The sequence below is a fragment of the Thamnophis sirtalis genome, unplaced genomic scaffold (genome assembly GCF_051295495.1).
Source record: "Thamnophis sirtalis isolate CommonGarterSnake01/CBP01778 unplaced genomic scaffold, rThaSir2_p1.2 scaffold_3, whole genome shotgun sequence".
In the NCBI taxonomy this organism is placed as follows: domain Eukaryota; kingdom Metazoa; phylum Chordata; class Lepidosauria; order Squamata; family Natricidae; genus Thamnophis; species Thamnophis sirtalis.
The window spans coordinates 176,395,596-176,539,249 of record NW_028261383.1 but is presented as its reverse complement, the minus strand read 5'-3'; the positions used below and the strand labels follow the sequence as shown (position 1 = coordinate 176,539,249).

At 42.6% G+C, this 143,654-nt stretch overlaps 5 protein-coding genes across 6 annotated transcripts in view; 2 read left to right on the top strand and 3 right to left on the bottom strand.

Moving 5' to 3' along the window:
• Nucleotides 1-832, top strand: part of SWSAP1 (SWIM-type zinc finger 7 associated protein 1) — a 2,900-nt gene extending 2,068 nt beyond the window's left edge. Inside the window, exon 2 of the mRNA XM_014051972.2 lies at nt 1-832. This exon is cut by the window's left edge and continues 394 nt beyond it. Coding sequence (XP_013907447.2) covers nt 1-146 — 146 coding nt within the window. The 3' untranslated portion in view covers nt 147-832.
• A 3,550-nt stretch (nt 833-4,382) lies between these two features.
• EPOR (erythropoietin receptor) lies at nt 4,383-19,761 on the bottom strand. Its single transcript, XM_087711059.1, has 8 exons — nt 19,572-19,761; nt 15,503-15,644; nt 14,532-14,716; nt 12,353-12,504; nt 12,098-12,248; nt 7,971-8,058; nt 7,385-7,472; nt 4,383-6,192 (listed from the first exon to the last, which is right to left on the bottom strand). Exons 1-8 carry the CDS (start codon nt 19,678-19,680, stop codon nt 5,620-5,622), a joined length of 1,488 nt encoding a protein of 495 aa, XP_087567185.1. The 5' UTR covers nt 19,681-19,761; the 3' UTR covers nt 4,383-5,619.
• A 5,021-nt stretch (nt 19,762-24,782) lies between these two features.
• RGL3 (ral guanine nucleotide dissociation stimulator like 3) lies at nt 24,783-56,474 on the bottom strand. Its single transcript, XM_087711073.1, has 17 exons — nt 56,336-56,474; nt 51,437-51,532; nt 49,721-49,938; nt 48,285-48,463; nt 44,457-44,590; nt 43,868-44,083; nt 40,782-40,885; nt 40,498-40,582; nt 39,961-40,029; nt 39,584-39,661; nt 37,362-37,394; nt 37,074-37,195; nt 34,327-34,416; nt 32,264-32,408; nt 31,579-31,731; nt 29,731-29,845; nt 24,783-25,425 (listed from the first exon to the last, which is right to left on the bottom strand). Exons 1-17 carry the CDS (start codon nt 56,342-56,344, stop codon nt 24,836-24,838), a joined length of 2,436 nt encoding a protein of 811 aa, XP_087567199.1. The 5' UTR covers nt 56,345-56,474; the 3' UTR covers nt 24,783-24,835.
• A 10,316-nt stretch (nt 56,475-66,790) lies between these two features.
• On the bottom strand, nt 66,791-94,992 carry ODAD3 (outer dynein arm docking complex subunit 3). 2 transcript variants are annotated; one of them, XM_087711057.1, is made up of 13 exons: nt 94,577-94,990; nt 90,842-90,963; nt 87,906-87,983; nt 86,022-86,201; nt 82,087-82,188; nt 81,607-81,732; nt 80,681-80,803; nt 76,941-77,096; nt 71,355-71,515; nt 70,994-71,150; nt 70,212-70,367; nt 68,790-68,874; nt 66,791-67,464 (listed from the first exon to the last, which is right to left on the bottom strand). In XM_087711057.1, exons 1-13 carry the CDS (start codon nt 94,656-94,658, stop codon nt 67,334-67,336), a joined length of 1,659 nt encoding a protein of 552 aa, XP_087567183.1. In that variant the 5' UTR covers nt 94,659-94,990; the 3' UTR covers nt 66,791-67,333. The 2 variants fall into 2 exon arrangements, with proteins under 2 accessions (XP_087567183.1, XP_087567184.1); XM_087711058.1 differs by lacking the exon at nt 66,791-67,464 and having other exon boundaries at nt 68,785-68,874; nt 70,212-70,363; nt 94,577-94,992.
• A 347-nt stretch (nt 94,993-95,339) lies between these two features.
• On the top strand, nt 95,340-138,069 carry PRKCSH (PRKCSH beta subunit of glucosidase II). The gene is made up of 18 exons (XM_087711055.1): nt 95,340-95,434; nt 99,352-99,464; nt 101,934-102,050; nt 102,873-102,968; nt 103,462-103,519; nt 104,902-105,019; nt 106,621-106,750; nt 108,537-108,621; nt 110,007-110,085; nt 113,066-113,152; nt 114,449-114,607; nt 117,368-117,464; nt 130,271-130,340; nt 135,075-135,164; nt 135,720-135,794; nt 136,759-136,858; nt 137,194-137,330; nt 137,541-138,069. The coding sequence occupies exons 2-17, from the start codon at nt 99,377-99,379 to the stop codon at nt 137,323-137,325; spliced, it is 1,581 nt and encodes a 526-aa protein (XP_087567181.1). The 5' UTR covers nt 95,340-95,434; nt 99,352-99,376; the 3' UTR covers nt 137,326-137,330; nt 137,541-138,069.
• Nucleotides 138,070-143,654: the final 5,585 nt, after the last annotated feature.

The following is a 143,654-nucleotide window of genomic DNA, read 5'->3' as shown; positions in this document are numbered from 1 at the left end:
GAACAAAGGATCAAGAATGGATGGTGAAATTTGATGCACAAGGTAGCATGACAGTCTTTCTGTTGCCATGCAAAAATGAACCTGAGAATGAAACAGTTTCTGAAAACAGGCCGCCTGATTCTGAAGTTGGTAGCACTCAGACTTAAGGACTTCTGGACAATATTTTGATCTACAGCAAACACACCTTCCATTAATACAGAATGTGGTGTTTTTTTTTAAATCGAAGTTTGAGTTTTTCATTTAGACTGAACTGGCGAGTTGACAATTTAAAGAAATGTAATCAATTTCAGTGTTGCACAAAGTTGGAGGTAGCTTGTATGCTACTTGGTCAGTTAGGAGAGTATTCTCTGCACTGTGATTCCTCTGGAAGGGGTGGTGGGTTGGGCTGCTCCAGTTTCTTAGCATTGAGATGGATTTGTTAGCCCTTGGAAGGAAGGAGGGGGCCCCATAAAAGATTGTATACCCTGCACAGTAATTGTCCTAAGTTCTCTCAAGAAGCTGTGTTGGAGAAGCCTTCTCAAATATCTACTTGGAGAGAGTCAAAAGGGCTTTCTGGCACTTAGGCCTTCAGCTGCTATTTGCAAACTGCCTGGAAATGAAACCAGATTATGGAATCCCTTCTCAGATTTTAGCCCCAGTCTTTGGCTAAAGTGATGGACCGATATTCATTGTGCATTATGTTTACATGGACCCTGATCGGTGGGTTTTCCTGCTTATCTCCACTGAATCAATAAAAAGGCCATTCCTTTCATTGCTCTATTAATGAACTGGTAAAAAATACTTTTAATGCCACAATTTCACACACACACACATACTTAAAATGCAGCTTTTGCTTCTGTTCTGGTAAACTTGTGGGGGGGAAAAGCAGTGAAAGACAATGACTAGACATGCAAGGATCTTCCACTAGTCGATGGGAGCGGAGGGGGCTGCCTGCAGTGAGATGGGACAGAGCAATCAAGCCAGGCAGCACATGTATATTGTTTTTCTCTAATTTTTCTTTAAAAATAGGATAAACCGAATACATTAACAATATAGTGGAAATACACCGAGGGGAGGAGGAGTAGGAAAGAAGAAAGATGGAGTAGAGAGGGATAGGAGAGAGGATGGGAGGGAGGGTGAGAAGGAAGGGAGGGAGTGGATCGGGAGAGAGGAGTGGTAGAGGGCGTGGGGAAGTAGGGTAGAGGGGGATGATGGAGGGAAGATAGAAAGTTGGAGGGTGGTGGTGGAAGAAAGAGGTGTATGGAGAATGGAAGAGGTATATTGGGTTTCTATTTTCTGGGGCATTGTTGACAAGAGGAATTGATGCAATTATTGTTTAATACTGTATGGTGTATACATGTGAGTGTATGAGAATGAAAATAAAATATACTAAAAGTGTTAAAAAAAAAATAAGCCAGGCAGCACCACGTGAGCTGGCCCAAGATAGAAAACTAAGTGTCAGCTTTGAATGGAACCTGGCAGGAGCCGTTTCTCTATTCCTCAATTGCCACACAGAGAGGGGAAGGGCAGGAGGATGAAATGCATTGCTAGACAAAAGAGAACTTTCTCATAGAAGCCATAGAAGTCACCTCTACAGGTGGTGGATAGAGAGAGGGAGGAGTGCCTGGAGAGCCCCCCAATTAATCTAATTGGCCAACGTAACCTGTGACCTTTGGAGAGGGAGTTATTTCCTATTATACTGAAACCACGGGAAACATTTAGAGATGGTTTTCCATTTGATTGTGCCAATATGATGTACCCAATAAAGAAGTTCTTAGAGGAAGACCTTAGCCTCAGTATTCTGATTTGCTTGGGTTCGCTAGGCGGGATCATGACATTAAGTTTGAAGTGAAGCCGAAAAAGATGAACAGAAATTACTTTTAAGAAATGGGGCAAGGTCATCGTTCATGACTCCTAGCGCAAGACTCTCCAAACTTTTCAATCCCTTTCAGATGATTCATTGATCCCCCCCAAATTATATGAAAATAATAAATTCAGTACTATTACTTTTAATAGCCACTACAAGTAATATACCCTTAGTGGTTCCACTGACCTTTTGGAGTTGATATTGCTCACTTGAGGAACCTTGGAGGAATGGCCATTACTATAACCTTCCCCATCTAAAACTACCATTTGTACTTACAAGCCCATCTGTGGATAAGCTTGAGTCTTGGAGTTTTAACCAAAATATCGACAACATGCCACTGCAGTTAACTGCCCTGCATTTCTCATGGTATTTTGATTAAAAATTGGAGCATGGGACTTAAAAAAAATAATTAAATTTGTAATTGTCATCTGTAAACCACCCCAGTCGTTTTACCATGTCTAAATTTGATTGATTAAAAATACAAGGGCATCCTTGAATAAGCTGAACCCAAATTAATTTGGGGTATGTTTGGAAACTAAAAAATGTAAGCTTCTCCACAATAATATGTGGTGGCATAGCCTTCTGCCTGTACTAGACAAACGACAGGCAGGTTTCAGGGCTGGGATCCACTTGTTCTCAATCCAGGCCCAGAGAACCCATGGCCAAGCTGTGGAAGGCAGTGTTTTCGCCCTCAGGCTACACCTGAGACAGACCAGCCGAATGGACTTGCAAAGTGTGGATATTATTTTGATCTCCGCCTGATAAAAAGATCTCCCCAAGTTCTAGGCTGAAAGTCATGTCTTGGCTGTCATCCAATATCAGCCAGCGGAGCTAAAAAGCTGCATTTCTGATAGTGACTGCAGAGAGGCTTCTGTTAACGTTGATAAAAAAATAAACTATCATTAAGCAAGGCCAAGCCCGCTGCTGTTCAAAGGGTTTGAGGTTAGGTGTAACAGTTTTCTGAGTGTAAGATCAGAAGCCGAAGTCTTCAGAGACTGCCTGCTTTCATGCCTTCCGCTGTGCTTTTTGCAAGATTGAAGGAAACCTGTGAAATCAAGAGTGTGCCAGCCAGGAGTTGCTTCTCACTGAGTTCCAGTAGATTTGAGGGTTACTAGCAAGGCTGGGGAGGTTATTTGGGGAGAGAAAAAAATGGGGATGGGATTGATCTGTTTAACATCCTAATGGAGTAGAACAAGGTTTCTCAAACTCAGTTAAGATGTGTGGAATTTGACTCCCAGAATTCTCCAGCCAGCATGAGATTGGACTATGTCAATAGGTGTGTGCGTGTATGTATGTGTCCAAGGGCAGTGGTCTCCAACCTTGGCAACTTTAAGACCTGTGGATTTCAACTCCCAGAGTTCCTCAGCCAGCATAGCTGGCTGGGGGATTCTGGGAGTTGACGTCCGCAGGACTTAAAGTTGCCAAGGTTGAGAAACACTGGTCTAAGTTCTATTGCTTTATATGTCCTTCAGTGTGGTTCTCATGGTAATGGATGTGATACTCACAGCTGAAAAGATGGTTTACAGTCATCTGTTTGGCTTATTTAGTGTCTGGGTTTGCCCAATACCTTGGACTATAAATGATAGTTTATCAAATAAAATGACTAAGTTCACACATCACTAAGCCATTACTAAGTAGCCCACGATCAATGCAGATCAAAGGTCTGTTCTTGGCTGGTTAGAGCCATAAATGGAAGTATCCCATCAGATTAAATTGCCCAAACCCCTGGTCTCTAGATAAAGTCGGGAAATCAAAAAAGCACCTTGGGAAGAAAAACTTCTGTACTGACACCAAGAAATTGTATTGTTCTGCCCACAAGATCACCTGGGGCGCAGTGGTGGGTTTCAAAAATTGTTCGAACCTACTCTGTGGGTGTGGCCTTCTTTGTGGGAGTGTCTTGCTGCCCATGTGACCAGATAAGAAGATGCCGACGGACACTTGTCAGAACCATCTTAAATGACCTCACACACAGCATGGCATGCATAAGAATAGGATGCAAACTTGTTTTTTAAAAGGCATCTTTGGTTTGCGTTAAAACAACTTCAACACACGCAATGTTCCGATTGCACCACAAACGCAGTAGTCATCCTTACCTTTCACAGAGGCACTGAGTTTTGTAAATAGGAGCATGATAGTGTAGAATAATCACATCCAAGGACCAGTGGTGGGTTTCAAAAAAGTTTAGAACCTCTTCTGTAGGTGTGGCCTGCTTTCCGGGTCCACTGGTGGAACCTCTTCTAACCGGTTCGGTAGATTTGACGAACCGGTTCTACCGAATAGGTGCCAACTGGTAGGAACCCACCTCTGCTGGGGCGGGACCTGACTCGAACAAAATTTTCCTCTTTTTCTTTTAATCCTGCAACCTGAACTGTGAGGGTCGGATACAGTGCTGATCAAGCCTCACGTGTTCATCAACTACATGATGCAAATCAGATTTAACCATAGGAAGCGATAAGGGCTGGGAGAAGGAATCAGAAGCACTTGTAACAAATGTAAGATGATAAAGTTGTGTCCTCCTTCAATTCACTCAAGTGAGTTATAATACAAGGATCTTTTATTTATTTTTAAAGATCTAAGTTAAAAATACACATATTTCCAGTCTAAATTACCATAACAATTACAAAAATATACTATGTCAATGACATTTAAATTAAAGTCTCGGGTCTGAAACACCTGTGATTTCAATCCAGCGTGCTGGTTTTGAAAGAACTCAACGCAAGGGACTTGCCTAGAGGAGCATAAACATCACAAGTCATCCTTACGAGGACAAATAACAGCAATTTTCTATACAATCCATGCACCGTGACAGTAAACAGCTGTCGGAATACCAAAGCAGTGCTCCAAAAATCTGGTAATTGGGGCATCTTGCCTATCAGATATTTCCTTAGCATTTTAGCCAGTTTTTCTAGATGGGGAAACAAGAGCCATTGAATGAATTGCAGTTGAATTGAGACTCCAGACATCCTGAATTTGTAAGAATCCTAGCTCCAGTCCCTGAATTTTGCTCCCTTCCCGGTTCTCGAAAAAAACCCTGCAATCTCCTGGCCCAGTCCCAGTTGGTATATTTAAATCAGTGTTTCTCAACCTTGGCAACTTGAAGATGTCTGGACTTCAACTCCCAGAATTCCCCAGCCAGCGAATGCTGGCTGGGGAATTCTGGGAGTTGAAGACCAGACATCTTCAAGTAGCCAAGGTTGAGAAACACTGATTTAAAACATTTGTTTTTATAAACGATCATGAAAATATATTTTTCATTTAAAAAAAAAAAGATAATTAGTCTCACCCAAGAACTTAGGCAAAGACAGAACTAAAGAAAACTGTTCGTTTCTCTCCTTACTCTTTGAGATGACATAAAGAGATTTGCCATTCAATCTCGATAAGGGAGTATTGGGGCTGATAGTTACAGCTGGCTAGAAAGCTGCTACCCTATGCTCCCCCAGCCCCCCCCCAAAATCCCTTTCAAGTTTAACAACTTCATAGGTTTGTCTGAGCACAAACAAAGCTCGTGATCAAAAGTAATGCCAATAGTTTTAGTGCATAATCATGAAGGCAATTATTGGTGCCTGCCTTCCATCTGGATTTCCCCTTTTGTAGATCACTTGTCATCCCATCAAAGCAGCTTGGCCAGCCAGAGCTGTTGTGGTGATCTAGGGCTTCCCCACTACTGCAGCTTTTTCTCCTGGGAAGAGCAAAGATGGTAGGGGGGCAGCTGGGCTGGTACACTTTCTGCTTCCGTTCTTCTGGTTTGTCCACGCTTTCCATGCTCGTTGGAGCTATGAACATGCAATGTAGGTAGGCAGAAAAGGTGGTGGTGGTGGTCCCCTATCACAGAGGTTGGTGTAGAGACTGATGGGGCCAGCAGTAGAATCCGCCAGGCTGAAGTCGGCAGAGATCCCCGAGTCGGAGACCATCTGGTAGCTGCTTTTGAACCGAAGCTCTGGCTGCTGACCTTGTGGAGAGAGACATTCGGAGCTGGGATCAAACACGGTGTAGTCGAAGCTAGAAGAAGCTTGGCTGGGCTCCGTAATTCTTGCTTCTTCCGCCAGCACCAGGTCTGAATCCTCGCTGCTGCTGTGCCTACCCAGCAAAAACGGGGAGCCGTTTCCTCCTAACCAGCATGGCATCACATTTTTATCCAGTACTAGGTAATCATCCAGAGACAATTCTGGAGAATAAGGCAGCTCCACTACAGGGCAGCTCTTGGGGGGAAGGGGAGGGGGACAGGGAGGGCTCTCCACTTTGTGGCCATCACATTCGGATAATAGTTCCACCAAAAATGGCTGCTCCTCCAGATAGTGGGTATTCTGGCTCCACCACGGGTAAGTGTTCTGATGGCCCAACCACAACTGCGAAAAAGGAAATGTTTACGTCAAGGAACAGGATATGGAACGTCCCCTTCTCTCCCCCTCTTAAGTTAATTTTCTCACCAGTGTCTTTGTATTTCCTTTTCCTGCATCCCATTATATGAATTTCTTTGGTTTTTCACTTTATTGCATAAACATTCCTGTTTCCAAACATTTTATATCAAGCTAGCTTTGTACAGCTGGTTAATAGCAACAACAAGAATATATTGAATCCTGAACATTCAACAGAGCTGCTACGTCCCCACCTTCATTTTCCCATAGGGTGCCAATATTTATTTTTCATTAGGATTCTTTGGCCCCACAAATACGCTTGTAAAACAGGTGGCCCGGGTGAAAATATGTAATGCCCGACTCCTAAGCCTTATCCTTAAGAGACCTCATTTTAAATATCTTTCACTGTCTTGTATGTACTATTGTCTGTTCTGAATAGGTCATTAATGGCTTATCGGATAAGTTAGCAATTATTGTTGGAAAGTTTCAAATGCTTAATCCTTTTTAGAGAGTGTGGCACTATTGGGAAACATACCAAGTGGTCCAGACCATTCTTATTTTGTATATTAATCAAATATTTGCACATGCTTTAATAGGTTTTATTTTTCAGACATGGTCCTTGTTTTCCAGTGAATCTGGATCCCAATTTGGATAATGGGACATTAGAAGAAGTGTGTTTTAAACCTATTGTTAGTCCTTGTCATTTTTCAGATTTCCATACAAAGGGAATATATTTTATGAGTGTACAGTTTCACTCCAATGTGCTGGCATACAAATGCATGCATATGAACATATATTTTAATGTATTTTTTCATCAGAGTCCGTTTTGTTGACTCTGATGAAAAAAATACATTAAAACATACGTTCATATGCGTGCATTTGTATTGTAGATATTGCTCTCTACATGTTGGAGGATTTCCCGTAACATGCTAATGCCACATGGATCAATTTTAGCGCCTTAAAATTTCCAAATTCCTTGCCCCATTTAAATTATTTTAAATGCTTATTCTCAATTATCCTTTTTGATACCCTCTGATTGAAAGTGTTTGGCCACCAATTGTTCCTTAATTTAGAATTGAGAATGTAACTTGAGTGTTCTTAAGGACACCACTACAATGAACCACTTTGGTGTAGGAAGGAGAAACTAGGAGAAAGTAATTCGGGAGGGCAGGCGGAGCAATACCTGGAAGTTGCCCTTGTAGATGGTGAAAAGGTCTTTGAATTCATGCTCCGGGGAGGGTATCACAGGCCAGATCTTCTTTTTCAAAAATCTGGTGAAAAATAGGAGGACAGAAGAACACTATTTAAAATAAACATGAAAGCATTTCTTCCCACCCTTCATGCTTAGTACAGGTAGTCTACGCCATAAAACCATACGTTTAGCGACCATTCGACGTTATAATGATACTGGGAAAAAATGGCCATTTTTCACACTTAAGACCATTGTAGCATCCCCATGGTCATGTGATCAAAATTTGGGCACTTGGTAACTGACATGTTTATGGCATCTGTACGGTTCTGGGGTCAAGTGAGAACTTAAGAACTATCGCAAAGATGGTGATAAAATAGGGCAAAACTCACTTAACAACTGCCTTGCTCAGCAACCGAAGTTTTGGGATCATAAGTTAAGTGCTACCTGTACTACAGCTAAGTCTAGAAATGCTCTTATATTGTCTCAATCCATAATTCTGGAATAAAGGAGGAGAATATCCATTGGATTAATTTCAATGGGAGAAGAACACTCCTTTCTCAATGTGGCAGAACTGTACCTGCGGTTCGACATCAGGGTGATGAAAGCCAAAAGCAAGATAATCACAATTAAAATGGCAGAGAGAATCAGAATGAGTGGGTCCAGATCTGCAAGGAAGAAAACTGGGTTAGGCTAGGTAAAGTTACTCTAAAAAGGTTATATTTCTTAATTAATTATCTTCACTGGAAGGACCTGACCACGTTATAAAAAACCACAGTATTGATAATCAATAGATTAATCTAATCATTAGATAATAGCTAGTGAAGAAATTGCATAAGCTGAAGTAGTAGCAAATTTTGAAAGATGACCCACCAATATATACTGATACTTTTTCTGGAGTTTAATCAACTATGTACTTTTCCAAGAGTGAACCATGATGATTAAATACTGAAAATTAATAAGAACACTATTTTAATTGGATCACCATGTTAGAATCTATGGAATCAGGTTGTGGTGATGGTGATTGGCGCTGCATTTTAAATAGGCAAATTTATGATCAAAATGTATTTTTCTGTGACATCAAATACCACCAACATTCCTAATGTCTTCCCGAAGGTTGTAATTGGACTGGTAGTGTGAATGAATAAATCTTTTGGATCAAAAGATTGGATGAAGCAAATAAGTTTTTAAAGTGCATTTCTCAAAGTGTGTATTTATACAGCGCATTCAGAAAGTATTCAGACTCCCTTCATTGTCAATTTTGTTATTCTGCACTGCACCTGATTCTACATTTGTTGAAATTCATTTTTCTCAAATTAACAAGTATATAATTTGGCATTAATCCATATTTAATGACAAATTCTAACAAAATATTAATAGTGTGGTGAAAGTCCAATCCTTGCCTCTGGATTAAAGTATTATTCTTCTGGAAATCTTTCATAGTATTTAATTTTGGCAGTGAGTTAAAGACAATAATTCAGTGTACATGCCAATAAATAAATAGCAAGAAAGAGGCAATACAGGAATACACCGGCAGACGGACACTTCGGTTATTCTAAATAAATCAATGAACCAAGATTGGAAGGATTTAGGAGCTCTGAGGCTCAGAGAAAGATACGGGAGCAAAGTTGTTCCATCTCTTTTCAAGCTGAAAAATGTTTTGATTTGTTTAATACTTGGAACCTTTGGTCAAGAGGCAGAGCTCGAATGATAGAAAAATGGCAATAAAAATATGTGCTTATTTAATTCCTTTATGAAAATGTACACGTTACAGCAATTTAAATTTCCAAAAATGAATGTTCCATCTACTGTATCAGAAACTACCCGCACACATAAATGTAAAAACAAATGATTTATTGTACATGCACTGTGCATTTTTCCAATGTACAAAAAAATGAAAACTTGAATTCCACAATTACTTGGGAGGCTAATGTTTTAATCAGACCAATCAATGCTCAATGACTGTGATATGATTACCTTTCCCTAAAAATTAGTATGGATATCTCTGACTGCTCAAATGGCCTTTTTAGTGATTGGGGTTTTGTTTTGATATTTATTTATTTTTTGTTTTGGCCTGTATTCTTACATGGAACATCTTTCTTGCAGAATCTCATGGTTCCAGGAATCAATCTCAGTTTTAAAAAATCCTACTTTGGAGAGATTCCGTCATGGAAGAAATGAATGTTTCCAAGTGGAGCAGCAGAAGCAGATTTTGAACTTTGAAAAAAATAGGCAATGCTATGTGAGCAATGGAATCGCCCACAGTTAATTATCTAAATGTACCACTCAAAGTACAAATGGCAATTATGAAAATGGACTCTATGAAAGAAAAGGAAAATGAGATGAAAATGAAAGCAAATAGAGAACAGTTGAGTCCTACCGTGTTTTCCCGAAAATAAGACAGGGTCTTATTCCCCCCCTCCAAAAAAATATAAGTGCTTGGCCTTATTTTTCAGGGAGGTCTTATTATTTTTGAGGTGTAGGGGGCAGTGAACCTGGTCACCTCATGGCTGCTGCTGTGTTGCAATATTTTGGGGAAAGACTTATTTTTGGGGAAGGGTTCATTTTAGTGCATGCTCTCAAAAGCCCGATTGGGCTTATTATCTGGGGAGGTCTTATTTTCGGGGAAACGGGGTAAAAAATTGATTGGGTACCTATATCCACGAAATAGTTAAAGGACAATGTATAGAAATCATAAACACTACTTTTTACATTGGTGGAATAAAATCAGGTAAGTTATTACATTTTTAATGATGAAAATGTTTTCAGAACATTGGTCTTTCTTTTTTGAAGCATTAATGTCTATAAGTTGGGAGAAATTTTGATCGAAGCTATTAGCAACTGCTCAGTTACAAGAATATAGACTAAAAGTCACACATCAAAGTTATTCTATTTGAATACAATGTCTTTATTTTCTAGAAATGTTCAGGAATAATCTGAAAATAGCTTCTAAAAACAATAGGTGTAGTAAACAAAAAGTTGGTTACTTTAAAAAAACAACTAATAAAAGAACATAAGTTTTATCTGGAGCTGGAGATGTTCATTTCAATACTGTCTTCAGGCCTTAAAATTAACAAAGATAAAATAAAAAAATTAGAATTCTGTGTGTATATTGTATTACTTGTGACATAGTACAGTTGTTAAAATTAGTCTCTGTTGCAATTACTGGTTTTGACTTTGCTCAGATTAACAGAAAAATCATATTTATAAATGCAATTAGTTTATGCAGTCTATCAAGTGCTTTCAGTCTGAATGCCTGTTCTTTTAAAACCCTGCCAATGAGGGATTGCTAAAGCCTATTGAATTTCTTCTAGCTATTGACCCTTTAATTAATAATTTTCTGGTGGGAGCCAGGAATTGCTATTTCCTCTTTCTAGCCAGAGCAATATAGCATCAGTTCTTGATGTCCCTATACTGAGTCATGAAAATAGAAGCCTTTATAGCTGTACTGCAGAAGAATACATCCTTCTTTTTAAATTTCATGCCCGTCTCCTATGCATACTACTGCTACTGCTATTGCTATTGCATAGCTTAAGCACCAGTCTTAAAAAAGGACTTTGATAGAAAACCTTGTTGGCAATGAAAAGATTAGGAAATTAGCCAAGAATCTTGCATAAAATTGTGTTGTATCCAAAAATCCTCTTAAATATATGTTTTATTTAGCATTACCTTATTATTTTCCTGGACGCGTTTAAGAATTTTTTTATGTATGACATCAAATTTCCCTGACAGAGAGAACATGTTTCTCTCTTGGGTCTTAAATACTGAGGGTTTTTTTTAATTGAGACATTATCTTTTGTTAATTAAGCTCATTTGTAGGGGGAAAAAATCCTATGAAATTACTTTCACATTGCATACGTAGCATTCACACAGGCATCTAATATATCTAATATCTTTATGCATGAAGATTTGTAAAGCTATTATTGCTTGACAAATCTATCTGAATTAGACTCAGACAGAACTGTACAATTCTTAGCTGAAGGTCCTTCTGAATGAATTCCCTGGATATTTATTGCCTTGCAACCTGGATACCCAAACTTCCTCCTAAAACAGTGGTTCTCAACCTTCCTAATGCCGTGACCCTTTAATACAGTTCCTCATGTTGTGGTGACCCCCAACCATAAAATTATTTTATGTTTTCTGTATGTTTTCAAAAATATGTGTTTTCCGATGGTCTTAGGTGACCCCTGTGAAAGGGTCGTTCGACCCCCAAAGCCCCAGGCCTGCCGGAACAGCCAGGTCTTGACGGCTTTGCGGAAAGCCTGAAAGGTGGTAAGGGTCCGAATCTCCATGGGGAAATCGTTCCAGAGGGCCGGAGCAGCCACAGAGAAGGCCCTCCCCCGGGTGGTCGACAGTCGACACTGGCTAGCTGATGGAACCCGGAGGAGGCCTAATCTGTGGGATCTAATTGGTCACAGGGAGGTAATTGGCAGGAGGCGGTCTCTCAAGTACCCAGGTCCGATAGAGGACCTTTTTCTGTTTATATTTTACAGGGAACTCCATAAGAAAATAATTTATTTCTGCCATAATAGCGTGGACCCAATTATTGAGCAGAGTATGTAGCTATTAGAACCTCAAGGTGATTCATGGTGGGCTGATGCTGCCCAGAATGCATTTTATCACTTGGTGAGTTTTTTGTGAGCTCTCCAGAGAACGGTGGCTGTGGCTGGTCAACATTTAACACCACAAATAAATGGGGACACTTGCCGTGTGGTATTGCCACTGATACTTCCTGCGACCATTCACTCCAATAGCCATCATAGCTGACTCCATTCGGCTTGGCCCGAACAGCCAGAGTGTAGTGAGCGCCCCCTTTGAGATTCAGGAGATAATATGTCTGCCCACTGGTACTTTCCACCTGGGGAGAAGAGGAGGAGGATAAAGACTGAGTAAGGAGGGGGGAAACAAAGCGGGGGAAAGGGGGTGTTATTAGAGTCAAGAAACAAAACGCCAGAGACTTACCCGTTGGGGTATGTAGCCCTCAGGGGAGACGGACACTTCATAGCGGATACTGCTTTCCATATATGCAATGGGGGGAGATTGCCAGCTCACATTCAGCTGCCCAGAGGACTCCATAAGCTGCACTGTCAGGTTAGAGGGGGGGTCCAGGAACACTTGGGACAAAGGAAGAAGAGGGTGAGGAAAAGCAAGCAACCTTCATTTCTCCTCTCCCACCAGGCAGTGGCCCTCCAGCTCCTATTTTCCATCTAGCACAGACCACAATTTCCAGGTGCATTTCCTCAAGGAATGCCACTCTAGCATCCTTCCCTAAAACAGATGTGCTGTTTAGGATAATTATGGGAAGCTCAGGTCACCTTCATGGGTCACCTTGTCAGGCTGGACATCGGTGTCTTGTGGCCAAAACATAACAAAACAAACCCATACCTAAGCCAATAGTTTAGTGTGTGATGCAGGAAATTAATCGACTGTATTGAGCCTGGAGTTTTTTTCCCACCAGAGAGTGTTGGTTCATTTAATAACTACCTGACGTATGAATATGCAATCACTGAACCTTTTCTTGATACGGGGACAACAGATGGGAAAGTTTGGGTTTTCCTGGTTATACAATAGGGCAGTGGTTCCCAAACTTGGCAACTTTAAGACTTGTGGACTTCAACTCCCAGAATTCTCCAGCCAGCAGAGCTGGCTGGAGAATTCTGAGAGTTGAAGTCCACAAGTCTTAAAGTTGCCAAGTTTGGGAACCACTGCTGTACAGTATAATCTTAAGATTTTGGGTAATGTCTTGTTTGCTTGACTTCTGGTCTTCAAATATAGCATTAGCTACCATAATGATTAATTAATATTGCTTTTCTTATTCAAGTCCTTAATTTGCAAATTTAATTTTAAACTTCTCTTATTAAAACTCCCATCAAAACCACCTCAGCAGAGCTGGCTGGAGAATTCTGGGAGTTGAAGTCCACAAGTCTTAAAGTTGCCAAGTTTGGGAACCACTGCAATAGGGTAAATAAGGGCTTCCTTACAAGCAAAATGTAAGAACGAATCCTTTGAAAGATAAAAACACTTAAAGGTGTTTTTATCATTATCTTTCAGTTGTAACCCTGTCATGCTCTCCTATTATTTATTCCTTTTTCTTATAGCAAAAAGAATCCAAGGGAAGGAAGAAGAAATAGCTGAGCTGAGGAGAACAAAAATGAGCTCTTGGAAAAAATGTTGGGAGATCCAGCTAATAGATAAATAATGCTGGGAGTTTCTGTTTGCAAACAATGGGAAGCTCAGCTTGGCATTCACTTGTGGTAAAAAAACGTTTTCCCCCTTTTCGTATTCTGCAGCATGTGCCGTATTGTATGGGAAGAAACCTGAGTAGGATGAAGTCTAGTCTTGCCACCAAGTTTTGAATGCACTGAATATGGATTCTTTCTATTTCTGGGTTAGAAAGGGACCAGACACATCTACGACATATCTACGAGACCGCCTCCTGCCACATACCTCCCAATGGCCGATAAGACAGCCGAAAATCAAGCGTGGGCCTTCTCCGGGTGCCGTCGACCGGACAATGCCGGCTGGCGACCCCTCAGGGGAGGGCCTTCTCTGTAGCTGCTCCAGCCGTGTGGAACGAACTACCACCAGAGATCCGGACCCTTCCCACTCTCTCGGCCTTCCAAAAGGCCACAAAGACCTGGTTATTCCGGCAGGCCTGGGGCTGTTGATCTCACGAATGAGGTCCAGCCCCACCTAAGAGCCGAGGTGGCGCGGTGGGTAGAGTGCAGTACTGCAGCCACTTCAGCTGACTGTTATCTGCAGTTCAGCGGTTCTAATCTCACCGGCTCAGGGTTGACTCCGCCTTCCATCCTTCCGAGGTGGGTGAAATGAGGACCCGGATTGTTGTTGGGGGCGATATGCTGACTCTGTAAACCGCTTAGAGAGGGCTGAAAGCCCTATGAAGCGGTATATAAGTCTAACTATTGCTATTGCTATTAGATTGAGTGTATGATGTGTTGCTTTTAATCTGTTTTTTCTCTTTCCTTATTTTTAACTTTTTATCTTTTTAGTCCTGTATCTTGTAAGCCGCCCGGAGTCCTTCGGGATTGGGCGGCATATAAATTCATTAAATTTACAATTTACGCACAAACATACACTAGAGATACATACATACGTACATAACCATCTGCAGATGACTTACCAAGTTTTTCCACATATATTGTCCTGGCGTAGAGGGTATTGTTAGAGGACAGACCCTCAAAGACTTTGATCTCCAGGGGGCTGAAAGCTGAGATATCCTGCCTTTGAAAGAAGCAGGTGTAGAGTGTTGTATTCCTGGATGTGTTCTCCACAGTCAAATTACAGGACTCCAGGACGGTGTCTTCCCTGGGTGAAACCAAGGGACAAAATAGGATTAATCTTGGAAGGAAACGATTATGAAGGGGTTTCCCTCCTCCCCCCCCCTGTTCCCAGTAGAAGCCATAGAGTCAAGCAAGAGGATAGATTTCCATTCTTGAGGTTGGAAGGTTGACTGCTACTAGATAATTTTTGCTGTCTGGCTTTTCAAAAGCCTCCCTGTCGGTACTAGTTAAAGCGTGGGACTGGCATCTGCAGGTATTTTAATGAGGACCTAGTTGGTTGTTTCACATGTGAACTCTTCCTCATTTTACAACTCCTGAGTGGGGCTTTTCTCCTGAATCTCTAACAAAGGATGAATCAAACTGAGACTTAGCTGACCGAAGGATGATACCAGTCTGCTCCCTATAGATAAAAAGAGCCGAGGTGGCGCAGTGGTTAAATGCAGCACTGCAGGCTACTTCAGCTGACTGCAGTTCTGCAGTTCGGCTGTTCAAATCTCACCGGCTCAAGGTTGACTCAGCCTTCCATCCTTCCGAGGTGGGTAAAATGAGGACCCAGACTGTGGGGGCGATATGCTGACTCTGTAAACCGCTTAGAGAGGGCTGAAAGCCCTATGAAGTGGTATATAAGTCTAACTGCTATTGCTATTGCTATATTAAGATGAAAATAGGAAGGGATCAGAGTCACATGGGGCAAGAAAAGGTTTGGTCAGGGCTAAGTGAATTTAAGACAACAACATTCGTAAGAAAAACATCTGGAATGAGACCAAGGCCTGAGACAGGCTGACTATACTACAGTGTATAAACCACTTACTCAAACTTGTAGCAAAAACTGTACATGCTCTGGTTCTTTGATTCCTTCAGAAGATCAGATGTTTCCCAGAAACAGGCCAGATCTTCCAGCTGCTGTGTGAAGCACTTGGGGTTCAAGTTCTCTTCCGTCAACAGGCGTGCAACTGGATGCAAAGCAGAGAGAGACACACGTTTAATGTTACCCACTGATATGGGACTGCAGGGATCACAACACAACCATCCCTATCCGATCACTGGGCAGCAAAATTGTGTCTTCTGAAGGTGGCACAAAAGAACGCTGTCTGGTGTTTGCCAATTATGCCAACCTGATATGTTCCCCCAATTAAGCGAAGCCTCAGGCAGACACAAAGTAAAACAAAATACCAACAAACACAGCCCAAAACTGGTAGCATTAATTGATTTAATTAATTAATTGGCATACAAATAAAATAAATCTAAATCTAAATCTATCTAAGTCAGAAAAATAAGTTGGTTATTTGAAATGGAATGATTGGAAATCTAAGAAACTATGTAAGTTACAAACATTTGGAGTTTCACCTGTAAGTTCCTAGTTCATGACCGAGCCTTCTGCACTGGGCTAAAACTAAAGAAAATAAAAGCTTTTCTGCCAAACAGAAATTATAGCATAGAGTCTTGGCTGTAATTTTCCTTTCTTTCAATTCCTTCAGCAATATGTATAACCTCAGGATATATAGCAATGTGTTTTGGATTCTAGCTGGTAGCAGTGGATCATAAAAACAGTACCTTGTTTGCCAGAATCACATGATCCACAATACTGTATGCCTTGTACTATTCTGCTTCCTTAGGAGTACATATGCCTACACACACACACACACACACACACACACACACACACACACACACACACACACACTCTTCTATAACAACCATCTCCTTCTGACATGTGTTTCCTGAGATAAGGGACACTTTCCCTACTTTCTGTTCACGCCATAGGTAAATTCACATCAACCAAAAGGATCAGTTATACACAGAAATGTAATAAATACAAATAGTAAGGAATCTGCACATAGCATCTGGATTTCTTTCACTTTTTTTTTTTTACATTCCTCCTGCTTTCCTGTATACAATTGTATGAAATAACCTGCATAAGCATAATAAGAGCTAATATACATGCTAGAAATTAAATAAATAAGTCCTGGCGAGTACTTTCTTCCAGGACTGCTGAACTTGCTAGCAAGATCTGACTATAATTTCTTAACCACTTATAGCATGGGGCTATTGGTTGGGGGATGGGAGTAAACAACTGGACTCCAGAGACGCAACAGAGTTTGTGATAGTATTTATGCCCCAGGTTTGCACATGGATTCCTCTAGAAGCCCGGCACTTTAGTTCTTTTTAAATGAATGGGATTTGGACAAAAGGCTTCTTTTGAGTAGCTTATTGTCTTTGAATTCAGTCTGGAGATTCACAAATCAAACACACATGCACGCACATGCACACTGATGAAAACACACCCAAGAAAACGGTCACGTGCTCTTAGAGAGTATACTTGAAGTGGGGGGGGGGAGTGGGGGATTAAAAGGTGGGAATTTAAGCACAATAGGTCCATCCTAGAGAAAACAGACTTGAAGACTTGTGAAGAGTCTGATAGATAAGATATTTAGAAAAGTATTTGCTAGAGAGAGGACAAGACAGAACAGGATGTGGTGAGAATATCCCTTTGATTAGAAACAATTAATTCTTAATTCCTTGGCAAGAAATCTGCATGCTTTGGGGCAATCTTTTCAAAGGTCTCTATGGGGCAATCCCTATGCCCTATTGCAATGCACAATGTGCTTGAAAAGAAGATGCTGAAGTAGCACATGCTCACCAGTTGAAAAAGTACCTTCGTTTCCTACTGTTAGATTAAGATCTTATGATTTCAGACTATTTTCAGCGGAATCTTTGCTTTAAACAAGAGAGTGTACTTTGACTGAATTATTCAACCCATGACTCTTTGCAGCCTACAATGTAAACTAAAGCAGAGTTTAAAGTAGCACAAAGACTCGCTGTATTAGCAGAGCTGGATCTGTCAGGGTTTATTTTTTATTATTACAAGTCCTTGCTGGATGTCGTAGTCAGGAAATTAAGTTGTGAAAGATCCTTACATACACAAATGCATCAAGTGAGACAAATCACACCTGCTTCACAACCCATGATTACATTCACTCATAATGAGTCCTGGAATATTTATGTGACACAGGTCAGGTCCTCCCTATGGTCAGGGTGAAACCCTTTCTTTTTAAAGTAAGCATTTGCTCCATGTTACAATCTCCATATGTCTAACTGTTGTTTTAACAAATCAGTAACAAATATCAATCCATGACTATATAGGTGAAACGAAATATAAATTAGAAAGCATTTTTCTATTATCTTTATGTAAATGAATATTTTTGGATTTCAGAATTTTAAGATTACCATAGCAGGGAGAAACCATCTTTAGGTGGGACGTATATGGTGATAATGTGCCTGGGCTCCTATGCCTGCTTTTGCTGATGTATGCAACACAAGTCAAAAAATATTGTAGATGCTACTAAGGATCTCTGTCACTTTGTGTAATGTCTCTATAATCGGTTCCACCACAAAACCGTGGACGACAAAAGCGCGCTCGACGAAAGCGCGTACGTGACGTCATCACAGTGTGACGAAAACATCGCGCTGTGAGCGGAAAATTTAAAATTAAAGCGAAAACCTTACCCTAACCCCCCCAAACCTAACCCTAACCCTAACCCTAAACCTAACCCTTAACCTAACGCTAAACCTAACCCTAACGCTTAACGTAACCCTAAACCTAACCCTTACCTTTATGTGAATCGGCTTGCTTTAATTTAATTTTAATTTAATTTATTTTTTAATTTTTTTCGTCACGCTGCTGATGACGTCAGGTACACGCTTTCGTCGAGCGCGCTTTTGTCGTCCACGGTTTTGACGGGTCACGCTATAATCCACCCCCTCCTCCCACTCTTGCTTAAATGGCTATAAGTGAGCATCAGCCTTTTTTGACTTGATGCTCTCCCGAGAAAACATCTCTTAAAGCCTGTAGCCAGCATGGCTTTTAGCCCTGCCAGGGAAATGCTAAGCTAAGTCTGAAAGATTGCCGTCAAGTTGCCGGCCTTGGAATATCAAAGCATGGAAGGCTTGGGTTGTGCCAGGATCACCCCTTTCATGCCACGGAGCGCTATTGATCTCTGCTCCTCAACAGTAGCATCTCTCAGAGGTTTTCTCCCTTCCTCCGTGTTAACTGTGGGATCTAACCTGCACAGGGAGGGAGTTTTCAGATCCACGCGGCCTTACAAGAAACTGCTCTCAGACTGGAAAGAGACCAAAATGGTTTCCTCCAACCTTTTCCAGTCTGCCCAACTTTTTGGAAGTCTGGTAGCAGCTCTCCTGAGTCACGTATGTTATTAAAAGGCACGTGTGTTCGTAAGCTCCAGCTGACGTCATTCCATGCCTAGAGTGGCTTTTCCTCTCTTGACCCCTCGTGATTTTTGCTACATAAACTAACGTGGCTCTCCTCCTCTTCCTCTTCCCAGTAGCAATGTGTGTCAAGAGCCAAGGTGGCGCAGTGGTTAAATGCAGCACTGCAGGCTACTGCTAGATCAGCAGGTCAGCGGTTCAAATCTCACCGGCTCAGGGTTGACTCAGCCTTCCATCCTTCCGAGGTGGGTGAAATGAGGACCCAGATTGTTGGGGGCAATATGCTGACTCTCTGTAAACCGCTTAGAGAGGCCTGAAAGGCCTATGAAGCGGTATATAAGTCTACTGCTATTGCTATTGCTATAAGCCCCAGCATGGCTGGCTGGGAGTTCTGGGAGTTGAAGTCTACACATCTTAAAGTCACCATGGTTGAGGAAAATTGCTCTACCCAATATGGACTGCACGAATTCAAAGGTGCTAAAATTAGACCCCTGGCAGGCTGGCCTCAGGTGTTACCTCTTGGCCACCTGGTGCCTCTGACTCTTCACCCCCTGACACTCCTCTGCTCCTGCCACCCTGTGATGACCCTCACCTGCCTCCCTCCTCCTTGCCCTTCCTGCCCGCCCTTAGCCCAGCCTTCTCAAGAAGAGTACCTTTGCTGTGGAAGTGTGCACCGAGATCCCTAGGTCCCTCCTGAAGTGAGCCAGAAGCCCAAAACACCAGGATCCAAAAGGCGGCAATGGATCTCCAGGCCTGCTCCATGCTTTGGTGGGAGAAAGGGACGCCGTTTCTCCAGAAAAGACTTTTCACCTGCTCTGCCAGTTGGTTAACTGACTGCAGAAGCTGCTGCCTGAGTCTTTGCTGCACAGCTGGAGGCTGCAGATAAGAGGGCGGGCACTGGGTTGAGAGAGGTAGCGGGAAAGCAACAACAACAAATTGCTTCATCCGCGAGCAGACGGGAGCCCCCTCTCCCCCTGGGGATTTCTCCTGTGCGTGGCAGCTTACTCTCTTCTTACATTTAGGGTAAGGCTATGTCAAATGTATTGTAACCCAACGGCAACTCCAGGATACTTCTAGTCCACCCCAAAGCTTGAAACTTGCTCACTTTCCCCAATCGTCTTCTTCTTGGGGGGGCATCTGTCTTGGGTCTGTGTCTCTCCCATCCCGTGCCAAGGGCATTCCTTTTGCTACTCAGTGTGCCATGCAAGTTATTCCTACTTCAGAGGCAGAATGCCCCGAGGGCAAAAGAGAGAGGAAAAGGATTGTTAAAAATCTGATGGACAAAACGGGGGGGGGGGGGGTAAACAACACCTCACAGAAAGCAGAATAAACAATCTGCCATAAAGATTATGTTAATGTCGGAGAGAACCTCCCAAGTGCAGGAATTCACAGGAATAGAACCTTTAATTGACTATGTGGCATACATCCATCATTTGGGACCCCACATGGCACTGAAACACAGTTGTGATGCATTTGGATTTGGTCCTGATATTGTAGGAAGCATTACTGGCTACTGGAGCTTGTGCCCCCTGATTTATGCCTCTTAGTTGCTGTGGGAATAGAACATAGAATAGTTCTACATGGGGCAGCCCTTGAAGAGCATTCGGAGACTTCAGCTCGTCCAGAATGCAGCCGCGCGAGCGATTGTGGGTGCACCTCGGTACACCCACGTTACACCTATCCTCCGCGAGCTGCACTGGCTACCGATCAGTCTCCGGATACGCTTCAAGGCGCTAGTCGTAACTTATAAAGCCCTTCATGGTATTGGACCTGGGTACTTGAGAGACCGCCTGCTGCCAATTGCCTCCCAAAGATCCGTTAGATCGCACAGGGTTGGCCTCCTCCGGGTTCCGTCCACCAGCCAATGCCACCTGGCTACTACCCGGGGGAGGGCCTTCTCTGTGGCGGCTCCGGCCCTGTGGAACGAACTCCCCACGGAGATTCGGACCCTCACCTCTCTCCAGGCCTTCCGGAAAGCCGTCAAAACCTGGCTGTGCCGGCAGGCCTGGGGTTGATGAGTTCCCCTCCCCTCTTGACTTGTATGGTTGTATGATTCTTGTGTATTTTAATCACGTGTATTGTGTTTTATGTTCCCTTTTTCCCCCTTGAGTTGTTCACCACCCTGAGTCCCTCCCGGAGAAGGGCGGCATACAAATAAACTAAATCTTAAGTCTTAATAGTAGGATAGAGGGTCCCTTGGAGGTCCTCTAAACCAACCCACTGCCTGTGGCAGAAGGTTCTATTTGTTCCAGACTTTCTTTGGACTTGATGGCATCATAGAAAGAAATAACAGAATAGAACAATAGAGTTGGAAGGGATACTGGAGGTCCTCCAGTCCGACCCCCCTGCACAAGCCATTTGAATCTAATTCTTCTGTCACGAATTTTCTCCTTATTTCTAGATTGTTTCACTCCTTGATTAGTTTCCATCCATTGCTTCTTGTCCTGCCTTCAGGTGTCTTCAAAGAATAGCTGGACTCCTTCTACTTTGTGGCAAGCCCTGAGATATCGGAAGACTGCTATCCTGTCACCCTTGGTCCTTCTTTTCATTAAACTAGACATACCCAATTCCTGCAACCCTCTTTCATATCTTTTCGCCTCCAGCCCCTTAATCATCTTTGTTGCTCTTCTCTGCACCCTTGCTAGAGTCTCGATATCTTTTTTTATATTGTGGCAACCAAAAAGGGATACAACATTCCAAGTGTGATGTAGTATCTTCTTTCAAATAATCAAACCATCTCTATAGGTTTTAAAGGAAGTCTCTGGACTAGCAGAGGAAAAACACATATATGTCAAAGACGGGCAGATAAAGACATGATACAGATGATGGCCTCTGACTCTTCTTAATGCTGGAGGGGAAAGACCTTTGGGGATTCAACTGGGCATCTTCATGGGATGGTTTCTGACGGCGTGGGTGGCACAGAGAGTGGGAAATAGGAACACCTACAGCAGTGTTTCTCAACCTTGGTGACTTTAAGTCCTGTGGACTTCAACTCCCAGAATCCCCCAGCCAGCGTAGCTGGCTGGGGGATTCTGGGAGTTAAAGTCCACAGGACTTAAAGTCACCAATGTTGAGAAACAATGACCTACAGCTATGATTCCTTTCAGTTCTGAATCAATTTGGAAATGATTTCTCTTTTGACCAGACCAGTGGCGAATGTGCAGCCTGCGTTAGGTAGGGAGGTGTGGAGCTGAAGGCGAAAAGGAGGAACTACAAACAGAAAGTTGTTTAGGGTTGATAAGAAGGCTTCTTCTGCAAAGGACTTGTTTATTTCAGGCACTTGTGCTTTTCGAAAACAGATAGTAGAGCTGTAATCCCTTATCTGATCTCTCCCCCCCACCACCACCACCGACCTCCAAAAATTGGTTGTTATTCAGCTTTTAAAAAAAATATTTTCAAAGAAATGTTTCTCTCTATAAATACATTTATTTGCTCTACTGCTAGTGAAATAGTCATGTCATAATCTAACGTACCTGATATATCTGGCAAATTTGTAGGAACTACTTTATTGTTGTTTTTTTTTTCCTAGAAAAAAAATCCAGAAGTAAAAGTTTGGGCAAACAACATTTGGGATTAGAGAGTTCTGAATTTGATTAATGTAGTTCAAGGACTAAGACTGAATGGAGGTCACCGGTCTTGCACCAAAAAAAAAAAAAAAAATGAAATGAAATATTAATTACTAATGTTCCACTCATCCTAATACAATTTTTGTCATTTCAATAGAATAATTTATGGTGCTAGAAATCTACTTTACTGCTGCAATCGTTGAACAATGTGGGTTTCTTATGCGCTCTGAATCTGGTTGTTTTCCTGCAGATTTTATTACCAAGTTAGGTAACTTCAGCAGAGTGAGGGAAAGTGAAATTTGCTGGATATTTATAAGATAAATTATCAGATAAACTATCCAAGAAGAAGCAATAACTTAAGAAGGAACCTTTAAAGAGGAAGTCCTCACAAAGACTGAAAGGACAAGCTACTCTATAAACAGCCAGCAATCCCCATCCTCCGACACCCTGATGGTGTGTATAATTAAACCTCTGCAAAACAATCAAAACTCAGAGAACACCAGGACCCCAAAAGTTCAAGCCTGAACTACATATGCACACACAAATATGTGTACACACACACACACACACACACACACAAACACACATTCTATTGTTGAACAGTTTTAAACAATTCATTTAAACTTCTCAGATTTTTGGCCACTTTTTCTATTTTGTCAATTTCCTACTTCTTTTGTTTAAAAAGGTTTTATTTCTTTTAAAAAACACAAATATTTCATCATTCGTCAATCATTAAAACATTGAAGTACAATTTTTTTTGTATGCCCCTCCCTTTTGTATGCCCCTTTTGTATGCGCTAATGTAAATAGTAGAATGCTTCAGTTTGGCAAGATTCTGTCTTGTGTGGAACAATAAAGAAATCTGTTTGGAAGGACCCCCCATGTCCATGTCTTGGTTTCTGGACCTGACACATTCTCAGTTTAAGACAGCAAGGATAAAGTCCAAGCTCTTATTGTTTTTAGGCCTACAGGTAATCCATTTTTTTTCCTGAATCAGGGAATGGGTTAAATTGCAGCTTTGGGGGAGTGGGCAGTATCTTCAAAGCAGTGGTGGGTTTGAAAAATTGTTCGAACCTACTCTGTGGGTGTGGCCTCCTTTGTGGGAGTGGCTTGCCGCCCATGTGACCGGATATGAAGATGCCGACGACACTTGTCAGAACCACCTTAAATGACCTCACACACAGCCCTGGCATGCATAAGAATAGGATGCAAACTTGTTTTTCAAAAGGCATCTTTGGTTTGCGTTAAAACAACTTCAACACACGCAATGTTCTGATTGCACCACAAACACAATAGTCATCCTTACCTTTCACAGAGGCACTGAGGTTTATAAATAGGAGCATGATAGTGTAGAATAATCATCTCCAAGGACCAGTGGTGGGTTTTAAAAAATCTTGGAACCTCTTCTGTAGGCGTGGTCTGCTTTCCGGGTCCACTGGTGGAACCTCTTCTAACCGGTTCGGTAGATTTGACGAACCGGTTCTACCGAATAGGTGCGAACTGGTAGGAACCCCCCACCTCTGCTTCAAAGCCTCAAGGGAGTTGGGCCGGCTTTCCTTAGCACTTCTATGCACTACTGTTTGGTTCTTATATTAGCTGCCTCATGCATCTTGTTCATAAAGTTATTCCAACCCCGTTACTGATAACCGATAGAATTGAGCAAGCAGCACTAAATCGTTTTTTGGCATTTTCTGGATATTCTGGCCTTCAGAGAATCTTGATTAATTTAATTTTTAAAAAAAGATTTGTACTGCTGTATGAAGCATGCGTACATTCTCACAGTAACTGGAATATCTGGAGAGCAGGAAGGAAGAAGGCTTAAAGGGTGCAGCACAGGTTTATTGAAGCTTGTCATACCTGCCTACCACTGTGCTTGGATTTGGTGAGTCTCTGCAGCAAAGCTGGGATAGATTGTGTGGGCTCCTCACGGTAGTTCTTCAAGCAACAAAAATGGGAAATATTACAGAACCATGTAAAAAAGAATGTATGCTTTCAGGTAGCATAGACAGCACTATCACAGAGCATCTAGCTACACAGGTCTGCCCTGGACGACACTATTAAATTTTGGAGGTCATGACTATGTAAACATTACCTTCCCTTAAAACCAAAGACTAGCTCAGTTTTTTTTGAAGCCACCAGGCACTATCATTTGGGGGCTCCTCAAATTGCTCCTTGGATGGCAAAAGCTGCTTTTTGAGATTGATGACCTTTGGGAAGTATGGCTGTAGATCTCCCGGGAGGAATCTGAGTGAACAAAGCAGGATCCCACAGAGGACCAATTCAGAATAATTACCATCTTTGGTGGGTTCTTCGGTTCCTTAGCCTCTTGCATGGGTTACAGAAGGATTATAATCAGACAAGCTCTCTCTGGCTTTGAGGATCTGTTCCTACGCTGTCCAACTCTTGATTACTCTGGATTTCTAGAGGGGAAGTTGGGGACTTTGAACAAAATGATGTCCTCTTGGAGGCATCAGAAAGGGATTGTGGCACAGAAGGAGGTGCCAGCAATTTCTGCACAACACGGGGGGGAGCTGGGCTCCTGGTTTCCAAGGGAAGTGGATGTTGAGGAAGAGACAGATAGGGAGGAGGAGAATCAGGTGTGGCTATTGCTGACTGATTTTCCAGGAACCAAGGGGAAGGAGCTGGAAAAGGGTATGTTGAAAGGCATGTTCTAAAGTGTGGATCCTCAGCCGCGTGTGGTGGAGAAAGGGAAACTGGGCTATTTGGTGCACTATGTGAAAATATGAAGCATGAACTGGCAGCAAGGGCACCGGTGTCAAAATCTTTGAGGGAGGGAATGCGGCAAAGAGCAGCTTTGCTCCCAGGCTTCATCCTCAAGTGTGGTTCACTGGTGAGTCCCTTTTTCTGGAGCAGGAAGAAGTCATGGGGCCCAGCGGGATTCATGGCATAGAAAACATTTGCACTTTCGGGAATCAGCAGCTCTTCAGGGGAGAAAAAGAACAAAACACAGAAAGAATGAGTGAGCAAGACGAGCAGCATCTCCCCTCCTTCTATCTTAACAGAATAACAGAGTTGGAAGGGACCTTGGAGGTCTTCTAGTCCAACCCTCTGCTCAAGCAGGAAACCCTATACCACGGGTGGGTTCCTGTCAGTTCTAACCTCTTCTATAAAAGAGGTTCCATAAATCTACAGTGCTGTTTAGAACCTGTTCCAGCTCCCTCCCCTTGTCCGTCCGCACATGATCACGCTGAAGAGCGAGAGGAGGAATTCTGGGAGTTGAAGTCCACAAGTCTTAAAGCTGTCAAGTTTGAACACCCCTGGGGTTTTTTTCCTAAAGTGTTAGGGGTGCAAGGGTCTTGTAACTTGACAGCTTTAAGACTTGCTCTCTTCAATGCCAGAGTTCCTGAGCCAACATGACTGGAGGAGGGATTCTGGGAGTTGAAGTCCACAAGTCTTAAAGCTATCAAGTTTGAACACCCCTGGGTTGTTTTTTTCTAAAGGGTTAGCGGTGCGAGGGTCTTGTAACTTGACAGCTTTAAGACTTGCATGCTTCAATGCCAGAGTTCCTGAGCCAACATTTTGGTTGCTAAGCAAGAGCGTTGTTAAGTGAGTTTCACCACATTTTAAAAGTTGGCCACGCCCACCCAGTCACATGGCTAGCAAACCACTCCCACAAAGCAGGCCACACCTACAGAAGAGGTTCTAATTTTTTTTAAACCCAACACTGCCCTATACCATTTCAGATAGATAGCTATCCAGTTTCTTTTTAAAAACCTCCAGTGATGGAACTCCCACAACTTCTGAAGGCAACTTCTGTTCCATTGGTTGACTGTTCTCACTGTCAGGAAATTTCTCCTTATTTCCAGGTTGAATCTCTTGTTGATTAGTTTCCATCCATTGCTTCTTGTCCTGCCCTCTGGTACTTTGGAAAATAGGTTGACCCCCTCTTCTTTGTGGCAGCCTCTCAAATATTGAAACACTGCTATCACGTAACCCCTAATCCTTCTTTTCACTAAACTAGACAAAACCAATTCCTGCAACCAACCTTCATATGTTTTAGCCTCTAGCCCCCTAATCTTTGTCGCTGTTCTCTGCACCCTTTCCAGAGTCTCAGCATCTTTTTAATGTTGTGGTGATCAAAACTGGATGCAGTATTCCAAGTGTGGCCTTATCAAGACGTTATAAAATGGTACTAACACTTCACGTCATCTTGATTCTATCCCTCTGTTAATGCAGCCTAAGAGTGTGTTGGCTTTTTTTGGCCACTGCAGCACAGTGTCATATTTAAGTGATTGTCCATTCGGACTTCAAGATCCCCCCTCGCAGTTATTGCTATTGAGCCAGGTTTCATCTAATCTTCTGTAATTCAATTACATCTAATTAATTTAATTTACTTACATCTAATTTTCTATACATTTGGTTAAAACCTTACATTCCTCAGTACTGAATTTCATTTTGTTAGATAGGGCCCAGTATTCAAGTTGAGATCCTTCTGGATCTTGAGGCTATCTTTTGGGGTGTTGGCTATTCCTGCCAGCTTTTTGTCTGCAAATTTCATGAGTTCCCCTTCTATCCCATCACCCAAATAGTTTATGAAGATATTGAAGAGCACTGGGGCTAAAAAAGAACCTTGGGATATCCAGTGTCTTACTTTCCTCCATGTAAATGTGGTTCCATTAAGGACTACAAATTGATATATTTTAACCCATGCTTAGTTGTCCTACATGTGATGATATGTTATTAAAATGAAAATAAATAAATAAAACTTTAAAACAAGGACTACAAATTGAGTGTGATTTGTCAGCTAGTTACAAAACCATCTGGTGGTGATGCTGTCTGACCCATATTTACCAATAAGTAGGTTGTGGTCTACTTTTTCAAATGTCTTAGTGAAATCCAAGTATACTATGTCCACAACATTTTGTTGGTCCACTAATTTAGTCAAAAAATGAAATAAGATTTGTTTGGCATGATCTGTTTTTGACAAACTCATGTTGGCTTCTGGTTATAACTTTGCTTGCTTCTAGGTGTTCGCAGATCTGCTGGTTGATTACCTTCCCAGGATCTTCCCAGGTATTGATGTCAGGCTGATTGATCTGTAGTTTCCTGGATCTGTCCCCCCCCCCTTTTTTTTTTTTTTTTGAAGATGGGAATTACATCAGTGATTTTCTGGTCCTCTGGTAGTTCCCTCGTGCTCCAGGATCTTTGAAAGATATGATCCAATGGTTCCAAGATCACATTTGCCAGCTCCTTCAGGACTCTGGAAAATAACCCTTCAGATACTGGTGATTTGAACTCATCTAGAGTGGACAGATGTTCTCTTATCATTTTCTTGCCTATTTGGGTTTGAGTCTGTCTTTTATTGTTCTGTCTTTGGTAGTTTAGACCAGTGTTTCTCAACCTTGGCAACTTGAAGATGTCTGGACTTCAACTCCCAGAATTCCCCAGCCAGCGAATGCTGGCTGGGGAATTCTGGGAGTTGAAGTCCAGACATCTTCAAGTTGCCAAGGTTGAGAAACACTGGTTTAGACTATTTTTTTTCTTTTTGTGTGTGAAGGCAGATGCATAGAAAGAATTAAGCAGCTCTGCTTTCTCTCTGCTGCCTGTCACTTCCTTGCCATCTTCTCACCTTAGTGAACCAATTGTTTCTTTGACGTTTTTCATGTTTTTTTATATGTTGAAAGCATTGTTGTTGTTGTTGTTGTTGACATTTGTTGCAAGATTCAGGCTATTTACTGGCGTGACCCGACAAAAGGGCGAACGTCAAAACCGCGCCCGACTATACCGCGTCGCTAAAACCGCGACGTCATCAACGCGGCGACAACAGCGCGGAGACAACAGCGCGGAGACAGAAGGGCGCTTTACAATAGCGCGGAGACAGAAAGCCGATTTAACTTAAGGTAAGGGTTAGGTTTAGGGTTAGGTTTAGCATTACGTTTAGGGTTACATTTAGCGTTAGGGATTAGGTTTAGGGTTAGTTTTAGTTTTACAGCGCACTTCTGTCTCCGCGCTGTTGTCGGCGCGATTCAGCACTCATTCGTCGGAGCGCTTTAGAACACGCGGTTTTATCACCGCGGTTTAGTCGAGCGTGGTTTTGTCGTTCGCCCTTTTGTCGGTGAACCATTTACTGGTATTCTGCTTTAATTGTATGTCCTTCTTTCCATTTTTTTTATACTGGTTTTATACAGTCTATGTCTCAGACGCTGGTTTGATTATGTTCTATTGCTTATGTCTGCATTATGTTGAACGCTAATGTGACATTGTCACTCTTGCCCAAAACCCCTGCAGCTTCAATCCCCTGTATCATTTGTTCTTTATTAGTAAGAATTTGGTCCTGTGTACCTGTATCGGTGTCCCTCTAATTCTTTCCTGTACCTTTTGAATGGCAAAGTTGACAGCTAGATTGGTCAGGAACCTGTTCGATCTCCCACTTGATGTAGAGTTTGTCTCCTGGTTGATGCCAGGGTAGTTAAAGGCCCATCACTACTGTGGTGTGTTTCCTACATATATTTGTTAACTGATTAGCAAAAAGCTTGTCTATTTCTTCTGCTTAGGTGGATGGCCTGTAGTATATACGTACCTATGGCAATATCATTCTTTTTTTCCTTTCATATTAACCCATATGCATTCTAGGAGTCCTTGGTTTTTCATCCTTGGTTTTAGCATTTCTGTTGAGATGTAGTGATCTCTTACATATAATGCAATAATAGGTTGAGGGAGTCAATCTATTCTCCAAAGCGCCTGAAGGCCGGACAAGAAGCAATGGGTGGAAACTAATCAAGGAGAGAAGAAACCTAGGACTAAGGAGAAATTTCCTGACAGTTAGAACAATTAATCAGTGGAACGACTTGCCTCTAGAAGTTGTGAAAGCCTCAACACTGGAGGTTTTTAAGAAGATGTTGGATAGCCATTTGTCTGAAATGGTGTAGGGTTTCCTGCCTGAGCAGGAAGACCTCCAAGGTCCCTTCCAACTCTGTTACTCTATATTTTGTTATAATGCAGTTCTCCCTCCTCTAATCTGTTTCATTGTCCAGTTTATATCCTTTCATCAGTACATTCCACTTGTGAGTTTCATCCTACCAAGTTTCAGTAATGGCAAGTATATCATCCTTGCCCTCATGCACTAATATTTCAAACACCCCCCCTGTTTGCTCCCCAAACTTTGAGTTGGTGTATAGACACCTGAGTCCTTTATGGCTGATCCTGCCAATCATGTGCTGCACCACTGGTTTGATGGCCTATGGCTGCCTCGGCTAAAGTATCTTCTAGGATTCTGCGATTCTTACCTTGGCCATCCCCCAGAAGTTGCAGAAGTTGGTAGTTGCATGGTGAGTCCTCTTCCAGTTTGTGCTTCTGCAACGCCCGCTGTATCACAGCTGTGGTCTTATCCTGGCTAGTGATCTGTAGGGAGAAATCATCCACTTATATGTAACTACAGGTGAGTCTGATAGACCCATGTGACAACACCAGAGGTGGGTTCCTACCAGTTCGCACCTATTCGGTGGAACCGGTTTGTCAAATCTACCGAACCGGTTAGAAGAGTTTCCACCAGTGGACCCGGAAAGCAGGCCACACCTACAAAAGAGGTTCCAAATTTTTTTTGAAACCCACCACCGGTCCTTGGATATGATTATTCTACACTATCATGCTCCTATTTATAAAACTCAGTGCCTCTGTGAAAGGTAAGGATGACTACTGCGTTTGTGGTGCAATCAGTTGTTGAAGTTGTTTTAACGCAAACCAAAGATGCCTTTTAAAAAACAAGTTTACACCCTATTCTTATGCATGCCAGTGCTGTGCGTGAGGCAATTTAAGGTGGTTCTGACAAGTGTCATCGGTATCTTCATATCTGATCACATGGGCGGCAAGCCACTCCCACCGGTCACATGGGTGGCAAGCCACTCCCACAAAGGAGGCCACACCCACAGAGTAAGTTCAAACAATTTTTGAAACCCACCACTGGGCAACACAGTGTAAAACATTGTTAAAGGCTGAAACCATATAAACGACATATTACCAACCAAACAGAAAAGTGGTCTCAGTGAAGACATTGTGGGCTCTGAGTTGCCCATTCCTTAGTGTATTGCATTAAGTAGATCCCTTATCCAAAAATGCTGTCTGCTTTTGGAAAAAATAAAAAAAAATACACTAATTATATCTCCCTCTACACCACAATCCTCAAATATGATGTTGGCAAATCTCCAGAAATATCTTCTCTTAACTAATGTCCTCTAGTCGCATAGGAGAGCTCCCATAATTTCCAGCCTTTGCTCATAGCAGGTAAGAAATGTAGAGGTATTAAATGCATTTGAAAAACATCAAATTGGAAAAAAAAAATCATTCTAGAGGACGGAGCCAATCCAGTCTTATTCTCATCCAACAAAAATATTTCCAAATGCTCAAGGTAGAACCATCATAAAAGTTTCAGAGATATGTATGGATTTGCTTAGCCCTCTTCTTTCCCCTTCATTTCTCAATCTTGGCAATTTACAGGCATGTAGACTTTATTGAGCCGAGGTGGCGCAGTGGTTAAAGGCAGCACTGCAGGCTACTTCAGCTGACTGCAGTTCTGCAGTTCGGCTGTTCAAATCTCACCGGCTCAGGGTTGACTCAGCCTTCCATCCTTCCGAGGTGGGTGAAATGAGGACCCGGATTGTTGTTGGGGGCGATATGCTGACTCTGTAAACCGCTTAGAGAGGGCTGAAAGCCCTATGAAGCGGTATATAAGTCTTAACTGCTATTGCTAACTGCTATTGCTAACTCCCAGAAACCCACAGCCAGCATGGCTGTTGATGAGAACTTCAGGAGTTGAAGTCTGCACACCTGAAACCTTCCAAGGTTGAGAAACTTTGCTCTAGATACTTTGGTTCCTTTTTGTTCTAGATCACTTATTTTGTGAGATTTATTCTTCACTTTCTCAGTTCACAGTTTCCATATACAGAAACTGTAAATGTGGGGAATTCTTGATTCTCTTCACCCTTCTGGCGCCATTGGAGAACCCTCATCACTTTAATCCTTCATCATCTTTTGGCAAGCTTTCCAGTCATGTCCTTATTAAACCTGCCCCAGATGTTTCCTGCAATCCAGAACTTGTGGCTTCCCTTTCCCAACACTGCTCTCTCTTGGTAACTTACAAGAATGCTGCGATAAAGGTTTCCATTTCCACCGATATTGTTCATATGGACCCGGACAATGCGACATTCTGTTCCTCCTCCCTGTTTAGAGATGGAAGGTGGCAGAGGCTGCTCCCGCAGAGGGCAGGTTTTCCACTGAGTTACAGGTGGATCCTAAGCGGAGGAAAAGTGACCAAAAGTGAAATCACGGCTTTTAAAGTTGCATACTTTACCATTTTTCATATGCCACAAGAGACTTTTGTCTATGCAATCTATAACCTGTGATGTTGGGGGAACAAATGGTCTATTCTGAGAGCCTAACCAGAGAGCCAAGTATCAAAATCTAAAGTAAAACACACCCCAGAATTCTGGGATGTGTTTCAGGAATTCCCCAGGTTTATAGTTTCTGTACATGGAAGCTGTGAAGTGAGAAAGTGAGGAATAACTCTCAGAAAATAAGTGATCTAGAACAGAAATGAACCAGAGTATCTAGAGCAAGGCATCTCAACCTTGGCACTTATTACAGGTGTGAAGACTTCAACTCCTGGAGATCTCATCAACAGCCATGCTTCATAACCCTATGAAGCGGTATATAAGTCTAACTGCTATTGCTATTGCTATTGATTATGTCCCACCAATTGCATAAGCGTCCATTTCTGATTTGCAAGAATCCCAAGACAGCTTTAGAAATAAAAATAAATGTCACCTTGAGGCCAGGGGAGACCCCTGTTGGGGAGCAAGGGACACTGGATCCATCTTCAGAGTTAAGGCTACTAGAGGAACCCAATGGCATCATTCCAGTCTTTTCAGGCCCAGAAGGAGTTGCAGATGGTTCTGAGCTCAAGAGGAGTCTGCAGAGAAGGAGAGAAAGGGGGGCAGACAGAGAGTTAAGGAAAACATTCGGTTTCACATATTCCTCATCTCTCTCTACATTAGAATAAAACTAAATGGATCCCAGCATATTCTCACATCCATCTTATTATTTAGCCCTTCGTAATACTCTGAATTAGCAATAGCAATAGCAGTAGACTTATATACCGCTTCATAGGGCTTTCAGCCCTCTCTAAGCGGTTTACAGAGAGTCAGCATATTGCCCCCAACAATCTGGGTCCTCAGAATTAACCCTGTTTCAACCCAGGAGCACAAATCATCTATGTGTATCTGAGCAGCTCATATATGAGTGGCTAGTAGAGCTCTGGGTGTGTGTGTGTGGAATGTGGGTTTTGTACTTTGGAAGTTGCTCAGGTCAAAGTTATTCCTTGGCATGTAATTCATCACTGGGTTTATGTCTTCATCATTTGCTCTGAGTATCATTTTTCTAACTCTCAAACCAACCCTACATCATCACTCTTTATAGAATGTGGTTCAGAAATAATTCCATTGATCATTTGGAAAGCTTTACCAGCTTGCAAATCCACTTACAGGGCCTCCTTATTCAAAATTAGTAAACTTCTGAATGCATCGTCTCATGAGTTCCTAAACGTCTTAATTCTACTACAGTTATACATTTAAAACAATCATTCTGCATATTCATTATATTTCTGCAACCGCCCATTTCTTCTGAAAATTCACTTAGGAAATTAAATTTAATTAAGGAAAGCACCCATCTCTTCTGGATTGTATTTAATACTTGGGAAAAATTAACTTGCAGAAAGCTGAGTTCTAGGACTTCCCACATTATACTAGGGAAAGTGGCTTATAATTTTACTCTGAAACAAGAATTGCATGATCTGGAAAGCCCAGACCACTTGCAAATCTCCAACTGAATGCCTTGAAGTCAGAATCCCCCCCTAAATGTAATGATACAGCAGTGCCGAGGAGCCGCCGTGGGCCTCAGATAGCCGGGCTGCCTGGCTCGGTGTGGAAAGCCATCCGTCCCGGGAGCAGAGCACTGCTGGAAGGGGGGCGCCCGTCACCCAGGAAAAGGGCACATTCGCGGGGAACCCAGTTCTAAATCATTCATAGTGTTGTTGCACTAGTAATCCTGCTCAGTACGAGAGGAACTACAGGTTCAGACCTTTGGTGAATACCCATGGCTGAGGAGCCAATGGGGCGAAGCTCCTATTTGTGGGATTATGACTGAACGCCTTGCAAATTTCCAGAGGCCTAAATTACCTGGATTTGATGGTATATGAAGAGGGTGACCTTGTGCCCCCTTGTTTATCAGATCAGCCTTAAGTGCAGCCCCTCTGAATAGTCTGGTACTCTGTTTTTAATAATGCTTCCAGCCAAACGCTTCAGAAAACCTGACAAATAAAGCATGAACTAAACAGCCATAGAGCCGAGGTGGCGCAGTGGTTAGAGTGCAGCACTGCAGGCTACTTCAGCTGACTGCAGTTCTGTAGTTCGGCTGTTCAAATCTCACCGGCTCAAGGTTGACTCAGCCTTCCATCCTTCCGAGGTGGGTGAAATGAGGACCCGGATTGTTGTTGGGGGCGATATGCTGACTCTGTAAACCGCTTAGAGAGGGCTGAAAGCCCTACAAAGCGGTATAGAAGTCTAACTGCTATTGCTATTGCTAGCTTAATTTGTTGGTTTATAATTGCACTGTGGCTTAATCTGTCCATGCCCAAATTAACCCAGTTTTGGTTGCCCTTCCCCTCAGCATGACAAAAGCAGACTGTAGAAGCCCCCCCCCCCACAAAAAGCCCCACAGGGTAGATGGGCGTTTATCTGGAGCATGGAGGGAAGGATCGGGTGGCAGGTGAAAGGGCAGAGGAGAGGAGAAAACAAGAACATCTCCTCTCACCAGTTGCTGGGATCACTTACGAGCTGAAGCGTTTGGTCAGGCCGTGATGCAGCTTTGGTGAGTTGGGACAGGAGTCGGCTGGTGGCTCTATCATACAAGAAATGTAGTAGCTGGAGGAGAAGAACGAAGACAGATTGTGTAGCTACATCTTCTACTGAGGATGGACACGTGGCCCTTTTGGGGTTTATGGCCTGAAGTCTCAGCCCCATATCTCCCCTTACTTCTTGTTTACTCATCAATTCCCAGAACCCTTTCTGATTCTCTGCCCATGCTCTTGTTGGGTCCTTCACCCCTGCTTCGTACTGTTCACCCATCCTTTAGCTTGAAAATACCAGTACAATATTTACTGCTCCCGTTGCTAACCTAGGACTGAGTCTCTTCTTTGGGTAAGATGCCTTTGCTGTCCTTGCTCCAGTTCCCTGTCAGCATGTTACCCTTCCAAGAGGGAACTTTGGCCATCAGTTCACTGCGGCAGCAACTGAGCTAGTCTGTCTCCAAGACTCTGTCTGGGCTTCTCTAAGCCGGTTTCACACCATATTTGGCATGTTCCAAGTTGTAGTAAAATAGTATGGAATAAGGAGAGATGGAAGGACATCTGGGCCAACAGCCTCCTTCCTTCCTTCCTTCCTTCCTTCCTTCCTTCCTTCCTTCCTTCCTTCCTTCCTTCCTTCCTTCCTTCCTTCCTTTCTCCTGCCTTGATTGTAGAATGATTTACGTCTTGAAAAGCAGAAGAGCTGAATCTAACCTGGTAGTGGACAACCACTCTCTTACTCTGGTAGCCGGGAAGGAGAGGAATGGCCGAACTTTACAAATGTAATGAATTTGTGAAACTAGCAACAAAAGAATAATTTCAACATCCCTCATTATTTTCTGAACACTGCAATGGCGAAACAAAACAGGATTGCTGCCTGTTAATGGAAATACCATCATTGTGCCATTTCACAATCTACTAAAGTGTAATAGCATAAATGTATATCTTCTTGTTGTGTGACTGTGGATTGTTTTTAAATTTTCTCTGCATCCTGTTTGTTATTTTTGCCTTGTCTGTATTACCCCACCTCCCCTGGGTTTGTTAGCTGCCCTGAGTCCCTCCGGGAATAGGGTGGCATATAAATGAAATAAACCTATAACCTATAACCTAACCTTCCCCAAATAAAGTAGTCTGACCTTTTCTCTTCTGCTTTTCTTGGCAATGTACAATCACTTTGCAGAGTAATATGGGCAGCATATAAGAGATGATAGATAGATAGATAGATAGATAGATAGATAGATAGATAGATAGATAGATAGATAGATAGATAGATAGATAGATAGATAGATAGATAATTGGATGGATGGATGGATGGATGGATGGATGGATGGATGGATGGATGGATGGATGGATGGATGGATGGTTGGTTGGTTGGTTGGTTGGTTGGTTGGATGGATGGATGGATGGATGGATGGATGGATGGACAGAAGGATAGATGGATAGATGGATAGATGGATAGAGATAGATAGATGGATAGATGGATAGAGATATAGATAGATAAACTGCACTTAGATATGGACTAATTCAGTAAAGATAGAGACGATAGATAGATAGATAGATAGATAGATAGATAGATAGATAGATAGATAGATGGATGGATGGATGGATGGATGGATGGATGGATGGATGGATGGATGGACGGACAGATGGACAGATGGATAGATGGATAGAGATAGATGGATAGAGATATAGATAGATAAACTGCACTTAGATATGGACTAATTCAGTAAAGATAGAGATGATAGATAGATAGATAGATAGATAGATAGATAGATAGATAGATAGATAGATGGATGGATGGATGGATGGATGGATGGATGGATGGATGGATGGATGGATGGATGGATGGATGGACGGATGGATAGATGGACAGATGGACAGATGGATAGATGGATAGATGGATAGAGATAGATGGATAGATGGATAGAGATATAGATAGATAAACTGCACTTAGATATGGACTAATTCAGTAAAGATAGAGATGATAGATAGATAGATAGATAGATAGATAGATAGATAGATAGATGGATGGATGGATGGATGGATGGATGGATGGATGGATGGATGGATGGATGGATGGACGGATGGATAGATGGACAGATGGACAGATGGATAGATGGATAGAGATAGATGGATAGATGGATAGAGATATAGATAGATAAACTGCACTTAGATATGGACTAATTCAGTAAAGATAGAGATGATAGATAGATAGATAGATAGATAGATAGATAGATAGATAGATGGATGGATGGATGGATGGATGGATGGATGGATGGATGGATGGATGGATGGATGGATGGATGGATGGATGGATAGATAGATGGATAGAGGGATAGATGGATAGATGGATAGATGGACAGATGGACAGATGGATAGAGATATAGATAGATAAACTGCACTTAGATATGGACTAATTCAGTAAAGATTCAATAATAGTATATTTGGAGAAAACAATTGGGATAATTCTTTTAAGCAGGGAAAGGGGACACAAAGGGCAGAATCAAGCTGTTTCTCTCTGCCTTCTCTTCAATAAACGCCCTGCAAAGTGATTTTATTTTCTGATGTAAAAACGTGACAAGTTGTCTTGAGTACACTTTAAATTTGCAATTATTGCTGCATTTGAACACCACTTAGCAGAGGTGCAATCTGAGTGACACAAGCATTAGGAGTGTGTGATGCTTTTGCCCACCAGACAATTTTCTGTCCATCCCCAGCAGAAATCTCCCTTCCCACCTCTGGTCTTCAGTGAGCTGCCGCTGGTGATGGAAGGCCAAGTGGAAGGATGGATTCAGGCGAAGGTTGTATCCCTGGCAGGACTGTTGCAGGTGACGGATGCAGGAGAGGATGGCTGCTTCCTGGAGAAGAGGGGCGCATATGACGGAGTCGCGTCGTTGCTGAGATGGCACCCGTGTCCATTCTCTTGCTGACCAGGATTAGGCCTCCCCATCCCAGAGCTAAGCGCAAAACTAGGAAATGTTATCTCCTACCCTTATCCCTCCCGCTCTTCTACCTCTGATTTACCTTGCGCCTCTTCTCAAAGTTAATGAGCTGGCCCTGGGGGAAAAGATTGGAAAAAGGAAACCAAATGGAGACAATGAGCAGCACATGGAGACAGAACTTAAGCAGCCCCCCATTAACATTTGGGGTGCAAAGTTTCAGGCTCAATCATCCCCATTTATTTTTAGCTAAAAAAGGGAATTCAAATAGCAGACTGAGAATTTAGACAACTGAGGCCAGCCAGAAAAGTAAGAAAGAATCTGGTGATATTTTAAAAAGTAAACAAGGTATTGGGGCCAGTGGTGAAATTCATTTTTTTTATACTACCAGTTGTGTGGGCATAGCAGGGGAAGGATACTGCAAAATCCCCATTCCCTCCGCACTCCTGGGGCCAGCCAGAGGTGCTACTTGTCGGTTCTCCGAACTACTCAAAATTTCTGCTACCGGTTCTCCAGAACCTGTCAGAACCTGCTGAACTTCACCCCCGATTGGGACACATAATAAATTGGACAACACTTCATCTGATACAAGACAAAAACAGCCCCTTGGCAACAACTGACAAGTTATCCCCAACCCATATATGCACACATACTCGTGTGTGGCCAGCAAATACCCCATCTTCAATTAGCACTGTCCTCTAGAGCAGTGGTTCCCAAACTTGGCAACTTTAAGACTTGTGGACTTCAACTCCCAGAATTCTCCAGCCAGCTCTGCTCTGCTGGCTGGAGAATTCTGGGAGTTGAAGTCCACAAGTCTTAAAGTTGCCAAGTTTGGGAACCACTGCTCTAGAGGTGAACTAGCAAGCAAGTCCATTATAGAACCAGTACTCCACCAGATACCCAGTTTCTAAATCGAATAGGGCCTTATGCATAGTAACAGACCACTTGAATTTGACTCAGTAATGGCATCAGTGCCAGATTCACTTATCTTGGCTACCGATTCACAACTGTGACCACGCTCATGTGTGCCACCTTCTGTGCATGCGCAGAAGGTCGCACATTACGTCGGGGTGGGTGGGTGGAGCCTCCAGCAGCCGCCACTACTGGTTCGTCTGAACCGGTTAGAACCGGCTGAAAACCACCTCTGATTGGCATACGCCTTGGTGCAGTGTTTTCAGAACAGGCGTTGATTGGTTATGGAAGGTTTCCTTGTTGAGTAATTGCGCCATTTGGTGCGAGCTGCAGATTCCTTGCCAGCCTCCAGAGGGATCTCAGATACATCCCATCGCAACAGTCCAAACTTATAGGCTAATCATTCTTCAATGTATGGGGCATCCCTTCTCCTAGTTACGTTTGGTACAAATAAAGCCATTCACATGCATTCAATATTTCAAACGAGATGGGGTTAAATACATAAGTTAATTTGAAATGCCTACTCAAGTGTCATGGGAATAATGGTTTGCCCTTCCACCGGATGCTTACCACATTAGCAATAGCAATAAGCAGTTAGACTTATATACCGTTTCATAGGGCTTTCAGCCCTCTCTAAGCGGTTTACAGAATCAGCATATCGCCCCCACAGTCTGGGTCCTCATTTCACCCACCTCGGAAGGATGGAAGGCTGAGTCAACCCTGAGCTGGTGAGATTAGAACCGCCGAACTGCAGATAACAGCCAGCTGAAGTGGCCTGCAGTACTGCACCCCTAACCACTGCACCACCTCGGCTATAGATAGGTAGCTTAGATAGATAGATAGATAGATAGATAGATAGATAGATAGATAGATAGATAGATGGATGGATGGATGGATGGATGGATGGATGGATGGATGGATGGATGGATGGATGGATGGATATATAGAGATAGATAGATAGATAGATAGATAGATAGATAGATAGATAGATAGATAGATAGATAAGAGATATGGATGGATGGATGGATGGATGGATGGATGGATGGATGGATGGATGGATGGACGGACAGAGATATACAGATAGATAGATAGATAGATAGATAGATAGATAGATAGATAGATAGATAGATAGCAATAGCAGACTTATATACCGCTTCATAGGGCTTTCAGCCCTCTCTAAGCGGTTTACAGAGTCAGCATATTGCCCCCACAGTCTGGCTCCTCATTTCACCCACCTCGGAAGGATGGAAGGCTGAGTCAACCTTGAGCTGGTGAGATTTGAACCGCTGAACTGCAGATAACAGTCAGCTGAAGTGGCCTGCAGTACTGCACCCCTAACCATTGCGCCACCTCGGCTCTTCCCCCCGCTTTCAGTCCTGTTTCAAAGATGCTCACCTCCACAAAATCTGGCAGTGCTGTATCCAACATGATCAGATCAGTTAAAAAGATGCCCAGGTATGGGATGGTAGGGGTCTGCAAGAAAAACCCTGGATTCATTATCGTGGGGATGCCATACCATAACACCAGCCATTCCAAGCAAGGACAGAAGATGTTAGAATTCTTTCTGTCTCCTTGTGGGATCCCTCCCACCCACCACACCCACTTATCAAGGATTGTAAAAGAGGTTCGTGGGTATAAATCTAAGACCATGATATGAAATCAAAATCACAAAAAGTTTCTATAAATACTGGGACATGCAAGCATTAAGCACATCTGGCCGGATGCAATCAAGAAGGCAAAGCTCTTACCATTTGCTCCAGTTGAAATCTCACCTTCAGAGAAGTCCTGACCGGTGTTTGACAATTTCTCCATCCATCACAAGGACCCCGAGTGTCTCCTTCCTACAGAAGAGTCCCAATGGGCAAACTGATGTTCAGTTGATATAGCAGTTATAGCAGTTAGACTTATATACCGCTTCATAGGGCTTTCAGCCCTCTCTAAGCGGTTTACAGAGTCAGCATATCGCCCCCAACAACAATCCGGGTCCTTATTTTACCCACCTCGGAAGGATGGAAGGCTGAGTCAACCCTGAGCCCGTGAGATTTGAACAGCCGAACTGCAGAACTAGCAGTCAGCTGAAGTGGCCTGCAGTGCTGCAGTGCTGCATTTAACCACTGCGCCACCTTGGCTCTTGGCCATTAAAATGTATTAAAATGTACCAATTGACCATGTTAGACCACACCCGGAATCAGTCAGTGAAAAATGTCAGTATTTTCCCTCGCTGCTTCCATGAGAGACGGGAAACCATTTGGGAAACCAAACGGGCACCACATTCTTTTGTCCTTCTTCTCGGGAGATATTTCCCCTACCTGCAGCAAGATTTCCCGGCAGTTCAAGTGATTGTGGTCTTCGGAGAAGATCCGCGAGAGCTTTCGAAAGGTGCTCCTGGTGTCTCTGCAGGATAACATACAGAATTCCCTGATGTGTCGTCAGCCTAATGTGCTGATGCTTCCTTTCTTGTAGAGTTGCTCTCCGAGAAAATCCCCGGGATTTGCCATGTCATTGTGGCCTTTTGCCAAAGGGAAGGCAGTGAGGTGTATTCGACCAGCGCCTTTGCCCTTTTTAAAAATCTCATTCTCTTATAAAGACTTACCTGTTGACTGCAGCCCAGGTGCGCTTCAACCGGTAAATAGAGTTGGACTGGAGAGCAGAGAGGATGGCGTGCAGTGAGGAGAAATTCCTTAAGGCCCGGCATTGCTAGAAGTTTGGTGTCGGGGAGGAAAAGATAAATAGTTCAGCAAGGCATGAAAGATTATAGCTGTGTGAACTAAGATTGCAAAAGAGAGAGACAAAGAAAGAGAGAGAGAGGTGCAATCAGTTAAATAAGAACATAAGTTTATTGGTTTAATCTAGGCATCCTCAAACTACACCCTGCCAATGCAAAGTATCCGGCTCATGGAGTGGTGAGATGGAAAGCGGCTGCGAGCTTATAAAGAAGTGCTTTAAAAGTCTTTAAAAGTAGTCTTTCAGATGTTTTATCACAGCCATGTGATCCTTTAAAAGTCTTTAAAAGTCATTAAAAGTCTTTAAAAACAGGCTTTCAGATGTTTTATCACAGCCATGTGATCCTTTAAAAGTCTTTAAAAGACATTAAAAGTCTTTAAAAGTAGTCTTTCAGATGTTTTTCACAGCCATGTGATCCTTTAAAAGTCTTTAAAAGTCATTAAAAGTCTTTAAAAACAGGCTTTCAGATGTTTTTCACAGCCATGTGATCCTTTAAAAGTCTTTAAAAGTCATTAAAAGTCTTTAAAAATGGGCTTTCAGATGTTTTTCACAGCCATGAGATCCTTTAAAAGTCTTTAAAAGTCATTAAAAGTCTTTAAAAACGGGCTTTCAGATGTTTTTCACAGCCATGTGATCCTTTAAAAGTCTTTAAAAGTCATTAAAAGTCTTTAAAAATGGGCTTTCAGATGTTTTTCACATCCATGTGATCCAGGGCTGGTGGGTGAGTAGGGAAGGGGCTGAAAATGTCTCGGGCGAACCGGCCCGAACTGGTAGCATTTCACCCCTGGATTGTGGTCTACTTTGTCAAATGCCTTACTGAAATCTAAGTATACTATGCCCCAGTATTTCACTGGTATACCAATTTAGTCACTCTCTCAAAGAATGAAATAAGATTGGTTTGGCGTGATCTGTTTTTAACAAAACCCCTGCTGGCTACTAGTTATAACTTTATTTGCTTCTAATCTAATTGTTTGCAGATCTGATTCTTGGTTTGTTCCAGGATCTTCCCAGGTATTGATGTTAGACTGATGGGTCTGTAGTTTCCTGCCTCTGTTTTTTTCCCCTTTCTTGAAAATGGAAAAACCACGTCAGCCCTTTTCCAATCCTTAGGTCGTTTCCCAGTGCTCCAGGATTTTTGAAAGATATCTGGTACAATCAGGGTTGGGTTTCAACCGGTTCGCGGCGGTCCCCGCAAACCGGCTGGTTGGCGAACCCGGAAGTAAGTAACTTCTGGGAACGACAAAGGGCCCACCCGGCCGCCCGCGCTCCTTACCGGTCTTTGAAGGCTTCTGCGCTTCCACGCAGGCGCATGGCACATACAGCGTCTGCGCGAGTCTCCGCGAGCAGCTGGAGCACCGCGCAGGCGCTAAGACGCATGCGTGAACTGCGCACGTGCACGAGGACGCCGCCGGCCCCGTTCCAACCGAACTGGTTGGAACAGAATTAGCAACCCACCCCTGGGTACAATGCTTCTGAGATAACATCTGCCAGCTCCTTCAGGACTCTGGGATGTAACCTATCAGGTCTTGGTGATTTATATTTGTCAAAGTCAGAGAGGTTTTCTCTTACCATTTTCTTGCTTATTTTAATTTTTATTTCCAGTTTGCCTTTTACAGTAGGGGTTGGGGGTTTTTTTTTGGTACATTTGGCTGTGCCATAGTTTCTCGCGTGAAGACTGTTGCAAAGAATGCGTTAAGCAGTTCTTGTTTCTCCTTCCTGCCTGTTACTTCCTTGCCATTTCCTCTCTTTAGTGGACCTGCTGTTTTGGTGACCTTTTTCTTGTTATTAATATGTTGAAAGAAACTTGTTTGATTATATTTGACTTTTGTTGCAAGTCTTTGTTCATTCTGAGCCTTTTGCTTCCCTGTCTTCGTCTTTGCGTGTTGTGGCTACCTGCTGATAATCGGCCTTAATTGAGTGTCCCTCTTTCCATTTTCTCTCCAGCCAACCTCTGCTTTGCTGCTGCTTCGGCTGCCATTGAAACGGGGAGGGGGGGGCATGATATTTGGGAGGGGACTACTAATTGTGCTGGAGGAAGATTCTGGAGTTTCTGCTGCCTGTCTTACTGCGCATGCGGAGGAGGTTTCCCGCCAAGGCCAACGGCACCGACATTCCACCTGGGTGATGCCTTTCGAAGTTATCTCGCACCTGACACTTGGGAGAATTATGACTGGACTGTAACTGGGATGCCAAGGGGTGGGGAATGGGTTATTCTATATATCGTTTGCTTTCGCGCCTAAATAATCAGTCTTCGCTTTGCTACGCTTCTGATCATTTGTAATTAGTAAAAGTACACTTGATTTCTATCAATGGAGTCTCCTGGTTTTCTTTCCTGATTATCCAATGAAGGAGTGCTGACAAATTGGCCAGTGTAGCTTCCCACTCAATGTTTTCTGCTCCTTTGCCTTGCAATTGTCCATATACATTCTGTGCCCATCAAGCATGTTTAATTTTCCCGCTTGCTGTTTTCCACCCTATTTTTTTTGTTTTGTTTTTTGTATTCATCCAGAAAATCCAGGATCCCCTTTACTTTGGAGAACAGAAATGTACAGGCTCAGACATGCAATAATTGAGAATAATTCGCCTCATGCGGAAAAATAACAAGAAAAGCCTTTCAGGGATGTCCATTGAAAAAGGCTGTAAGAGGCATTAGTGGCAAACATTTCCAAGAAATAGTCACAAATAAGGAACGCACCTGGGCACATCTCTGGCTCACAGCTTCCCAAGAGATAAACTACACCAGTGTTTTTCAACCTTGGCAACTTGAAGATGTCTGGACTTCAACTCCCAGAATTCCCCAGCCAGCATTCGCTGGCTGGGGAATTCTGGGAGTTGAAGTCCAGACATCTTCAAGTTGCCAAGGTTGAAAAACACTGAACTACACAATCCCTAGCACCATGCTCAGCCGTGCTTCATTCCCCCCCTGCCCCCACCATGACCCCCTTCCTGACTTACTCCAGCAATTTGGATCCACTTCTCCAGCAGGTGCGCACGCTGGGGAATGTGCATGGCCAGATCTCCCAGCACAGATGTGATCACACAGCTGGTGACTGCATTAAACTGGGTCACAGTAGCACGGACACTGGGAGCCATGTGCTGATTCTCCTTCTTGTCTCGTTGGGACCAAACGCAGCCAAGACAGTGGAAAGGCAGCACTGCTTTAAACAGGTGCTGGGGAGAGGGAAGGGGAAAGAAGGAACTCAGCTTCCTTTTGAAAACCATTCAGTGCATTCAGTGATTTCAGAGCAGGTTTTCAAGATCCAAGGCCTCAAGTAGGCATATTGCAAAGCAAAGAACACCCCAAATTGACCACCACAGCAGCCAGACCCATCCCACCCACTTTATGATCCTTAGTGCCCCCTTTTTACAACATAAAATGTAGCTCATGGCCACCAAAGGTTTCCCTACCAGGACTGCGATCCAGGTTCCCTGTTCTGACCTCAAGCCAATTTCCAAAGAGTTTCAGAACTACCCTATTCATTATAGCCACAGTCCATTTGCTTTTTCACGTTATTTTTCAGTCCCTGGCCCCAACAGGTCTTACAGCATCCATCAGAGTCAGCTGTTCGGCCACTTCATCCACAGAGAAGGATATCAATGCTGGTATCTCCGCACAGTCACCTGTCCCAGCTGCCTCTGTGATCACCTGTGACGGTCTCATCTCTGGGGAGTTGCCTCCTGCAGGAAAATAATGTAATCTATAGAAAAAAGAGGATTCAAGCAATGTCTGTAAGAAAGCCATTGCACCAGACCAAAATGGTGCAATGGTGCAGAGCCCAGGTGGCGCAGTGGTTAGGGTGCAGTACTGCAGGCCACTTCAGCTGACTGCTATCTGCAGTTCAGCGGTTCAAATCTCACCGGCTCAGGGTTGACTCAGCCTTCCATCCTTCCGAGTTGGGTGAAATGAGGACCCGGATTGTTGGGGGCAATATACTGACTCTGCAAACTGCTTAGAGAGGGCTGAAAGCCTTATGAAGCGGTATATAAGTCTAACTGCTATTGCTATTTATCTATCTATCTATCTATCTATCTATCTATCTATCTATCTATCTATCTATCTATCTCTATATCTCTGTCTGTCCATCCATCCATCCATATCTCTTATCTATCTATCTATCTATCTATCTATCTATCTATCTATCTATCTATCTATCTCTATATCTCTGTCTGTCCATCCATCCATCCATCCATCCATATCTCTTATCTATCTATCTATCTATCTATCTATCTATCTATCTATCTATCTATCTATCTATCTATCTATCTATCTATCTATCTATCTATCTATCTATCTAGAGCCGAGGTGGCACAGTGGTTAGGGTGCAGTACTGCAGGCCACTTCAGCTGACTGTTATCTGCAGTTCAGCGGTTCTAGGTTGACTCAGCCGTCCATCCTTCCGAGGTTGGTGAAATGAGGACCCGGATTGTTGTTGGGGGCGATATGCTGACTCTGTAAACCGCTTAGAGAGGGCTGAAAGCCCAATGAAGCGGTATATAAGTCTAACTGCTATTGCTATTGCTAATGCCAGCATCAAAAACGCTCATTCCACACTAGCTTTTAATATTTGCTTCCTCAATAATCTCTGGACGTCTGGGAGATTATGTGCCAGTTGTGGCTTATTTGGGAGTATGTTATAAACAGCCCTTTAAAGTTTTCTTTGGATCATGAACAATTAATTAATATGCCCTCTGTCTCACTACCCTAAGTCACTATGCAACATGCTTTATAGAGGTTGCCACTGAAGTGCCTTGAAATGATTCCTGCCTTGAGTAGGGGTTGGACTAGAAGTCCTCCAAGGCCTCTTCCATCCTATGATTCTATGTCTTGGGATCTGGTCCAGAAGACAGCAGGACAAATAGTTATGGGTGCACTTTGCTAAGTCCAGATATAACCACTACTGTGTGAGCCATACTGGTTATCAGTGGGCTTCTAGATGTAATTCTAAGGTACTGGTGGTGGTTACCTATAAAGCCTTACTTGGCACAAGGTCTGGATAGTTGTGGAATCTTCTGTCCAAGCTACACTAAGTGACAGGGTTGGCATGCCCCAGGTCCCATCAAGTAAGCAGTGTCACTCAATGGAAGCCAGAAGACAGGTCTTCTCTGTCATTGTAGCTCTTCCATAGAAGAGCTTCCAGCTAAAATTTGGCTGGTGTCAAATTTTGGCCTTTAAGAAGACCTTGGAAGATTTGAGTCACTTTCCAGGCCGTGGCTATATAGGTATTACGTGTGTAGTTCTCAGTATAATGTGTTTTGTTTTATTTTGTTCTATTATTTTAACATTTTCTTTTGCACTTGATATTTTCAACCTAGCCACTTGGCAAGTGAGTGGCCATATAAATTGAATAAATACATATTGAAAGTTTACAAATTTCACAGGGGACAAATGACAGAGTTTACAATTCCATTATCCTAGAACAGCATTTGCTGGCTGGGGAATTCTGGGAGTTGAAGTCCAGACATCTTCAAGTTGCCAAGGTTGAGAAACACTGTCCTATAATTAACAAGTTCATTGGAGAAAACTGTCCAACTCTAGTAGGAAAGTCATCGTTTTCCTCCTCCTCCTCCTCCTCCTCCTCCTCCTCCTCCTCCTCCTCCTCCTCTTCCTCCTCCTGTTACAGAACCAGCATTCTGATGGGAAAAGAGATCGTGGCAGATTTGGCAGCCAACATTGCCCCTCTTTCTGCCATTTTCTTCATGCTGGGATCAGAATGGTCTTTCTTAAAGAATAGAACATACTATTTCCATTCTATACCCAAATAAACCAAGAGGACTAGCTAGATTCAGAATTAAAGAGCTTTTGTCTCATTGCCTAAAGCTGCCTTTGCCAGCCCACTACAATTCTTATCGTTTATAACTAAGCTGGCAAGAACATGTATGCCTTTTTGCTTCGGCGAAGGGAAAGGATTGCAATTTGAAATTTCCTTCGTGGAAATAGCAGGCCTGCCTACCCTTTATTGCTAAATGCCCCCCCCCCCCGCTTAATCACAGATGTGGGGAAACTTCGGGGTCTGTTGAAATACAGTTCTCAGTAGCTCCAGCGAACACAGTAACAACCTTTTCCTGGTGTTTTAGTCTGCTACCTATATAGACAGTCTTTTATAAAAAGGAACATTTTTAAAAGCAGGTCAAACCCCTTCTCCCCTGCAAGAGAAAGAGGTACAGTTCAAAATTTTACCACCTCATTCTGTTCCCCCCCCAGAGGTGTCAATTTACCACCTCTTCTGGCAGCAGGGAACGACAAGATAATGTTCCTTATTCCTACCAGCGCATCACTAGATGATGGGCTGAGATGATGGGAGTTTCAGCCTCAGCATCTGAGAGGCACCAGTTTAGAAAAGGCTGTTGTAGAGAGACAAATAACAGCAATTTCAAAAGAGGCTTAAGTGTGAGCTGGATGATACCCTGGGTTGATAAGCAGAAGGGCAGATAGATAATTTCAGCTCAGACGAACCTGGTGCCTGTCCCCTCCTGGGATTACACAGGTAAGCAGGCAGACACCAGTAATATTCTGTTCCTTTGAGCTGAGAGACTTTTGCAAAATCTGTGCAACCGTGTTGATTTGAATGCCTAGGCTATAATTTGCAATGTTGCATATGTAGTACTAACAAATGCATTTATTAAGAGCCATGGTCAGGCTACTTCTGCTGACTGCCAGCTGTCAGCAGTTCAGCTATTCCAGTGGTTCCCAAACTTGGCAACTTTAAGACTTGTGGACTTCAACTCCCAGAATTCTCCAGCCAGCTCTGCTGGACTTCTGGGAGTTGAAGTCCACAAGTCTTAAAGTTGCCAAGTTTGGGAACCACTGTATTAGTAGATATAGTTGAACCACTATTCGATTCTCACCAGCTCAAGGTCGACTCAGCCTTCCATCCTTCCGAGGTTGGTAAAATGAGGACCCAGATTGTTGTTGGGGGCGATATGCTGACTCTGTAAGCAGCTGAGAGAAGGCTGTAAAGCACTGTACAACAGTATATAAGTCTAAGTGCTATTGCTATTTATTTGGACCACAAATTTTGGTTCTTCTGTTCCCAAACGGATGTTGTTGGATGATAGCATCTGTTTGGCTATTGCCCAAAATAATAATAATAGTGCAGTTACATAGTTTTCTATGTGGGGCAGGCAGGCATACTCGAGTGTAGCTTGTATGGGTCAATTAATTTGAATTAATTTAGCCAGTGAGGAACTGGATTTGGGCTTCAGGGAGCTGGATCAAACCAGACATGTCAGATGCGTGGGATAGGAAAGCAACACCCTCTACGTGAGAACAGTAGCATATTGATGGGAGCAGAAGTCAGAATGGTTTGGTCCAAACTAGAAACTCTGAGAAGATTGGTCCTGCTTGGTAATTTTGGTCCTAAATTATTCTCACCATCTGCCTCCTTTGCTTTGTAGGCTTGTAACAATCCCTTTGCCAAAGCACACGCTGGGGAGTTAGGAGCAGATTGTTGAAGGAAGCACAATATTTTGTGCAGAATAGGGTACTCTGGAGGTTCCCAGAAATCCTCAGGGTGATGCTGAAGCCACTGCTCCAATAGGTGGAGGATTGCCCTGCAATCAGAAAAGAAATACAATCAGCTCCAGACCCACACTCACCCCAAGCCATGGGGATACTCTCGTCCCACACAGGTCACTCCTGGCCTTCAACTGTCCCTACTTTAATCATCTCACTCAATAAAGTTGCCTCCCCCTTATCAAGGTTCACATTAAACTGGTACCTGGGGGTAGTCCTCAACTTTCACAGCTGGGACCAGAATTTTCATTGCTAAGCAAGGCAATTGTTAAACGTTTTAACTCAATTTTACAACATTTTTGCCATGGTTGTTAAGCCGAATCACTCCCATTGTCAGTTGAACCATGTGGTTGTTAAGCAAATCCAACTTCCCCGATTGACTTTGCTTGTCAGGAACTGACCCTGAAGGTCAGGAATGGTGATCACATGCCATTCGCCAAGCACCCAAATTTTGATCTTGGGATCGTGAGGATGCTGCAGCTATTGTGTGATAGCACGGCTATTGCTAAGAATTCTGGGAGTTGAGATCTCACAAAGAAGGATGAATCAAAGGTAACGTTTGTAAGCCTATCCAGAGTCGCCTCTGTGTGAGGTAGGCAGCATATCAAACATATCAAACAAAGAAAGTGGATTCTCGCAACATGATAAATCAAAAGGAGCCTGGTGGATTATGCTCTCTAACTGAACATTTAGGACTGATTTGTCCTTCAATCATGTTGTCTTTCACTGTCAGCTGTTGCCTGATATTCTTTGGGCCAAATGCTTTGGTCAATAATTAGTTTTTATGAAGCTAGACTGAACTACGCTAACGTGGAAGAGTCTATTTGCAGGAAAGCTGCCAGAAGCAGCAGCCGAATAGCCTCTCTTTCCGTGACCCGTCAAAACCGCGCTCGACTAAGCCGCGCCCGATTAAACCGCGTCGCTGACGTCATCAACAGGGCGACAACAGCCAGCGCGGAGAAAGAAGGGCGTTTTAAATAGCGCTTTGAAAGCAAGCCGATTCAACTTAAGGTAAGGGTTAGGTTTAGGGTTAGGTTTAGGGTTAGGTTAAGGGTTATGGTTAGGTTTAGGGTTAGGTTAAGGGTTAGGTTTAGGGGGGGTTATGGTTAGGGTTAGGGTTTACAGTGTGCTTCTGTCTCCGCGCTGTTGTCGCCCTGTTGATGACATCAGCTACACGGTTTAGTCGAGCGCGGTTTTGTGGTGGAACCCTCTCTTTCTGTTCTCCTTGGAAGTCTGATTTGGGAGCCTCCTGTGTCCTCCACCTCTACATCATCCACTCTGTCTCAGTGGCTCACCTGTCTGGTCCCAGAGGCAGCAGCAACTCCAACACCTGCGCGAGAGTAGCAAAGGCTCGATAGGTAGCCAGGAAGCTAGATGTGTAGTTGAGGTCACCCTCCTTGTGGGCTGCCAGCAGCCATTTCACTAGCTGGGGAAGTGTGGCAGCCCGCAATGTGCGTCTCTTGCAAGTCCGGTACTGGACGAATGGACATTCTGACGTTTCTGGATGCTCCTTCTGGGAATAGAGGTAGGCACGGGATAAATGGTAAAGTCACGCAACAACAACACTGCTCTTGCTATATAAACAAGTCAGAAGTAGATATTTGAAGCTCGCCGAAGTAAATGGCGGCTCCTTGACTGATCTGAAAGGGTTAAGCAGAATGGGACATTTGGGCTTAAGTAGGAGACCATCAGTACATCTCAGGGTCTTAGCAATAGCAATAGCAGTTAGACTTATATACCGCTTCATAGGGCTTTCAGCTCCCTCTAAGTGGTTTACAGAGTCAGCATATCGCCCCCACAGTCTGGCTCCTCATTTCACCCACCTCGGAAGCATGGAAGGCTGAGTCAACCTTGAGCCGGTGAGATTTGAACCGCTGAACTGCAGATAACAGTCAGCTGAAGTGGCTTGCAGTACTGCACTCTAACCACTGCGCCACCTCGGCTCTTATCAGCAGAAGGGAAAGACAACCCATTTCTCTACTGCTGCCAAGAAAACCACGTGCTTGTGTTCAAGGAGTCCTCATGACCAGTTCAAAGGCCCATCTAGCCCAGCGCTCTACTCTACTCTACTCATCTAGCCCAGCGCTCTACTCACTACTCTTACGGCCTTCCGTAAAGCCACTAAGACCTGGCTGTTCCGGCAGGCCTGGGGCTGTTGATTAGCATCCAGCCCTACTTTAAGTAGTATGTATGTATGTTGTGGAATTTTAAACCCTTGTATTTCTATTTTAATTTTTATATATCCCCTTGTTTATCTGTAAGCCGCCCAGAGTCCCTAGGGAGAGGGCGGCATACAAATGTCAATAAACTTCCAAATTTCCAAAGGCCCATCTAGCCCAGCGCTCTCTGCTCTGAGTGCTGGATCATTGGCGCCTTGGAAGCCCAAAGGATTATAAGAAGGTAGCATCACTTTCCTGGTAAATGCTCTTGAGCTGTAGGTTGCATAAGAGACTGTCAGTATCATGTAACCCTTGGGGCCATTGGCCACTCAGTGCCATTTATTTATTTATTTATTTATTTGTTTGTTTGTTTGTTTGTTTGTTAGATTTCTATGCTGCCCAATCCCAGAGGACTCTTTCCTCCAGCTAACACTAAACCTAGGGATAGGTTCCATCACAGAGCGCCGAGGTGGCGCAGTGGTTAAATGCAGCACTGCAGGCTACTTCAGCTGACTGCAGTTCTGCAGTTCGGCTGTTCAAATCTCACCGGCTCAAAGGTTGACTCAGCCTTCCATCCTTCCGAGGTGGGTAAAATGAGGACCCAGACTGTGGGGGCGATATGCTGACTCTGTAAACTGCTTAGAGAGGGCTGAAAGCCCTATGAAGCGGCATATAAGTCTAACTGCTATTGCTATTGCTACTTCAATGAAAGGAAATTAAATTAAGACCAAGTGCATGAAAAACGCCTCCCTTTCAGTGAACTACTTTTTCCTCCTGACCTGCCCGAATTTCTTTTCCTTGTGATAAAAGAGGAGAGGGCCTCATTCTTCTTTGAATGATAACAGAACCTACCAAGGAAGATGCTCCAGGCTCTGCCTTCACTCGCTCAAGGGCGATGCTGTAGATGGCTCCATCTTCAGCCTCTTCTCCCCACGGCTGTAGGGGCGTCTGTTGAAAGGTAAGGAATAAGCTAGGGAATGCATTATTAGCTTCCATCTCTGTTTTCAAGAATGCTTCTATTCTTATGTGAACCCCAGAGATATTCTTAGAAATTAAAAAGGACAGGTGATGGCTGGTCCCAGAAGGGATTTTGGTAAATTGGCAAGAACAAAGACACAGGTTAGATACACCAGAGAAAGCAGAATTATTTTATGAACAAAACATAGCATCACAGGAGGGAGTGCTGGTGAGAGAAGAGCTACATGCCAGGAAGCTAAGAGAAAGATCAAAGGGAGATGGAGAAAGAACAGGAAGAGAAAGTGTTAAGAGAAGGAGTAAGGGCCAAGGAGATGAAGGGGTAGAGGGAGCTAAGAATGACTAGAACAACTAAACCTATAAATTAATAAGATATGGAGGAAGAAATAAAAGTAATCTCCATCAACATAAATGGACTAAATTCAGCAATAAAAAGAAGAACAACATTCAATAAATTGAATAAATTGAAAGTGGACATTCGATGCTTACAGGAAGCACATATTAGACAGCAACATAGAAAATTTCTGGAACAGATAAAACTAGGCAATTTATATACAACATTGGCTGACCAACGCAAAAAGGGAATAGCATTATATATTAGAAGGATGATACAATGAAACTTAATTTTTGAAGATGGGGAGGGGAGAATACTGATGGTAGCGATAACGATGAATTTGACAAAGATATTATTAGTGGCAATATATGCTCCAAATGAGAAATAAGAAGCCAAGGAAAAATTGACATCAAGGTGTGTAACATTAAAGGAGAATAACTATTATAAGGGGAGAAAACAAAATGTAAATACATTTGGAAAGATGGAAAAACTTACAACTATCATTAATGGGAAGAATAGCTGCAGTAAAGATGAATCTATTACCAAGACTGCTATACCTATTCCAAACAATACCAATAAAATTAGAGGAAAAAATACTTTGAAAGTATGAATAAAATAGTGGGGAAATATATATGGCAAGGGAAAAAAGCAAGAATTAATATAAAAATGTTGCAAGATGTAAGAGCTCGAGGTGGATTTGGATTACCAAACTGGGAACTGTATTATGAAGCAGCCGGACTAACTTGGATGAAAGAATAGATTTTATTGAGAAATACAAAATTATTAACAAAATTACAAAATTAGAGGGCCATGATTTGCAACTAGGTTGGCATGTTTTTTTGTGGTATGGTCAAAGTAAGGCACATGGCTATTTCCAAAGACATTATGTAAAGAATGGATTATTAATATGGGGAAGAGTGAAAGGGAAACATTATTCAGAAATACCAATGTGGCTTTCAACAATGGAAGCATTGACACATCCAAATATTAGTAGTATGAAAAATATCATTAGATACAAAGATATCTTAACAGAAAGAGGGAAAATTAAAACAAAAACAAGAATTAGAAGAACAAGGGATTGATATAGGATGGTTTTCACAATTGCAAATACAATCAAGTTATGAAAAAGATAAAAGGGAATACGGTTTTAACTTGGGAAGTTCGGAGTTGGATAAGATACTTATGGGAGCAGAAGAAAGAATAATCAAGAAACAATAATACTACTGTATTTTTCAGAGTATAAGATGCACCTTTTTCCTAAGTCATTTTCAGCACATTGAGTCAAAAGCTAAGCCATAAGTAAACCTAGAGATCTGTTTATGAATAAGATTTGCTAGTTAGGAAAAAGGCCATCTATGAAGCTGTGATGAGTCTATCTTTGGAATCCAATGGCCTGACCCGTACCTCCTAAGTGAACGTGCAGATTAAACGGAATTAACCTTTGGATTTCATCTCTCCAAATATTGTGGTTGTTAATGAAAAATATGCACCACGACCTACATAAAAAATAATTTATATTTAATGGTGATATATTTTTAGAAAAAATGTATTTTATCAAAAATTGAAACAAAAAATTAAAATGTTTTGAGATATTCTTTGATGCAGTATATTTTGAAAAATTACAAATCAGTTGGGCAATAATTTACTTATTCATAGATATTTAAGAAGAAGTGCCATGGACTAGAAATAGATTAACTAATCTATCCCTAATTAATGTATACATTATTTTTCCAGTTCTAAAAACGAAGAGGCAGTTGTATTGTTACAGATTCTTAGGAGTAGGTCTTTGCAATGTCAATGAGTTCTTCATTTCAAAATATGTATCATTCCACTACTGTGCAGCTTTCAACAGTCTTGATGTCAATTAAGTTTCACCAACTGCTTAATATATAAAAATATAGCAATGTAGTAAACAAATAAATAAATATGCCTTTCACGTCGATGTTTAGACATGCTAAGAAACTTAACTAGTTTCTTTCCAAGTGTTTGTCAATAGGTCTTTTGTTTTGGTGAAAGGAGTATCACAGGAGTATCACAGAGGACTTCACATTCCTCTTTATAATGATGGATGCTTAATTCTTTACAAGGAGGTCAAAATTTGGGGGCACTTCCAACATGCATTTTCTCCTGGAATGAATTCTGTACACAGCATTCCACCAGCTTCCCGCACGCCAGATGTGCATATCCAAGTGTAATTCTCTTCTCAGTGGGGAAAGCCACCGCCACAATGCACAAGCACACCTGGCCCTGGGGGAGACATTCTGCCTTCTTGCCCTCTCTTCTTGATCCAGTTACTGCTGTTTCCCTCCATCGACCTTCTCTGACATTCCCTCTACAAAGGAAAGCCACGGAACCGGTCTGGCAGGAGGTATGAACGTAATACTACCACCATCTGTGCACTGCCAGGCACCAGGCAGGGCATGTTTCGGTAAATGTTGGCATCTTCAACATTGGCACGAAAGGAAATTGCCGTATCTTTCTTCTCACCCCTCAAAGCCACACATCTCTACTTTCTATATTAGCTGTAACTACTCTCCAAAGGCACAAGCTTATGAAATAAAAGCGCATAAGTAAATTGACTAATACATTGCTCAATCTCCCTGTCTCAGATTTTCACATATAAGATGCAGCACGCTATTATTACCAATTGCAAATAATTGCTGCCCCAGATAAGAATCTTGACTGCAGGCCACTTCAGCTGACTGTTATCTGCAGTTCAGCGGTTCTAATCTCACCGGCTCAGGGTTGACTCAGCCTTCCATCCTTCCGAGGTGGGTAAAATGAGGACCCGGATTGTTGTTGGGGGCAATATGCTGACTCTGTAAACCGCTTAGAGAGGGCTGAAAGCTCTATGAAGCGGTATATAAGTCTAACTGCTATTGCTATTGCTATTGCTATAAAGGCAGCACTGCCATGTATATGGGGGAGGAAACATGATCTTGCTCTCAAATATTCAAACAAATGCTTTGCAAATTCTCATATATTTCTCCTTGTTATGTTAATACACATCCCAGTTCTCTCCCCATTTTTTTTCTTTGTATATTCTCTGCCATGCATGTTCCTTTTTTGGGTTATTGAAGAAAAATTTGTACCTTTTTCTCCCTGGATTCAGCATTTTGCAAAGTGTTGATGATAGTTCTATATGTGTGTCTGAAGTGAATTGCAAGAAGAGGCTAGCAAGGGACCTGAATCCAGGTTTCTAGTTTTAAGGTGATGATGATGATGGATTTTAATCATTCCTCTTTATAATGATGGATGCTTAATTCTTTACAAGGAGGTCAAAATTGTTGGGGCACTTCCAACCTGCAATAAATCCCATCAACCAGCTATTGCTGTGGGAATAAAAAGTTGCCGGCCTCATTAGTGACATTATTACTAATATTAACATCATCCTCTATATTGTGCAGTGTTTCTCAACCTTGACAACTTGAAGTCCTGGGGACTTCAACTCCCAGAATCCCCCAGCCAGCATAGTCCCCAGGACTTCAAGTTGCCAAGGTTGAGAAACACTGGTTTATGGAATATTTGGTGTAGAGCAGTGTTTCTCAACCTTGGCAACTTGAAGTCCTTTGGACTTCAACTCCCAGAATCCCCCAGCCAGCATAGCTGGCTGGGGGATTCTGGGAGTTGAAGTCCACAGGACTGAAAGTCGCCAAGGTTGAGAAACACTGGTGTAGAGGAGAAGGCACTCAATTGTTTGTGCAACGAGGGGGGAAATGTCTCCTAGACGGAGGAACCTTCCCTTCCTCAATCAGTCCGGTTTATTGGCAAGAAGAGCGAAGGGGCTAAGCCAGCAGTCCTGCCTCTTATCGGAGCAATTCATTCGGCCATCTCTGTCCAAAGATCAGCCCCAGAGAGCACGGAGTCGTCCCTCGGTCGGGTCTCTAAGTTTCGGACTGTCGGCTGGAGGGAGGGGAGTTCTTTAGACCAGTGTTTCTCAACCTTGGCAACTTGAAGATGTCTGGACTTCAACTCCCAGAATGCCCCAGCCAGCATTCGCTGGCTGGGGAATTCTGGGAGTTGAAGTCCAAACATCTTCAAGTTGCCAAGGTTGAGAAACACTGCTTTAGACACCATCCATACAAGCTCCTGCAATTGAAAAGGCGCTGGGGGGACGAAGCGGGCTGCCTCCTTGGGCAACGCTGGGGAAACTCTGGGAAGCGGGACAACGGAGAAACAGACGCCGTCCTCCGGGGCTCTGAGGGCGGCCAGTCGCAAAATAAGACCCAGTGGGACTTGTTGAGAGTTGGGTCGAAGCGGGAGGTCAACCGGCGAAGCTTCCCGCAGCCCCGACGGCAGGAGGAGGAGGAGGAGGAGGGGCACGGGTCGAAACGCCTCTTCTCCCCCCTGCAGCCCTCCGGGCGCTTCTGTTAAACCTGCTGAGCCCCCCAAAGCCGAAGAACGCCCCCCTCCCATGCCCTTCCCCAAGACCCGGTGCCTACCATCGCCATCTCCGCTTTGCCCTCGCCGCCTCGGGGACGCTGGGCCGCCACTGCTCCGCCGTCGGTCGCCGCTTGCCCGGAGCGATGTGGGCACCGGCGGCAGCAGCAGCAGCAGCAGCAGGAGCGCGCTGCCCTGGGGGAGGGCGGGACGGAGCCTCTGGCTCACCTGAGGATTTCCCCACCCAGCCTTCGGGCTCCCCGGAGGTGGCAGCAGCAGCAGCCCAGCGGACGGCCAGGGGGACGGCCGGGCAGCCTCTCGGAGGGGAGGAGAGCCAGGCCAAGTTTGCCTCTCTGGCGCTTGCTTGGCTCTTGGGGGGTCCTGGGGCCGATAGCAATAGCAGTTAGACTTATATGCCGCTTCATAGGGCTTTCAGCCCTCTCTAAGCGGTTTACAGAGTCAGCATATCGCCCCCAACAATAATCCGGGTCCTCATTTCATTCACCCACCTCGGAAGGATGGAAGGCTGAGTCAACCCTGAGCCGGTGAGATTAGCAATAGCAATAGCAATTAGACTTATATACCGCTTCATAGGGCTTTCAGCCCTCTCTAAGCGGTTTACAGAGTCAGCATATTGCCCCCAACAACAATCTGGGTCCTCATTTCACCCACCTCGGAAGGATGGAAGGCTGAGTCAACCCTGAGCTGGTGAGATTTGAACTGCTGAACTGCAGATAGCAGTCAGCTGAAGTGGCCTGCAGTGCTGCACCCTAACCACTGCGCCACCTCGGCTCTAGTTAGATAGATAGATAGATAGATAGATAGATGATAGATAGTTAGATGATAGATAGATAGATAGATAGATAGATAGATAGATAGATAGATAGATAGATAGATAGATAGATAGATAGATAGATAGATAGATATGGATGGACGGACGGACGGACGGACAGACAGAGATATAGAGATAGATAGATAGATAGATAGATAGATAGATAGATAGATAGATAGATAGATAGATAGATAGATGATAGATAGATAGCAATAGCAATAGCAATAGCAATAGCAATAGCAGTTAGACTTATATACCGCTTCACAGTGCTTTTACAGCCCTCTCTAAGCGGTTTACAGAGTCAGCATATCGCCCCCAACAACAATCTGGGTTCTCATTTCACCCTCCTCGGAAGGATGGAAGGCTGAGTCAACCTTGAGCCGGTGAGATTAGAACCGCTGAACTGCAGATAGCAGTCAGCTGAAGTGGCCTGCAGTACTGCACCCTAACCACTGCGCCACCTCGGCTCTTTTTCCTCGCCCCTCGAGAGAGCAAAGGAAAGAACTGGGCTATGGGCGAATCGTAGAACGGCGCATTTTCTCTTTGGCTGCCTCTTTATTTGATACTGGCCTTACTTTTCGGTACTTGTGCGCCAACCCGGGTCTCATGCGGACGTCGCCACGAAGGCTGTCGTAGTCCTGCAGTTTCCCTTCCCGCCCCTCTCAGCAAGACGGGTACCCGGACTGGGCTGGGTAGTCACTGGATATATGAGTAATGCAATGCCCTCCTCGGTGGCCAGGACTGAGATTTCTTGAGGAATCCTCTCAAGCCACGGCTCAGCCCCAGAGGAACCGGGAGTCCCTTTTTGCCTTCTTCACACCTCCCTTGTCTTTCTGAGGGAGAGATCACTCTGGCCCTGCCCTCCAAACCATAGAATTCTACTAAACCTCCCCAAGTTTTACAATCGAAACAGAAAAAAAATAGGAAGTGTGGGTTTTCTGTTAGGCTTCATTCTGAAGGAAATAGGAATGCCCATCTCCGCCTAGCAGGGTGAATAGCAAACACTATGGGGAAAAAAATGATGTCCTATTGTAGGAAAGTTGTTCTAAAAGAAACTTTTGGGTTTCAACTATAGGTTAACTTGAAGGTAAAATGGGCTGCGCAACTATCTGGGGAGAAGGCAGGGGTGAAATTCAACAGGTTCTGGAGAACCGGTAGCAGAAATTTTGAGTAGTTCGGAAAACCGGCAAATACCACCTCTGCCTGGCCCCAGAGTAGGATGGGAATGGAGATTTTGCAATATCCTTTCCTCAGGAGTGCGGAGGGAATGGGGATTTTGCAGTATCCTTCCCCTGCCATGCCCACCAAGCCACGCCCACAGAACCAGTAGTATAAAAAAAATGAATTTCACCACTGGGAGAAGCCACAAGAACATTGAAATTGAAATTTAATAAATTTGTATGCCGCCCAATCCTGGGCGGCTTACAGAAACAAGATAAAAAATTTAGAAAAAATTAAGAATAAAAATACAGTTATTAAAATTACACAACATCCATTCTGTCTAGGTGGGGCTGGACATTGATCAACAGCCCCGGGCCTGCCGGAACAGCCAGGTTTTGGTGGCTTTTCGGAAGGCCGGGAGAGTGGGAAGGGTCCGGATCTCTACGGGTAGGTCGTTCCACAGGGCCGGCACAGGTGCAGAGAAGGCCCTCCCCCGGGGGGCCGCTAGCCGGCATTGTCCGGCCGACGGCACCTGGAGGAGGCCCAACCTGTGAGATCTTGTTGGTCATGAATTGGGGGAGAGATCTTTTTTTTAAGCAAATGTAGCCAAGATAAAAACAAATAATAAACACAGCTCGTTTCTGTATTCCGTATTAGGGCACAATCCATTTTCTAAATCTTCAGGTTTCCGAAGTCCCTGCAAATTCCTTGTATTCACTGCAATGCTATTCCAGCCCTCATCGTGTTCCTTGGTGTGTTTCTTACTTTCTCATCCTCAGGCTTTACCTCTAAGGCATTTCCTACCAGTTGTTTATACAAACTTGCTCCTCCTTTCCATGCCCAACTAGAGTGGAAGAAAAATACACATCTGCCAAAGAGCTTATTGCTGTTCAAACAACTTCATCTTGAGGAGATGAGGAATAGGAAGCCGGAGAGGAGAGTCCAAGGAGGCTAGAAGCTAGTTTCCCTCTAAGAGCTGGAACAGCATATGAAAACGACGCATTGATTTCTTGCAATAACTAAGGAACTACAAGTATGGCAGGCACCATATTTAAAGATCCAGCTTCTCTCCTTTAGTTTAGCATGATGCTGCAGGATGCCAGAATTCTTTCACATTATCAAATATAGTTGTTGGATATGAAAAGAGGAACTGGAATTTAGAAGAAGAGACTTCGCATACCTGAAAGTCTGAAATTTAATTTTTCATGTTTTTTATTCTTTATCAAATTTATTTGCTGCCTACCTCATATACTGTAGGTGTGTTCATGGTTAATTTCGAAATACATAAACGTGTACTGAAATTGCGATCACCTGCTTTTTCTTGAAGTAAGTTTCATTGTCAAATAGTGAGATATTTATTTATTTATTAAATTTTATTTATTAAATTTTGTATGCTGCCCACTCTCAAAAGAGACTCAGATATGCATTTGAGCACACACAGTAGGACTGCAGAAAACATAAAAAACAAAAAACAATTACTGTATATACTCGAGTATAAGCCTAGTTTTTCAGCCCACTTTTTGGGCTGAAAAAAGCCGCCTCGGCTTATACTCGAGTCAGTGAAAAATTTGCCCGAAATGGAGGAGAAAAAGGGGCGGGGCCATGCCGCTGGGTGACACTCGTGAATGGCCCAGTGCCCCTGTGAGTTTCCCCTCCCTCTGTATCAGTTTGCCGCGCAGCGCGCACCGCACCATCCCCCCTCCTCACGTTCTAATGTAATGCAGGGCTGTCTTACGATTCCCCTTCCTCCCCCTCCTGCCGCTCTGCAACGATGTCCCACCTCCTCCTTGTTATGGCAAGCAGCCACATAGCGATGTCCCACCTCCTCTGGTACAGTGATCCAATGATAGGAATCACTGTGCCGTGTGTCATAGGAGGCGGGACATCATCATCACAGCGGGACATCAGCATCATGAGGTGAATGAAGTATTTCATTGAATACACCGCTAGTTTACTGTTTTTCTTTGAAATAAATATTCAAAAACATTATTGGTATCTATTTTTATTTTTGAAATTTACCGGTAGCTGCTGCATTTCCCACCCTAGGCTTATACTCGAGTCAATAACTTTTCCAGTTTTTTGTGGTAAAATTAGGTGCCTCGGCTTATATTCGGGTCGGCCTATACTCGAGTATATACGGTATCAATTTCAGCATTGTTATATCCCATTTTCTAAAGCCTACATTTATAATTCACTTATTTATTTGTTACCTCTAGATCAGGGGTGTCAAACTGGATACCTCATGCATAGGCCACCTCCGCCCCGGCTCTGCAAAGCAAAAAAATGTCATCCTACGTCGCGATGTGTCACGTGACATGATCAGGTCATGCTCTAAATGATTCTTTCATAGAGCTTCAATTCAAAGTCACCCAGAGAGTCCCACAGGTTATCTTCAGTCTTAGTCATAGAAATCTTAGAATAACAGTGTTGGAAGTGACTTTGGAGGTGTAGTCCAACCTCGAGTAGGAGACCCTATCATGCAGGATAAATGGTAATTTTCTTAAAACCGTCAGTGATGGAGAACACACAACCTTCGACTGTTCTCATTGTCAGGAAATATCTCCTTAATTCTAGGTTGAGTCTCTTCCATTTGTTACTTCTTGTTCTGCCCTCAGATGCTTTGTAGAATAGGTGGACTCCAGGGGTGGGTTTCTCGCCCCGTTCCAACCGGTTCGGTTGGAACGGGGCCAGCGGCGTCCTTGTGCACGCGCGCAGTGCACGCATGCATACTAGCGTCTGTGCGATGCTCCAGCTGCTCCTGGAGGATCGCGCAGGCGCTGTATGCGTCCTGTGCATGCGTGGAAGCGCAGAACTCATCAAAACCGGGTAAGGAGCGCGGGCGGGCGGGTGGGCCCTTCGCCATTCCCAGAAGTTACTTACTTCCGGGTTCGCCGACCAACCGGTTCGCGGGGACTGCCGCGAACCGGTTGAAACCCACCCCTGGTGGACTCCTTCTCTGTGACAGTTCCTTAAGTATTAAATGACTGCTACTCCTCCTAGTTTCAATATATTTCTCTAATCAAAAAAGCCACGTTGACTCTCATCTAGACTATTTACAGGCTAATCAGACATCTAGATGGAAGAACATGATCAAAATTTAGAGTAATTCTAATCCAAATGCAATTAAATAAATCATCCAAGTACCAAGGGAATGAGCAAAGGAGAAATATGAGTTGCTGTATATAAAAAGTATAGATATTTGAATTTTTTGAAATCTATGGCAGGAACAGTTTTAAAAACAGGAAGTGTTAAAAACAGGTGAAATATAAATATTTTGGTAGATGACAAAATATGCATTCATAAGATGTTTTATATAAGATGAACTTTTAGCTTAGTCTTTTTTCTCTGCATAAAAAATGTCATCATAGTCCTAGCTCTAAAATTAAAATTACAGCATTTTGTTAGGAGCAATTCAGAATCCGGTATGAAAACCATGTCCAAAACACCAATAATTTAACCCTTATATATGTACATTAGATTCTACTTCAAGCATTTGAATTTTGCAGTTTTAAATGTGTTTTCTTTGCAAAATTAGAATTTTTGTGTGGAAATGTTTCACATTATAAAGAGTAAACATTATTCCAGCTTATATTTACATCATCTTACATTTTTTCTTATTTTTCAGAAAGAAATGTTTCCCATGTAGAAATATTTGAAGTGATATTATGTAAAGAAATAATGGACTCTACTCACATTTACCAGGGATTAAATTATACAGAAAATGACTAAGACTTATTTTAATGTGGACATACAAATTATAGCATCACTAAAGCCTCACTTTCAAAATAAAGTATTCCATAATCCATTACAATTCATCCCCACTTTTGTTTCTCTGATAACTGCGTTGAAAATCCAAAATTTTGGATGAGACTCTGTATCGTGTAGAATGGCCGGAGCAATTTAATGTTCTATCAAATGTCTTTTTTAATGTACATTATATCATTTTTTCTTTTCAGAAAAAAACCAAATATAAATTGCCTTTCTCCACACACCGAGTAACGCCACTACTCTTTTTAATAACACAAATATTTAAAAATAAATGTGATTTTATTCAATCTGTGGAAAAATGCACCTGAATAAAATCCAGATAATTAGTAATATCCCATTCCATTTCTGAAAAAGGTTATCAAGATGATGAACTTGCAACTCCAAATGCATCAAAATTAAGATTGAATGCCTGGTTTTTGGCTGGGACATGGTACCAAAACTGTTTGGCTCTTAGCGATATATCAGTCAAGATATAACTGCCTAGTGAGATTGGGCCTTTGCAGCAGTGACTTGCAGTAGTATTTTTTATCGGGCCATATCAAATAGATATGGTAGGGGCAAGGCCGGATTTTCCTATAGGCTAACTAGGCTTCAGCCTAGGGCCTCGAGATCAAGAGGGGCCTACATTCAAATTGTTAGCAAAATTAAAATTACACTATTCTAAAAACAGTGAACACTAAAACACTGGACTGAAAATGAGAACTTCTACCCATATGACTAATAAACAAACATAAAAATGTATTGGTTAAGATCGTTCCAGCGCCGCGGCAGTTGGGGAGCCCGCCCACGTTCCCGGCACCGGCGGTCGGGTGAGAGGCGCGGCCGCTCCCAGTAGCCGCCCCATTGACACGGAGCCCACCAGCGGCCAGGCAGGTGAGGGCGAGGGGGCCGAGCCGGGCAGCTGAGCGCAGCAGGGGAGGCGGCTGGCCTCGTTGCCTTTGCCGCAGAGCAGAGCCGCCCTCCGTCGGGAGGCCGGCTATATATATTGATATATATTGATATATATGGATATATATCACAGTAATGATGTATTTTATTGTCTCTCATGCAATTTACAAACTTAAAAATGGGAGGTGAAAGGGCCTCATAAGTGGAATAGCCTAGGGCCTCTTTTCATCTAAATCCGGCCCTGGGTAGGGGAATCTTCTGTTTGATATCTTGGGAAGTGACCTATGCTGTCGCTTATCCTCCACATTGTTCAACAGCTGCATGCAATTGCTTAGGCAAATTATCCAGAGTCGGAATAGGATATCATCAATTTGCTGATGCTGATGACATTCTACTCTTATTGCACTTTCCATCCGACTTACGGTAATCTAGTAACAGGCTAGACAAGATGTAAGTGCAGTTAGTAATAGAAAATTAGATTTGGGAGCTGAAATTCAATCTGTTTTTGACATGGTTCAATTTTTCCCGGAAAAGAAAAAAAAATGAGCAGATTTTAACCCGGATTGCGAATGAGTGCCTTTTCACAATTATGCTTGGTACTCCAGTTGTGATTCCTTCATCTGGTTGGATTTGAATTTGGTAATAACAATTGATATATGCTTTTACATTATATTCTGCATGAAGCTACTGTACTCTTTAAAAAGATCTGGAAGTTACAGACTGATTCAAAATACACTAAGTAGATTATTGCTACTGTATTTTTTGGAGTGTAAGACGCACTGGAGTATAAGACGCACCAAGATTTTGAAGAGGCAAATAAAAAAGTGTTTTTGCACTCTGCAGGCCTCCCAAAAACATTTTTTTTTCAAAAAAGGGAGCATGAATACCCTTTAGGAGGCTTGTAGAGTGCTCCTGGGGGCTGGGGGAGGCAAAATTAAGCAAAAAATGGCCCATTTTTCACTCATGTCTGCCCTCCCCAGCCCCCAGGAGCACTCTGAAAGCCTCCTAAAGGCTCTGCATGGCCATTTTGGTGAAGGGGGCAGGGTTTCGGGAGGCAAAAAAATGCTGTATTCAGTGTATAAGACGCACTCAGATTTTCAGCCTCTTTTTTGAGGGGAAAAAGGTGCGTCTTATACTCTGAAAAATATGGTAAGTCATGCAAAGTAATGGAACTATATTATGCCTTTATCCTATTGACCCTGGCATCATTTTGGACTGGCTGCAGGGGATGGAATGGGTGGCGCAGTTCTGCACGGGTTCAGTTCCTTTCTCTGTGGCATGTCCCAATTGGTATTGATAGGGAGGGAGAGTCCAGCCCTCAGCCACTATTCTGTGGTGTACCTTTCTCCACTCTTTTTCATCGTCAATATGAAACTGCTGGGTGAGATCATCTGTCACCATGGGTTAAGGCAGTGTTTCTCAACCTTAGCAACTTGAAGATGTCTGGACTTCAACTCCCAGAATTCCCCAGCCAGCGAATGCTGGCTGGGGAATTCTGGGAGTTGAAGTCCAGACATCTTCAAGTGGCCAAGGTTGAGAAACACTGGGTTAAGGTATGTACTGTATACTGATGACACTACATTTCCATTCTTGGTGACCCAAGTGATGCTGTTGCTGTCCTTTTGCAGTACCTGGAGGCTGTGGGGGCCTGGATAGGGGACAACAGGGGTCAAGTGAACCCTGGTAAGACTGATTGGCTTTGGGTAAGCAGGGCTCTGGAATCTGGGACTTTGTCATCTTTGACTCTGGATAGGATGGCACTGCCCCAAAAAGATCCGATCTGCAACTTAGAAGTTCTACTGGACTCACAACTCTTGTCTGAGGAACAGGTAGCAGTTGCGGCTAGGAGAGCCTTTGCACTTCATGTTGTATGCAGGTTGTGGCCTTTCCTGGAACAGGATTCCTTGTTCTCAGTTGTTCAATCCCTAGTCATCTCAGGCCTGGACCACTGTAATATGCTCTACATGGGGCCACCCTTGAAGAGGATTCATCAGAATCTACAGCTGGTAGATCCCGCCCCCCACAAGAATGACCCCTAGTCCAGGAGCTGCATTGTTTACCAATCTGCTTCTGGGTGCAATTCAATGTGTTGGTGATCACCTTTAAAGCCCTTTGTGACATGGGTCCAGGTTACTTGAAGAACTGTTTCACCCCACTAGGATTGGCCTGTGCCACTTGCGTCAGCAGAGGCAGCATGCTGCGGGTTCCATCAGCCTGATTATTCCGGCTGGTGGGGTCCAGGAAGAGGGCCTTCTCTGCCGTTGCTCCTGCCCTTTGAAACATATTCTACCACCCCCCATCTGAGGTTGGCCCAGTGGTGGGTTGCAGGTGGTACGCCCCGGTACAGGCATACCAGAGCCAGCCCGGAGCACAGGATACTATTTTGGTATGGTGTGCAGGAGGGCCCACACACCCGCCTGAGTTCCTTAACTGTGTTTTAAGGCTTCTGCGCTTCTGTGCACATGCATGGCGCATACAGTGCCTGCGCGATGCTCCGCAGAGCAGCTGGAGCGTTGCAGAGGTGCTAAGATGCATGCACGCTCTGCGTGTCTATGAGGATGCCGCCGGGCCCATTCCAACCGTACCGGTTGATCCACCACTGGGTTGGCCCCAACCCTCCAAAACAACTAGACCAGTGTTTCTCAACCTTGGCAACTTGAAGATGTCCGGACTTCAACTCCCAGAATTCCCCAGCCAGCATTCGCTGGCTGGGGAATTCTGGGAGTTGAAGTCCGGACATCTTCAAGTTGCCAAGGTTGAGAAACACTGAACTAAGACACATGGATAGTTTTTTTCCCCTCATGCCCTCACTCTGCTGACCACCTAATGGGTCACAGTATTGTCTTATGTCTAAGTATATTTATCCATGTTGTATGGCTGTAGTATTATTACCCTTCTTGTCCTCTCTACTACTTCCTCTTATTGGTGTTATTATTATGATTATTATTATTACCCTGTTGCTTTGTATGTACTCTGTTTCTGCATCGGAGACAAATTCCTTGTGTGCCTTGGTCAAATAAAGTTTTCTAACAGGGTGGAGGAAAGATGCCTGGGTAATCAAGAACAAGGAAGTATAGCAGGGAAAATGAAGGAATTCACATCATCTCATGCATAAATTTGGAAAGTTAAAAAGAACTTCTTACCCCCTGCTTTTTCTATGAAAGGGATCAACAATTGTGGCTGCAAACCTAATTTGAAGTGTTTTTTATGAAATAGAGCAGGAGGGAATTGCACAGAGTTAAAGAAACATCAGGCATAAGTTCTAAAAGATCAAAATCTTGGGACAATAATCCTAAGTAATTACCCACATTAAAGCCCTACATGGTATCGGACCTGGGTACTTGAGAGACCGCCTTCTGCCAATTACCTCCTCACGACCGATTAGATCCCACAGATTAGGTCTCCTCCGGATTCCATCAACTAGCCAGTGTCGATTGTCGACCCCCCCGGGGGAGGGCCTTCTCTGTGGCTGCTCCGGCCCTCTGGAACGATCTCCCCGTGGAGATTCGGACCCTCGCCACCCTTCAGGCTTTCCGCAAAGCTGTTAAAACCTGGCTGTTCCGGCAGGCCTGGGGTTGATGAGTTTCCCAACCCCATTCGAATTGTTGCGGCTGTTGATGAGTTTTTAATCTGCTTGTATTTGTCTGTCCTTTCGTTTTTTGTACTTCCCCTTTTCCCTATTTAGTTTGTTAGCCGCCCTGAGTCTCCTCAGGGAATAGGGCGGCATACAAGTTCAATAAAACTAAACTAAACTAAACTAAACATTTATTGAGCTTGGTTTCAGAGCCGTATTTGGTCTTTGGGCCACTGACAACAGCTCTGAATGCAATTTTTAAAATCTTGGCAGAAGCAGACAAGGTACGGGCAATTTCAGCCTGAACAGGGTTTATTGGATCATACACAGCAAAACAATATGTGTGTTCTGATATATACAGAAAGTCACAGAGCAAGTGACATCCACCCTTGTGATAGGATGTTGGGATGGGTGGGCGGCAAAACCAGTCAAATTTAGGCCCAGTGGGTACAGCTGGGCACAGATTTTATAAACTCTGAGAAATAATCTGGATTATTTGGATGGGGAACTAGATAAATTTCTCTTCTCTCCTTCAGAAACCTCAAGGTCACATCTCCATAGATGGACCCACTCTTCTCGTATAGCTGAGAGATAAAAGGCAGGGAAACGGGAGCTGGACACTGACTTCAGCTCACTAAATTCCTGTGTACACAGGTACACACCACTCCCTGTGCGCTTAGGCAGGTGGGACAGATCCACAAATAATGGGTCATTATTTCTCTGAGTTCTGCAAAACTGGGTGGACATAAAACGTGGGACTGGCTCACATGTAGAAGACCAGTAACTAGGAAGCACTTTTAATAGCCAAGGAGGTTCTAAGGGCCACACAGAATGCGATCACGGTTTCCCGTCCTTCTTTCTGTAGCGAGTGCGACGTTTGGTCTTGGCCTCGATGATTTGCTGGGATTGACGTTTGAGAGCTGCCCTTGTCACCACATCAGCGTCCTCCTCGCCACTGTCCTCCTCATCTGCAAATAGATTAAAAAAAATAGATCAAAAACATCATGGCGCCATAAGCCATAAGGAAGATTATCCACCGTGGCAGGAGAATATGGCAGATGAGTGGTAAAATCTGGCATAAAACAAAAGTCAGAGTTAGAAAACAACCACACTGTCTTATAACTAAGGGAGATGATGTATCTGTGAAGCCAAAACCAAGAGTTCGAGGTTACTAGGGCCGTACACAGGAGTCATAAAGGTAAATTAATAGAGACCATAACCAACTGGTGCAAGACTGGGATAAATTTGGACAATCAGTTTTCAGATTAAAAATAAAGAGACTAAAATTAGCATGGCGTCTACCTTATGTAATATTCTCATAATGTGTGTTTTTTGCAAAATTTTATGTATTTTTTTTTCACATGGTGGAAAAGCCAAAAAGAAATGCTAAAGTACTATTCCCAGCGCTGAAAATTACACCATCCAAAGTAATAAGGTTGGGGCAGTCAACAATTATATTGAATATATAAATAAAAGAAATAACATTTTAGATTACTTCTCTTTTTTTGTTTGCAAGCCTATCTTAACAGCCACTAAAGGCAAGCAATTTATGCTTTAAAAAAGTACTGGAAATCTCACCATTCAGTAATTCCACAGAATCATGGCATAATTAAGATCGTAAAGAGTCCACAGTCATAAGAAAACAGCAACTTTAACTGCTGGATAAAAGTCGATTCTGTACTCCCACCACTTGTTGAATCCTTGGATACAGAGCCACGGAAAAGGCAGCATGTAGTTCTTGTTCTGTGGCCACATTGACCTCCTAACAAAGAGCCGAGGTGGCGCAGTGGTTAGGGTGCAGTACTGCAGGCCACTTCAGCTGACTGTTATCTGCAGTTCAGCGGTTCAAATCTCACCGGCTCAAGGTTGGCTCAGCCTTCCATCCTTCCGAGATGGGTGAAATGAGGACCCAGACTGTGGGGGCGATATGCTGACTCTGTAAACCGCTTAGAGAGGGCTGAAAGCCCCATGAAGCGGTATATAAGTCTAACTGCTATTGCTAACACAGGGGTGTCAAACTCAATTTCATTGAGGGTAGCATCAGGGTTGTTTGACTTTGGGCAGGGGGCATGGGGGTGTGGCGAGGGTGGGCATGCCACCTCAACATCATTCAGGTCGGGGATGTCTATGGGGGCCTGAGCGCTCTGCTACCAAAAACGGAGCTCTGTGGCAGAGGCACTGCGGGCCGATCCTTCGCTGTTTCCAGGGGGGCCCTGCAGGCCGGACCTAAGCACCCCATGGGCCTTGAGTTTGACCCCCTTGTCCTAATCCCAGTCTACACTTGCTTACTTACCATAATACATATCCTGCTTCTGCGCAATGGGAAGTTTCACTCTGGTATTGAAGGCAGGCAATCTCCTCTCAAGTTTAGAATGAAACTGCAACAACACAACCACACTTTAGATTGTAGGCATGGGAGAGAGCAACGACAGCTGGTGCACCGAGGTAGAGCCTAGCAAACCTGATAGTTCAGCAGTTGTGATCTACATTTTGCTCACCAAATTAATAGTGCTAATTCAGAGGTATTAAAAGCTCATGAAACTGTAGAGTATATCCTAGTTAAACAAATGAAGATCAGAAAGAAGGAGCCACTGGGTGAGGTGTTGAGTTTTGAGCTAAAAAGCAACATTACGAGTCTTTATCAGCCATGGACTTCCTAGGACAGTGTTTCTCAACCTTGGCAACTTGAAGATGTCTGGACTTCAAGTCCCAGAATTCCCCAGCCAGCGGATGCTGGCTCCTCCAGACATCTTCAAGTTGCCAAGGTTGAGAAACACTGTCCTAGGATGACTACTTTAATTTGGTATTAGCTTACAACTAGCTTATCGCAAAAATATCTATTGGCTGATCACAAAACATGCTTAACTAGGTCAGTGAAAGATGTAGAAGCTTCATTTGCCTAACATGCTAAACCTAGTTACTTCTAACCTTACTTTTGTGGTTTATTGTTTTATGCAAACCTAGCCATTTGATTAATTTATGGTTCACTATATCCTGAAAATTCAACAAAGGGGTTAAAGCAGTGCACATGTTAAATGTGTTATAGAAACATGTCCATTTTTTAAAAAAAATAGAGTTTACATGAGAAACTCAAAATCTGGGCCTGAAATTTATTTTAAAAATGTCCTTCAAAACTGGAAAGCTTTCTTGTTAATGCAAAAAGTTCAGTCTAAACTTGAGCAGCCCAGAGTAGGCACAGGGCCTGTTTCTATCTACAATTATATGAATCATACATACGGCCAAATAATGCCTTGAACAGTTCTACTAATTGTTGTAATGTCTACTATGATCACTGAGCACCATGAACTTCTGTAGAAGCTTGGGAAAAAAAGCGCTTTCTTTGGTCATTTGAAAACAAAAACAAAAAATGCAAAAATTCTAATAACCCTTCATTTAAAAGAAACTAAACTTTGGAGTGTTGTTTTTTAGAATTTCACTGCTTGGTAAATTGGGGAATAGATAACTATAAAGAATCTCTTTAAACGATGGAGTCCTTGGTGCTACTGAAGGTTGGCTGTTTGCTCCAGATGTTTTGTTACTGGACTAGGCAACATCTCCATTGCTACTTTCCTTTTTCCATCCACTTCAATAACACTTTTCTTGCACGTCTTCAAGAAAATAACCAAGCTCAGAGAGCACCAAGGACTCTACGGGTTGTTTTTTTTTAAAAAGAAAATATAATTCTATGTTACTCTTTAGCCTGATCAGGACTCACCTCCACTTCCTCAATTCTCTTTAGAAGCTCTGCCTTGTCTCGGTCCTTCAAGAATTCCACCAAATACAGCAATTTCTCTTCTGTTTGGGCCATGAGATCAAGAACATATTCACTCGCTTTCTCATCCAACTCCATGGAAGCGAAGTGGCTATCTTCCTAGGAAAAAAAAGCGCTGCTAACTGGCACCCGGGTTTCAATACAGCACAACAGAAAATTCAGGAATTTGCTAGAAAACTAATCTGTCAGAAACAAAACACCGAATGCATTGCTTTTTAGTTGTTATTGTTTCCAGTAGGGCAGTGTTTCTCAACCTTGGCGACTTTAAGTCCTGGGGACTTCAACTCCCAGAATCCCAGTTTCTCAACCTTGGCGACTTTAAGTCCTGTGGACTTCAACTCCCAGAATCCCCCAGCCAGCACAGCTGGCTGGGGGATTCTGGGAGTTGAAGTCCACAGGACTTAAAGTCGCCAAGGTTGAGAAACACTGCAGTAGGGCAACAAATATTAGGGGGTCTTTGTAATGTTTGTTATAAACACTAGCCTCTTCTATCTCTTTCATTCCTGCTATCTTTTTGTGAAAAGGACACAATTAGCTCCCCCTTTTGAAAACATGGGGGACAGTCATGGTGTTAAATAAACAGCGAAAATGGGAAGCCATGATGTCTGATGGGTATCAAGCAGGCTTAGACGTGTTCTTCCTTAGCAAGCTGATAGCCTCAACTCTAGACATAGCCAATCGGTGACTGCAAAACAACAACAACAACCCAATCATTTAGCACTCACCAGTTTGATATGCTGAACTTTGGAAGCCAAATGTTCAATGCCAGCCTTGGCATTCAACAGAACCCGGTTCACCTTGTCCAGTTCAGCCTGGGTTGCATCACGCCTCTTTTCTTCCTTTTGTAGGTGGTCATGTAACTCCTTCATCAGATTCTGAGCTCTGGAGCAAAACAGGAACAGTGCTGGACTCCAGAAAGGAAGCTATGAACTTCAGCTCCTAATGTTCACTGCTTAGTTTGCTACTTGCTATACATTCCTTCATACTGAATAGCAGAAAACAACACTCTGCAATGTTGGTGGCCAGTGTGTGTGTTGCTGATTACTCAGGTGCATATCTCCCAGCCAAAGAAAAGCGAGTACTCACCCTACTTTCCGGGCCTCTCCTGAGTACTTAGTATGCTCTAATTCATGTAATAGTGCATCCTTTTCTTCTTTAAGCTGTTCCAAGGACAGTTCATTCTCATTCTTCATTTCCTCCAACTGTTTGAATGTTTCTTCTTGGGCCAGAAAGCAGGCCACAACATCCTATCACATGACCATAAAATAGGCAAAGCATCATCAACCAATCCAGCCTGGCTTCTTCCTACTCCTCAGGCTAGTCTTCGCATTCAAATCAGAGACAATATGCTTATATAATATGCCTCTTAGGGAAGCCTGCAAATATCGTTAATCAAATCTAACATATTCATCTTATTTATATATATATATATATATATATATATATATGTATATGTATATGTATATGTATATGTATATGTATATGTATATGTATATGTATATGTATATGTATATGTATATGTATATGTATATGTATATGTATATGTATATGTATATGTATATGTATATGTATATGTATATGTATATGTATATGTATATGTATATATATAAATAATTTAATATATTTTGCATTTAATAACGGCAGCAAGACTGTTGGTGGCGCAATACTGGAAGAAGGAAGACTTGCCTACAATTCAAGAATGGACATTGAAAGTTACAAACTTAGCCGAGATGGCTAAAATATCAGCATATCTTAAAGATCACTCAAATGAGAGATATAAACGAGACTGGAAAAAATGGATTGACTATATACAAAATAAATACGGGACCAAGAAATTCCAGTTAGCCTATGCTTAAGATCAGAAATGATTTAAATTGTTTAAAGTTAGTTCAGCAAGAAGAAGCTAAGGTCAATGTAGAATGTCATTAATTTCTTTATTTCTTTTTTCTCAATAGATTTTAGACTGTGTTTGTTAAACATCCATACTGTGTACGGGTTCTGGGAAGTCGGGGGGAGGAGGAGGAGGGGGGGTTGGGGGGGAGGGTGGAGGGAGGGAGGGGTATACATTAGGCTAGACAAGAATTTGGTGGTAAACTAGAACTATTTTGACACACAAAAAAATTGTACTCCGATGTCTTACTGATTGAGGAATGATGAAATGTTTGTTTTAAAAGAAAATAAAACTTTTGAGCCAGGAAAAAAAATATATAAGAAAACTACAAAACCAACATAGCTCTTTGGATCTATATGGCTTTTAATAACAGACTGGTCTTCATTTTACAGCTTAACAACCAAGTTAAAAGGGGAGCAACCTACAACACAGAACTATATGATGCAGATCTGAGAAAGATGCCTGGAGGAAATGATAATGGGGGGACTCTGACAGTTGCAAGAGCAAACTCAACAAAGGGCATCATTTTCAGTTTCATATCGTTGCATTCTGATGGGAAGATCCTAATGACCTAGGAATGAAAAGACATCTAGGAGCAAGAAGGGTTTTTCTTAGTCTGCCTAGTTTGGGTTTCTAGTGATTTTCTTTGACAGATCAAATCCATTTGAGATTGGCTCATAGAACAGTTTGGGGGAAAACCACAAGGACTGAGACCTTTCAGTGTGTGTCTTGTTCAGAGGTTGAGTCTCACCATAAGCCACATATTCTGAGCACTGATGGGGAAAAAAAAATCCATCTTTTATATTCATGGCTTTTTATAACTATGGATTCTGAACAGATGAGTTCCTTAGAAACCTCGGCCTTGTGCTGGCTAAGCAGCTGTATCCTTGGGGACATGAAGCCACAATGTGGGAAGAGATTTTCATACTGTATTAAATCTATTAGTACACTGAGTAGGCGGATGACTACGAGAATGGGCAAGGACAAGTACCAGGCAGAAGTAAGCCTCCAATGTTGAAAGGCAATAGGAAAAACCAATCCCTTCTCTAGAATAACGGGGAAAAAAACCAATTTCCTTGAAAAATATTAAGAGCCCAAATAGATGGATGGCCCTAACTGCACTCCTGTGTTTCCAAATTGAAAGACTCGTGGCAGCTGGTGCATGGAAGTGGTAGGGCTGTTTTTAGTCACACATGAATAATGAGTACTCTAAACAGCTCTTGGTTGTTGAGGTCAAGTGTGCCTTGATAGGGAATGATCGTGGGATGGGATGGAGTTGCTACGAAACAGAGCTGAAAGAGTACAAATTGGAACTGAACTTTATAACTAGCCCTTCTAACTGAGAAACAAAAAAGGCAAACAGCTAAAATTATTTCAGCCTGGAATCACCTTGTGCGTACATTTGATTTATTTTCTGGTATTTTTCTCCAACTGATTTTGTTTTTTAAAATAATTTTTATTCAACATTTTTTAAACATTAAAATCACAATTACACTTTTACAGCTTTCTGTTACCAGGATTTTTTTTTCTAGCCAATTATACCACCTATTCCATGTCTTGTAATACTGTTTCCTCTCTATCCCTTAGTTCCATCCTTAATTTATCCATTTCCGCGCATTCTAGCACAGTGTTTCTCAACCTTGGCAACTTGAAGATGTCTGGACTTCAACTCCCAGAATTCCCCAGCCAGCGAATGCTGGCTGGGGAATTCTGGGAGTTGAAGTCCAGACATCTTCAAGTTGCCAAGGTTGAGAAACACTGTTCTAGCACCTTTTTTATGATCTCTGCGTTTGAGGGACATTTTTTTCTAAAATTTCTAAAAAAAATTCTAATTTTGGGCGAATGTGATTCTGGTGGTGATAATAATGTGAAGCATAATATATTGAATTTCCTTACTTATATTTCCTTTTATTATCCCCAGAAGAAACAGCTCTGGCTTCATATCCATTTTTTGTTCCGTTATTTCCTCCAATCATTTTTGGATTTTTTTTCCAGTACTCCCTAGCTGTGGAACGTGTCCACCACATGTGGTAGAAGATCCCTTGTTGATGGTTGCATTTCCAGCAATTTGGGGGTGGGGGGGTCTATTGGAGAACATTTTGGCCAATCTTGCCAGGAGCAAATGCCACCAATAAAACGTTTTGTAGATATTCTCCTTGTACACAGCCGACATTGTCAATTTATAATTCCCCCCCACAATTTTTCTCAATGCGCCAATTCAATGTTGTACCCAAAATGTTTAGCCCTGATTACCATTCAGTTTCCTCCTCCATTTTGAATTTTAAAAGGCATTTTAGTAAACATTTTTTTCTTCCGTACCTGTTACTATTTTATCCAATTCTTGTTGCTCATTTTGAAACCCGTATTGTTCCAAATCCTCTTTGTATCTTGTTTGAATCTGTATGTATGGCCACCAGTCTATTTCAATTCCCTGCAATTTTAACTCTTGATTTGATTTTAGTTTCTCTTGCCCATCCAATAACTCTTTGTAGATCACTACAAAGTTCAAATCTTTGTAGTTCAAATCTATTACGTTGGGATAAATCATTGCTTCCATGATTGATATCCATTTCAGAATTTTTGTATAAAAAATTATTCTAATTTTCATCCAAATCTCTTATAAGGCGTCTCTCAATTGATGCCTCTGAAATATATTTATGGGCTTTTCTTTCCCTCCCAGATAAAGGCATGCTAGCCCAGCTGTAAATCATGGCCTTTTATCGTTAATATTCTTTTATTTTTGAGGATTATCCACTCTTACAGCTGCTGCCTGATAGTAGAGTTCATGATATATAAATATGTCACATCAGTTCATTGAAGATCTTGTAGGATAATAAAATAACAAGCCTCTGTTTGTTCCTGGGGTTTCTATTTACAGATTAGTCCTTTTTCTAATTTATCTCTTTAAAGAGTAAAACTTTTTTGGAACTCTTCTGGAACTCTTGTTTAAATAGATATTATAAATCCACTATAAGTCTGCCCTGTTTTCGTTAATAGTGTCTCTTTGATTGTTGTTTCTTCTTCTTTGAGTCCACTGTGTGTGATTACCCCCCTCCCAAGATGTCGTCTCCCTTCAATTTGGCAGTCACTGTCGTCATGATTCTGTCCAGCAAATGTTCTCTCCCCATACGCATACTCTTATATTCACCTCTTGCCTATCCTTCAAGCTGCTTACAACTCTTCCTACTCGAACTATCGCATCATCCCACCTTCGGATCTGCCATGAAAGGCCGAGTTCTTCCGTGCCTGATCAGAGGGTTCCTCTTGTTGGGTGGGAGATCGTCCTCTCTCCACGAAACTCCAAGGATACCCCTCTATATCATTGATCCCTTCAAGATCAAATCCGCCCATGGGGGGCTTCAAAAAGCGTGAAAAATCAGGTGAAACGGAATAGAGCCTCATTCGTTCACTCCGCCACAGCGTGACGTCACCACTGAAAGTCCACCTCCTACTGATTTTGATTGATTCCTCCTGAGCTACCTTAAACTCTGTAATGTAAAATCCTGGTGATGGATGGATCTGCTTGATTAGTCTTCATTGATTTGGTTACTGTGCATATGGAACAGATTTTTTTTTCCTGGCTTCAACGGTCCAAAAAACAAATATCTAAGTCCCACGCTGCTTGCAGTATAAACAAATATGACCGAACAGGTATACTGGATCAGAGTAAAGACCTACCTAGATCAATATTCTGTATTTACCACACCAAGAGGTATCAGTGGGAATTTCACACGTAAGACAAGAATGTAAGCTCATTCTATCTTTTTGGCTTTCCTTATTATTTGTTTACATTTTAGTACAAAGTTTTATTTAGTTTTGTTCTCATCGGGACAAGGATTCTACATAATTTCTAAAGAGTTTTTCTTGCTTTAATTTTTTTTTTTTATTAATCATGAATATCCTCTTAGATATAATAGTATTTTTTCTCACCTGTTACAAATGTTCCAAGTGTTTTGAGAAATCCCTGGTCATTCTAGAAAAACATTGGACCTCTTGACTTCAATTTCAGTTTCTGTTACCAGTCTCCTACTGGTTTAAACAGTCACTTTGTTCAACATAAATTAAACTTGATGTCATCGTAGATACCATTTTAAATGGTTCCACAGCACTCACATTTTTTGCAGATGTGGATGATATTTAGGATGAAATCCAGCGGCGTTTCCATTAAATTTCCATCTGTTCTAGGATTCTTAAAGGCCTATCAGTCTTTTATCCAATTATAGGACTGGTTTAAGACACCAATTACCAGAAAATTATCTCCTTTGGCTAGCTCTCCAATTTCATTTTCTAATATATGAGTACCTTAAGAATTCTGGTCAGAGGAATGACCAAAATGACACTGTTATCTACAGCACTTCCATGGAAACTTTTTCCCTTCTGGAGTTTCCTGTTTGTCAGACATTCTGTTTGTGATCTACAGCAGTGTTTCTCAACCCTTGGAGGCTTGAAGTCCTGTGGACTTCAACTCCCAGAATCCCCCAGCCAGCTGGGGGATTCTGGGAGTTAAAGTCCACAGGACTTCAAGTCTCCAAGGGTTGAGAAACACTGATCTACAGGACAGTGGTATCTGAATGTGCTCTTCCCTTTTCTTCTAATAGGGTTTTTAGAAGCACGACCACACCCTTCCACCATATATGTTTGGCCATTCTATCCACCTCTTCATGAAAATCAAATATTCCAAATTCTCCATACCTGCACAGAGCTGAACAGGAAGCCAAAAAAAATGCATTTTAGGAAGGAATTACAAAGAATTTGCAGCACACAATAAATAAAGCTCTTACATTAGCCTCGGTGACCCCAGTGGCTGCTCGGACTTTGTCAAAGTTTTCAGAGGCCGTGAGCACCGCCTGTTTGGTTTTCAAGATGTTTGATTTCTTAAACTGAGGTTCTCTAAGCAGATCTTCAGTTCCAAATGAGATACGATCCTTCTGGGAGTGCTGGAACACAGGAAATACACATGGGACATGAAAACTGTAGGCCAGCAAATAACTTGCATGACTTTTTTGATTCCACTTTTATATACAGTACATATCAAAGCATAGAATGGGGTAGTGGGAACCAAATTAATAATAAACACCTCAGTTTTCAGTGAAAAATACAAGACTATTTTCTGGTCCTCTAGCATGACCTGAAATCTGTGAAGCACGCTTATTTTTTCAGATGGACGTTTTTCAGCTGTTCATTCAAAAGACAAATGGAAAGTTAAATTGGAGGGCATGGTTATTTGGAATAAGCTATGGATTTCCCTCAAAGTGTTGAGGATTAGATGTTCGCACATTAGAATTGATTGGCGTCAAAGTTTTGTTGTTGTTAACGTTTTAATATTTTAATAGATTGAGTTTTATAGTTTTAAAATGATTTTATATATCTTTTAAGTTTTGATTGGGAGCCACTCAGAGTTGGTTGTGAGATAGGCTACCATATAAATGTTATAAATAAATAAATAGGTAGGTTGACTATGGCTCGGATCACATTATATTGTAAAATGGCTTGCTTGGTTTAATGTGCTACTTAATTCTAGCCACTATGATCTGAAAATTATAGTGTATGACAGGATAATGTGAGAACTCAGTAAATTTTTTCGGAGTAGAAGACGCACCTGAGTATAAGATGCACCAAGATTTTGAAGAGGCAATTTTTTTAAAAAAGTAGGTAGCTAGATAGAGGGATAGAGAGGGAGAGAAAGAGAGAGAAATATAATAGGTAGGTAGGGAGAGAGTAGGTAGGTAAGTAGGTAGGTAAAGGGATAGAGAGAGAGAGAAATAAAGAGATAGATAGAGAAATACAGTAGGTAGGTAGGGAGTGAGTGAGTGAGTATAGGTAGGTAGGTAGGTAGGTAGAGGGATAGAGAGAGAGAAATAGAAAGAGAGAGAGAGAAATACAGTAGATAGATAGGGAGAGAGAGTAGGTAGATAGGTAGATGTTTCCAGGTGTATTTATCCATGTGCTGGAGAAGGAAATTGCTGACAATCTACAGCACCCAAATTTGTTCATGCTGGCACAGCACTTGATCAATCTAATTCTCATCAATCAGTTAAAGAGCTTTCCCAAAAGAAAAAAAAAGTTTTTGCACTCTGCTAAACCTCCCCAAAACGGCATGTTTTTCACAAAAACGGGCCCATTTTCGCAAAAACGGGCCTGTTTTTTGCGAAAATAGGCCCATTTTTTCCAAATAAAAGGCATGAATAGCCTTGGGGGGGGGGTTGTAGAGTGCTCCTGGGGGTTACCCCCCCAAAAGGAGCAAAAAACAGCCTGTTTTTCACGGAAATGGGCCCATTTTCTGTCAAAAAACTGCATGCATAGCCTTATGGAGGCTTGTAGAGTGCTGCTGGGGGCTGGAGGGGGGGGGCAAAAAGCGGTCATATTTCTACCCTCCCCAGCCCCCAGGAGATCTCTGAAAGCCTCCATAAGGCTATGCACGGCCATTTTGGTGAAGGGGCGGGGCTTCGGGAGGCAAAAAATGCTGTATTCAATGTATAAGATGCACCCAGATTTTCAATCTCTTTTTTGAGGAAAAAAGGGTGCGTCTTATACTCCGAAAAATATGGTATCTATAATATATTTAATGAACCAAGGTTAAAACAAGCCATAATTTAGGGCAAATCATGAATCCAATCTGTATATTGGGAAAGGGACAAGAGTTTCCAAAATCAGAGAATGGCTTCAGTGCCTTATACATTATTTCTTAGTTCCAGAAATGTATAAAAATCAAGTAGAAAATACACTTTGCGTGCAATTAGTAAGGGTTATATAACTCAGCCAATTGAAAGTTTTTAAGGATTTATTGAAACACTTTAGTGTGATTTATACACTGGTATTGAAAAGTTGTGCTGAAATCCTAGTAAAAAAAAAGGGAGAAGCATATTATTATCAGTTTTTAAAATCCAATTTGAATTGATTTAAATTTTCAATATTAGAGACGTGAAACCTAATCTAATCTAATCTCCCAACAGAACTTCTTCCCCACCCAAAATAATGGGGGAATTTTGTACACATCCTAGAGCAGTGTTTCTCAACCTTGGCCACTTGAAGATGTCCGGACTTCAACTCCCAGAATTCCCCAGTCAGCATTCGCTGGCTGGGGAATTCTAGGAGTTGAAGTCCAGACATCTTCAAGTGGCCAAGGTTGAGAAACACTGTCCTAGAGTTTCTTCGATTTGAGATGGTCACAAATCAATCTTACAAACATACAAATAAACCTTTTAGTTCCTAAGAATAAAAGGTTGCTGCTGCTGGAAATCAGTCAATGGGATTTGAAAATGTCTTCAGATACAACCGCCAAATAAGCTTGGATGTCTTTAGAGATCAGCTAGAGTTTAGACCGTCTTGATTTAGGAAGGGTAGGATTCATCTCTGCTGCTTGTCTGATGAGTCCAACAATAAAGTTTTTTCACCCCCCCTGTCTTTTCTACTCTTCCAGGACTGGTACCTCTTAGCTAAACCCTATGCTATGCTTTCTATTCATTTCTCTGCCTTTTGGGCTACTTCAGGGGTGAGTTTCTCGCCCCGTTCCAACCGGTTCGGTTGGAACGGGGCCGGCGGTGTCCTCGTGCACGCGTGCGGTGCACGCATGCGTACTAGCGTCTGCGCGACGCTCCAGCTGCTCCTGGACGATCGCGCAGGCGCTGTATGTGTCCTGCGCATGCGTGGAAGCGCAGAACTAGTCAAAACCGGGTAAGGACCACGGGCGGGTGGGCGCGCCCTTCGCCGTTTCCGGAAGTTACTTACTTCTGGGTTCGGTGACCAACCGGTTCGCAGGGACCGCCGCGAACCGGTTGAAACCCACCCCTGGGCTACTTCTACTGGAAACAAAACAAAAATGCTGATGCGAGCATTTGCCTTTTTCTCAAGTGGTTTCTACGAAGAGAATGGTTTTATATATAAAGAGGAAAGGATTAATATTAGCACTTGGTGGTTTATTTTACAGGTGATTAATTTTAATATGTAGTTTTTATTCAATTAACATTTTTGATTTCAGGCCTTACTTTTAAATGTTACTTCTACCAAGCTTGTATGTTCTTAAACATATATAACTGTACATACTATATATAACTCTGTCACTCAACTACATTTGTATTGATGAGTGAGATTTTTTACCAGATTAATTTCAATGGGAATTGGCAGTTCTAAGAAATCCTTGCATCGCATGGAATTTTTTTCTGCATTTATAATTTTTTTTCTATTTTATTTCCCACTCTCATGGCCTTCAGGAAAGCCGTTAAAACCTGGCTGTTCCGGCAGGCCTGGGGCTGTTGACCTTAGTGTTAAGGTCCAGCCCCGATTAGAACGAATGTGTATTGTGTGTTTTGAGTCCTCCGGGATTGGGCGGCCTATAAATTTAATAAATGAAATAAATGAAATGAAATTATTTAGGGAAAGGGGCATCCTAACTTTTCCACTTTTTTGGAAAACGTGGTAGACCTTTTGTGCATATGCCAGGCAAAACGACCTCTTGGCCGGTAATCAGAATGAAAAGAAAAATAGGCAGTTACTTCATGGATAGCAAAAAATGCTACCCTACCCTTCTTTCTGCACGCTCGTTCTGCGCTCTCTTTTCTTCTGTCATTTTCTTTATGTCTTTCAGTTTCTTATCTCGAATCTTTCTTTCTCGGTAGATGGTTTCTTCTTGAGTCAAAAGCTGCTCCTGCATTGTAAGGGGAAACAAGCATGAGATCTGCACAGTTCCGCTACTCTTAAGATTGTTTGAAATGGTCCATTAGAAACATTGATGCGATAATAGCACTGGTTTATCCGGAGCTGAAAATCCTTTTTTAAAAACTTGGGGATTAATGGCTATTAGTGTTGGTGGCAGTATAACTGCCTCTGAAGGCCGTCTGCTGGGTTTCCTTCAGCAATTGGTTGGCCACTGTAAAAACATGTTCACATGACTATGAAGCCAAGGTGGCGCAGTGGTTAAATGCAGCACTGCAGGCCACTTCAGCTGACTGCTATCTGCAGTTTGGCGGTTCAAATCTCACCGGCTCAGGGTTGACTCAGCCTTCCATCCTTCTGAGGTGGGTAAAATGAGGACCCAGACTGTGGGGGCGATATGCTGACTCTGTAAACCGCTTAGAGAGGGCTGAAAGCCCTATGAAGCGGTATATAAGTCTAACTGCTATTGCTATCTATCTATCTATCTATCTATCTATCTATCTATCTATCTATCTATCTATCTATCTATCTATCTATCTCTATATCTCTGTCTGTCCTTATCTGTTTGTTTTGCTTGGCTTTCAGCCACCGAGGTTTTGGTGTCTTGTTATTAAAGGACATTCCATTTAAGCTTGTCTCGGCATTCGTTACTGGATGGAGGAGGGGGTCAGAATAGTACCTTATCTGAATTAAATCCTAACCTATGGTTGTGAGACTGAACAGAGCATTGCATATTCTCTTCCATTGCTGATACCGCATCTCTTATTTAATACTGTGCTTATCCCATTCCCCTACCCTTGCAACGTTGCGAGCATGTTGTGCTTCAGTGTTCACGCTTTCCAGTTCTTGGAGCTCATGGCGCAGACGTAAAATTTCCGCTTCCAGGGCATCCAGCTTGTTCTGAAAGTGCAAGCTTTCCTCCTGGAAAGGGGATGAAAATTTCAGAGAGAATTATAGAACAATCAACTTTAAATGTTCCCACATTTCCACCATGGGCCATAAAATTACAGGTGTTGTAAATACAACAAAATTATTGAGCACATAAATTCCTAAACTGTCCATAATCCAGATATTAACAGGAGCTCAGAGATTAGGTACCTCCTCCTCAGGAAACCCCTGAGCAAAAGATGTTATGTTGTTTTTTGATCACTGCAAATTGAATAGCACTACACTAGTAGTGGGTAAAACATATCTTCTTTCTTTCAAGATTGTGGGGAATGCCTAGGGTTGTGTATCCTGTTTTGAAATCATCTATTTTGATGAAGGGCATCATACCTGCATATGTGCTTTTAGCTTCTTATACATGTTGGTGATGCGTACAGCCTCCTCAGTCTTGAATCGGGCCTTTTCCAAACGGTTCTCCAGTGTTCGCAGAGTCTAGATGCAAAGAGCAGCAAATTAAGGCAGCAGCTGAGCCAAGGATATTGAAAAGCCTCTAAAACTCCATCCAATTCATTTTGGTCCCTGTGGTAAAGTGCTATAGAGTTGCTGAAAGGTGAGTAATTGCTTTACAGTAGCTCAATGCCCCAAAGAGATCAATTTTCATCTCAGTGTTTTTCATATTGTGGAACTTAACAATTTAAAAACAACACATCACGTCTGGAGTCACTCAACTCCATATAGCCACAACACTAATAGTCTGGTCCAATGTTTGGGGAAAGAAACAGATCTCCAGTATCTTACAAAAGATTAGCAGGATCAGGGACTCAAGGGATATTTTGTGCCATAGGGGAGTGCTGTAACAGACAAGGGGAGCTTCCTTCCTTCCTTCTATTAGGCCTCATGGTTTAAAAGAAGGGCCGCAAAATCAGACCTCTTGAGATGAAAAACAAATTACTGGAGACATGTGGTCCTGTCCCTTTATATAGAGTAATCAGCAGATTGAGTTGCACTCGAAAGCCCACTGAGAACTAGCGAAGCTCACAAAGTAGATGCATTGCACGGGTATACCAAAGTGCACTCAAAACCACCCTTGCTGCTCTTCAAGTGGAGAGAGATAATAAGACATGAGTAACAGTGAGCAAGGCCTCCTAGTGCCAGCTTTGCCTCATTCAGTAACCAAGGAAGAAACCTCTCAACTCCATTGTTTAGGAATTAAAAGTACTTTTACTGGTTATGAATAGATAGCAGCGAAGTAAAGCAAGGTCTGAGTCAGAAAAAGGGGTGAAATCATACATGTCAAACATTTGCCCGGCCCCCTCCCTCCAACAACCCCCACCCCATTGCCCAATCTGCAACTCCCTTAGGGGGTCATGTGGGTTGCATCTCCAAAAAGCATCATCAGGTTGGTAGGCAGGACGGTTGGCCTTGACCAGGTCCACACATCGTCCCTCAGCATGCCCAGAAGAGGGTGAGAACAAAACTCCCCTTTGGACTCTCACTCCTGTACCATTTATTCCCATCCCAAATACCGTGCCCCACCCTCCCCGTTTGCCATGGCAGCCGAAAGCCAGTAAGTGAAGCAGAGGCTGACATCTAGTCTAGGATTGGAATGTCCACGTTAATCGCACTATTACTGAAGAAAAACTTTCCAATATTTTTCTGAGCTTGAGGGAATTTACAAGCAAAAGAAATGGAACAGCTTGCCTCCTGGGGATGTGGGTATTCCATCACTGGAGGTTTTCAAAAACAGTCTAACAACCATTTGACTGGGATAGTATAAGACTCCTGCCTTGAGCAGGGGTTTCGACTAGAAGACCTTCAAGATCCCCTCCAGGCTATGATTCTGAGTCTGTAGTGTTGCTTTCTTGTTAAGAATGCATTGTCCTGTTCTTCAAACAGTGTGGACTGTAATTTGGTAAAAGTCCAGGACGTCTTATTCAACACTTGGCATCTGCTTATTCTTTTGGTGGCACAGTGGTTAGGGTGCAGCACTGCAGGCCACTTCAGCTGACTGCTATCTGCAGTTCAGTGGTTCTAATCTCACCAGCTCAGGGTTGACTCAGCCTTCCTTCCTTCCGAGGTGGATGAAATGAGGACCCAGACTGGGGGCGATATGCTGACTCTGTAAACTGCTTAGAGAGGGCTGAAAGCCCTATGAAGCGGTATATAAGTCTAACTGCTATTGCTATTTTCAGTGTATATAACTTCAATTGTATGACAGGTATTGTATGAGGTGATACATAAAATGCTTTTGGGCATTTTATTTATTGTGAGCATCCCAAAAGAAGAATGATTCATCTGTTTGTGGTCACAGTTCTGGATCAAAGACTTTCTGAGGGACCGGCCACAAACAGTGAGGGTCGGGTCTCAGGCAGTGGCTCAGTGGCTAAGATGCTGAGGTTGTCGATCAGAAGGTCAGCAGTTCGATGGTTCAAATCCCTAGCACCGCGTAACGAAGTGAGCTGTTACTTGTCCCAGCATAGACAGCCGCACAAACAGGCTGAAGAACAGTTTTTATCTGGGTTATCAGCTAGTACTTAGATGTAAATCTAATAGCTAGAATAAGGACAGAGTTAAGGGAGAAAACAGTAGACTCGTTCTTTTCCTCCCCCTTATGATATATTTACATAATTTTACAATAACAACCAACAAACTATATATTAACGCTTATAATTAGCAAATGCATGCTTGATTTTCATTGTCAAACAGTGGATGTGGTTAGGATATTATTTATTTATCAAATTTATATAGGCGTCCATCTCATCAAAAATTATTCCGGATGGTGTAATGTAACAAGAGGAAGAGAGAATCATTGCTCTTGTCACAATTCCAATCCAAATCAGCCCAGCCCTCCTATAACTACCAATTGTCCCATGAGGATAGCTGCCACTAGTAAAAAATGAGAGCTGTTATCTGATGATGTTTGGAATGTCCAAATAGCAAAACAGCAATATAGGAGGTATTTTAGTCATCACTGTATTCCATGAAGAGGAGTTTATTATTTATTTATTTGTTTGTTTGTTTGTTTGTTTGTTTGTCTTGTATGCCGCCCACTTCCGGAGGACTCCGGGCTGCTCACAAAAGACAAGGGAAAAGGGGGGAACGAGACAAAGACAACATATTAAAAACAAAACCAACATTCACAATTTCCGTGGAGGTAGATGCTTCTCAGCCCCCCCCCCCCCCCCACCAGCCTGCTGGAACAGCCAGGACTTGGTGGCTTTGCGGAAGGCCGGGAGGGTAGTAAGGGTCCGGATCTCAACAGGGAGCTCATTCCAGAGAGCCGGAGCTGCAACAGAGAAGGCTCTCCCCCGGGGAGTCGCCAGCCGACATTGGCTGGCAGGTGGAATCCGGAGGAGACCCAACCTGTGCGATCTAATTGGTCTGAGAGAGGTAATCGGCAGGAGGCGGTCTCTCAAGTTACAGGAGGGGAAGAGTATATGCACTCATCTCTGTCTTAAAAGCATGACCCTCATGCTACCTGGATGGCTCTAGAAATTGGCTTCGCTCAACCTGAAGCCATTTTGAAACCTTCATGCACTGATTCTTTCGGTCCCACTTTTGTGAGAAAACGAGGCAGGCTAGGATCCTGGCTCTCAAGCCTTTCCCATCCGACTGCAGCCACACAACCCATTGTGCCCTGCACTTCTAAAAGGGAAGAGGTTCCAAACAGCCTTCAACACAATCTTCCGAGCTTTTATGCTTTGCTTTAGATAAACAATGAGGAAAGACTACGCCTATTTGAATATTGGAAAAGGCTGCCAGCCCATGTGAGGAATGGAAAGGGGAAACTCGCCATGGCCAACTTGCTGAGAGAAAACGCAACACGGGCAACTTGTCACAGGACAACTTGCTGCTGGACAATTGAACAATTCAATTTCATTATTTAAAGCAGTGGTTCCCAAACTTGGCAACTTTAAGACTTGTGGACTTCAACTCCCAGAATTCTCCAGCCAGCAGAGCTGGCTGGAGAATTCTGAGAGTTGAAGTCCACAAGTCTTAAAGTTGCCAAGTTTGGGAACCACTGATTTAAAGTAATTTTTAAGATATTTTAATTTTTGTCCTTCACTTTTCATTTTGTCCCTCCTTGGGCATCCTTTCTTTAATGATTCTATTCCACTATTTCTTTGATATTATTGTAACTCTTGTCCTGGAGTGAGTTGCCCCACGGTGGGTTAGCTTGCCAAATTGTCCACAGCAAGCTGGCTGCAACAAGTTGGCCGTGGTGAGTTGGCGATGGCAAGTTGGCTGTGACAAATTGTTGTAGACCCTGTGAGGTCAGGAAAAGTATTGGCTTCCTCTTTCCAAAAGATTCAGGCTTCTCTCACCTTGGCTGCCTCGATATTCCCTTCTTCCATTTCTTGCATATCATTGATTTCTTGTGCCTTGGTACTGTATTGAGTTTGCAGCTCCTCCAGCCTCAGCTTCCTCATCTCCACTTGATGCTTCAAATTGTTTAACTGGTTTATTTTCTCGCATAGCCGGTGGTTGATTATCTGAATAGCACCCTTGTGAGGAAAGGAAAACGTTTAAAGATTGTAGATTGTAGATTGTAGATTTATTTATTTATAGGCCGCCCTTTTCCCTGAGGGGACTCAGGGCGGCTTACAATCAAAAAAGGAAGGGGAGTGTAGGACAATACCAAAAAGAAATGTGCACAAAGTAAATTAGACAATAAAACTCAACATTCACTCAGCATTCGGGAGGGGCGAAAATAAGATTATCCCCAGGCCTGACGGGCTAGCCAGTTCTTGAGGGCTGTGCGGAAGGCCTGGACGGTGGTGAGGGTACGAATCTCCACGGGGAGATTGTTCCATAGTGTCGGAGCCGCAACAGAGAAGGCTCTCCTCCGAGTAGTCGCCAGTCGGCACTGACTGGCGGATGGAATACGGAGGAGGCCAACTCTATGCGATCTGATGGGACGCAGGGAGGTAATCTAATCTAAAGCAATCTGAACAATTGCACAGGCTGTTCGTTTACCGAGAAAAGGAGGATTTGGATTATAGACAGATTTTTTTTTTTAATAGATCAGAAAAATGTCTAAATTGAGAAATCTTCCTTCCCATGTTGCAGAAGCACCTTCAAAGCCCCGTGGTTGTGTCAGAGTGCATGGACAAAAGGAACAGATATTAAATTGCAATGTTTGTTTTGTCATTTGACCCTCCACCCCTATTCCAACCTCCCTGTAGATGTTTAGATAATTTCGTAATTTCATCCTTATTCTCTAAAACTAATTACTTCTTTCTGATTAGAATGTGATCAGTTTGAAGACAGGGCTGGTTTTTTGACAGTAATATTTCTTGTTCAAATGAACAAGACAGGCAGTCTAAAACGGAATAAAACTTTAAAACTTTTCTTTCTAGTTCTGGTAGAAGCAAAGGAAGCAGGTGAGCCTGAAGTGTGTCGGACTTCATTTTATGCCAATTGATTAAGATATTTTGTTATACTCCAAAAAGGTTTAAAGGTGCCAGTGTTGGCATCTCCCCAGTGTACTAGGAAGAATAATTCAAAAATTGAATGCCATTGCTGAAAATACCATTGCTGAAAATACTTGTTTTCTCCTTAAAACAAAGATCTCTAAAAGCAAGATATTTAGAGAAAAACGTTTACCAATCAACAAATTCATGAAGTATAAAGTGGACTTTAAAGTAGGCTGTTATTCAAATAGACCTTTAAAAATTAAAACTACCATATAATTGTATATAGAAACAAATTGAAGGCACAAATCTTTCAAAATTGATGGGTATGATGATATTATCTAGCCTGATTATTGTTTGTTGAATTTGAAGTTTTGGAGTTCATATGGTCAAAAACAATACCAGGCATATGGTAGTTTAATTCAAAAGCATAATCTTGTATTGTATAGCCCTGGGATTTGCTCTTTTTTGTGAATAACCTAATGTTAAGATTCCATCTAAGGCTAGAATTCTATATACATTTTCAGAAATAAGTCCCCTGGTATTCATTAGAGCAGAGGTGGGGAAATACAGCCCTTTATGACTTGTGGATTTCAGATCCCAAATTCCTGGGTCAGACATACTGGACCAGAAATTCTGAGAATTGAAGTCCACAAGTCATAAAAGAACCATAGCATGTTAACTTGAGTTAGTCTAGAATTCTCAAACTTCTTTAACCCTGAAATCCCAACTCCTTAAATGCCAGTTTTTAAAAATCTAGCAATGAATTTCAGAAATGTTTTCATGATCAATTACCTCCCCAGTTTTATTTTTCACAGCTCCTTGTTCATTTGGATGTTCTTGGAATGCAGCCTTAATTACTTTTTCCTCTCCCTGGAAAAAAAACAACACCCCAAAACAATTATAGTCATTATGTGAAGGTAATCTAAATCCATTTTTTTTGAAAAAAGAAATACCATTATTGGCTGGGTTTCAGTATTAATTTTCGTTGAATAAGAATAGGTAATCTGGTCCATACATACCATTTCCCTGAAAATAAGACCTCCCCAGATAATAAGCCCAATTGGGCTTTTGAGTGCATGTGTTAAAATAAGCTCTCCCCCTACATAATTTGTATTTGAGATAACAAACCTTGCTAGAGCATTAGGAAAAAAGCATTTGTGTTATTAAGTGACAAGCAAGCCAATCAGATTGTATATGTGTGTGTGTGTATATATATCCCAAATATCAAATAATTCTGTGATAAAAAAAATAAAAAGTTACAGCTTATAATATCACTAAAAACTGGTTCTCTTTCCATTGTATCTAATTGGCTTGCTTGTCACTTAACAACACAAATGCTTCTTTCCTTTTCTTAAAATAAATTTTATTTTGTTTGTACAAACTTTACATCTTTGCAAGACATTACATTTTTTACCTATCTGTTGTGTCTGTTTTACCTATACCAATAAATCCTTTTTAACTATGACTTCATATATCTTTTTTGCTTTCCTGCTTCTCCCCCGCCTCCTTTCCTCTAGCCAATTGTACAAATAAATCTCATACGGAGTAGCATTCAGATTCTTCTTTCTCTTTTAGTTCTTTCGTGAGCCTATCTATCTCTGCACATTCCAATATTTTTTTAATTACATTTTCTTCTGTTGGTGTATAATTATTTTTCCAGTTCTGAGCGAATGTAATTTTCGCTCCCGTAATTATGTGTAGAATTAAGTTTCTAATATTTTTTTCATAATTTCCTTTTACAATCCCTAACAAAAATAATTCGGGTTTTAGTGCAATTTGGTGTTTAGTAATCTCCTCTAGCCAAGATTTTATTCTTTTCCAATACTTTTTCGCAGCTGTGCACGTCCACCACATATGGTAGTATGTTCCATGTTGTTTGTTGCATTTCCTGCAGATAGGTGAACACTCCGGGAACATTTTCGCATTTCTCGCTGTGGAAGGTGCCATCTGTAGAACATCTTGTACATGTTCTCGCTATAAGCCGTTGCCATCGTTAATTTGTAGTTTATTTCCCAATTTTCTTCCCATTCCGCCAATTCTATACTATACCCAAAATTTATCGCCCATGTTATCATCGTTTCCTTCACAGTTTCTTCTTCCATTTTGAATTTTAATAAGTAGTGATATATTTTTTAAATCAATTTTTCTTCGGTTCCCTGTAAAATTTTATCCAGCTCTTGTGGCACCCTATAGGATCCTTTTTATACCTTGCCTGTATTTGTAAATAGGGCCACCAGCCAATATCTATTCCCTCGTCTTTCAGTTCTTGCCTTGTTTTTAGTCTTTCTTGGTCGTCTAATATGTCTTTATATCTTATTATCTTGTTTATGTCCAATACGTTGGGGTATATCAGAGCTTCCATGGTGGATAGCCAGGTTGGGATTTTATTATAATGTTTTGTTTTGATTTTTAACCAAGTTTGTAGTAGAGATTTTCTAATTAAATGTTTTTGGAAATAGCTATGAATCTTGTCTTTCCCATCCCAGATAAAGGCGTACCAACCCAATTCCAAATTATAACTGTCTATTGTTAATAATCTTCTGTTTTTTTAAATTGATCCAGTCCTTTATCCAGGTGAGAGCTGCTGCTTGGTGATAAAGCTCCCAATCGGGAAGTCCGAATCCTCCTCTTTCTCTGCTGTCTTGTAACCATTTTAATTTAATTCGTGGTTTTTTCCCTGACCAAATAAACTGTGCAATTAATTTATTTAAATCTATGGGGAAAAAATTCCCTAGGCTAATCGGCACCACTTGAATTAAAAATAAAATTTTTGGTAGTATATTCATTTTAATAATGGCAATTCTTTCCATTAAGGATATTTGTAGTTTCCTCCAATTTTCCAGATCTTTCTTAATTTTCTGAATCATTTTAACATAAATATTTTCTTTAATTGTTGAGAATTGGCTGCTGCTGTATTGCAATATTTTCAGGGAGGACTTATTTTCAGGAGAGAGCTTATATATGTGCGTGCGTGCATGCGTATGTATGTACGTATACATACATATATACATACATACTAAAAGGAATAAAGGCAAATGGCTATTTCTGTCACTTTTGGAAATGCAGACATACACACAGACGCATACATACACAAAAGCAAAGAACTGCTACAATATTCCAAAAGTGACAGGAACAGTCACTTGTATTAAGCTACCAGATCCGAGCAGAAAAGTACAGACAAACTTCAGATGCCGAGAAACATTTTTTGCGCTCTGATTCTCTTCGCCATTTCATGCTTGTCAGGATTTTTGCCACTCTGATCTGGCATCTGCACATTTATAGTCAATGAAATCAGAAGTTATGGTGCTTGACAAATGAACTTGCCAGTAACATGTTTCAATCTGGCAAAACTGAAAAACTATTTGCCCTAAGCATTGCAGACTGTTAGAAAACCCATTTGATGAGGACCCAGATTGTTGGGGGGCGGGGAGACAATATGCTGACTCTGTAAACCACTTAGAGAGGACTGTAAAGCACTATGAAGCGATATATAAGTCTAAGTGCTATTGCTATTGAACAGAACAGCCCGAGTGGAATGAGCAGAAAGCTCAGATATACTCTTACCAAGAGAAGATGAGATTAGAGTCATTATGCTTTTCTTTTCCAATGTCATACTGTATGAACCCACAAGAAAAGGGAAGCAATTCCAAAGACAGGGAAAGGAAGTTGGTGATTATGATTTGACAAGGGCTCACTGAGGCAGGGAGGAAGAGCATCACAAAGCTCACCGCTAGGAGGTCTGCCAATCTCTGATGCAATTTCTTATTCTCCTGCCTCAACCGCAAAATGGACTCCTTGTTCTTCTTGATGTTCCATTGGGAATTCTCATAGAAAGCTTTACGATCACCTTCTGTAAGGAGCAGAAATGAAACCACTCTGCTGATCAAGTAGTTATTGGCTCATTGGAAAGAGGCAACAAAGAGCCAAAATAGTTCCAAATTGACAGGTTGCTAATTTTGAACGAAGTTGTTCCACTAAAATGAAGGAATTAATGCTGTAAATCAAAAGTGCAACTGTGATGATAGAATCTCTTTCTACATGAATTTATATTGTAGAAAACGAGATTTTGAAACAATGTTCATTTCTACACTTAAAGCCTGAAAACATGTGCTTTTACATAACATTTCCATAAAAGAAAATAGGAACTTTTTATGGTACGATGTTGTAAGGCAATCGTCCATTGGTCATGGCAGAAATATTTCCCACATACTTTCACTAATTCTATATTTCATCGAAAATAAATTAAATTGAATATATTTTGCTAACTTTAGTTAGACTGATACTATTGGAATAATACTGATACTATTGGAATACTGATAAAGGTTGACTCAGCCTTCCATCCTTCTGAGTTCAGTAAAATGAGGACCGAGATTGTTGTGGGCAATAGGCTGACTCTGTAAACTGCTTGGAGAGAGCTGTAAAGAACTGTCAAGTGGTATATAACTCTAAGTGCTAATAGAATAGAATAGAACAGAAAAGAATAGAATATAATTCTTTATTGGCCGAGGGTGTTTGGACATTGTCTTTGGTGCATATGCTCTCAGTGTACATAAAAGGAAAAAAAATACATTCATCAAGAATCGTAAGATACAACACTTAGAGATAGTCATAGGTTACTAATAAGCAATCAAATCATACTAGGAAACAAAACAGAACAATATAAATCGTAAAAATACAAGCAACATGGTTATAGTCATAAGTAGAAAGAGATAAGTAATAGGAAGGATGAGAATAATAATAGTAAAACAGTCTATACCCCACAGGGGTGGGGTTCTGCATTAATGCCGGTTCGGTGCGTGTGTGATTTTGTGCCTGGAAAATCCATACTTGACACTTTTCTCATATCCTCTGATACTTTTCCACTAGAATGCCACTGTTTGATCCAGTTCACATGGAAACTATCTGTTATGGTTTTCTTATGAAAACCTTACCTCCCATATGTTGTGTCTTTTTAAAGTTGTCATTCTCCACATGTTAAGCTGATATTTCTTGAACAAACCTTTGTGCTCTTTAGGCCTTCAATGAATGGATCTCATGTATTCTTTCACACAGATTCATTCTCATAAACACATGGCATAAAGTTACACATTATTACTACATCTAACAATGGACTGTATGGTACAGAGCATTATATGATAGGGGCCACATTCTAGAATTAATATACTGTACTGATACATGCTTACATAGACATTGCACCCCTCACAAGAAATTCAGTTTTTTTAGATTTAGATTAGTGTAGTTGCAATTATCCCAGGTTTGGGGGAAGGAACTCTTCTTCTTCTTCTATCCAGTTAAGAGAAGGATAACTGAGATCTAATTTTAATGCCAGGAACAATGAATGAAGCAAATCTTTTGCTAAGTATTCTGAAACTATGGTCAGCACACAATATGTGTAGGCAAACAAGGTATAATAATTAAAAAATATCTATCTAAGGCAGTGGTAGTCAACCTGGTCCCTACCGCCCACTAGTGGGCGTTCCAGCTTTCATGGTGGGCTTTCAGGGGTTTGCTGTAACTCTGCTTTATACATTTTATAAAGTAAAGTTACTTCCCTACTTTACAAATCACCTTTACTGTGGAACCAGTGGGCGGTTAATTTTTTTTACTACTAACAGATACACAAAAGTGGGCAGTAGGTACAAAAAGGTTGACTACCCCGATCTAAGGGATTAAAACAGCAAAGTTGTCGGGGGAAAGTTTAAGATGAAAGTTGACAGAAGGGTGGAAGGCATTAATGTATGTTTTTTCAGATTTTTTTTTCTATCTTTGTTTTATATACGTATTTATTTTTTGAGTCTGTGGTCTATTTGGTCTAATTCCTCTTACTTCACCATAGACGTTTACAAGAGCAAAGAGTCACCTTCGAGGCACAACGAAGCTTCTTTCTAAATGCCCATAGTTTTGAAATTTATATTTAGGGGCTGTACTTATCCTGTCCTTTTCCTCTCACCCTCTATGTAAGAGCCGAGGTGGCGCAGTGGTTAGGGTGCAGTACTGCAGGCTACTTCAGCTGACTGCTAGCTGCAGTTCGGCTGTTCAAATCTCACCGGCTCAAGGTTGACTCAGCCTTCCATCCTTCCGAGGTGGGTGAAATGAGGACCCAGACTGTGGGGGTGATATGCTGACTCTGTAAACCGCTTAGAGAGTGCTGAAAGCCCTATGAAGTGGTATATAAGTCTAACTGCTATTGCTATCTATCATCTATCTATCTATCTATCATCTATCTATCTATCTATCTATCTATCTATCTATCTATCTATCTATCTATCTATCTATCTATCTATATATCTCTGTCTGTCTGTCCATCCATCCATCCATCCATCCATATCTCCTATCATCATCTATCTATCTATCTATTCTATCTATCCATCTAATCCAATCCTATCCTATCCTATCCCATCCATCTATCTATCTAGAGCCAAGGTGGCGCAGTGGTTAGGGTGCAGTACTGCAGGCCACTTCAGCTGACTGCTATCTGCAGTTCAGCGGTTCAAATCTCACCGGCTCAAGGTTGACTCAGCCTTCCATCCTTCCGAGGTGGGTGAAATGAGGAGCCAGACTGTGGGGGCGATATGCTGACTTTGTAAACCGCTTAGAGAGGGCTGAAAGCCCTATGAAGTGGTATATAAGTCTAACTGCTATTGCTATCTATCTATCTATCATCTATCTATCTATCTATCTATCTATCTATCTATCTATCTATCTATCTATCTATCTATCTATCTCTATATCTCTGTCTGTCTGTCCATCCATCCATCCATCCATATCTCCTATCATCATCTATCTATCTATTCTATCTATCATCTATCTATCTATCTATCTATCATCTATCTATCTATCATCTATCTATCATCTATCTATCTATCTATCTATCTATCTATCTATCTATCTATCTATCTATCTATCTATGTATCCAATCCTATCCTATCCTATCCTATCCCATCCATCCATCCATCCATCCATCCATCCATCCATCCATCCATCTATCTATCATCTATCTATCATCTATCTATCTATCTATCTATCTATCTATCTATCTATCTATCATCTATCTATCTATCTCTATATCTCTGTCTGTCCGTCCATCCATTCATCCATCCATCTCTCCTATCATCTATCTATCTATCTATCTATCTATCTATCTATCTATCTATCTATCTATCTATCAATCAATCAATCAATCATCTATCTATCTATCTAGAGCCGAGGTGGCGCAGTGGTTAGGGTGCAGTACTGCAGGCCACTTCAGCTGACTGTTATCTGCAGTTCAGCGGTTCTAATCTCACCGGCTCAGGGTTGACTCAGCCTTCCATCCTTCCGAGGTGGGTGAAATGAGGACCCGGATTGTTGTTGGGGGCGATATGCTGACTCTGTAAACCGCTTAGAGAGGGCTGAAAGCCCTATGAAGCGGTATATAAGTCTAACTGCTATTGCTATATTGCTATATTTCCAGCGCCCCTTACCTAGAAGCTGGATCTTGCTTTGCAGTTCCGATATCTGCTCGTGGATAGGGGGCTTGATTCCTTCCAGGTGTGTCACTGGCATGGCGGCAGTGGTGGTGGTGGTATTGAGAGGGTGGAGAAAAGGTTAAGTGGAGAGGAGACACCAGCGTGGCTCCACCGGGGCTTCCTGAGGTAACAGGTAATTCTTCGGGGGCTGCAGAGGGCTAAACAGGAAATGCACTGGAAAGGAAAACGAAGTTACCACACGTATACAGACACACTTGGCCGCAAACGGTGCTTCGGCCTGAGGGACCTTCGAGCCCCCTCCCCACAAAGGCCGCCGCCGCCGCCGCTCATCCAGGCTCTCCCCGCGCCCTTTGTCGGCGGCCGCCGCCGCTCACTCGCCCATCCGCATCCCTACGCCTAGATGGGGCTCCATGGCAACCGCTTCCGACGCAAAGCGCTCATTGGTGGAAAGAGCGACTCCTGCAGAGCATGATGGGGGGAAGGTCAAACTCCGCCGGAAGCGGGGCCGGAAGTACCCTACACAGGGCGTGGGGGGGGGAAATAATAAATTATTATTAAACTTGTCGCGCAGGGGGATGGAAATGGAAATATTTCCATCTCAAGCAACAAATAAAGGCGAACTGCGGTTAAAATATTTTGGCCGAATCGTATTGCGCTGGCCGCCGCATGGAGGGAAAAAGGAAAGGCACTTCCGCCACTCTCATGATGGTCGCGAAGCCAAAAAAAAACGGCGACTGGGAGAAAAAGGGCCGTTTGGAGTCCCCGCCCCCTCCGCAAGCGGATATCCCACCACTTACTTCCGGTGCCGAGGCGGTGGGGGCGTCTTTCCACGAGAGTTTCGGCGGGAGGCGGGTAAGGAGGGCGGCGGTGCGGGGGGCGCATTCACGGGCAGGGCCGCGCCTGTCGGAGGCCGCTGTTGGGGTTGCCCGGAGATTGGGGGGGTGGGGGAGAACGCGGAGCTCTGCTGGCCCGGCCCCTCTGCTTGGCTCTCGGTGTCCTTAGTCGCTCTTAGCCACGTAGGTAGAGAGCCCGCTGGGTGAGCCTCCTCGGCCCCCCGCAAGCTTCCCCCGCTGCCTCCCTCAACCCGCTGCTGTTCTGGTCACCGGTTTTGTAGTTTTCGCCCTCCGGAGACAGGATGGGCGGCAGAATTCTAGCCTAAAAATGGCTCTAGACTGAGATAATTATTTGTATTTAATAAAATTGTATTTGTATTTAATAAATTTATAGGCCGCCCAATCCCGAAGGACTCCGGGCGTCTTACAGAAGTAATTTTTTAAAAAACATAAAGAATTAAAAACATAAAGAATTAAAAACATAAAGAATTAAAAACATAAGAATTAAAAACATAAAGAATTAAAAGCATAAAGAATTAAAAGCATAAAGAATTAAAAATGTAAAGAATTAAAAGTGTAAAGAATTAAAAATGTAGAGTTAAAAACGTAAAGAATTAAAAATAAAGAATTAAAAACATAAAGAATTAAAAACATAAAGAATTAAAAACATAAAGAATTAAAAACACAAAGAATTAAAAACACAAAGAATTAAAAACAAAGAATTAAAAGCACAAAGAATTAAAAATAATTAGCCATTGTTGCCTTTGTTTCAACTCGACTAGATTTGAGCTCACCCTCTGTATTCAATAATTCTGTATATCTAACTGTTTGTTCAGTTAGATATACAGAATTATTGAATACAGTTAGATATACAGAATTATTGAAGCCATTGTTGCCTTTAATGTACGCTTCTCGTTTCAGTCTTTCTGCAAAAAAAACAAAACCATTCATGCTTTGTATTATGGTTCACACTTAAAAGTTTAGCAAACCTAAAGTGCATTTGACTAACATAGAAGTTTGCAAGTTTAATTTTATTTATAGGCTGCCCAATCCCAAAGGACTCGGCGGCTTACAGAAGGGAAAGAAATAAAATAAAATTAAAATAAAACAAAAGAAAAAGAAAATAAAAATAGAGCAATACTTAATTGCCGATTCTTTGTCCTTTAGGTACAAAGGGCCACATTACTACAACGGATCAATGAACACTTAATCTTAGTCCTTAATAGCAAAGCTCTGGGTGAACTCAGCTTTTAATAACAGAATGGCTAACTTGAATGAGAGGCCGTTAGCCTCGGGTTGTTTTATTTTTTTTAATTTATGTGCCTATCGGGATACTTCAATTTATAAAAACTATATCTCAGCTGATTAAAAAAAAAGATGTGAGATTTCAGGGTTTTTTTTTTAATTTTCCAAAGCTGGTTTAAATTGAAAATAAAATGCTGAGCTACAGTTTTGGACAAGTTGCTGTTTCAAAATGACTCTGGGTGGTGCAGTTAAACTATTAATTGGGAACGTGGAAAGATAATCAAAGTTTGACATAAGCATTGCATTGTAATTTACTAGCTTAATTCTCCAAACGGAGGATTTGTACTTCAAAATGGCAACTGGTAATAAGAAGCAAGTAGAATCTTGACCGTGTTAAGTCATGAGCATCATAGCAGAATTTTAAACTCAGAACGTGGGAGGTGCATGTTTCTGAATTGTATGAGTTGCTGCATTTGTGTGGTAGTTTGGAAAACAACAAAGTCTCTTGAGAGGTATTTGGCTCTTGCCAGTTTCATTATTATGTAGAGGTTTTTTTTTGCAACATTAAGGAAGTGGTTTACCATTAAAAAAAACAAATTCTAATTTAGCCTATAACTTCTAGGGTCTCATTGAAATATCAGCTGTAGAGATAGGAAATTCTAGAAAGCAACAGAATGCTAAAGTTCATGTACTGTAAGTTTCAACACATAGGAGAAATACTCATTGCTTATATAATACCATTTTCAAGCAAGTTACTGCACAATAAGGTTGGGAAGGGGAATAATCAACATTTGATTAACATGGGGGGGGGGCCTTGAAGTTGACACAGTCTTCAGAGGTCAGTAAAATGAGGACCCAGATTGTTGGGGCAATATGCTGACATGGTAAACTGTCCAGAGAGTGCTATAAAGCCAGCATGTAAGTTTATGTGCTGTTGCTATTTGCAGGAACTTGTAGCGCCTGACTATAGTGCTATTGATTTGATTTATTTGCAAGGATGGACTGAAATCTCTCTTTTGAGGGAAAAGAAACATTCCCTTATATCCTTTGTCAGCTCTTGGAAGTTGAAGAATATGGGAAGCCATACCCAGGCACCAGGTCTTATATTTGCCAGGGTGGTGACGCCTAGTTGCTTCTATTTTGGGCATTACAACTTTATCATCTTGCCATAGGAAAAACCATAAAAAATGCTTAGTGTTATGATGCTGCCCATATTCTAAGTTCTTTAGTATATTGTTTCCAGAACACAAAACTTTGTTAGCATCCTTATGGCAGGTACAATGAGTAGTCTGATAGTTGGGGTTGATGAGTTCCCCTCCCCTCTCGACTTATATGGCTGTGTGATTTTCGTGTATTTTAATTATGTGTACTGTGTTTATGTCCTTCCCCCCCCCCCCCACCCTGAGTTGTTCGCCGCCCTGAGTCCCTCCTGGAGAAGGGCGCCATACAAATAAACTAAATGCAATACAATACAATAGTTGTAGAGGCCATTTGGGAGAGCAGAGGAGCTCTCTTAATGTATACATGGCCTAGGACCTGGGTACCTACGAGACCATCTTCTGCCACATACCTCCCTTAGACTGATAAGATCGCACAGGATGAGCCTTCTCCGGGTGCCTTCAGCAGGACAATGGCGGCTGGCGGCGCCTAGGAGTAGGGCCTTCTCTGTTGCCGCTCCGGCCATATGGAATGAGCTGCCCCCAGAGATCCGGGCCCTCCCCACTCTCATGGCCTTTCGCAAAGCCATTAAAACCTGGCTTTTCCGGCAGGCCTTCTGATTGGGTGTTTGTTGCGTTTCTTTTTTAACTTCGTGTGTCCTATTGTTTTTAAGTTCTTTAAATTTCTTTTATTTCTGTAAGCCGCCGGATTGGGCGGCATAGAAATCAAATAAATTCAATTCAATTCTTGTTCAGTTTTGGGATAGTCCTTAATGACTCCAAAATTTGAGATGAGAGATTACCATAAGTGGGAGGGAGACACACTGGAATACTTTTAATATGTTTGGAGTGGTGGCCTAGTAGTAAAGACGCTTGCCTCCCACTTGAAAGGTGGAGAGTTCATTCCTAGGTGGCGGCAGATGTTTCCTAGGGTGCAAAGAAAAATATACCTGCTGGAACTCTGCATAGGAGACAGGAAGGGCTTTGACCAGTAAAAGCTCGGCTCCATCCAATCACCCGGACCTTACCCCGAATTAGAGGGTTATAGGGTCATAAAAAGAGAGAAAATTATATCAAAAAAGTACAAGTTTTGGTCAAGAACACAAGTATTTACCAATTCTGTAAATTCTGAAGCTGAAAATAAACCTTTGGACTTGCATTTTAGGCACTCAGTATATCAGTTTCATAGAGTTTTTTGATTGCAGAGAAAAATATAAATCACACGTGAGGATCCTACCTGAAACTTGGGTAACTTAATACAGAGTTTTATTTAAAATAAAATTGGATGAGAGGAAGGAATATTCCGCATCTTCCTCCTCCATATATTCATGGTAACAGGAAAGTTCATTATTTAATTTATAGGGCCACTCATCTAAACAAGGGGCTCTGGGTGGCAAACAGAATTAAAATAAAAAGCAATTACAAATATTGCAAAAATTAAAATCCAAAACAGCCGTGAAACGTGAAAACACGAACGCAACCAAGAAGTGGAAGTTTCTAGAGTAACAAATCCTTTGTTTGCATTTTGTTCCAGGAGTTGCTGGTTTTGAGCTTCCGTTATGCTGCTTCTATATCTTGGAGTGCTCTCACTTTCCGGCTTGGCTCATCCTGTGGAAGTGAAGCGTCCACGGGGGGTCTCCCTCACAAGTGAGTTTTCAAGCAGATAATACAGGTGGTCCTCAACTTACAATTGAGCCCAACATTTATGTTGCTAAGTGGGTCATTCATTGTCAAGTGGTCTGGTTTCAAAAAAAGTGTCCTGCTCCACCATCATGGATTTTGATGAAATGTGGTGTGAACATGCACACATGCCCCCAACGAACATTGGTAAAGTGTTAGGTTTGCCAATGCGATACTTGCGGAGAAACAGTCATTTGTTTGACCCCCATACCGCAGCCTGCTACAGTAGGACTCTGAGGTTTCAGCAACTTTGAGACGTAATATCTCCGGCAATATTTTGTTGAGAGAAACGAAACTTGGCCATCTTGTACAACTTCTTTGCTCCATTAAACAAAATAATAAAAGTATTCTCATGAGTGATCTCCAGCTAGATAATTTGGAGCAAAGTTGGCCGAAAATGACAGCAGCTTGAAAAAAAGTTAAAGTTTGGCTTTATATATCTGTCAGGTGCTGCTTCATTTAATAATCAGGAAAGAAACCACTCAACTCCATTTGTTTGAAATTAAGTGTACTTTTACTAATCACAAACGAATAGTAGCGAAGCTAAGCTGAGTCTGGTTAATTGTGCGCGAAAGCAAAGAATATCATGTATAGGTCAATCCCCTCCCCTTGGCACCCCAGTCCATAGTCCAATTATAATTCACCCGACTGTCAGGTGGGAAATATCTTCCAAAAACATCATCAGGGTGGAATGCTGGACAGTTAACCTTGGCGGGAAACTCCCTTCCTCCACATGCGCAATGAGATGGTCAGGACAGCTTCTAGAATATTCCTCCAGCACATAATGATTCCCCTCCCAAATACCATGCCCCCCCCTCCCCGTTTCAATGGCAGCCGAAGCAGCAGCAAGGCAGAGGCTGACAATATCTCTGGAAGGAAAGGTGATAGAAACATGAAAATTTGTGCGTAATAACTTAGAAACACGAGGCTTTTGAATATGAAATTTCATTCTGCTGCTGCTTTCCAATAGTTCACAAAGTGTAAAGTTGACGGTTTTTCACCGCTGATGTATAAAGCCCTAAAAATAGGAACGAAGTTGAGGATGTTGTATGGCAATGTCACATGCATTCTATTATTGTTTCATCTTGTTTGTTTTATATAGACATCATTACTACTATTATGTTGCGTTGGTCTATGGTTTCATTGTCCCTACCAGTTCAGGCACTTGACCCAGCAACCCCATCGCCATAGGCACCCTCAACTTTGCCCCTATTTTTAGGGCTTTACACATCAGCGATTCTGGTTTCCCTGTTAGCTTTGCTTGTCAGAAGGTTGCAAAAGATACATGACCCAGAGACACTACAACTGTCATAAATGTGAGTCGTCAAGTCGCTGAATGCAAATCACATGACCATGGGGATACTACAATGGTCATAAGTGTGAAAAGGATCGTAGCTCACTTTTTTCACTTTTCTCAGGCATGCCTCCTTCAATATCCAAGAAAGAGAAACCTCAATTCCATGTTAATAGAGATAAAAGTACTTTTACTAGATATGAATTGAAAGCAGTGAAAAGGAAATCAAGATCTGAGCCAAAAAGGCACAAACATGTACATATCAAACGTTTACCCAGCACCCTCCCCCCAATTCCTCAACCCAATGTCCAATCTGCAACTCCCTAAGGTGTCATGTGGGGTGCATCTTCAAAAACCCTCATCAAGTTGGTAAGCGAGACGGTTGGCCTTGACCAAGTCTAAACCCAGGCCACCAGCATGCGCAGAAGATGGTGAGAACTAAACTCCCTTCTTCATAACTCCTCCGGCACCAGTAATTCCCCATCCCAAATACCTCAAGCCCCCTCCCCCCCCATTTCTATGGCAGCCGATAGCAAGCAAGGAAAGTAGAGGCTGACACATAACTTTGAATGGTCACTAAGCAAATTGTTGTAAGTCGAGGACTACCTGTAGGTTAAATGGCAGGTCTGATCTCCTCTTACAGTGTGTCACTTGGACAGTTTCATTATTTCTAGCAATCGGAGGTTGGAAACACATCATGTCTATGTTTTTGCATTATAAATCAAAAGATTGTATCCATGTTGTATAAGAAAACCTCCATAATTCTCCAATGTTTGTTTTCTTGGATTTAAAATGGAGGTATAAGAGAGAAAACTGGTCATCTGAAGAGAGGTTTAAAGCAAATGAGTTACTTAAAAGAAAACAATTTAGTGTTTGAAGTTTGTTTAGATATGCAACTTCCTCGTGTCCTCAAAACTGATTTATTTTGAATGCTAACAATAAGCTACGGAAGTGGAGTGATTACTAATTGCATCCTGCTCTGCATTTTTTTTTGTCATTTAAAGTATGTTATATAGATATGGAATGACTTAACTAGACCTGGAATATTAAATGCTGAATACTTTTCTGAATTGACATATCTTTTTCCCCCAGTATTTTTTCTTGCTTGAATCTAAGTGTGTGTGTGTGTATGTTGTTTTTAGACCATCACTTCTATGATGAATCAAAATCATTCACCTGTCTTGATGGCTCTGCAACAATATCCTTTGATAGAGTCAATGATGATTACTGTGATTGCAAAGATGGCTCAGATGAGCCAGGTAAGTAGGGCATATTTAAATTTTGCCTTATTTGCACATATTGCCTTCCCCATCCCAGCTCTTGTAATTACTGCTCTAAGTATGTTTGCTAGTATTGCATCTCACATCAACCAACATGTATCTCTTAACAGGGGATAGTAACTGAACTTGTAGTGCTCCCATCCCCGTTAATTTTATTAGATTATTTAAGCAGTTAAACACTAATCTCTGAAGATTTTCTTGAAATTTGGTATCCAGACATAAAACCATAATATTTATGATGTAGATGATAGTAAGTGACTTCCCACTGTAAAATAGGACACAGATGACCTAGATAAAAATAATTGTACTTAAAAAATACAAATTTTGAATTAAAACATTAAAATGAATAAAATGAAATATAATATTGTACATATCAATCGATAGAATCCAAATTCTCTACTGTTACAGGTCTTTTTTTAAAAAAAAAATCTCCGGAAGTTCTTAAAAATCTGCTTTGGTTTATGGAAGAGTCTGTTTCTTATATATTTCAGTGTCATAGCTTTGGGACACCTTATGACTTTAATTGTGATAGCTATGAGAAATTAACTTAATATAAATTAACCCACACGCAAGCTCTGTATAGTTCGAGAGCTTGCACGTGTGGCTTAATTTATACTTCCTTCTCTTCCCCAGCCCCCCTTTCCCCCTTTCGTTTAACATACAACTGCCTTGTGTTTTGTAACTTTGTTTGTTTTTTTCCCCCTCCCTTGAATTGTGAGCCGCCCTGAGTCCCTTCAGGAAAAAGGGCGGCATACAAATAAAGTAAATTCAAATTCAAATTCGCCTTGTCTTTCTGCCCAGGAACTGCTGCATGTCCCAATGGCCGCTTCCATTGTGCCAATGCCGGATACCGTCCTATGTACATCCCCTCCTCCCGTATCAATGATGGGATCTGCGGTACGTATTGCTACGTGTTGTGAAGGAATTGTTTGGCTCTGAACAGGAGAACTCAAGTGACGTATGCCCTACGTGGCATCGGACCTGGTTACCTGAGAGGCCGCCTCCCGCCAATTACCTCCCAAAGACCGATTAGATCGCACAGACTAGGCCTTCTCCGGATTCCATCTGCCAGCCAATGTCGGCTGGCGACCCCCCGGGGGAGGGTCTTCTCTGTTGCAGCTCCGGCCCTCTGGAACAAGCTCCCCGTGGAGATCCGGACTCTTAATACACTCCCGGCCTTCCGTAAGACCTGGCTGTTCCGGCGGCCCTGGGGCCGTTGAAGTATCCAGCCCCACTTTAATTATGAATGTTGTTGTAATTTTAAAGTATTGTCTTATATATCCCCCCTCCCTTTTTTTATTTTAAGCTGCCCGGAATCTTCCAGGAGTGGGCGGCAAACAAAACTAATAAATACAAATACAAATAATAGTTCTCCCCTTGCCCCCTTTAGATTGCTGTGACACAACTGATGAGTACAATAGCGGCACAATGTGTGAAAATACCTGCAGGTAAGATATTACTTGTTTTAGAAGAAGCCCCTTCCTTGTTCAGAGGATTGATCCGGAAGCAGACTCAGGTACTAGTCATCAAATATACAACTTAGGGGAGAGGGGGGCATTTAGAACAGCTGTTCTTGAGCAGGTTAGTAATAGCAATAGCACTTAGATTTATATACTGCTCCATAGTACTTTACAACGGGGTTCCCCAGGCTGTGGGTCATGATCTACTAGTGGGCGGTGAGGGGATTACAACTGGGCCACAGAAATGGCCAGTGAGCACAAATGCGCGCACGCTCATTGTCACTTGTGCGAGCAATGGATGAATGTGCGTGCCATTTGCGTGAGCAGCAGGCACACATGCATGCCTCTTGTGCAAATGAAGCTGTGTGTGCATGTTTGTCGGCTCCTTGTGCAGAACCATGCTCTCTCTTCTCTCTCCCCCCCCGCCTCCCCCGGCCCGGCCAGTCTACGAAGCTGGAAACATTGGGGAAACTCTCTGAGCAGCTTACAATGTTAGCATATGGGCCTTAACAATCTGGGTTCTCATTCTGCTGACCTTATAAAGATGGAAAGTCAGGATTGAACTCCTGGCAGTGAGCAGAGTCAGCCTGCAATACTGCATTTTAACCACTGCAGCGCTATAGTTCACCCTCCTTTCGGTAATATGGGCCTATCCTAGAACTATTGAAGCCATTTGTAATTAATTGTTTGTGAGCTGAAAAATCTAGTTTGGAATTGCCGCTGAGATGCAAAACAGGGTTTTGTTGTGAGAGTAATAACACCATTCAAGACCAGTAAAAACTGGTTCAAACTGTTTTAAGATCTAGAACTTGAGACTTTGTCATGGATGCTTGCATAACAACCGTCATGGGAGTTTCTGTTCACAATTTGGCTGCTAATGGCTGTGAAAGGAAATGTCGGCTATCACCAGTTGAACTTTTGAACTTGTAAGATTGTTTTTCCCTCTCGGGATAGTATCTGCCACTCCCAATTTTCTTTCATATTTTGCAGATGGGCACAAGTAGAACTGAACTAAAACCAGTCACAATGCTTGCTTTTTAAATTTTTCTGTTGATCTTTTAATAATAATAATAATAAATTGCAGAATGTGGTGCTTTGCAGCATACCAACTTTATAACTGTTCTTTTTAGCTTATTTACTACTATATGGTGTTCAGAATTATGTGCCATGCTTATGACTTTGAAAAGCAGCAATGGCTTTCAAGTTATTAGACAGCCTCCTGCATCCATACCTTTCTCTGCCGTTGTGCAGAATTTTTCACTTGTGCAGATTTTTCTAGGTTAGAATTTCTTTTTACCCACTGGTGGATACCATGACTGAGCAATCTCTTGTCCTAAACCTTGGCGTTCTATTCTCTTGCCCCTTTGCAGGGAAATGGGCCGAAAGGAGCGGGAGGCACTGAAGCAGATGGCTGAGGTGGCCAAAGAAGGCTTTGAAATCAAGAAGGCCCTGATTGAAGAAGCAAGTAAGAGAAAAGAGGAAAAACAGGTGAGAAAATGTGGAGAAAATGCTTATTGTTAGCTGGGGCTGTAAGTCTGGATATTTTAATTTTTGCCAAAGCACTTTTGGCATGTTGAGAGGGGCCAAGTCGGGGTTCTTAGACTGGTTTTTAATATTCAAAGTACAATACTTTGTGACTGTAAAAGCAAAATTTGGGAGTGTGCCCTATTCTTCAGTATGTTCAGTAGACCGGCGTCTTTCTGTACTCTATATTGTCCTAAGTGCTGATTGTCCATATAAGTTTTAAACTGGATATTGTAGGACATGTATGTTTATTATAAACATGTAATGTCATGTATGTCAACACAAAATAGTTGCTCAGCAGTTGTCTACCTCTCTCCATTTTTTAATTTTCTATGTATGTATGTATGTTTGTTTGTTTTCTAAGGTTTTCGAGGGTGTTAGTATGTAGGTCTTCGGTTATTTGGGTTTTCTCCCGCGTAAAATTGGAAGTGTCTTGGCAACGTTTCGATGAAGTCTCATTCCTTTTAACTGCCAGTGGGGGTTTGAGCTGATTGGGTGGGAGCTTGGCTGTGTTCTGATTGGTTGGGAGTTTGTGTTTCATGTAAGGATAGGAGGGGTTTAAAGTGGCTAATGGTGCAGTTGCGGTCTGGCTTCTGGTCCTTGGTCAGACAGGATATGTCACCACCAAACATCCACGAAGAAAGCAGACAAAAACCCACCCTGATGATGAGGCACGACCAAGGACCAGAAGCTGTATGTATATACACATGCATGCATGCATGCATACATACATACACACACACACACACACATACATACACACACACACACAGATGCATACATACATACATACATATTTATTCAAATCCCAGTAAGGGTATGGCTAGCTGATGAGAGCTAAATAGCTTGAAATAGATCTGTACTAGTCTCCCTTTATTTATTTATCAGCACAAATATAACAAAAATGTAACAAAAAGGCAACAGTAAAAATATTGGGTTTCTGCCTGGATGGTCTCTTGTGAAGAGCCGAAAGACAGAGAATGGAAGTAGTGATCTTCCTCCCATATTTGGGCATACCAGGGGTTGTAATTATCTAATAGATACCTTTCACCCTGGCTTCACTGATAATGGATAAGAGCCTGTGGCCTAATGGCTAAGATGTTTGCCTAGTATGTAATATAGCCCAGGTTCAAATCCCAGTAAGGGTATGGCTAGCTGATGAGAGCTAAATAGCTTGAAATAGATCTATACTAGTCTCCCTTTATTTATTTATCAGCACAAATGCAACATACACCCACCCACACACACACACACACACACACACACACACACAATTCAAAGTGGTGAACATTTATAATGTGTCTTCCTCCTTCCTTCCTCCCTGTGAGGAGAATTGGAATGAGACAATGACTGGCCCAGCCAGTCAGTCTCTCTCAATCCAACTCACTTGTATGCATCCATGCATACGGTACATACAACCATATTTGTATTGCCATACAAATCTGCCATATCTTGCAAGATGGGTAACTGGAATTCAAGCAGGAGTTGGTTACAGATTCGTAATGCTTTCTTATGAAGCTATTTGGATTTGGACAAAATTCCCATTTTCTTTCCTCTCTTTGTAGAAAAAACTAACAGAATTACAGGAGGGTAAGAATTCTGTGGAGGAACAAGTGGAGGCATTACGGGTAGCAAAGGAAGCTGCTGAGAAGCCTGAAAAAGAGGCCAAGGATATCCACCAGAAAGCCTGGGAAGGTCAGTCTGGGTTGCCGATTGCTTTAATGACACTGGATATTAGCATCTTTCCTCTTAAAAGGATGGAGGAGATTTTGGTCTACGTTAGAACTGCAGCGGATGGCAAGTTAGGAATGAAAACAATGACATTTTTTCTTACCTGACATGACAGGATGCCTGAGAAGATTTGGGGAAACAATGGCAAATCTACGAACCTGGTTCAGAAAGCTACATTTCTACAGTTTGGAATGTGCAAAGCTGAATGTCCTGGTGTGGGCATTCCTCTGGCTCTTGTGATTTTACATAGTGCATAAGTCCGTGATGGCAAACCTATGGCACGCGGAGCCATTTGTCAGGGCACGTGAGGCGTTGCCCTGTCAGCTGGCCAGCGTGCATGCCAAGTCACTTCCGGTTTTTCACCCTTTGGAGCCTTCATGGGAGCCTCCTGAAGTCTCAAGAGGTCAAAAATCGGCCCTATGGGGAACCCGGAAGTCACTTCTGGTTTGCTCATAGCGCTGGTTTTTGCCCTTCAGGTAAGGCTCCGGAGGTCGAAAATCGGCCCTACGGACAAACCAGAAGTCACCATTTCCAAACTTCCGTGTTCCCCGTAGATCTGTTTCTTGCCCTCCAGAGGCTTCAGGGAAGCTGAAGCTGTTCGGAGGGGGGGGGGCAGGGCGGGGGAGGCTGTTTTTGCCTTCCCCAGGCTTCTAGAAAGCCTCTGGAGCCTGGGGAAGGCAAAAAAAACGCGTGGATGCGCGCATTCGGGGGGGGTCACGCTCATAGCATTATGAGTGTGGCACGCCTGCGCACGACCCCCCCTGTGCTCCCCCCCCCTCCCGCTTTGGGCACGGTAGCCAAAAAAGGTTTTTGACATCACTGGCATAAGTGATATGTGTGATCTTGGATACCTCTTTAATATTCAGAATAATAGCAGAAGTGAAGTGTATATCTTCAGTTGTTTATGGAAGTATAGATAGTCCCCAATTTACAACTGTAATTGAACCTGCAATTTTGGTCATAAGTCACGACAGTCGTAAAGCACATCACCAGATGACCATGCATGATTTTACAACCTTTTTTTTGGGGTGGTCATTAAGTGAACATAGCCGTTGTAAAGTCAACCTATTGTTTGCCAGGGTTTTTTTTTTTTGTTTTCGTTTTTTGCTAGAAACCAGAAGTAAATGGCAAAAATATTGTAAACTGTGGGATGCTGCCAAGCGCTATAAATGGAGGCTGATTGCCAAGCATCCAAAATGTCACGTGATAGCAATAGCAATAGCAGTTAGACTTATATACCGCTTCATAGGGCTTTCAGAGTCAGCATATCGCCCCCACAATCTGGGTCCTCATTTCACCCACCTCGGAAGGATGGAAGGCTGAGTCAACCTTTGAGCCGGTGAGATTTGAACAGCTGAACTGCAGATAACAGTCAGCTGAAGTGGCCTGCAGTACTGCACCCTAACCACTATGCCACCTCGGCTCGTGATCCTGGGATGGGAGCAGATCTCAGAATTTGGAATCTGATCATGTCACCTTTTGGAGTCTATTGTAAGCTTTGAACTGCTGCTAAGTGGCCAATTGTAAGGGAAGGATTATGAATTTAAGTGGATGCTGATAGCTTAATGGTGGTGTTTTAGAAATTGATAAGCTGTTCTGTAAACTCAAGCAATAACGAGCTTTCGGGTGTGGTCTAGATTTCTGTTATCCTGATGTTTCATCAGCAGCTGTGACTGTCATCTTCAGAGGCAGAGAGACCTCACTCTAAGATAGGTTCTTTAAAATAAATTATGTATCTGCTTTGCAATAGAAAAGAAAGCAGCTGAGAAAGCAGCACAGGATCAAGCCAAAGCGGAAGAGGCTTTTTATAAATTGGATGAAAACACCGATGGAATGTGAGTCTAATAACAACTTTTTTCAATGGTGGAACTTTTGGGGTGCCTGAATTAAGGGGTGAAAAGAGCAGTTGTTCTACTCCTCCCTTCCCCTAGTGTCTAATCGTACCATTCCTTTGGGTACTTGAGAGACCGCCTACTGCCAATTACCTCCACTAGGCCAATAAGATCCCATAGATTAGGCCTCCTCCAAATTCCATCTGCTGGCCAGTGTCAACTGGCAACTACCCGGAGGAGAGCCTTCTTGGTGGCTGCTCCGACCCTCTGGAACGAACTCCCCGTGGAGATTCGTACCCTCACCACCCTCCAGACCTTCCGCGTAGCCCTTAAGTCCTGGCTGTCCCGACAGACCTGGGGCTACATACTTCAACCCCACTCGAATAGTATGACTGTTGTGCTTTTTTAATGATGTATTGTCTTCATGTTTGTAACTTGTTTGTCCCTCCCTCCCCCTGAATTGTGAGCCGCCCTGAGTCCCCTCAGGGAAAAGGGCGGCATACAAACAAAGTATCTATCTATCTATCTATCTAGCATCCATTACCACCTTCACAAGGAACGCTTTCTTGTTAAATAAACCAGTAAATATGAACCAATCCTTGCAATAATTCTAATTTTTAAATAATAACCGAGCACTTCCTAATCCTACTTCCAAGAAAGAAGATTGTCTAATCCAGACTCAATGGTTCACCGACAAATGCGCGATAGACATGTGCGATGACAAAACCGTGACGACAAAACCGCGACGTCAAAATCGCTAATTGATTTTCGACAATAGCGCAATGACAAATGCACAATTACGAAATTGCGCATACGTAACGTTATAACCCTAACCCTAAAATTTTTTTCCATTTTATTGTCATCGCGCTTTTGTCGATGCGATTTTGACATCACGAATTTGTGGGCGAGATTTTGTCATCGCGGTTTTGTCGGCGCGCATATGTCTATCGCGCATTTGCCGGCTCACGGTCTCAATTGCTCTTTCTCTCTTTTTGAGGCAAGATGCTCAGTTGGCAGAAATACCTTGTGGTGTAAATCAGCAGTCTCCATCCTTTTGAGCTTGGTGGACGGGGGAGGGGGTGGTTCTGTGTGAGTGGCAGGTGAACATGCAAGCATGTGCAACTCCATTTGCACAAGTGGAGCTGCGTGTGAGCTTGCCCACCGTTTGTGCAGCTCAGTTCTGAACACACCATGGCCCGGTAGTGGGTCATAGCTGTGAGTTTGGGGGCCCCTGCTGTAAATCTTCAAGACCAATTATTGCTGAAAATATCTATTTTTGATTAAAATAAAAACCAAAAAATGGTTTTTATGATGGCAGTTCTTGTTTCAAAATTTTGGCCAGCCGGCTCTCACTCTTAACTGGCTTATTTCCCTTCCTGCTTCTCCAGGATATCTGTTGTAGAACTTCAGGCACACCCTGAGCTCGATGTTGATGGGGATGGGATCTTATCAGAAACGGAAGCCCAGGTAAGAAAGGAAATACTTAACTGTTCTGACCCCCCTCCTCCCTCCAGTAACGAATGCCGAGACAAGCTTAACTGGAATGTACTTTAATAGCAAGAAACCAAAACCTCGGTGGCTGAAAGCCAAGCATAACAAACAGATAAGGACCTTGGCAGCAATCCAGCCTGCCAAGGTAGTTACAAAAGTTCTCCAACTTTTAGTCAATGCATTGAATTGAATTGAATTGAATTGAATTGATTTTATTTGTAGGCCGCCCTTTTCCCTGAGGGGACTCAGGGCGGCTCACAGAAAACCAGGGAGGGGGGAATACAACACTAAGACGATAACACATAATAAAATAATACGCAACATGCATACAACATTCGGGCGGGGTAGTGGTCCTTATCCCCAGGCCTGACGGGCGAGCCAGTTCTTCAAGGCTGTGCGGAAGGCCTGGACGGTGGAGAGGGTACGAATCTCTACGGGGAGCTCGTTCCAAAGGGTCGGGGCCGCTGCTGAGAAGGCCCTCCTCCTTGTAGTTGCCAGCCGACACTGGCTGGCCGATGGAATGCGGAGGAGGCCTAACCTATGAGATCTTATAGGTCGTAGGGAGGTAATTGGCAGAAGGCGGTCTCTCAAGTATCCAGATCCACTGCCATGTAGGGCTTTATGGGTGATCAATAGCACCTTGAAGCGCATCCGGAGATCGACAGGTAGCCAGCGCAGCTCGCGGAGGATAGGTGTAATGCGGGTGAATCGGGGAGCACCCGCAATCACTCGCGCGGCTGCGTTCTGCACTAGCTGAAGTCGCCGGATGCTCTTCAAGGGCAGCCCCATGTAGAGCATTGACTTCTGCAAAGAGGGGCCTGTGCACAAGTAGTCTTTTTATAGTCTGGAGAGGAGCCTAATTACCACCAGCTGAGTGCAATTACCTCCTGTACTTGCGTAACTGTTCCTGACGCCTATTAGCTCTTTGATTCTGGGCATCCAGGAACAACTCACTGCTGGCTTCTGGATCACTCTCCCTTGTCTCCTCCCCACTGGTCCAAGGCTCAGGCGCCTCCTGGTGGCCAACCACCCTCTCTGCGCCCTGTTCGGAGTCGGAACCCTGTCCAGGGTCCTCCACATCCTCCAGAGCCGACTCAGAGGGCCCCTCGCTGTCGGAGTCTGGTGGCAGCTCCAATGGCTCCTGCTGGGCCACAACACTTAACTCTCAATGGAGGCTCTTCGGACTCAAGCAGGAGTTTTCATCTTTCAAGAATTTTCTATTCCTTGTGTGATTCTTCTGTCGCTCTTTCATGTAAGATCAGAGTGGATATTACTTTAAATTTGGAAGGAAGCAAAAGTTGTGGGTACAAATCAGGTCAGATGCTCTTGGCGTAGCAGACATGACTGTGAAGTCATTTTCTTTAACCAGTTCTTCTTTCAGCAATTGCCGCCGTGCCTTTTCCTATTTGTTCTTAGTAGCTCTCTTTACGGGTGCCTGGTTGCCTGGCAAGAGGTAGTGGATCTTCAGCGTTTATTGCATCGATGACTAGTCTGTTCATCTTCCAAGGTCAAGAGCAAAAACATGCCATTTATCTGAGAGCCATGGCTAACATCCACGTGGTGATGTAATTTGCAGAACAATTAACATTTTCTGTGCTTTGCAGTATTACTTCCTAGGGCTGTAAAAAATGTTGATTCTATAAGACTCTTCCCAAAGTATTTTTTTTTAGTTATGTGACAATGGAAATTCATTTGGAGGCTGAGAGTTAATTTACTTTTAATTCTTCCACCCAAAATACTGTTGACCCATAGGATCAGCATAAGATCTAAGGCAGAAGAAACATTTCCCTATTGTTATCTATAATTAATTAGTTTAGTTTAGTTTTCCCTTTATTTGTATGCCGCCCTTTTCCCTGGGGGGACTCAGGGCGGCTCACAGTTCAGAAAGGGGAGGGGGGAAGGACAAACAATTTTCCAAACATGAAGACAATACAACATATTAAAAGAAGCACAACAGTCACACAATTCGGGCGGGGTTAGAGTCTTAACCCCAGGCCAGCCGGGACAGCCAGATCTTTAAAGCGGCGCGGAAGGACTGGAGGGTGGTGAGGGTCTGAATCTCCACGGGCAGTTCGTTCCAGAGGGTCGGAGCAGCCACCGAGAAGGCTCTCCCCCGGGTAGTTGCCAGTCTGCACTGGCTGGAAGATGGAATTCGGAGGAGGCCTAATCGATGCGATCGTATCGGTCTAGTGGAGGTAATTGGCAGTAGGCGGTCTCTCAAGTACCCAGGCCCACTACCATTAAAGCTGTATATTGCCCAGAGTCACTGTTGTGTGAGTTGGGCAGCTATATAAATTGATTAAATAAACAAATAAATAAATAATTGTCCAGGAATAATACTTTTATCTTGTCCTCCCTGCACTAACTTGCTCTTCCAGCAGTTAGTTGGAATTAAAGTGGATTGAAAGCTGCTCACAGCTGAAAAACACCCGTGGGAAATACTGTTTTGCACTAGTCACAAACCATTTATGTGAGCAAATTCTGAAGTTATAACTATGTATTGAATCACTTACTGATTTTTTTTTTACTTCCGTTTCTTTTTTTTTGGAGACTAAAGAGAGAAAAAGCCATATTAAACACACTTGTAATTTTAAAGAGTTGTGCAGAATTTTAAATATTAATATTCAAAGTTCAACTCCTAAGCTATCTGAAAGCCACCCAGAGTCACAAATATGAGATGGAAGAAAGAAGGAAGGAAGGGAGGAAGGAAGGAAGGAAGGAAGGAAGGAAGGAAGGAAGGAAGGAAGAAAGAAAGAAAGAAAAGGAGGGGAAGGAAGGAGAGATTAGGATTACTGTAATCGTGTTCCTTATTGTAATTGGTCGTATTTAAGAGAAATGCTGTCTTTTTCTTGCAAAGTTCATCCACATACTGAGAAGCGGCAAGTGCATTTGGTAAGTTGTGTTAGTACTTTCATGAGCACTATACAACGGCTTACTTCTGCTCTTATTCTTCTAGACCCTGCTGGGTAACTTCTTACAGGTGGACAGAGGCCATTTCCAGGACACTGTGTGGCCAGCAATCAAGGAGAAGTTCAAAACAGAGGTCAGTGTCTCAAACCCTTGAGAATAAAGTACTTCTGGAAGAATCGTTTGGAATATATATTTAGAGCAGCTGCTCCTTCATAAGAGGATTCATGCTGGGTGGGCAGACCCATTCTCAGGGGATGGCAGCTTTTATTGATTGATTGTACTTTTAAATCTTGGCAGGCATTAATATTAAGCTTTCTCCTTGGGAAGTGGGCCTGCTCCACACAGTATGAAATTTAATACATAAATATATTTATATCCTGTCTTCCTAGTGCTCATGCAGCACCCAGGGTAGTAAACAGCAATTAAAATGGAAGAAAAAGACTGAAAATGTTAATTACAAGGAAAAGTGATACAATCAGGAGCAGACAAATAGCAAAGCAAAAAAAATAAAAACCAGATGAAATTTACTTTCCACATTTAACAAATGCATTTGCTAAATGAAGAATTCCACAAATTGTTTCATGAAGTGAAGGCCAGTTTAGCTACTTCTGACCCATAGCCAGAGCTCCTATCAAGGTTCTTTCACTCTCAGTTGCAACATAAGCAGTCAGGTTATGGAGAAGAGTCTTTGATGTGGCCAAAATAGTACGGAGAGGCAGTATTGAAGACTGAAGACCTTTCTATTCTATGAAGCCTTAGAGTGGGGCTAGTTTGCAAGTTTAATTTTCTGTAAGCCGGGCGGCTTACAGAAAGACGAAAGAAAGAAAATAAAAATAAAATAAGACAAGTTAAAAACAACACAGATACATTCATTTCAGTCGGGGCTGGACCTCAACAATGCGGTCAACAGCCCCAGGCCTGCCGGAATAGCCAGGTCTTGACAGCTTTTCTGAAGGCCGTGAGAGTGGGTGAGGTCCGGATTTCTGGGGGTAGCTCATTCCAAAGGGTCGGGGCAGCCACAGAGAAGGCTCTCCTCCGGGGAGCCGCCAGCCGACATTGTCTGGCTGACGGCATCTGAAGGAGGCCCACCCTGTGGGATCTTACCGGCCTTTGGGAGGAGTGTGGCAGTAGGCGGTCTCGCAAGTCAAACTGGCGGCCTATGGGCCAAATGCATCACACACAGGCCACATCCTCCCCAGCTCCACGAAGGGGGGAAATGTCTCAAAACATCACGTGACGGCAACATGGGGCCGTGAGTTTGATGCCCTGTACCTTAGATGAAATATACTCTCTTTATTTAGGATTCCTAAATAACATCTGTAGTACTCATTTTTCCTTGCTTCCCAAGTTGTTGAAGAGCCAAATTGAGTTGGTAACCAAGTGCATGAACAGGAGTCGCTTTAGGCTGAATCCAGCTCTCCCTTTACAGGACTCGGCTGAAGAACAGCCTCTCAAAAACACTCCAGTGGAAGAGGAGTCTGATTCTCAGCCTGATGCCCAGGTGGACCAGTTATCACCTGACGAAGACTATGACGAAGATGAGGAAGATGAGGAAGCTGATGATGATAGTTTGGATGAAGAGATGAAGGTATAACATTAAACTGCTGTATGACACCTATCAATGAAATTCACAAGGAAGTTTCTTATTGTATTCCTAACCTAGATTGTGTTTACAAAGCTGTGTTCCCCAGGAAAATGTGCGCAGATTTGCTTATTTTATTTATTCAGTTCTTTATGGTTTTCACGACTTGAGAAGAACTGATCAGTAAATTACGTATTGAGGATAAGGGAAAGAAATGTTTTACTAAACTTTGACCAAATCTTTACTGGTCGCAGAAGTTTGCGACATTAGTTGCATGTATTCAAGCTTCCAAAACAGCTTAATATCCTAAATTACATAAAGAATTCTGCAAGTGCAGATTTCTAGATGATAAATAATCCTATTTCATATTTGGATACGTAGATAAAATCAGGTAGGGAGAGGTTTGCTTCCTTCTTAAGGAACTTTTCAGGTATATAGAAGAAACATAGGTTGAAGAGCCAATAATTGATTTGGGGAGTTGATGGCAAGACAAATTGATGCAAACATTTAATAATGCAACACGATGTTGGCTATGTAATAGTATACATGTGGTTGTATGCTATGAAAATGGAAAAATAAAAAAAACTTAAGAAAAAAAAAAGAAGAAACGTAGATTGTGATTAGTGTGAATAATGCAATACCTTTGATTTAGTGCAAATTTTAAATTGATGCCAGGTTTCATTTAAAGCAAGCCAAAATCAATAGCACCAGGCTATCACATAGCTGAGTTTTTAGGTGCTAATCATCCTGTGCGTGAAATGTGGAAAAGAAAGATTCTTTTCAAAGAAAACTTGAAAATTAAGAACTATAGCAGAATACACTATGAACGTGGGTTTATCTTCTTTTACTGTTATACAGTATTTCATTAATAAATCCATAAAATTTATATTTTAAAATTTTAATTGCCTATTTCTGTGAAACAGGAACCAATTCTGTTTTCCATAGAAATATTACTTTGAGTAGTGCAAGTTTGATTCATGCGACCATTAATCAACTGCATCAATCGAGACCTACCTCTGCCTAATACGGAGCTTCTATAAAAAACACACTGGTTTGGTGAAATTTGTGGTTTAAGCAAAAATAAACATTTTCTTCAATGTTCGGAACGTCTCCAAATATTTAAAAAAGAGCATGTAATTCCTCTGGAAGTAATTGAATGACAGTTCCCACATTTTTTGACCAGGCTACCTGGAGCTTCTAGGAGTTATAATTCAGTGGCATTCTCCCATACTACCCAGATCCTTTCATTGCTTTCCAAGTCTTTAAAAATAAATTAGAGAAAAAGAATATAATTGTCATTATGTCTGCCGCCTCTTATTGTGTTTTGCTTTGCTTTATTTGCAGATTTTTTTTCTCTGTAAAGCCAGATATTCCATAGAGAGTTATGCATGCAATAGTCATTATCTGTCTTGCAAACCATTTAGACGAACAGTGTTGTCTGCTACATGCTAAACAATTTAGGAGAGATTTAAAAGATGCCACAAAAGTCAAGGGCAACCTTGGTGGCCAAGTACATCTTGCACTTGGAAGGCTGAGCACTGGAGAGGACGAGAGTCACAAACATTAGAATGAGTTGATTTGGGAAAGGACTTGGGGGGGGGGAGATTTTATTTCTTTTTAAATGTAATATCTTTTTAGGGCGTACACATTCATAGTTTTCCCTACGAAGAGCCGAGGTGGCGCAGTGGTTAGGGTGCAGTACTGCAGGCTACTTCAGCTGACTGTTATCTGCAGTTCGGCTGTTCAAATCTCACCGGCTCAAGGTTGACTCAGCCTTCCATCCTTCCGAGGTGGGTGAAATGAGGACCCGGATTGTTGTTGGGGGCGATATGCTGAGTCTGTAAACCGCTTAGAGAGGGCTGAAAGCCCTATGAAGCGGTATAGAAGTCTAACTGCTACTGCTATTACTATCTTTTATTAGCTTCTATCACATTGCTTCCCACTAGTTTCTGGCATTTGTACTTCCTGGCTGATTCCAGGAATCCAAAAGTAGATTGTCCATTTGCTAGTAGCCAGCTGAGAAAGCCACCTTATTTCCATAACCTTTTCTAGAGAGCTGGTCCAAAGGGCTCCTTCCCTTTGTATTTCCATTCCCCTATTCTTAATCTCGATGGGGAGGTGCCATTTTTTTTTAATCTGGGAACTCTCTGCTAACATGTTTTAGCAGTCTTGATCAGAAGAGCTCTGATCCATCCCAGCATAAGAGCATGCTTTTCTCATGTAGAAAAAGCAATATTTAAACATTTTTACAATATCTGTTGAAATACCTTCACTCATTTGAAGCTGGCAATATTTGAAGTGACTCTTGTTTAGTGGTTAGCATGGAGTTAAAGTGCTGGTCTGGGAGATCCAGGTTCTCCTTTAGACATTGACCTCAGCTGGGTGACCTTGGGCCAGCCACACACACTCAGCCTTGAAACAGCATCAGGCTCTGCAGCAAGCCGACGGAACAACAGATCCCTAGTTGTACCATGCAGTGATGGCATCGCTGTGTAAACTGAGTAAGCAGAATGCAAAAAAAAAGTGGACCCTGCAATGAATCAGGACAAATGATTAAAAAAAAAAAAGATCTGCTACTTTTAGCTTTAGCAAGGGTTTATTTTTGTTTTCCTGATTTGGTAATGCACTTTCTTTGGTCTCACAGTATCTATAAAATTAACCTTTTTAGTCAGCTTATTCTGCTTTTCTTCTCATTATTTCCACAAGGGTTATTGATGGATTTCAAAAAAAAATGAATAGTAATCTTCTGGCTTAATATCTCTGTAGGTCTCATCACCCAAACCATCATCGGATGACAAGGCAGCAGAGGAAGAAACGGAGAAGATACCTCCTTATGATGAAGCAACTCAAGCTCTAATTGATGGTAGGCTGATGAAAGTACAATATCAAACTTTTATGGTTGAGGAAGGATCTGGGCAGAAGCAGGTTTTTGCACATAGACTTGAAGGTTAAGAAAGAGACAACTGCCCTGGTTCACGATTGCTGCCTTAAAACTTTGTGGTAAGGATGACAGTTATAAATGCAACATATATTTACTAATTTTGATAGCTCATATAAAACAGAAACACTAGAATAGTCTACTTTGAATCTGTCTTTGAATAAGTAACCAAAAGATGATAAATATTTTCAAACATCAAGAGGAGATGATAAGGATAAGGGTGTTTCAAAGTAAATATTGCAATATTTTTCATAAATTATCTTACAATAGTTCACCAGAGACAGGATTAGGCTACAACTCCTAATCTCCTAATCAAAACTCCTATAAATTTGGCTTATATTGTTCCTGTTAGGATGTTATGGGCAAGACTGCCTCAGGGCTTTGGATTTATGTGGTGTTTTGGCAACTTTGCTGTTATGGTATCTTGAAGAAAGTAATATGGGGCAGCTGATACCTCACATGACTTTTTACATACCGGGGTTTTTTTGGACTATAAGACGCACCAGTGTATAAGACTCACCAAGATTTCGAAGAGGTAAGTAAGAAAAAAAAGATTTTGCTGGGGGCTGGGGGAAGGCAAAAAAAGCCTCAGTTTTTGTGAAAAAGAGCCCATTTTTTTTCAAAAATGGCATTTTTGCTTCGCCCCAGCCTGCAGAGGAATGCTGAGGGCTGAGGGAAGGCAAAAAAGCCTCAGTTTTTATTAAAAAATGGTCTGTTTTTTTGCAAAAACGGGGGCATTTTTGCCTTGCCCCAGCCTTGCTGAAGCCTGCAGAGGGCTGCTGGGAGTTGTTTTTTGCAAAAATGGGATGTGGGGGCGGGGCTTCGGGAAGCCAAAAGTCGCTGTATTCGGTGTATAAGACACACCAACATTTCCACGCTCTTTTGGGGGCGGGGGAGTGCATCTTATACTACGAAAAATGCAATATTTATTTGTCATTGTAAGCCAAAGTAATGTCTGTCTTACCCCTTGTGGATCTGTATATTTGCAAATATATTTTATGTAATAAATAATAAATTTACATAATAGGGACAGTTTCAAGATCATGTGAAGTGATGGTACCGTTTTATATTGCATTAGTGAGACCATGCTTGAAATACTGCCTCCAGTTCTGGTCACTATGATACAGAAAATAGGTAGAAAGAGTTCAGAGAGCAGCAACAAAGATAATCAGGGGTCTGGAAGCTACGGTGTGTTTAGTCTAGTGAAGAGAAAGACTAGGGTTGACCCAGTAGTCAACCCTAGTTGACTATCTATTTGAGCGGCTGTCACAGATAAGACGGGTTGACTATTTTTCAAAGTACCTGAGAACAGGACAAGAAGTAACAGATGGACGATCATTAAAGAGAGATCCAACATAGAACCAAAGAATTTCTCTGACAGAATATTTCATCATTGCAGTTGGCTTACCTTCAGAAGGTGTGGGTGCTCCATCATTGCTTGTGAGGAGAGACTGGACGGTCATTTTTTCCAGAATGGTTTAGCGTCTCCTGCTTGAGTACTGGGTTGGACTAGAACAGTGGTTCCCAAACTTGGCAACTTTAAGACTTGTGGACTTCAACTCCCAGAATTCTCCAGCCAACTCTGGGAGTTGAAGTCCACAAGTCTTAAAGTTGCCAAGTTTGGGAACCACTGGACTAGAAGCTCTCCAAGGTCTCTTCCAACCCTATATTGTATGTTCTAAGTCTCTCTCTCTTTTTTTTTTTTTTTTGTTCAAGGAAAGATACTTACAAACACTTGGTTTTAAATGCTGATTTTTAGATCCTTGATGTTGAGGATTGTGGCCAATCACCTCAGAGGTTTTTCCTAAGAAATCATTTATGGTTATTGATGGAGTTGCTGCCGCTGGGTCCTTTTGGAGGTTTTTTTTTATAGGCCCAGTGTTAAATAACAGATGGCAACTAATATTTTGAGGGGCCCTGTTGTAAGAGCTGGGGTGATATATGCTTCTGCACGCTTACATACCCAAGCTGCCTGTACTGAATAGTTTTTGCTAGGAAGTTGCAACTATTTGGCTGCTCTGGGAACTTTTCTCCTAGGCTACGTTGAAGGATGGCTTTTGTTGAGCAAGTGTGACCATTCCAACTCTTGGCACAGAAACTTGGTCTCATGAAGTGGAAAAGGTACTGGACTAGGACCAAAGTTGGGGTCCTTTTCAATGATGTCAGATAATTGAAGAGTAGCATGCTGTGTCTCTTTGTGTGTGCGGAGGTCCATTGGGGCATTTCGTAACCCCAAACTCCTCAATGAGATCATCACACAATTTGATGCTATGCATGAAAAAGGCAGCTTTTTAAAGGATAGCCAAAAGCTGATTGTTGAGGAAATGCGCCCGGGAGGTGGGGGTGGGATTCTGTAAACAAGGCAAACTCAACTCACATATTTTCCCCCTGTTATTTGTGCTGGAAAAGTTGCTTTAAAACATTTTGCCGTCTGTTAAGAATTTTAAAAAAATGCTGTTAGAATGAAGATTTATTTTTTTTGATTGACAAATAGAATTCTGAACTTAAAACTGTAATTTGTGCTCTCGATCTATGATCATTATCCTATCCCGAGGGCAAATCTACACTTTAAACTTCTGTTTTGGTTTGTTTGTTTGTTTATGTTTGTTGTTTATGTTTATTAACATTTGTAGGCTGCCCTTTTCCCTGAGGGGACTCAGGGCGGCTCACATAAAATCAGGGAGGGGAAATACAAACAATGACATAGACACATATAATAAAAGTAATAAGCAACATACATTCATCATTTGGGAGGGGCAACTATCCTTGTCCCCAGGCCTGACGGGCTAGCCAGTTCTTAAGGGCTGTGCGGAAGGCCTGGACGGTGGTGAGGGTACGAATCTCCACGGGGAGTTTGTAAGCTGTCAATGCATTTAGCTGCATGAACATTTGAGTGTAAGTTATTTAAAGGCACTTATTTTGGAAACTGGTTCACTGGAAGGCCCAGGGAAGCTTACTTCCCAAACAAGCAATCGAAATCAACAATCTTGATTTAGGATGGGGAGATCTGCCTGGACCAGTACTTTATTTTACGGCCTCTTATTGACAAGTAACAGTCCTGTGCATGGAATTCACTGATTTTTTTTACTATTTTTAGAACAGAATTTGGAAATCTTATTGACAGGCATATGCTGGCACTTACTAAATGTTGCATTCAAATTAAACTTGACAAGGTCAAAAGTTTTATGCTGTGGTTCTAAACAGGCCAAATAATTATTTAAGCAGCACGATGGTGTTCTTCAGAATGATTTCAGCCAGGCTCCACAATCCCTGTGTTGCCTCTGTCCATTACTTTTTTAATATTATATCCCAGAATTACCCATTCCATCTGCTGTTTTGGAGGGTAGGTTTGCAAAAAAAGTATCAGCTGTTGCCTGGAAGCCTTATTTTGGTTGAAGAAATTTAAATTTATCATTTTTTTTACAGCCATCTCACAGTGCTGACTCATGTTTAGTTTTCAGTAAATAAGTATAGGAAGATCTTTTTCACAAGTACCACAATCAACCTGGTATCTCCACCCTATATGTGTGCATTTGATTCTTGTTTCCTTAGTGCAGTGGTTCCCAAACTTGGCAACGTTAAGACTTGTGGACTTCAACTCCCAGAATTCTCCAGCCAGCTCTGCAGAGCTGGCTGGAGAATTCTGGGAGTTGAAGTCCACAAGTCTTAACGTTGCCAAGTTTGGGAACCACTGCCTTAGTGGAGGACTTCTACTTCTTTCATATTTCCTTCTGTTGCTTTCAGTCCATTTCTCTAATCTGTTTTTTTTTTTTTTGTTTTTTTGTATTACCGTCCAGTTTTCAAGTTTCATTAATCAGTTGCCTGAATCATGAGATGGGTAGCATTTTGATGAATAAATTAAAAAAAAAAAGAATAACGGACTATCACAATCAGGGGCAATAGTCAGCTTTTGGTGAGGCCAGCCCAGAATATTAAAGTTGATGAGTTTCAAAAATACCGGAGAAAGAAATGTACCCTATTTTTTGGACTTATAAGATGCACTGGTATATAAAACGCACCAAGATTTCGAAGAGGTAAGTAAGAAAAAAAGATTTTTGTCCTGCCCGGCCCCCAGGAACACTCTGCAGGCTTCAGCAGGGCCGGGGGAAGGCGAAAATGCCCCCATTTTTGCAAAAAACTGAAGCCTGCAGAGTGCTGCTGAGGGAAGGCAAAAACACCTCTGTCTTTGCCAAAAAAAACCCAGCCTGTTTTTCACCCATTTTTTGCAAAAATGGGATGCAGGGCTTCGGGAAGCAAACAAATGGCTGCATTTGGTGTATAAAACCCACCAACATTTCCACCCTCTTAGGAGGGGGGAAAGGTGCGTCTTATACTCTGAAAAAATATGGTATAAGAAGTAAGAATCCAAGAAAATGATTGTTTTTGAAGGGCAGTTAATGCATTACATTTGCACAGAGCTTCAACCATCTCGGGGCCTTTAGAGGGCACCGCAGTCCTCAAAATGTTTATGCTAAGATAGGACAGGGGATTGATGGAGCCATTTCCTGGCGTAGCAGTCTTGTCTCCGTCGAATTAATATGGTTTGAAAGAGGTGATGGAAGTAACTCTCTGATCTGCTTTTAAAGAGTTATTCTTCTTTAATAAAGCTTCTATAGGCATTGTTGTTGTTGTTGTTTTTTTAGCGTGTGGCATGTGTTAGCCAGGGATCACAGAGGTGGCTGCCTGCCTCTCTGAAAGGGATTTTTTTTGAGCGGTGTTATCTTTTACCCGCAGGGTGCCTGAATGCCACTAGGCAATCAGGGAGTCCCCTTTCTTGTCCCTACGTGGTTTATTCGTTCACGGGGAATCGAGCTGCCAACCTCAGTGGTGCACGCAGGCCCAGCGTCTTGCCATGTGAGCCACCGTGGCCCCGGTCTATAGGCGTTATCAGGATCAGACCATTTGCCACCAGCCACAATAATTTTGAAAATATTTTTCCAGGCTCCTGGGGCCACGGGGGAGTGTTGATACAATACCATCCCTAAAAGGCACAATTTGTGCCTTTTTTCACTACTCCTAGGGCAGTGTTTCTCAACCTTGGCAACTTGAAGATGTCCGGACTTCAACTCCCAGAATTCCCCAGCCAGCGGATGCTGGCTGGGGAATTCTGGGAGTTGAAGTCCGGACATCTTCAAGTTGCCAAGGTTGAGAAACACTGTCCTAGGGAGAGGGTGCAGAATGGAAAAAAGTGTTGTAATCCTGAACATGTTTTTTTAAACTTCCCATTTTTTTTAATGGAAATTTGTTCAACGTTTTACCTCTACCTTTTAGTGATATGAACTTGGGGATTACTCCTGCAATAGTGGGGTCATATACAGCTGTGTGAAAAAGTCCCGCACGCTTTACGGTTTATGGTTTATGACATTTTTCGGATAGGCCGTTGATTTTATGATTTTTTGTGCAAATAACCCTTATCGCTTATCACCAGGCAGCATCACTTCGGCATAGACTGTATAAACCTTTGCATGTGATCTTTGGTAAAGAAAGTGGTGCCAGGCTGCAGTAATGGATTCAGTCAGCTCCTGCTTGGTCTTCTGAGGCTTCTTGCTTATTTTGTAAGCAGTCTTGGCCCACAAGTTCCCAATTGGGTTCAAATCCGACTGAGTCGGACACCATGCTTCTTCATCCACTGCTGGACGGACTTGGCTCGATGAGAAGGAGTGTTGTCATCCTGGAAGTGAAAGTACTTCCCTACAAGTTGCTAAGCTGAAAGGAAGCATGGTCTTTTCCAGGACTTCAACATACTGCTTGGAATTCATGATTCCCTGCACGATTTGTATCCGACCAATACCAGAAGCAGCGTTGCAGCCCCACATCATGAGTTATGAGTTATGAGTAATTTATTTATATGCCGCCCTTTTCCCTGGGGGGACTCAGGGCGGCTTACAACTCGAAAGGGAGGGAAAACAAACATTTAACACATGAGACAGTACATCATTAAAAGCGCAACATTAATACCATTCGGGTGGGTTACAGTCTTTAGCCCCAGGCCTGTTGGGACAGCCAGGTTTTAAGGGCTATGCGGAAGGTCTGGAGGGTGGTGAGGGTACGAATCTCCACGGGGAGATCGTTCCATAGGGTCGGAGCTGCCACCGAGAAGGCTCTCCTCCGCGTGGTTGCCAGTCAACATTGACCGGCAGATGGAACTCGGAGGAGGCCTAATCTATGGGATTATCACAATGCAATGGATACTTCATGGATAGTTTCAGGCAGTATGGCCTAAATTATTCAGCTGGAAATCTTCTGACATACTTTTTGCACTGACTCCCAGTCAAGTAGAAATCGCTCTCGTCACTGAAGATGACCTTGGCCCACTGTTCGTTGGTCCACTTGGCATACTTCCTGGCCCACGAACGTTGACGAGAGGGGTGAGTGTCTGTGAGCAAAGGTTTACTTCGAACCCTGCAGCCTTTGAGCCCTCTGGCAAGCAGGTTGCGACACAACTGTGCTTGTGCACACTTTTACATCACAGGTTTCACCCCAAATTCTTGTAATCCGAGGTGAGGTGAGCTTCCTGTCAGCCATCGAAATGGATTGCAGAGCCTTTGTCAACTTTCTTGGTCTTCCAGAGCGGAGCCTGTCATCAACTGAACCAGTTATTTGGTATTTTTCAACCACTCTGTGCTCGCTGTGGTGCGATGGCATTTCACTCTCTTGGCTATTTCCGTACAGGAGTAACCCTCTTCATGGAGCACATTGATGCGCTGCGGCTGCTCAGTACTGGTGACAGCAAAGGCCTTCATCCATGCCCGCAGCCAGAGCTAAATTAAATTTCTCGATGCTTTTCATGCCTATTTATAGTCATAGAGCGGTGAGGGCGAGCCTTTTTGGGCTCCCGTGCCAAAAGCGGGGGGGAGTGGAAGGGGGTTGTATGTGGGCGTGACATAGCCATAATGCTATGTGGGCAACCCTCCCATGCGCATGCCCACGTGTGCACACCCTGCACATGTGCATGCGACCCCCCCCCTTTTGGCCCGCAATAGACCCATTTTTCGCCCTCCCCAGGCGCCAGAGGCTTTGTGGGAGTGGCTGCAGCAGGCGGGGAGGGGGGTCGCTCCTCCCCTTCCCCTTCTGGCTGCTGCTGCTGCTGCTTTTCTGTGGCGCCCGAGCCGGCCAGGCACTTTGGACTGCAGATGAGCCACGGACTGGAGGGCTGGGGCCACGCAAGAAGCCCGCTCAGGCGGGGAGGGAGGGAAGCCCCGACCACAGCTCTACTCTGCTGAGAAGCCATGGCCGGGATCCCCTCTCCACATCTTTTGGCACGCACGGCCGTTGCTCTTCCTGTTGCGCCAGGAACCAGATCACCAAATGGCCGAGGCACATGTGCACCTTTGGAAGCAAAAAAGATCATTTTCATAGTGCACGCATGCGCACCGGGCAGCTCCGCTTCTACTTTCTGCCATGCCAATGTGCATGAAGACCAGCTGACTGCTGTGCCTGAACCCTGAAGAGCAACTGGTGATGGCTCTGCGCGCCACTTCTGGCACATGTGCCATAGGTTCGCCATCATCACGGTCATAGAGTATGACAGCATTGATTGGCTCACAGATTTAGCCTCTGTGCATTTTGATTGGTCAGCCAAAGCTCACTGCTGATTGGCTATTTTCAATCCTAACATTCTCGAAAATTGAAGTTGTGTTTGTTTTAGCACCTAAACTCACTCAAAACCTTAAAAAGACTTTGGTTACATTAATAAAAAAAAATGTGCATCTCAATTCCACTCCAGAAATTTTCATCAAAGTACTAATTTTGTGTGAAAAGTTGATGAAACATGTAAATACAGCTTAAAACTGAAAGCGTGCAGGACTTTTTCACACAGTTGTAATGTAGCCCAGGAAGCAGTCCAGTCAGTTTGGAAGCCTCTACTTGCTGATTCTTCTTCTCTGCACATTCTTTTTTCCTTCCACATGATTCCTACTGTGGGAAAGAGTTGGCTCAGAAGAGCAATGGGTGGATGGTATGGAAGAGGGGGACTGAATGAATATACACGTTCTTTGGGGACAAGATTCAAGGAGAAGAGAATGTACAGAACAGGTCACAAACTATGGAATAGTGTTGTAAAAATATTCCAATTCAAGCTCCAGCATATTGAATTCACATAGATTTATGTAGTTTTCTTCTGCATTTGAGTGATTTTCCATTGCCTTGTGGGATTTTAACAATTTTCCACTCCTGTCTATAGAACTGATTTTTCATAGTGGCCTCTTATCCATTATCAGGCAAATCTGGCTCTGCTTAGGGGTTTGAGAATAGCCAGCAAGCTAAAAGTGTTGTCATCCAGCTAGACATTATCTTAAATTACTGTAAACTAAACAGAGATAACTCTCCATTCTTGCAATTTTCTTGGCCACATTATGTAAAGCATTTTATATTGTTATAGCTTGAATTATTGCATTCGGCCACCTGGGAGGCCAGATGCAAATAGGGCAGAAATTTGGTAAAATGTTGGTGGGTGTCTTCTTTTGGCTTGCAGCATAAATAGTAGCTGATATATTCCAGATATTTTGAACCTACTTACCCCGTTAGAACTCCAGCCAGCTTTGCAGTCCTTCCCTCACTTTTGGATAGATATTTTTTTGGGGGGGTGGGGGACCATGTTTTAATTAGAAGATGCTAAGGCAAATCATATATTTTTCTCCCAGCATGTCTTTGGAAGTGATGCCTCAGTTGGGTTTATTCCCATGATCCATGTTTTTGGGGGTCCCTGGCCGTGTGAAGAAGTTGGGAAGCCTTGTTTTTTCAGGAGGTCGGGTGTTAACTGATTTTATCACTTGATAAAATCAGTTAACACCTCAGCCATGAGCCAAGGTGGCGCAGTGGTTAGAGTGCAGAACTGCAGGCCACTTCAGCTGACTGTTATCTGCAGTTCAGCGGTTCAAATCTCACCGGCTCAAAGGTTGACTCAGCCTTCCATCCTTCTGAGGTGGGTAAAATGAGGACCCGGATTGTTGTTGGGGGCGATAGGCTGACTCTGTAAACCGCTTAGAGAGGGCTGAAAGCCCTATGAAGCGGTATATAAGTCTCACTGCTATTGCTATCTATCTATCTATCTATCTATCTATCTATCTATCTATCTATCTATCTCTATATCTCTGTCTGTCTGTCCATCCATCCATCCATATCTTCTATCTATCTATCTATCTATCTATCTATCTATCTATCTATCTATCTATCTATCTATCTATCTATCTCTTATCTATCTATCTATCTATCTATCTATCTATCTATCTATCTAATCTATCAATCTAATCTATCTATCAATCTTATCTATCTTATCTATCTATCTCTATATCTCTGTCTGTCCATCCATATCTATCTATCTATCTATCTATCTATCTATCTATCTATCTATCTATCTATCTATCTCTATATCTCTGTCTGTCTGTCCATCCATCCATATCTTCTATCTATCTATCTATCTATCTATCTATCTATCTATCTATCTATCTATCTCTTATCTATCTATCTATCTATCTATCTAATCTATCAATCTAATCTATCTATCAATCTTATCTATCTTATCTATCTATCTCTATATCTCTGTCTGTCTGTCCATCCATATCTATCTATCTATCTATCTATCTATCTATCTATCTATCTATCTATCTAATCTATCTATCTAATCTATCTATCTATCTATCTATCTATCTATCTATCTATCTATCTATCTATCTATCTATCTCCGAAGTGGCGCAGTGGTTAGGGTGCAGTACTGCAGGCCACTTCAGCTGACTGCTATCTGCAGTTCAGCGGTTCAAGTCTCACCTGGCTCAAGGTTGACTCAGCCTTCCATCCTTCCGAGGTGGGTGAAATGAGGACCCGGATTGTTGTTGGGGGCGATATGCTGAAAGCCCTATGAAGCGGTATATAAGTCTAACTGCTATTGCTATTGCTACTTTCTTGAGTGCTCAACGGCTGGTAGCATGTTGATCTTACTTGGGTTTTTGTGTGTGTTCTTCAGTGGTTTCTGTAAGCTGCCATGTGCCTTTGAAAGTGGGATAGAAATGCCTTAAACTGATGTTTTTCCTGGCTATATCTGCTGCTTTAGGGAGACCAAGCAGGAAAAGCCGAGATTCCTCCCTGGAAAGGGCAGAAGAGCTGTTAGCTTTTCCCGTGTCTAAAAATAGGACATAGTCACTCTCCCATTCTTCTGAATTTCCCCGGACTGCTTTCTGAGTAGAGCTGAAATCCACACTCACAGCTATCATGTTTTAATTTCCTGAGCCACAAAGTGTTGGATTCATTCTGCTCCCCATCTGATTTTTCCTTGAACAGATTCCATTTCAATGACAAGGAGACAATGCTGGGAAAATTAGCAAACTTTGCACGGGCTGCTGCTAAACAGAGAAAATATTTTGTCAAAAGTTCCTAAGGCTGTCTAATAGTTTACTAGCTGTAATAGCTGAGGTGGCGCAGTGGTTAGAGTGCAGCACTGCAGGCCACTTCAGCTGACTGCAGTTCTGCAGTTCGGCTGTTCAAATCTCACCGGCTCAAGGTTGACTCAGCCTTCCATCCTTCCGAGGTGGGTGAAATGAGGACCCAGACTGTGGGGGCAATATGCTGACTCTGTAAACCGCTTAGAGAGGGCTGAAAGCCCTATGAAGCGGTATAGAAGTCTAACTGCTATTGCTATCTATCTATCCATCCATCCATCCATCCATCCATCCATCCATCCATCCATCCATCCATCTCTCCTATCTATCTATCTATCTATCTATCTATCTATCTATCTATCATCTGTCTGTCTGTCTGTCTGTCTGTCTGTCTATCGCCGAGGTGGCACAGTGGGTAGAGTGCAGTACTGCAGGCCACTTCAGCTGACTGCTAGCTGCAGTTCAGCAGTTCAAATCTCACCGGCTCAAGGTTGACTCAGCCTTCCATCCTTCCGAGGTGGGTGAAATGAGGACCCGGATTGTTGTTGGGGGCAATATGCTGACTCTGTAAACCGCTTAGAGAGGGCTGAAAGCCCTATGAAGCGGTATAGAAGTCTAACTGCTATTGCTATTGATGTTTTTACTGATTTCTGTACGTTTTGATGTATTTTATTAATGTTTGGCTACAGTTGAGTGGGTTTTATTTTATGACCAAGTAGTCAAAACAATAAATTGATGGATTGATGATTAACTGACTCCATTTCAGCACAGGACTTAGGTTCCATGTAAATGTTACTGCTCTGGAAAGGGTTGAGTATTTTAGTGGGATTTATCGGGACCTTCCCTCCCTGGCTTCTTCCAAACAGATAAAAACAGTTGTCTTTACTGTTCCTCAAATATTGGCTCTTGCTCAGCTCCTCCAAAGCCTGCCCAACCAAGCTCTCACAAGTGCTATAAGACAGAGCTTAATTGTATCAGGTGAAACAACAAAAAAGCAGTTTTGTAGCTATAATAAAATAAAGAAGGAAGCCCAAGGCAGGTCCGTACTTTGCATTCTGATATGAGGCACCTACAAAGCTAATGCCGTTAGCATTTTAAGCAGATGCATCGTTTCTCAAGTCTCACCTATCCAGGAGGCAAAGGGCGATCAGTAGTGGGAGCCGGTTGCTTAATGTGACCCCCATCAATTTAAAACGAGTCTTCTACTTCTGGTTTCACCCTGAGTAGAAGTAGAGAATTATTATCACCGTGTGTTGATTCAGCATTGGAAGCTAAGAAGTAGCATCCTCGATGGGGCCTACATGCTAGTAAAGTTATGCTCAAAATCCCACAAGCCAGGCTCCAGCAGTATGTGGATCGAGAACTACCAGAAGTAGAGGCAGGATTTCAAAGAGGCAGAGGAACTAAAGATCAAATTGCCAAGATACGCTGGATCACGGAGAGAGCTGGGGAGTTCCAGAAAAAGATCTACTTCTGCTTCATTGACTGTGCCAAAGCCTTTGAGTGTGTGGATCACAACAAATTGTGGCAAGTTCTTAAAGAGATGGGAGCACCAGGCCATCTTATTTGTCTCTTGAGAAACCTATATGTGGGTTAAGAAGCAACAGTGAGAACTGGACACATAACCACTGAATGGTTCAACATTGTGAAAGGAGTCCGGCAATGCTGCATACTATATTGCAATAAGAAGGAAAGGTTGAATCAGAGGTTCTCTCATAGGTTGAATCAGAGTAGCAAATTAGTATTTTATTATTTCTTTCATTCTTTGTACAAAAATCAGTAATGTGAAGAGAGGAAATTTAAATCATTTGGGTTTTTTTCCTTTTTTGCTTGCATTTGAATGATGCAAAGCAACTTTATGATGCTTGGAACTATGTCTTAACCATGCAACCATTTGAGGCTAGATCTAAAAGCGTTAAGTTTGGAAAGGCTGAAGAGGAATAAACTTGTAAAGGAGTTACTAACCACATAAGGGAATGATCTTGAGTCAGAATTTGCATATTCACCGAAATGGGAGAGCTGGGTTCCCAGCTTCAGTTGTCCACTGTGAAATCTGTCCACTTATGAAATGGGATGAATACTACCAATTCTTCCAGTTGGCCATGATGCTTAACTGGTTTAGATAGCAAGAACAAAAATAACTGAAAAGGGGAATGTGGCATCTTGAGGGTTTATTATGAAAATGTTTTCGTCCATTCCCCCCTGACTCCCCCCCCCACTAATGCTCTTTGTGAAATAGGAATACAGTATGGTGATTTAACCACACCCCAATACTACTTAGGAGGGAATTATATGGAAAAACAAATTTATTATTTTATTCAATTTTTCAGCCAGTCTTAATTTTTACCTGTCTTTCAGCTGCCCAAAAGGCCCGAGAACAATTTGATGAAGTAGAGAAGTCCTTGAAAGAAATGGAGGAATCAATCAGGTAGGACTTTGGAGAGAAAAAACTGTGACTATTCAACTGGGTGGTGGCTTATCTGAATACGAGCATGAACGTTGCAATTTTGGCCCATCTTTGCATTTGGCTTTTCTGATGCATCTTAATCTCCTGGCAATCAGTCCCTTAGTAAGAGATACCCATGTCTGCTTCAATGACACCCGTCAAGGCTTTCCAACGCAGGACCGGTCTTCTGATCCATTATGTTTTGGGGCAGTTCCGAATGTGGTAGTTTTCCGTATAGGTAATCTGGAAGCCCAGATAAGGAGCCGAGGTGGCGCAGTGTTTAGAATGCAGTACTACAGGCCACTTCAGCTGACTGCTATCTGCAGTTCACCAGTTCAAATCTCACCGGCTCAGGGTTGACTCAGCCTTCCATCCTTCCAAGGTGGGTGAAATGAGGACCCAGACTGTGGGGGCGATACGCTGACTCTGTAAACCGCTTAGAGAGGGCTGAAAGCCCTATGAAGCGGTATATAAGTCTAACTGCTCTATCTATCTATCTATCTATCTATCTATCTATCTATCTATCTATCTATCTATCTCTATATCTCTGTCTATCTGTCCATCCATCCATCCATCCATATCTCCTATCTATCTATCTATCTATCTATCTATATCTCTGTCTGTCTATCTATCTATCTATCTATCTATCTATCTATCTATCTATCTATCTATCTATCTATCTATCAGATTGTTGGGGGCGATATGCTGACTCTGTAAACCGCTTAGAGAGGGCTGAAAGCCCTATGAAGCGGTATAGAAGTCTAACTGCTATTGCTATTGCTATTGCTATCTTTTATTAGCTTCTATCACATTGCTTCCCACTAGTTTCTGGCATTTGTACTTCCTGGCTGATTCCAGGGATCCAAAAGTAGATTGTCCATTTGCTAGTAGCCAGCTGAGAAAGCCACCTTATTTCCATAGCCTTTTCTAGAGAGCTGGTCCAAAGGGCTCCTTCCCTTTGTATTTCCATTCCCCTATTCTTAATCTCGATGGGGAGGTCCCACTTTTTTTTTTATCTGGAAACCGAGAAGGATGGTCTTAGCAGGTTCATGGGCTTAAAATATCAACATGAATTCTATCCTGGGGGCGAACGGGTGAGTGAGTCTAAGAACATTAGAACACCAAACTGTTTTTTAATTATCCTCTCTTAGTCCTGGTGTTCTCTATTGTTTCTTGCTATCTCGATGTATCTTAACTTGTATATTCCGTTTGAATTTTCCATCAAGATGAAATGGAAATGGACTCTGGAGGGATGGGTGCTATTTTGTCATTCAACTCACATCTTTTTCTCCCCAGGTCTCAAGTGGGGGAAGGTAAAGAATGGAAGCCAGAAATAAATTTCAAGCTGTCTTCTATTGATTGCATACATAATTATTGCAGTAATCACACCACTCCTGAGCTCTTAGACTGGGAGGGTTGTTTCAGGGAGCAGATGGGAGACCTCGGCACGCTTAGTTTAGCTGACCCTGGTGACAGACACTTCGGTTTTAGCTATTGGGGGGGGGGTCTTAATTTGGGAGATTCTTCCTCCTCCCAAGAAACATAATACAAGATACATTGGATCCTCCGAATGCAGCCATTCTGGCTGTGCTTTTAACTTCAAAGCTCTTTTCCACTTTAGCTTGAGAACAATTATAAACAATTGTGTATGTTTAATCTGAATAGAAATTTGTTCCAATTTAAACAGAGATCAACGCAACCAGTCAGTCCTTTCTGGTTAATTTTTAAAAGTTTTCTTTACCCATAAAACTGCATGTTGTCTGATTTCTAGCAAAAATTCCACTGTGAGAGATGAGTGTTTAGGTACGTTTCTATAGTGAAATGTCACTGGAGAAGGATGGATCCTGTACGTCAACTTTCTGTCATTTATATGCATCTTAAATATAGTTGTCTCCAGCATAGGCTTGCAGATTTCTTGCACAAATCATCCTTTCCTCATCATACCCTTGCAGATATTTATGTTTGCTGCCCAGTATATCTCCACTCAGAAATATACGGTCTCTTTAAGTCAAGAGATACAGATTGCTTTGTCTCCATCAAAGGAAGGGGTGTGTGTGTGTGTGTGTGTGTGTGAGTGTGTGTGTGTGTGTCTCCAACTAGAGCTCTCCATTGCTGAATCTTAGTTGGCCTAGATCTGTGAAGCACTTGGGGGGTATGGACTTTCAGTTCCTGCAGGAGCAGTTTCTGTTTCTATAATTTCCATTCCCAATTTAATTTTAAAAAATCATATGAAAGCCACTGTTACTCCCATTAGGAGCAGGCGTTCATACCTAAAGTCTCCTCCCCTGCACAGAGAAACGTAACATGTGGATAACAGGCTAGAATTCTTCTCCCCGAAGTTCTATTTAAATGCCAAAGATAAAACGGTCGAAGGAGTTAAGGGGGAGCATTTTGCCGTCTGAGGTGGTGCAAGTAAGATGCTGGATCATGACCTTGGGGAGAAAATGGCTCGCCATGGCAGGTGCAGAGCAAGAGCCTTAATTGAAGCCCTTTTAAAATTGACTGTAGAGGGGGTGATTTCCATCTAGCCATAATTTAGCTGTAGCTGCAAGCACAGCCTGCCCCTCCTCGCCCCCTGGGAGGTCTCCGGTTTGGCCCATTAGGAAAGCTTTTAAGGGGACAGGAGGGGCACGGGATCCGTTAGCTAAGCACCCAGTTAATGGAAGCTGTGAGAAGCAGCTGAGACCTGTTTTGTTGGTATCACTTTTCAAAACATTTTTTTTCCCTTTGGGGAATGAAAGACACCCTTCCCTGTCCTCCTCCTGGAATTAGGATCCCAGGAACTCACTTTTTACCGTGGCACGACAAAACCTCGCTTGTCAAAATAGCGGTGATAAAACCGCGTCGCTAAAGCCGCGCGTCATCACCGCCACGACAACAGCGCGGCGGCAGAAAGCCGATTTAAATTAAGCTAAGGGTTAGATTAGGTTTGGGGTTAGGTTTAGTGCTTCGGGAGGCGCAGATTTGCCCTCCGTGGTTATGTCATCGCGGTAGGGTGGCGTTTTCCTTAGTGCTTCGGACGGCGCGGATTTGCCTCCGCCTTTATGTCGGCGCGGATAAGGGCTTCGCGGTTTTGTGGTGGAACCACTTTTTACTACCAACCCTTTTTTTCTTCAGAGTTGACGGTTAGCTTCCCAGCGCAGGCTTGCCCCTGTTCCCTAGGATAGGTGGGGCCGCTGCTGCAGAGAGAGGTTGAGGCCTCTTCCCTCGAGACTTATGGTTAAAGAATCCATACGTGCACCAGAAGCCTTATCTCGCCAGCTGCGCTTGGATGTATAGTACAGAGGAGTGGAAGGATACCGTATCAGGCTTCGGAGAGGAAAAACGCTTCCTTCTTCCCGAAAGCTCTTTCCGTCTGACTGGGGCCAAGCATTAGCTAAGGGCGGGTCCTCCATCAGACAAAGAGCTTTGCATCCATCTGTGTGCCCGGGAGAGAGACCCGTAATTAGGGGTAGCCTTGGTGACAGGGCGGTAACCATGGGATTCAGCCTACCCAACTTGCCGCCTTTCTCCTCTGTGGGGTCCCACGGGTCTGCACGCAGATGATAGGGGCAAGAAACAAAGAAATCGGCTCCTCGACAAAAGATCAGGCTATAAGATCTGAGCTGCTGAACAAATAAACTAATAAATAAATCCAGATGGCCACCGCAGGAAGGCAAAGAGATTAAGAAAAGTTCTAGATATTGCTTGGAGTTTTGTAATGCAGACAAGGTAGCTCTAGAACAGTGTTTCTCAACCTTGGGGACTTTAAGTCCCGTGGACTTCAACTCCCAGAATCCCCCAGCCAGCATAGCTGGCTGGGGGATTCTGGGAGTTGAAATCCACGGGACTTAAAGTCCCCCAAGGTTGAGAAACACTGCTCTAAAGCGAGAGTTTGAGTAAAAAGGGCCCTGATCATTGATGCATTTGAAGCCTTCCTTTCCCCATTCTGTGGGCATTTGGCCGAGTGGTCAAGATCTGTGTTCATGCTTGAGGCCCAATCATGGACGAAGAAGCTGCTGCTCAAAGGACTTCCCTCTCTGTGCATCTTAATGCAGATGGCTGAACCCGGGGCGCTGCTCTTGAAAAGTGGTACCAATCAGAGTGGTCAGTACCCTCGGCAGGTTGTTGATTTGGCTCAGTTTGAGGAAGTGTGTCCGTCCCCCGTCCCCCCCATTCCTCCCAGTTTGGTCAAATGCAGCAAGTTACAAGTGTTCCGTTGCGTCTTTCATTTTTCCCACTTCCTAATTGACAGATGTCCTCTGCTTGCCTTTCATCTTCCTTCAAAATACGCATATTTCACAAAAGCTTTTCTTGATGGTGGCAATTTCCCCCCACTTCCTGTTCTTTGCCCTCTCCCACCCCTCCTCCAGTTCCCCCAAGCCCATCCACATACTATGATTTCCCTCCTAAAGTTGATGTCTGCCCGGGGGGGGGGGGGGGGGGGGCTTATATTCTTTCCCCTCCAGCTACTTTTGATTTACTTTAAATAGTTGGGTATCTAGAAAGGTCAGCTACTCTCTGAGTACAGCTTCAGCGTTGTTTTGAAGGAGTCGGATATCAAGGAGAATTGATTTGGAAAGGATTTGGAACTGGAATTTTGGGGGGAAAACCATACCATATCCTGTTAAATGGGCCTACAAATATTCCATAGTTTAGCAATATATCTTGTGTTTTTTATGTATTCATTTTTTTTTCTTTTAACAGCCTTTTGCTCTATTTTATTTGTTTTTCTAGGAATCTAGAGAAAGAAATTTCCTTTGATTTTGGTCCAAATGGAGAATTTTCTTACATGTATGGACAGTGCTATGAACTCGCTACTAATGAGTAGGTCCTATTTCTTTATATTGGATTGTTCAGTCACATTTGCATCTCTTTTGATTATAGATTTCCCTCAAGCAATGCAGAATGTAAGTAACATTTTATCAGCTGCGGTTCTTCTGTAGTATAGTAAATAGTTATTCATATGGGGTTATTGAGCTGATTCAGTGCTCCTGCAGATCAAAGTTGTATTTTGATGAAAACGAGATGCCCAATCTACACCCAGGCATATATACACCAAATTTGTTTCCTAGCTCCCACCAATTCTGGAAATGTTTGCAGGATGCAGCCCACCAAAACATTATGACAGCAATTCACAACCTCGATTTTCTTGGCTTTTCTTGGCAGCTGTTTTACGTAAATATTACCAGTGGCCAACTCCTGCTCTTTGCCTAATTCTGAAATGGAGGAAGAAGAGAGTCCCAGAATTCCCTTTACTTAATGGACTAATAGCTAAAGGTGTTTGTGCTCATAGAAGGGAATTTGCTTAGTGGGAGAGAGAAGGAAATCATCACACAAGTCACGACATACATTTCTTTTGTGCTTTTTCTTTTTTTCTAGATATATTTATCGCCTCTGCCCCTTTAACAGAGTGTCTCAGAAACCGAAGCATGGCGGCTCAGAGACGAGCCTTGGGTAAGAAACTTTGAGGCTGCTGTGTACACCCTTTGAGGACTGAGATCATGGCATCCTTGCTGCTCACAGCAACCGGAGGCCATTTGCTTCCGGAACTAAACTAGAGCCGAGGTGGTGCAGTGGTTAGAGTGCTGTACTGCAGGCCACTTCAGCTGACTGTTATCTGCCATTCAGCGGTTCTAATCTCACCGGCTCAGGGTTGACTCAGCCTTCCATCCTTCCGAGGTGGGTAAAATGAGGACCCGGATTGTTGTTGGGGGCAATATGCTGACTCTGTAAACCGCTTAGAGAGGGCTATAAAGCAATGGGAAGCGGTATATACAGTAAGTAAGTAAGTGCTATTGCTACAACTAATCTGTTTTGGAAGGCAGCAGTAATAATTGCGTCAGGAGTCACATATTTAAAGCACAGATGACACTTTATATATATTTGCCAGACATTTTACGTATGTGTATTAAGAACATTTCCCTAGTCTTCATTTAGTGAATGTCTCGGAACAGTTAACAATGGCAGTGAAAAAGTAACTTTGTGACCAAACTTTACAGATCTGTAAAGCAAAGGAAAGCTGAACGAAGGTCATAAGGCAGTCACCGTTTCACTTAATGACTGCTTCACTTAACAACCAGGTTGCTTGTCCCAATTGTATTTACTAAATGTAGTATCAGGATTAAAACATTATCCATTAAGCTGAAAAAAAGTCATTCACTAAATATGTTGTGAAACTTTTCAAATACTTATGTTCAGTCTTTTCTCTCTCTAAAGGATTTGCCTCTGAAAGTTTCTGGGTCTTGAAATGGCTGACTTTAAAGTGGTTTTGAAATGAGTTGAGCATGTTTTTCTTTATTGAACTTCCTGGATTAGGTTGGCAAGAGTCCATTGGTGCACTGAGTACCTTTCTTTCTTTCTTTCTTTCTTTCTTTCTTTCTTTCTTTCTTTCTTTCTTTCTTTCTTTCTTTCTTTCTAGCACTTGGGGATCCTGGGCTGGTTCAGATGATAACAAATTCAGCATCATGAAATATGAGCATGGCACAGGCTGTTGGCAGGGTCCCAATCGATCTACAACGGTGAGTTCTTTCGGTGGAGCAAAATGGGTATAGCTAATCTTTATGGAAAGCAAAGAGTTGTAGTCTCGGAAAAATATTGACTTTCATAGACTTTAGAATTCAGAATTCCATCAAATGTTGTACCTCCAAGTTAAAGGTCATCTCCGGATCCCATAGAGGAAAGGACTGTGTACATTTGCCGTTGTTTTTTTTTTTTTTTTTTTAAGAGCTACCATATCATGACTTATACTGTCTGTGGTATCTTGTGGGATAACTAGGGAATCGGTCTCTTCTTTAATTGCTGGGTTAAAGGTTTAAGAGGCAATGGCATTTGCTCTGATTCTTTTCCTACTAAGGTGAAACTTTCCTGTGGCAAGGAGACAATTGTCACATCCACAACAGAGCCCAGCCGCTGTGAGTATTCCATGGAGTTTGTTACCCCAGCAGCTTGCCACGAGCCAAAAGACCTTGGCCACGATGAACTCTGAGGCAGGTGAGTTGTATCGGCTTAGACTCCTATTCTTTGCTTAATAGCTGGGAGGAATCATGAAAGGACAAACGTTTCAAGTCATATTAATCTTCCTTCGAGGGCATTTGGGTGAATGTCACCTTTCAAGCCCTTCAGTTCAAAGATCGCTTTGCAAAAGGATGACAGTTGTTTCCATCTTTGTCTCCCTGACTTCTGCGTACCATTCTCTTGCAGCTGTGCGCAACCATCCCTGCCGGAGAAGCCAGATTCTAATTCATATGATTCCAGGCAATTTTGCAAAATTCACCACATGGTTTGCCTCAGGATGTGCTCTTCATGAATTCCAACAACTTCTTGTTACTCCGGCCCAGTGGACTTTGAGGTTTGAACTTTCGTTTTCCCCGTCAGCTACTGGGACACAAGCCTTTTTCCCACCCACCCAGGTGTGATCAACTATCGTCTGCCCGAAACACGTCCACTTAGGATTCCACAACTACCTGGGCCTTCCTTCTGCTGGCAGGCAGCTTCCTCCATTCCGAAAGGTGATGCTTTTGTGAAGAAGGAGATGCTTTTTCTTCTCATTCATGGTGGAGGGACCTCAAAACTGTCTACCTGAAGCTTTTCCCTGCTGGCCTTTTTCCAAAAAAAAAATCACTCGGTGGTGATTTTTTCCACTGAGTCTGAAACTTTGGACAGGTGAAACAAGAAGCAGGGGACAAAAATCACCGCCTGTTTTTTATCTGCTGTTTTTCCTGCGGGGGGGGGGGGAAACCCTACATTCCCATCCAATAAAGAAAGAGTCCTTTCTGTCTTGTCTTTTTCTGTGAAACGGAAGGTGGGAGCCTGGCTAGGCCAGCTGGTATCAGCTGTACAAACACATCGCCTTCCCCTCCCCTAGCATTGCCTAAAAGCATCCGTGGGGATTGGGGACACGGGTTTCAGCCTCTTCTTCTCCGCCCACCCCCAGGGTCCCTGGGGATGAAGGCCTCCCCAGCTCTTCTGGGCTCCCTCTGTTGATAAAGTGGGGAGGGGGGAGAGGTAAAGGCCTGTGCCTTTCACCTGCTCTCCTTGATTGCTGTGGAAGCCCAGCCATTTCCATAACAAAACCCCCGGAGGCTCTTTCTCCCCCAGCCCCATTGTTTTCCATCCGAACCCTCCTTTTAAAAAAGCATCTGCTGCTTTCTGGGACTGGAGGGGGAAGGAGGGGGGGGGTGAGGCAAGCAGCTTTTTCACAAAAGGCCCTCTGGTGATGAGGATTACGTTGTACTATATGCCTTCAGACCTCTCCTGGAGTGTAGTGGGTTGGGAAGGAGGGGAAATCTGTGGGGTTTTACGCCTCTTGGATGATATTTGAGTGAGGAAAATGCTCTGTCATTTCTTAAGTTATATGGCATTTTCTACTGATGGGGAGAGCGGGCATTAAATTGAAACAACTGGTGTCCAAGGCAGACTAGGTGTCCTCCAGATATTTTGAAGTTTTTCTGCCCTGACCAGCAAGGCAAGTAATAGGCGATTGCAAAAGTTGGTCTCACATATCTGAAAGGTTCAGGCAGGTTTAGGTATGGCTTCTGTATACGTGTTCATTTGAGCCAGTTTCTGATTAGCAAAGAATAGTACGGCTCCCACAAACGATATTTGGGAGGTATTTCTTCCCAGATATGTGTGAGCTCTACATCTCTTCAGAGAAACGAGAGGTAAAGCTTAAGTTACCATCTCTGAGGGCCGCTTTATTACTTTAGTATTTGAGAAAATAAGAGGGTAATCCTTAGTTGCCAAAATGAGATGTTTATAATAGTGTTGAAAGAAATGTCCTTCTGGGTTCGGCTCCAAGTGGGGGAGAAGACCCTGGAGACACGGAGGCTGCTTGGAAAGATGGTTTATTGTTGGACAGGACCACACGGCTTGAGCCCTGAGCAGAAAAGGTGATCACAGGCTTCAATGTTGGTGGAGAAGAAGAGAAGGGCTGAGGGAGGGGCTTGCTAGGCTTTTTATACCCTGTTCAGTCCCACCTCTCTGTTTCCTGTTCCTGTGTAAGAAATGTATTCTGATTGGTTGTCAAGACTCCCATGGTGCCATGCAGGCTGTTTTGAATCCAGGTATGAGTTCTCAGATGCCATGTGGAGAGTTGAGTAAAAGGCCAATATTATCATGCCTTTCTGTAGCTGCTGCTGAAGTCTTTATTATGTAAAGTGGGCTAGCCTGGCTAGTCTTAATGGGCCTATTGACAAAGTGGGGGTGGGCAGGAAGCTACAGGCAACTATTCTGTCTTTTAAAACATGCTTCTTTTCACATCCAGAGAAACATTCTGCCTTTTCAATATTTCCTAGGATATTTCATTTTTTTCTGGGAGAGGGCTGGATGATAACTTCCCACAATAGGAAGACATATTTCTGTAGCTGGAAGAACCACTATCCCTGATCCAGGATACAGAGATTTTTACCTTGTCTTCACCAATGGCTACTACAACACCAGGTTTACTTTACAACAGAGATATTTGGATTGCGCGACACTGTCAGGCCTTCCCATTGTTTTAACCAGGATTTGTGGATTGTGGTTTTTATGTAATACATCAAACTATCACACTGATTAGTTTGCACATTTTTTTTCTTGTGCCTTCGAATCAGACTTGATTCTTCGTGGGCTGCCTGAACAAGTCTCTGCAGATTTCTTGGTAATATTTTGGAAGTGTCTGCCCTTGCGTGCTTTCTCAGACTGAGGATGGCTAGCCCAGGATCAGCCCTGCTGGATTTGTATCTGACGTGAGACTCGAACTCAGCCCCCCAAGTTTATAACCTGATGCTTTAACCACATTGGAACTTCTGAGCTCCATCCTTAAGAATGGTCTTTACTGATGTCTCCTCGCTTCCCTCTGATAAAAAGATGCCTGTACTATCCCAGGCATCATCGCATGTCTGAATGTCCTCTCAGCGAGCAGAATGCTCCACGGGGACAGCCAACGTTTCTCCTCTTCCACCCTCCTACAGCTCTCTTCTTTCCAATTCTGAGGATGCATCACATCTGCTAATCTACTCTGATCTGGAATAAAAGATCAACCTTGGTCTAAATTATTTCTCCGTTTAATAGCAAAAATGAGCGAAAAGTGGCAAAGCTTGGAGCTCGCTGGAGGAAAGCAATGTGAACAGAATTGCTGTGACTGTCTGGAGAGCCACATTTGTAGACTGGAGAACCAGGTGTTAAACTTTAGCCATGTTTGCTGTTTGTGATGTAGTAGATGCTTTCCCACACCTTACATTTGCAGTGCTGGAGTAACCGTGGCTCTGATGTAGTTCTGTGTATTAAGCAAGCCATTATTTGTTGCTAGTCTTCAAACGTAGAGAAAGCACACTATTTTTCTGTTCCAATTAAATCTGCAGAAATCAGTGCTGGGTGGAAGTAGAATTCAACGAAGGTTTCTGGAATCCTCTTCAATATAAGACACAGACTCTCATAAGATTCTGAACTTTTTATTTTCTGGCATGAAAAGTACAAATAATTAAACAATTCCATGTAAAAGTTTCATACAGCCACCGTGCCTGAAATCCCAGTAATAAATAGTCTAAACTAAATGCAAAGTGTCGTTTTTATTTTTTACTTTTTACAGTTTTTAAACTTTTCCCACATCAACTTGACTCTCGTTTTTTTTTTAAATATATTTTTAAAAACTGTCCCAATCCACGTGAAGCTTCAAGGAGCTCTGGGGGGGGGGGGCAGGCACTCCAGACCTTTTTTTTTTTTTCTCCCCTGAGCCCTGCCGTATCCCATGACTAAAATACATTGGTGGGAAGCTAAGGGGCATGTAAAAGTTATTAGGGACTCGCCATGACAACAGACAATTCCTTTAACCCTCTGCTACCTTCAATGTTGCACCCTGACCCACCCAAACAATAAGGGCACCTCGTCAGCCCTTCCGGCTCCGATGCCACCAGGCAAAGTGCTTTAAATTCCCTCCCTGCCCTCCTTCAACCCTTCAATCAAGCCACTTCGCTTCTGAGTAAATTTACACCAGCACTTATTGCTACTTGAAAAAAAATACACTTGAAAAGGCTAAATTGCTGTAGCTGTTTGCTAATCAACAGATCCTAAGATAAATCTTGTTGGCCCTTGTTGCAATGCAGGGTAAGGTTGCAGGATTAGACATTTATCAGGATCTGACCTACAGAGGCAAAAGCAGGCGGGTTCACACAACTGAAACTGGTGGCAAAGCTGCTCCTGTTAGTAGCTGTGAATGCCAGTTATGCAGATTGACTTAGTTCAGTGTTTCTCAACCTTGGCCACTTGAAGATGTCTGGACTTCCAACTCCCAGAATTCCCCAGCCAGCATTCGCTGGCTGGGGAATTCTGGGAGTTGGAAGTCCAGACATCTTCAAGTGGCCAAGGTTGAGAAACACTGACTTAGTTACTCCAGTTCATAACAGTTCCATAAGCACAGAAGTAATTTCAAGGGACAGCAAGGAAACCTTTAAAAGGCTGTGTTTTGTTCATATCCGGATACCCATTTCACATCTTCCTTGTTTTCAAAGTCTTGGGTATCAAGGCATCTTGAAAAATGGGGACAAGGCAAGTGCCCTACTGCTATGATGTTATTTTTTAGAAGAACCTGAAAATACCATGCCTCATTTGTGCCAAGTCGTAAAAGAGGTAACCTTTCCTATTCTGATCATCTCTTAAGACACCAGATGTAGAGGAATCGTTTCAGCCATTCCCTTCCGAGTCTGGTTAGTTGCATAAATGGCTTAAGCTATTGCTTGAGGTACACCGAGAAACACCATCCCGTCTTGAATGAGAATGCAGTTATGGTTGTAATGCACATTTTTATAATAAATAAAAAATCCTTTTGCAAAGTGCTCCCTGCGATGCAAAGCACCTGTTTTATGTGCCTGTGGTCCAGAAGAAGAAAAGCAAAAAAGGTCTTCCATTGTTACACATTAAAAATTGACATTATGATACATAAACCAAGTCTGTGTTTGCTATCTATATGGCGCAGCGGGTTTCATGCTAAGCAGTGAACTAGCGTTTCTGCACATGCGCTAATTAGAACACGTGCCATGAATCAGCTATGACCATTTCTCACTAAGAGAGTGGAGAGCATGCCCGAGCCTATTCATCACATCGGATGGCTGCAGAGCCTGGGCAGGAACTTAGCTTCCAGATAAACTGACGCAGGGATGAAATGCTACCGGTTCGGGCCGGTTTGCCCGAACTGGTAGCAAAAAATGCTAAAAATAAGTTCTGATGGTCAGCTGGAACGATCTCCCCGTAGAGATCCGGACCCTTACTACTCTTCCGGCCTTCCGCAAAGCGATTAAGACCTGGCTCTTCTGGAAGGCCTGGGGCTGTTGATTTATCCAGCCCCACCCTAATCTATATGAATGTTGTGCAATTTTAATGTCTGTTCTTTTTAACTTTTATATGTTCCCCCTCCCTGCTTTATCTGTAAGCCGCCCTGAGTCTCTCGAGAGTGGGCGGCATACAAATCCTAATAAACACTAAACACTAAACAATCAGCTGTGTCATGTGATTTACAGGTATATATCTAAATCGCATGGCACAGCTTCACCTCGCTCTTCTACTTTCCTTTGCAAACTCAGAAAAGGCTTCTTAGCGCCTGTGGTGCGCCTGCGCAGCAAACCGGTAGCAGACTTCAGAGCGTTTCACCCCTGAACTCACAGCCTGGCCAACTCCTATATCAAGGATAGTGGCAGTGTCCAACATCTGGAGGAAGTGCTGTTCTGCACCTCTTTGCCTTTTGTGGAGCAGTGGCTTCGAAAGGTGGTGGCTTATGTTTGGGGCACACAAAGTTCCCAGAGTGTCAATTATTATTTTTTAACCAAACCGTTAGCTTTTCTGTCCTATCTGAATGCAAAGCAGCCACAATTTAGGATTTGCAGAAGCCAGTATTTGTAAGTGGCTTTGCCAAATAATACTTTTAAAAGTAACCCACCTGAATCAGACATACTAACTAAGTCCTGTCATTTGGCTGAAAAGTCAGATAAGTGGTTTTTAACTGATTTCTGAATTGAGCTCTTAGAAGACTGAAGTGGTTTAGTTGTAAGAAATAACTTAGCAAAGTTGTTTTTAATCAGCCATGAAGCTGGCTAAATGGAAGAGAAAAGTGCATTCTTACAGCCCACTTTCTAATTAGAAACACGGAATATGATATGGCATTCTTTTTTTGAGGGCTTTATTATGCAAACTTTCAATCTGTTTTAATGGGGGTAAACATCCAACTTTTTTTTTATTTCAGCAATTAGGAAATCTACTTTTAACCATTGGAATACTGTTCACGGGAAAGAAAGGTGTTTTTTTCCCCCCCTCAAGCCACATAACCCTTTAGAATGGAACCATTTC

Coding starts and splice junctions, on each gene's coding strand:
- EPOR (XM_087711059.1), bottom strand. CDS start 19,680: ATGGAGCAGGCCTGGAGATCCATTGCCGCCTTTTGGATCCTGGTGTTT. Junction 7,473..7,970: donor ACCCTGATGTCGAACCGCAG/GTACAGTTCTGC, acceptor ATTTTTCACCAG/ATTTTTGAAAAAGAAGATCT. Junction 6,193..7,384: donor TCTACAAGGGCAACTTCCAG/GTATTGCTCCGC, acceptor CCTTTTTCGCAG/TTGTGGTTGGGCCATCAGAA.
- PRKCSH (XM_087711055.1), top strand. CDS start 99,377: ATGCTGCTTCTATATCTTGGAGTGCTCTCACTTTCCGGCTTGGCTCAT. Junction 99,465..101,933: donor ACGGGGGGTCTCCCTCACAA/GTGAGTTTTCAA, acceptor TGTTGTTTTTAG/ACCATCACTTCTATGATGAA. Junction 135,795..136,758: donor GGCTCAGAGACGAGCCTTGG/GTAAGAAACTTT, acceptor CTTTCTTTCTAG/CACTTGGGGATCCTGGGCTG.
- RGL3 (XM_087711073.1), bottom strand. Junction 48,464..49,720: donor CTGCCTCTGGGACCAGACAG/GTGAGCCACTGA, acceptor TTCTGATTGCAG/GGCAATCCTCCACCTATTGG. Junction 34,417..37,073: donor CAGCTCACTGAAGACCAGAG/GTGGGAAGGGAG, acceptor CTTCTCCTCCAG/CTACTACATTTCTTGTATGA.
- ODAD3 (XM_087711057.1), bottom strand. CDS start 94,658: ATGCCAGTGACACACCTGGAAGGAATCAAGCCCCCTATCCACGAGCAG. Junction 82,189..86,021: donor GGAATATCGAGGCAGCCAAG/GTGAGAGAAGCC, acceptor CTTTGCATCTAG/ACTCTGCGAACACTGGAGAA. Junction 70,368..70,993: donor AAGTTCAGCATATCAAACTG/GTGAGTGCTAAA, acceptor TTTTTTTCCTAG/GAAGATAGCCACTTCGCTTC.